Here is a 141358-nt window from a genome sequence, read left to right as displayed (position 1 = left end):
TGGCTCCTGCCTTCCTTCAAGCACCTGGCAAAGAAACCACGGGAGACTCCAGCTCGCTCCCTTCCGTCCACTTCGCTGTGTCCTGCCCTTGGTCCCTCGCCGGGACAAAGCCCTGATCCCGCAACTCACTCCCGGCACTGAACCCGCCTCGGGGGCTTGGACTGCTTCAAGACCCCGAGAAATACATCTCGGTCGGCACACTGAAGAAGCAGTTTAGGGCCTGCCCTTCTTCGATTCCCGTGACACACACTCCTGAGCCCACAGCTGCGTGCCCGCCCTGAATTCGGATGGATGCTGCCCTTGGGCAACACCCCCACCGCCCCCAAACTCACACAAAACACTCCTGAGCGTTCATCTCGGTCCCTGAGCTCAACCACGGTGGTTTCTGCCTCTGGCCAAGGCCCTCGACAATCAATCCTGAGCCCAAACCTGGCCCCCTGGCCCTGAACGACGGTGAGTCCTCCCCTTGTTCAAACGCCCGGAATCATTGCTGCGCCCTCATCTCACGCGCTGCACTAAACCACGCAGAGTTCCGCCCTTCCTGAAGTGCCCGTCTAAAGTCCCGGGCCCCGTCTCGGTCACTGAACTGAACCAGTCGAGGTCCTGCCCTTTGTGCGCGCCCCTAGCACAGACTCCCGACCCAAACCTCTCGGTCCCTGCAGTCAAGCAGGCGTTCTTTGGACTTTCCATGTTCGAGTCCCGGGAACATCATCCTGAGCGCGCCTCTCAGTGCCTGCCCCGAAGCAGGCTGGGTCCTTCCCATGTTCAAGCCCCGAGAAGCACTCTCGAGCCCACATCGGGTTCCCTGCCCTCAATCAGGCTAGGTCCTACCCTTGGACCGACCCCCGGCAAGCACTCCTGAGCCTGCCTCGGTCGCTCCCTCAATTGGGCGGTGCACGGCACTTCTTCCCGACCCTGACAACACTCCTGAGCCAACACCTCGGTCCCTGCACGGGACGAGGCTGGGTCCCACCCGGCGTCAGTCCCCCGACAGACCCGCCTGAGCCTGCCTCGCGGCCACGGCACGCACCTAGGCTGGGGCCTCCCGTTGGGCACTGTGCCGTGCAACGCCCCTGAGTCAACATCTCCTTCCCTGCACCGGCCGCGGCTCCAGCAAGCACTTGCTGAAGCCATTGGCAAATGCGCCTTTACCCACCCCTCGGGCGCTGCTCTGAACCAGTCGAGGTCCTGCCCTTGGGCGCTACCTCAACACGTCCTCCTGAGGTGACCTCTCGCTCTCTGCCCTGAAGGCGTGCGCGTCCTGCCCACGGTCCGACCTCGAGAAACCCTCCTGAGGGCGCATCTCGGTCCCTGCACAGAGACAGGGTGGGCCGTGCCGTCGTTCAATCACCCGAAAAACACGGTAGAGCCCGCATCTTGGTCCCCGCGGTGAACCTGGCCGGGTTCCTACCCCCAGGAAATACTCCTGAAGCTGCATCTCGGTCCCTGCCCTGAACCGGTCTAGGTCTAGCCCTTGTTCGGGACGCACATCACAGGCTCCTGAGCCCCCATCTCTGTGCCTGCCCTGAAGGAGGCTTGGTCCCGCCCACGGCCCGGCGCCGACAAACACCCCTGAGCCCACCGCCCGGTGCCTGCATTGAACCAGGCTGGCTCCTGCCCTCAGGCAAGACCCGGACAAACACTCCTGAGCCCACCGCCCCGTGCCTGCACTGAACCAGGCTGGCCCCCTCCCTAGGGCAAGACCCTGACAAACACTCCTGTGACCTCCCCGGGTCTCTGCACTGAAGCAGGCTGGCTCCTGCCTTCGTGCAAGCACCTGGCAAAGTAACCACCGGGAGACTCCAGCTCGCTCCGTGCCCGTCCACGTCGCTGTGTCCTGCCTTTGGTCCCTCGCCGGGACAAAGCCCTGATCCCGCAACTCACTCCCGGCACTGAACCCGCAACGGGGGCTTGGCCTGCTTCAACACCCCGAGAAATGCATCTCGGTCGGCGCACTGAAGAAGCAGTTTAGGGCCTGCCCTTCTTCGATTCTCGTGACACACACTCCTGAGCCCACAGCTGCGTGCCCGCCCTGAACTCGGATGGATGCTGCCCTTGAGCAACACCCCCTCCCCGCACACACACACACAAAACACTCCTGAGCGTTCATCTCGGTCCCTGAGCTCAACCACGGAGGTTTCTGCGTCTGGCCAAGGCCCCCGACAAACAATCCTGAGCCCAAACCTGGCCCCCTGGCCCCGAACGACGGTGAGGCCTCCCCTTGTTCAAACCCCTCAGAATCACTGCTGCGCCCTCATCTCACGCGCTGCACCAAACCAGGCTGGGTTCCGCCCTTCCTGAAGTGCACGTCTAATCTCCCGAGCCCCGTCTCTGTCACTGAACTGAACCAGTCGAGGTCCTGCCCTTGTGCGGGACCTTAGCACAGACTCCCGACCCCACCTCTCGGTCCCTGCAGTCAAGCAGGCGTTTGTTGGACTTTGCATATTCGTGTCCCGGACACATAATCCTGAGCGCGCATCTCAGTCCCTGCCCCGAAGCAGGCTGGGTCCTTCCCATGTTCAAGCCCCGAGAAGCATTCCTGAGCCCACATCGGGTAGCCTGCCCTCAATCAGGCTAGGTCCTGCCCTTGGCCCGACCCCCGGCAAACACTCCTGAGCTTGCATCGGTCGCTGCCCTCAACTGGGCGGTGCCCGGCACTTCTTCCCGACCCTGACAAACACTCCTGACCCAACACCTCGGTCCCTGCTCGGGACGAGGCTGGGTCCCGCCCAGTGTCAGTCCCCCGACAGGCCCTCCTGAGCCTGCCTCGCGGCCACGGCACGCACCTAGGCTGGGGCCTCCCCTGCTGCACAGCGCCACCCAACGGCCCTGGGCCAACATCTCCTTCCCTGCCCCGGCCAGGGCTCCGGCAAGCAATTGCCGAAGCCACCGGCAAATGCGCCTGTGCCCGCCCCTCGGGCGCTGCACTGAACCAGTCGAGGTTCTGCCCTTGGGAGCTACCTCAACACGTCCTCCTGAGGCCTCCTCTCGCACTCTGCCCTGAAGCCGTGCGCGTCCTGCCCACGATCAGACCTCGAGAAACCCTCCTGAGGGAGCATCTCGGTCCCCGCACAGAGACAGGGTGGGCCGTGCCCTCGTTCAGTCACCCGGGAAACACTGCTGAGCCCGCATCTTGATCCCCGCGCTAAACCTGGCCGGGGTCCTACCCCCAGGAAATACTCCTGAAGCTGCATCTCTGTCCCTGCCCTGAACCGGTCTAGGTCTGGCCCTTGTTCGATTCACTCAGCACAGACTCCTGAGCCCCCATCTCTGTGTCTGCCCTGAAGGAGGCTGGGTCCTGCCCATGCCCGGCGCCGACAGACACTCCTGAGACCACCGCCCGGGGCCTGCCCTGAACCAGGCTGGTCCCTGCCCTCGGGCAATACCCTGACAAACACTCCTGAGCCCACCGCCCGGTGCCTGCTCTAAACCAGGCTGGCTCCTGCCCTCGGGCAATACCATGACAAACACTCCTGGGCCCCCCGCCCGGTGTCTGCGCTGATCCAGGCTGGCTCCTGCCCTCGGTCAAGACCCTGGCAAACACTCCAGAGCCCACTCCGGATCCCTGCACCGAAGCAGGCTGGCTCCTGCCTTCGTTCAAGCACCTGGCAAAGTAACCACCGGGAGACTCCAGCTCGCTCCCTGCCCGTCCACTTCGCTGTGTCCTGCATTTGGTCCCTCTCCGGGACAAAGCTGTGATCCCGCAGCTCACTCCCGGCACTGAAGCCACCTCTGGGGCTTGGCCTGCTTCAAGACCCCGAGAAATACATCTCGGTCGGCGCACTGAAGAAGCAGTCTAGGGCCTGCCTTCTTCGATTCCCGCGACACACACTCCTGAGCCCACAGCTGCGTGCCCGCCCGGAACTCGGATGGATGCTGCCCTTGCGCACACCCCCCCACACACCCCCCCACCCCCCCCCACACACACACACACACTAAACACGCCTGAGCGTTCATCTTGGTCCCTGAGCTCAACCACGGTGGTTTCTGCCTCTGGCCAAGGCCCCCGACAAACAATCCTGAGCCCAAACTTGGCCCCCTGGCCCCGAACGACGGTGAGTCCTCTCCTTGTTTAAACCCCCCGGAATCATTGCTGCACCCTCATCTCACGCGCTGCACCAAACCAGGCAGGGTCGTGCCCTTCCAGAAGTGCCCTTCTAAACTCCTGAGCCCCGTCTCGGTCACTGATCTGAAACAGTCGAGGTCCTGCCCTTGTGCGAGCGCCTAGTACAGACTCCCGACCCCACCTCTCGGTCCCTGCAGTCAAGAACGTGTTCGTTGGATTATCCATGTTCGAGTCCCGGGAACATAATCCTGAGAGCGCGTCTCAGGCCCTGCCCCGAAGCAGGCTGGGTCCTTCCCATGTTCAAGCCCCGTGAAGCACTCCTGAACCCACATCGGGTTCCCTGCCCTCAATCAGGCTAGGTCCTGCCCTTGGCCCGACCCCCGGCAAACACTCCTGAGTCTGCATTGGTCGCTGCCCTCAACTGGGCGATTCACGGCGCTTCTTCCCGACCCTAAAAAACACTCCTGAGCCAACACCTCCGTCCCTGCACGGGACGAGGCTGGGTCCCGCCCGGCGACAGTCCCCCGACAGACCCTCGGGAGCCGGCCTCACGGCCACGGCACGCACCTAGGCTAGGGCCTCCCCTGGTGCACGTCCCCGTCCAACGCCCCCGAGACAACATCTCCTTCCATGCACCGGCCGCGGCTCCAGCAAGCACTTGCTGAAGCCACCGGCAAATGTGCCTGTGCCCACCCCTCGGGCGCTGCGCTGAACCAGTCGAGGTCCGGCCCTTGGGAGCTACCTCAACACGTCCTCCTGAGGCCACCTTTCGCTCTCTGCCCTGAAGCCGTGCGCATCCTGACCACGGTCCAACCTCGAGAAACCCTCCTAAGGGCGCATCTCGGTCCCCGCACGGAGACAGGGTGGGCCGTGCCCTTGTTCAATCACCCGGGAAACACTGCTGAGCCCGCATCTTGGACCCCGCGCTGAACCTGGCCGGGTTCCTACCGCCTGGAAATACTCCTGAAGCTGCATCTCGGTCCCTGCGCTCAACCGGTTTAGGTCTGGCCCTTGTTCGATTCGCCCAGCACAGACTCCTGAGCCCCCATCTCTGTGCCTGCCCTGAAGGAGGCTGGGTCCCGCCCATGGCCCGGCCCCGACAAACACAACTGAGCCCACCGCCCGGTGCCTGCACTGAACCAGGCTGGCTCCAGCCCTCGGGCAAGACCCTGACAAACACTCCTGAGCCAACCGCCCGGTGCCTGCTCTGAACCAGGCTGGCTCCTGCCCTCGGGCAAGACCCTGACAAACACTCCTGAGCCAGCCGCCCGGTGCCTGCACTGGCCCAGGCTGGCTCCTGCCCTCAGGCAAGACCCTGACAAACACTCCTGAGCCAACCGCCCGGTGCCTGCTCTGAACCAGGCTGGCTCCTGCCCTCGGGCAAGACCCTGACAAACACTCCTGAGACCACCCCGGGTCCCTGCACTGAAGTAGGCTGGCTCCTGCCTTCCTTCAAGCACCTGGCAAAGAAACCACGGGAGACTCCAGCTCGCTCCCTTCCGTCCACTTCGCTGTGTCCTGCCCTTGGTCCCTCGCCGGGACAAAGCCCTGATCCCGCAACTCACTCCCGGCACTGAACCCGCCTCGGGGGCTTGGACTGCTTCAAGACCCCGAGAAATACATCTCGGTCGGCGCACTGAAGAAGCAGTTTAGGGCCTGCCCTTCTTCGATTCCCGTGACACACACTCCTGAGCCCACAGCTGCGTGCCCGCCCTGAATTCGGATGGATGCTGCCCTTGGGCAACACCCCCACCGCCCCCAAACTCACACAAAACACTCCTGAGCGTTCATCTCGGTCCCTGAGCTCAACCACGGTGGTTTCTGCCTCTGGCCAAGGCCCTCGACAATCAATCCTGAGCCCAAACCTGGCCCCCTGGCCCTGAACGACGGTGAGTCCTCCCCTTGTTCAAACGCCCGGAATCATTGCTGCGCCCTCATCTCACGCGCTGCACTAAACCACGCAGAGTTCCGCCCTTCCTGAAGTGCCCGTCTAAAGTCCCGGGCCCCGTCTCGGTCACTGAACTGAACCAGTCGAGGTCCTGCCCTTTGTGCGCGCCCCTAGCACAGACTCCCGACCCAAACCTCTCGGTCCCTGCAGTCAAGCAGGCGTTCTTTGGACTTTCCATGTTCGAGTCCCGGGAACATCATCCTGAGCGCGCCTCTCAGTGCCTGCCCCGAAGCAGGCTGGGTCCTTCCCATGTTCAAGCCCCGAGAAGCACTCTCGAGCCCACATCGGGTTCCCTGCCCTCAATCAGGCTAGGTCCTACCCTTGGACCGACCCCCGGCAAGCACTCCTGAGCCTGCCTCGGTCGCTCCCTCAATTGGGCGGTGCACGGCACTTCTTCCCGACCCTGACAACACTCCTGAGCCAACACCTCGGTCCCTGCACGGGACGAGGCTGGGTCCCACCCGGCGTCAGTCCCCCGACAGACCCGCCTGAGCCTGCCTCGCGGCCACGGCACGCACCTAGGCTGGGGCCTCCCGTTGGGCACTGTGCCGTGCAACGCCCCTGAGTCAACATCTCCTTCCCTGCACCGGCCGCGGCTCCAGCAAGCACTTGCTGAAGCCATTGGCAAATGCGCCTTTACCCACCCCTCGGGCGCTGCTCTGAACCAGTCGAGGTCCTGCCCTTGGGCGCTACCTCAACACGTCCTCCTGAGGTGACCTCTCGCTCTCTGCCCTGAAGGCGTGCGCGTCCTGCCCACGGTCCGACCTCGAGAAACCCTCCTGAGGGCGCATCTCGGTCCCTGCACAGAGACAGGGTGGGCCGTGCCGTCGTTCAATCACCCGAAAAACACGGTAGAGCCCGCATCTTGGTCCCCGCGGTGAACCTGGCCGGGTTCCTACCCCCAGGAAATACTCCTGAAGCTGCATCTCGGTCCCTGCCCTGAACCGGTCTAGGTCTAGCCCTTGTTCGGGACGCACATCACAGGCTCCTGAGCCCCCATCTCTGTGCCTGCCCTGAAGGAGGCTTGGTCCCGCCCACGGCCCGGCGCCGACAAACACCCCTGAGCCCACCGCCCGGTGCCTGCATTGAACCAGGCTGGCTCCTGCCCTCAGGCAAGACCCGGACAAACACTCCTGAGCCCACCGCCCCGTGCCTGCACTGAACCAGGCTGGCCCCCTCCCTAGGGCAAGACCCTGACAAACACTCCTGTGACCTCCCCGGGTCTCTGCACTGAAGCAGGCTGGCTCCTGCCTTCGTGCAAGCACCTGGCAAAGTAACCACCGGGAGACTCCAGCTCGCTCCGTGCCCGTCCACGTCGCTGTGTCCTGCCTTTGGTCCCTCGCCGGGACAAAGCCCTGATCCCGCAACTCACTCCCGGCACTGAACCCGCAACGGGGGCTTGGCCTGCTTCAACACCCCGAGAAATGCATCTCGGTCGGCGCACTGAAGAAGCAGTTTAGGGCCTGCCCTTCTTCGATTCTCGTGACACACACTCCTGAGCCCACAGCTGCGTGCCCGCCCTGAACTCGGATGGATGCTGCCCTTGAGCAACACCCCCTCCCCGCACACACACACACAAAACACTCCTGAGCGTTCATCTCGGTCCCTGAGCTCAACCACGGAGGTTTCTGCGTCTGGCCAAGGCCCCCGACAAACAATCCTGAGCCCAAACCTGGCCCCCTGGCCCCGAACGACGGTGAGGCCTCCCCTTGTTCAAACCCCTCAGAATCACTGCTGCGCCCTCATCTCACGCGCTGCACCAAACCAGGCTGGGTTCCGCCCTTCCTGAAGTGCACGTCTAATCTCCCGAGCCCCGTCTCTGTCACTGAACTGAACCAGTCGAGGTCCTGCCCTTGTGCGGGACCTTAGCACAGACTCCCGACCCCACCTCTCGGTCCCTGCAGTCAAGCAGGCGTTTGTTGGACTTTGCATATTCGTGTCCCGGACACATAATCCTGAGCGCGCATCTCAGTCCCTGCCCCGAAGCAGGCTGGGTCCTTCCCATGTTCAAGCCCCGAGAAGCATTCCTGAGCCCACATCGGGTAGCCTGCCCTCAATCAGGCTAGGTCCTGCCCTTGGCCCGACCCCCGGCAAACACTCCTGAGCTTGCATCGGTCGCTGCCCTCAACTGGGCGGTGCCCGGCACTTCTTCCCGACCCTGACAAACACTCCTGACCCAACACCTCGGTCCCTGCTCGGGACGAGGCTGGGTCCCGCCCAGTGTCAGTCCCCCGACAGGCCCTCCTGAGCCTGCCTCGCGGCCACGGCACGCACCTAGGCTGGGGCCTCCCCTGCTGCACAGCGCCACCCAACGGCCCTGGGCCAACATCTCCTTCCCTGCCCCGGCCAGGGCTCCGGCAAGCAATTGCCGAAGCCACCGGCAAATGCGCCTGTGCCCGCCCCTCGGGCGCTGCACTGAACCAGTCGAGGTTCTGCCCTTGGGAGCTACCTCAACACGTCCTCCTGAGGCCTCCTCTCGCACTCTGCCCTGAAGCCGTGCGCGTCCTGCCCACGATCAGACCTCGAGAAACCCTCCTGAGGGAGCATCTCGGTCCCCGCACAGAGACAGGGTGGGCCGTGCCCTCGTTCAGTCACCCGGGAAACACTGCTGAGCCCGCATCTTGATCCCCGCGCTAAACCTGGCCGGGGTCCTACCCCCAGGAAATACTCCTGAAGCTGCATCTCTGTCCCTGCCCTGAACCGGTCTAGGTCTGGCCCTTGTTCGATTCACTCAGCACAGACTCCTGAGCCCCCATCTCTGTGTCTGCCCTGAAGGAGGCTGGGTCCTGCCCATGCCCGGCGCCGACAGACACTCCTGAGACCACCGCCCGGGGCCTGCCCTGAACCAGGCTGGTCCCTGCCCTCGGGCAATACCCTGACAAACACTCCTGAGCCCACCGCCCGGTGCCTGCTCTAAACCAGGCTGGCTCCTGCCCTCGGGCAATACCATGACAAACACTCCTGGGCCCCCCGCCCGGTGTCTGCGCTGATCCAGGCTGGCTCCTGCCCTCGGTCAAGACCCTGGCAAACACTCCAGAGCCCACTCCGGATCCCTGCACCGAAGCAGGCTGGCTCCTGCCTTCGTTCAAGCACCTGGCAAAGTAACCACCGGGAGACTCCAGCTCGCTCCCTGCCCGTCCACTTCGCTGTGTCCTGCATTTGGTCCCTCTCCGGGACAAAGCTGTGATCCCGCAGCTCACTCCCGGCACTGAAGCCACCTCTGGGGCTTGGCCTGCTTCAAGACCCCGAGAAATACATCTCGGTCGGCGCACTGAAGAAGCAGTCTAGGGCCTGCCTTCTTCGATTCCCGCGACACACACTCCTGAGCCCACAGCTGCGTGCCCGCCCAGAACTCGGATGGATGCTGCCCTTGCGCACACCCCCCCACACACCCCCCCACCCCCCCCCACACACACACACACACTAAACACGCCTGAGCGTTCATCTTGGTCCCTGAGCTCAACCACGGTGGTTTCTGCCTCTGGCCAAGGCCCCCGACAAACAATCCTGAGCCCAAACTTGGCCCCCTGGCCCCGAACGACGGTGAGTCCTCTCCTTGTTTAAACCCCCCGGAATCATTGCTGCACCCTCATCTCACGCGCTGCACCAAACCAGGCAGGGTCGTGCCCTTCCAGAAGTGCCCTTCTAAACTCCTGAGCCCCGTCTCGGTCACTGATCTGAAACAGTCGAGGTCCTGCCCTTGTGCGAGCGCCTAGTACAGACTCCCGACCCCACCTCTCGGTCCCTGCAGTCAAGAACGTGTTCGTTGGATTATCCATGTTCGAGTCCCGGGAACATAATCCTGAGAGCGCGTCTCAGGCCCTGCCCCGAAGCAGGCTGGGTCCTTCCCATGTTCAAGCCCCATGAAGCACTCCTGAACCCACATCGGGTTCCCTGCCCTCAATCAGGCTAGGTCCTGCCCTTGGCCCGACCCCCGGCAAACACTCCTGAGTCTGCATTGGTCGCTGCCCTCAACTGGGCGATACACGGCGCTTCTTCCCGACCCTGAAAAACACTCCTGAGCCAACACCTCCGTCCCTGCACGGGACGAGGCTGGGTCCCGCCCGGCGACAGTCCCCCGACAGACCCTCGGGAGCCGGCCTCACGGCCACGGCACGCACCTAGGCTAGGGCCTCCCCTGGTGCACGTCCCCGTCCAACGCCCCCGAGACAACATCTCCTTCCATGCACCGGCCGCGGCTCCAGCAAGCACTTGCTGAAGCCACCGGCAAATGTGCCTGTGCCCACCCCTCGGGCGCTGCGCTGAACCAGTCGAGGTCCGGCCCTTGGGAGCTACCTCAACACGTCCTCCTGAGGCCACCTTTCGCTCTCTGCCCTGAAGCCGTGCGCATCCTGACCACGGTCCAACCTCGAGAAACCCTCCTAAGGGCGCATCTCGGTCCCCGCACGGAGACAGGGTGGGCCGTGCCCTTGTTCAATCACCCGGGAAACACTGCTGAGCCCGCATCTTGGACCCCGCGCTGAACCTGGCCGGGTTCCTACCGCCTGGAAATACTCCTGAAGCTGCATCTCGGTCCCTGCGCTCAACCGGTTTAGGTCTGGCCCTTGTTCGATTCGCCCAGCACAGACTCCTGAGCCCCCATCTCTGTGCCTGCCCTGAAGGAGGCTGGGTCCCGCCCATGGCCCGGCCCCGACAAACACAACTGAGCCCACCGCCCGGTGCCTGCACTGAACCAGGCTGGCTCCAGCCCTCGGGCAAGACCCTGACAAACACTCCTGAGCCAACCGCCCGGTGCCTGCTCTGAACCAGGCTGGCTCCTGCCCTCGGGCAAGACCCTGACAAACACTCCTGAGCCAGCCGCCCGGTGCCTGCACTGGCCCAGGCTGGCTCCTGCCCTCAGGCAAGACCCTGACAAACACTCCTGAGCCAACCGCCCGGTGCCTGCTCTGAACCAGGCTGGCTCCTGCCCTCGGGCAAGACCCTGACAAACACTCCTGAGACCACCCCGGGTCCCTGCACTGAAGTAGGCTGGCTCCTGCCTTCCTTCAAGCACCTGGCAAAGAAACCACGGGAGACTCCAGCTCGCTCCCTTCCGTCCACTTCGCTGTGTCCTGCCCTTGGTCCCTCGCCGGGACAAAGCCCTGATCCCGCAACTCACTCCCGGCACTGAACCCGCCTCGGGGGCTTGGACTGCTTCAAGACCCCGAGAAATACATCTCGGTCGGCGCACTGAAGAAGCAGTTTAGGGCCTGCCCTTCTTCGATTCCCGTGACACACACTCCTGAGCCCACAGCTGCGTGCCCGCCCTGAATTCGGATGGATGCTGCCCTTGGGCAACACCCCCACCGCCCCCAAACTCACACAAAACACTCCTGAGCGTTCATCTCGGTCCCTGAGCTCAACCACGGTGGTTTCTGCCTCTGGCCAAGGCCCTCGACAATCAATCCTGAGCCCAAACCTGGCCCCCTGGCCCTGAACGACGGTGAGTCCTCCCCTTGTTCAAACGCCCGGAATCATTGCTGCGCCCTCATCTCACGCGCTGCACTAAACCACGCAGAGTTCCGCCCTTCCTGAAGTGCCCGTCTAAAGTCCCGGGCCCCGTCTCGGTCACTGAACTGAACCAGTCGAGGTCCTGCCCTTTGTGCGCGCCCCTAGCACAGACTCCCGACCCAAACCTCTCGGTCCCTGCAGTCAAGCAGGCGTTCTTTGGACTTTCCATGTTCGAGTCCCGGGAACATCATCCTGAGCGCGCCTCTCAGTGCCTGCCCCGAAGCAGGCTGGGTCCTTCCCATGTTCAAGCCCCGAGAAGCACTCTCGAGCCCACATCGGGTTCCCTGCCCTCAATCAGGCTAGGTCCTACCCTTGGACCGACCCCCGGCAAGCACTCCTGAGCCTGCCTCGGTCGCTCCCTCAATTGGGCGGTGCACGGCACTTCTTCCCGACCCTGACAACACTCCTGAGCCAACACCTCGGTCCCTGCACGGGACGAGGCTGGGTCCCACCCGGCGTCAGTCCCCCGACAGACCCGCCTGAGCCTGCCTCGCGGCCACGGCACGCACCTAGGCTGGGGCCTCCCGTTGGGCACTGTGCCGTGCAACGCCCCTGAGTCAACATCTCCTTCCCTGCACCGGCCGCGGCTCCAGCAAGCACTTGCTGAAGCCATTGGCAAATGCGCCTTTACCCACCCCTCGGGCGCTGCTCTGAACCAGTCGAGGTCCTGCCCTTGGGCGCTACCTCAACACGTCCTCCTGAGGTGACCTCTCGCTCTCTGCCCTGAAGGCGTGCGCGTCCTGCCCACGGTCCGACCTCGAGAAACCCTCCTGAGGGCGCATCTCGGTCCCTGCACAGAGACAGGGTGGGCCGTGCCGTCGTTCAATCACCCGAAAAACACGGTAGAGCCCGCATCTTGGTCCCCGCGGTGAACCTGGCCGGGTTCCTACCCCCAGGAAATACTCCTGAAGCTGCATCTCGGTCCCTGCCCTGAACCGGTCTAGGTCTAGCCCTTGTTCGGGACGCACATCACAGGCTCCTGAGCCCCCATCTCTGTGCCTGCCCTGAAGGAGGCTTGGTCCCGCCCACGGCCCGGCGCCGACAAACACCCCTGAGCCCACCGCCCGGTGCCTGCATTGAACCAGGCTGGCTCCTGCCCTCAGGCAAGACCCGGACAAACACTCCTGAGCCCACCGCCCCGTGCCTGCACTGAACCAGGCTGGCCCCCTCCCTAGGGCAAGACCCTGACAAACACTCCTGTGACCTCCCCGGGTCTCTGCACTGAAGCAGGCTGGCTCCTGCCTTCGTGCAAGCACCTGGCAAAGTAACCACCGGGAGACTCCAGCTCGCTCCGTGCCCGTCCACGTCGCTGTGTCCTGCCTTTGGTCCCTCGCCGGGACAAAGCCCTGATCCCGCAACTCACTCCCGGCACTGAACCCGCAACGGGGGCTTGGCCTGCTTCAACACCCCGAGAAATGCATCTCGGTCGGCGCACTGAAGAAGCAGTTTAGGGCCTGCCCTTCTTCGATTCTCGTGACACACACTCCTGAGCCCACAGCTGCGTGCCCGCCCTGAACTCGGATGGATGCTGCCCTTGAGCAACACCCCCTCCCCGCACACACACACACAAAACACTCCTGAGCGTTCATCTCGGTCCCTGAGCTCAACCACGGAGGTTTCTGCGTCTGGCCAAGGCCCCCGACAAACAATCCTGAGCCCAAACCTGGCCCCCTGGCCCCGAACGACGGTGAGGCCTCCCCTTGTTCAAACCCCTCAGAATCACTGCTGTGCCCTCATCTCACGCGCTGCACCAAACCAGGCTGGGTTCCGCCCTTCCTGAAGTGCACGTCTAATCTCCCGAGCCCCGTCTCTGTCACTGAACTGAACCAGTCGAGGTCCTGCCCTTGTGCGGGACCTTAGCACAGACTCCCGACCCCACCTCTCGGTCCCTGCAGTCAAGCAGGCGTTTGTTGGACTTTGCATATTCGTGTCCCGGACACATAATCCTGAGCGCGCATCTCAGTCCCTGCCCCGAAGCAGGCTGGGTCCTTCCCATGTTCAAGCCCCGAGAAGCATTCCTGAGCCCACATCGGGTAGCCTGCCCTCAATCAGGCTAGGTCCTGCCCTTGGCCCGACCCCCGGCAAACACTCCTGAGCTTGCATCGGTCGCTGCCCTCAACTGGGCGGTGCCCGGCACTTCTTCCCGACCCTGACAAACACTCCTGACCCAACACCTCGGTCCCTGCTCGGGACGAGGCTGGGTCCCGCCCAGTGTCAGTCCCCCGACAGGCCCTCCTGAGCCTGCCTCGCGGCCACGGCACGCACCTAGGCTGGGGCCTCCCCTGCTGCACAGCGCCACCCAACGGCCCTGGGCCAACATCTCCTTCCCTGCCCCGGCCAGGGCTCCGGCAAGCAATTGCCGAAGCCACCGGCAAATGCGCCTGTGCCCGCCCCTCGGGCGCTGCACTGAACCAGTCGAGGTTCTGCCCTTGGGAGCTACCTCAACACGTCCTCCTGAGGCCTCCTCTCGCACTCTGCCCTGAAGCCGTGCGCGTCCTGCCCACGATCAGACCTCGAGAAACCCTCCTGAGGGAGCATCTCGGTCCCCGCACAGAGACAGGGTGGGCCGTGCCCTCGTTCAGTCACCCGGGAAACACTGCTGAGCCCGCATCTTGATCCCCGCGCTAAACCTGGCCGGGGTCCTACCCCCAGGAAATACTCCTGAAGCTGCATCTCTGTCCCTGCCCTGAACCGGTCTAGGTCTGGCCCTTGTTCGATTCACTCAGCACAGACTCCTGAGCCCCCATCTCTGTGTCTGCCCTGAAGGAGGCTGGGTCCTGCCCATGCCCGGCGCCGACAGACACTCCTGAGACCACCGCCCGGGGCCTGCCCTGAACCAGGCTGGTCCCTGCCCTCGGGCAATACCCTGACAAACACTCCTGAGCCCACCGCCCGGTGCCTGCTCTAAACCAGGCTGGCTCCTGCCCTCGGGCAATACCATGACAAACACTCCTGGGCCCCCCGCCCGGTGTCTGCGCTGATCCAGGCTGGCTCCTGCCCTCGGTCAAGACCCTGGCAAACACTCCAGAGCCCACTCCGGATCCCTGCACCGAAGCAGGCTGGCTCCTGCCTTCGTTCAAGCACCTGGCAAAGTAACCACCGGGAGACTCCAGCTCGCTCCCTGCCCGTCCACTTCGCTGTGTCCTGCATTTGGTCCCTCTCCGGGACAAAGCTGTGATCCCGCAGCTCACTCCCGGCACTGAAGCCACCTCTGGGGCTTGGCCTGCTTCAAGACCCCGAGAAATACATCTCGGTCGGCGCACTGAAGAAGCAGTCTAGGGCCTGCCTTCTTCGATTCCCGCGACACACACTCCTGAGCCCACAGCTGCGTGCCCGCCCGGAACTCGGATGGATGCTGCCCTTGCGCACACCCCCCCACACACCCCCCCACCCCCCCCCACACACACACACACACTAAACACGCCTGAGCGTTCATCTTGGTCCCTGAGCTCAACCACGGTGGTTTCTGCCTCTGGCCAAGGCCCCCGACAAACAATCCTGAGCCCAAACTTGGCCCCCTGGCCCCGAACGACGGTGAGTCCTCTCCTTGTTTAAACCCCCCGGAATCATTGCTGCACCCTCATCTCACGCGCTGCACCAAACCAGGCAGGGTCGTGCCCTTCCAGAAGTGCCCTTCTAAACTCCTGAGCCCCGTCTCGGTCACTGATCTGAAACAGTCGAGGTCCTGCCCTTGTGCGAGCGCCTAGTACAGACTCCCGACCCCACCTCTCGGTCCCTGCAGTCAAGAACGTGTTCGTTGGATTATCCATGTTCGAGTCCCGGGAACATAATCCTGAGAGCGCGTCTCAGGCCCTGCCCCGAAGCAGGCTGGGTCCTTCCCATGTTCAAGCCCCGTGAAGCACTCCTGAACCCACATCGCGTTCCCTGCCCTCAATCAGGCTAGGTCCTGCCCTTGGCCCGACCCCCGGCAAACACTCCTGAGTCTGCATTGGTCGCTGCCCTCAACTGGGCGATTCACGGCGCTTCTTCCCGACCCTGAAAAACACTCCTGAGCCAACACCTCCGTCCCTGCACGGGACGAGGCTGGGTCCCGCCCGGCGACAGTCCCCCGACAGACCCTCGGGAGCCGGCCTCACGGCCACGGCACGCACCTAGGCTAGGGCCTCCCCTGGTGCACGTCCCCGTCCAACGCCCCCGAGACAACATCTCCTTCCATGCACCGGCCGCGGCTCCAGCAAGCACTTGCTGAAGCCACCGGCAAATGTGCCTGTGCCCACCCCTCGGGCGCTGCGCTGAACCAGTCGAGGTCCGGCCCTTGGGAGCTACCTCAACACGTCCTCCTGAGGCCACCTTTCGCTCTCTGCCCTGAAGCCGTGCGCATCCTGACCACGGTCCAACCTCGAGAAACCCTCCTAAGGGCGCATCTCGGTCCCCGCACGGAGACAGGGTGGGCCGTGCCCTTGTTCAATCACCCGGGAAACACTGCTGAGCCCGCATCTTGGACCCCGCGCTGAACCTGGCCGGGTTCCTACCGCCTGGAAATACTCCTGAAGCTGCATCTCGGTCCCTGCGCTCAACCGGTTTAGGTCTGGCCCTTGTTCGATTCGCCCAGCACAGACTCCTGAGCCCCCATCTCTGTGCCTGCCCTGAAGGAGGCTGGGTCCCGCCCATGGCCCGGCCCCGACAAACACAACTGAGCCCACCGCCCGGTGCCTGCACTGAACCAGGCTGGCTCCAGCCCTCGGGCAAGACCCTGACAAACACTCCTGAGCCAACCGCCCGGTGCCTGCTCTGAACCAGGCTGGCTCCTGCCCTCGGGCAAGACCCTGACAAACACTCCTGAGCCAGCCGCCCGGTGCCTGCACTGGCCCAGGCTGGCTCCTGCCCTCAGGCAAGACCCTGACAAACACTCCTGAGCCAACCGCCCGGTGCCTGCTCTGAACCAGGCTGGCTCCTGCCCTCGGGCAAGACCCTGACAAACACTCCTGAGACCACCCCGGGTCCCTGCACTGAAGTAGGCTGGCTCCTGCCTTCCTTCAAGCACCTGGCAAAGAAACCACGGGAGACTCCAGCTCGCTCCCTTCCGTCCACTTCGCTGTGTCCTGCCCTTGGTCCCTCGCCGGGACAAAGCCCTGATCCCGCAACTCACTCCCGGCACTGAACCCGCCTCGGGGGCTTGGACTGCTTCAAGACCCCGAGAAATACATCTCGGTCGGCGCACTGAAGAAGCAGTTTAGGGCCTGCCCTTCTTCGATTCCCGTGACACACACTCCTGAGCCCACAGCTGCGTGCCCGCCCTGAATTCGGATGGATGCTGCCCTTGGGCAACACCCCCACCGCCCCCAAACTCACACAAAACACTCCTGAGCGTTCATCTCGGTCCCTGAGCTCAACCACGGTGGTTTCTGCCTCTGGCCAAGGCCCTCGACAATCAATCCTGAGCCCAAACCTGGCCCCCTGGCCCTGAACGACGGTGAGTCCTCCCCTTGTTCAAACGCCCGGAATCATTGCTGCGCCCTCATCTCACGCGCTGCACTAAACCACGCAGAGTTCCGCCCTTCCTGAAGTGCCCGTCTAAAGTCCCGGGCCCCGTCTCGGTCACTGAACTGAACCAGTCGAGGTCCTGCCCTTTGTGCGCGCCCCTAGCACAGACTCCCGACCCAAACCTCTCGGTCCCTGCAGTCAAGCAGGCGTTCTTTGGACTTTCCATGTTCGAGTCCCGGGAACATCATCCTGAGCGCGCCTCTCAGTGCCTGCCCCGAAGCAGGCTGGGTCCTTCCCATGTTCAAGCCCCGAGAAGCACTCTCGAGCCCACATCGGGTTCCCTGCCCTCAATCAGGCTAGGTCCTACCCTTGGACCGACCCCCGGCAAGCACTCCTGAGCCTGCCTCGGTCGCTCCCTCAATTGGGCGGTGCACGGCACTTCTTCCCGACCCTGACAACACTCCTGAGCCAACACCTCGGTCCCTGCACGGGACGAGGCTGGGTCCCACCCGGCGTCAGTCCCCCGACAGACCCGCCTGAGCCTGCCTCGCGGCCACGGCACGCACCTAGGCTGGGGCCTCCCGTTGGGCACTGTGCCGTGCAACGCCCCTGAGTCAACATCTCCTTCCCTGCACCGGCCGCGGCTCCAGCAAGCACTTGCTGAAGCCATTGGCAAATGCGCCTTTACCCACCCCTCGGGCGCTGCTCTGAACCAGTCGAGGTCCTGCCCTTGGGCGCTACCTCAACACGTCCTCCTGAGGTGACCTCTCGCTCTCTGCCCTGAAGGCGTGCGCGTCCTGCCCACGGTCCGACCTCGAGAAACCCTCCTGAGGGCGCATCTCGGTCCCTGCACAGAGACAGGGTGGGCCGTGCCGTCGTTCAATCACCCGAAAAACACGGTAGAGCCCGCATCTTGGTCCCCGCGGTGAACCTGGCCGGGTTCCTACCCCCAGGAAATACTCCTGAAGCTGCATCTCGGTCCCTGCCCTGAACCGGTCTAGGTCTAGCCCTTGTTCGGGACGCACATCACAGGCTCCTGAGCCCCCATCTCTGTGCCTGCCCTGAAGGAGGCTTGGTCCCGCCCACGGCCCGGCGCCGACAAACACCCCTGAGCCCACCGCCCGGTGCCTGCATTGAACCAGGCTGGCTCCTGCCCTCAGGCAAGACCCGGACAAACACTCCTGAGCCCACCGCCCCGTGCCTGCACTGAACCAGGCTGGCCCCCTCCCTAGGGCAAGACCCTGACAAACACTCCTGTGACCTCCCCGGGTCTCTGCACTGAAGCAGGCTGGCTCCTGCCTTCGTGCAAGCACCTGGCAAAGTAACCACCGGGAGACTCCAGCTCGCTCCGTGCCCGTCCACGTCGCTGTGTCCTGCCTTTGGTCCCTCGCCGGGACAAAGCCCTGATCCCGCAACTCACTCCCGGCACTGAACCCGCAACGGGGGCTTGGCCTGCTTCAACACCCCGAGAAATGCATCTCGGTCGGCGCACTGAAGAAGCAGTTTAGGGCCTGCCCTTCTTCGATTCTCGTGACACACACTCCTGAGCCCACAGCTGCGTGCCCGCCCTGAACTCGGATGGATGCTGCCCTTGAGCAACACCCCCTCCCCGCACACACACACACAAAACACTCCTGAGCGTTCATCTCGGTCCCTGAGCTCAACCACGGAGGTTTCTGCGTCTGGCCAAGGCCCCCGACAAACAATCCTGAGCCCAAACCTGGCCCCCTGGCCCCGAACGACGGTGAGGCCTCCCCTTGTTCAAACCCCTCAGAATCACTGCTGCGCCCTCATCTCACGCGCTGCACCAAACCAGGCTGGGTTCCGCCCTTCCTGAAGTGCACGTCTAATCTCCCGAGCCCCGTCTCTGTCACTGAACTGAACCAGTCGAGGTCCTGCCCTTGTGCGGGACCTTAGCACAGACTCCCGACCCCACCTCTCGGTCCCTGCAGTCAAGCAGGCGTTTGTTGGACTTTGCATATTCGTGTCCCGGACACATAATCCTGAGCGCGCATCTCAGTCCCTGCCCCGAAGCAGGCTGGGTCCTTCCCATGTTCAAGCCCCGAGAAGCATTCCTGAGCCCACATCGGGTAGCCTGCCCTCAATCAGGCTAGGTCCTGCCCTTGGCCCGACCCCCGGCAAACACTCCTGAGCTTGCATCGGTCGCTGCCCTCAACTGGGCGGTGCCCGGCACTTCTTCCCGACCCTGACAAACACTCCTGACCCAACACCTCGGTCCCTGCTCGGGACGAGGCTGGGTCCCGCCCAGTGTCAGTCCCCCGACAGGCCCTCCTGAGCCTGCCTCGCGGCCACGGCACGCACCTAGGCTGGGGCCTCCCCTGCTGCACAGCGCCACCCAACGGCCCTGGGCCAACATCTCCTTCCCTGCCCCGGCCAGGGCTCCGGCAAGCAATTGCCGAAGCCACCGGCAAATGCGCCTGTGCCCGCCCCTCGGGCGCTGCACTGAACCAGTCGAGGTTCTGCCCTTGGGAGCTACCTCAACACGTCCTCCTGAGGCCTCCTCTCGCACTCTGCCCTGAAGCCGTGCGCGTCCTGCCCACGATCAGACCTCGAGAAACCCTCCTGAGGGAGCATCTCGGTCCCCGCACAGAGACAGGGTGGGCCGTGCCCTCGTTCAGTCACCCGGGAAACACTGCTGAGCCCGCATCTTGATCCCCGCGCTAAACCTGGCCGGGGTCCTACCCCCAGGAAATACTCCTGAAGCTGCATCTCTGTCCCTGCCCTGAACCGGTCTAGGTCTGGCCCTTGTTCGATTCACTCAGCACAGACTCCTGAGCCCCCATCTCTGTGTCTGCCCTGAAGGAGGCTGGGTCCTGCCCATGCCCGGCGCCGACAGACACTCCTGAGACCACCGCCCGGGACCTGCCCTGAACCAGGCTGGTCCCTGCCCTCGGGCAATACCCTGACAAACACTCCTGAGCCCACCGCCCGGTGCCTGCTCTAAACCAGGCTGGCTCCTGCCCTCGGGCAATACCATGACAAACACTCCTGGGCCCCCCGCCCGGTGTCTGCGCTGATCCAGGCTGGCTCCTGCCCTCGGTCAAGACCCTGGCAAACACTCCAGAGCCCACTCCGGATCCCTGCACCGAAGCAGGCTGGCTCCTGCCTTCGTTCAAGCACCTGGCAAAGTAACCACCGGGAGACTCCAGCTCGCTCCCTGCCCGTCCACTTCGCTGTGTCCTGCATTTGGTCCCTCTCCGGGACAAAGCTGTGATCCCGCAGCTCACTCCCGGCACTGAAGCCACCTCTGGGGCTTGGCCTGCTTCAAGACCCCGAGAAATACATCTCGGTCGGCGCACTGAAGAAGCAGTCTAGGGCCTGCCTTCTTCGATTCCCGCGACACACACTCCTGAGCCCACAGCTGCGTGCCCGCCCGGAACTCGGATGGATGCTGCCCTTGCGCACACCCCCCCACACACCCCCCCACCCCCCCCCCCCCCACACACACACTAAACACGCCTGAGCGTTCATCTTGGTCCCTGAGCTCAACCACGGTGGTTTCTGCCTCTGGCCAAGGCCCCCGACAAACAATCCTGAGCCCAAACTTGGCCCCCTGGCGCCGAACGACGGTGAGTCCTCTCCTTGTTTAAACCCCCCGGAATCATTGCTGCACCCTCATCTCACGCGCTGCACCAAACCAGGCAGGGTCGTGCCCTTCCAGAAGTGCCCTTCTAAACTCCTGAGCCCCGTCTCGGTCACTGATCTGAAACAGTCGAGGTCCTGCCCTTGTGCGAGCGCCTAGTACAGACTCCCGACCCCACCTCTCGGTCCCTGCAGTCAAGAACGTGTTCGTTGGATTATCCATGTTCGAGTCCCGGGAACATAATCCTGAGAGCGCGTCTCAGGCCCTGCCCCGAAGCAGGCTGGGTCCTTCCCATGTTCAAGCCCCATGAAGCACTCCTGAACCCACATCGGGTTCCCTGCCCTCAATCAGGCTAGGTCCTGCCCTTGGCCCGACCCCCGGCAAACACTCCTGAGTCTGCATTGGTCGCTGCCCTCAACTGGGCGATACACGGCGCTTCTTCCCGACCCTGAAAAACACTCCTGAGCCAACACCTCCGTCCCTGCACGGGACGAGGCTGGGTCCCGCCCGGCGACAGTCCCCCGACAGACCCTCGGGAGCCGGCCTCACGGCCACGGCACGCACCTAGGCTAGGGCCTCCCCTGGTGCACGTCCCCGTCCAACGCCCCCGAGACAACATCTCCTTCCATGCACCGGCCGCGGCTCCAGCAAGCACTTGCTGAAGCCACCGGCAAATGTGCCTGTGCCCACCCCTCGGGCGCTGCGCTGAACCAGTCGAGGTCCGGCCCTTGGGAGCTACCTCAACACGTCCTCCTGAGGCCACCTTTCGCTCTCTGCCCTGAAGCCGTGCGCATCCTGACCACGGTCCAACCTCGAGAAACCCTCCTAAGGGCGCATCTCGGTCCCCGCACGGAGACAGGGTGGGCCGTGCCCTTGTTCAATCACCCGGGAAACACTGCTGAGCCCGCATCTTGATCCCCGCGCTAAACCTGGCCGGGGTCCTACCCCCAGGAAATACTCCTGAAGCTGCATCTCTGTCCCTGCCCTGAACCGGTCTAGGTCTGGCCCTTGTTCGATTCACTCAGCACAGACTCCTGAGCCCCCATCTCTGTGTCTGCCCTGAAGGAGGCTGGGTCCTGCCCATGCCCGGCGCCGACAGACACTCCTGAGACCACCGCCCGGGACCTGCCCTGAACCAGGCTGGTCCCTGCCCTCGGGCAATACCCTGACAAACACTCCTGAGCCCACCGCCCGGTGCCTGCTCTAAACCAGGCTGGCTCCTGCCCTCGGGCAATACCATGACAAACACTCCTGGGCCCCCCGCCCGGTGTCTGCGCTGATCCAGGCTGGCTCCTGCCCTCGGTCAAGACCCTGGCAAACACTCCAGAGCCCACTCCGGATCCCTGCACCGAAGCAGGCTGGCTCCTGCCTTCGTTCAAGCACCTGGCAAAGTAACCACCGGGAGACTCCAGCTCGCTCCCTGCCCGTCCACTTCGCTGTGTCCTGCATTTGGTCCCTCTCCGGGACAAAGCTGTGATCCCGCAGCTCACTCCCGGCACTGAAGCCACCTCTGGGGCTTGGCCTGCTTCAAGACCCCGAGAAATACATCTCGGTCGGCGCACTGAAGAAGCAGTCTAGGGCCTGCCTTCTTCGATTCCCGCGACACACACTCCTGAGCCCACAGCTGCGTGCCCGCCCGGAACTCGGATGGATGCTGCCCTTGCGCACACCCCCCCACACACCCCCCCACCCCCCCCCCCCCCACACACACACTAAACACGCCTGAGCGTTCATCTTGGTCCCTGAGCTCAACCACGGTGGTTTCTGCCTCTGGCCAAGGCCCCCGACAAACAATCCTGAGCCCAAACTTGGCCCCCTGGCGCCGAACGACGGTGAGTCCTCTCCTTGTTTAAACCCCCCGGAATCATTGCTGCACCCTCATCTCACGCGCTGCACCAAACCAGGCAGGGTCGTGCCCTTCCAGAAGTGCCCTTCTAAACTCCTGAGCCCCGTCTCGGTCACTGATCTGAAACAGTCGAGGTCCTGCCCTTGTGCGAGCGCCTAGTACAGACTCCCGACCCCACCTCTCGGTCCCTGCAGTCAAGAACGTGTTCGTTGGATTATCCATGTTCGAGTCCCGGGAACATAATCCTGAGAGCGCGTCTCAGGCCCTGCCCCGAAGCAGGCTGGGTCCTTCCCATGTTCAAGCCCCATGAAGCACTCCTGAACCCACATCGGGTTCCCTGCCCTCAATCAGGCTAGGTCCTGCCCTTGGCCCGACCCCCGGCAAACACTCCTGAGTCTGCATTGGTCGCTGCCCTCAACTGGGCGATACACGGCGCTTCTTCCCGACCCTGAAAAACACTCCTGAGCCAACACCTCCGTCCCTGCACGGGACGAGGCTGGGTCCCGCCCGGCGACAGTCCCCCGACAGACCCTCGGGAGCCGGCCTCACGGCCACGGCACGCACCTAGGCTAGGGCCTCCCCTGGTGCACGTCCCCGTCCAACGCCCCCGAGACAACATCTCCTTCCATGCACCGGCCGCGGCTCCAGCAAGCACTTGCTGAAGCCACCGGCAAATGTGCCTGTGCCCACCCCTCGGGCGCTGCGCTGAACCAGTCGAGGTCCGGCCCTTGGGAGCTACCTCAACACGTCCTCCTGAGGCCACCTTTCGCTCTCTGCCCTGAAGCCGTGCGCATCCTGACCACGGTCCAACCTCGAGAAACCCTCCTAAGGGCGCATCTCGGTCCCCGCACGGAGACAGGGTGGGCCGTGCCCTTGTTCAATCACCCGGGAAACACTGCTGAGCCCGCATCTTGGACCCCGCGCTGAACCTGGCCGGGTTCCTACCGCCTGGAAATACTCCTGAAGCTGCATCTCGGTCCCTGCGCTCAACCGGTTTAGGTCTGGCCCTTGTTCGATTCGCCCAGCACAGACTCCTGAGCCGCCATCTCTGTGCCTGCCCTGAAGGAGGCTGGGTCCCGCCCATGGCCCGGCCCCGACAAACACAACTGAGCCCACCGCCCGGTGCCTGCACTGAACCAGGCTGGCTCCAGCCCTCGGGCAAGACCCTGACAAACACTCCTGAGCCAACCGCCCGGTGCCTGCTCTGAACCAGGCTGGCTCCTGCCCTCGGGCAAGACCCTGACAAACACTCCTGAGCCAGCCGCCCGGTGCCTGCACTGGCCCAGGCTGGCTCCTGCCCTCAGGCAAGACCCTGACAAACACTCCTGAGCCAACCGCCCGGTGCCTGCTCTGAACCAGGCTGGCTCCTGCCCTCGGGCAAGACCCTGACAAACACTCCTGAGACCACCCCGGGTCCCTGCACTGAAGTAGGCTGGCTCCTGCCTTCCTTCAAGCACCTGGCAAAGAAACCACGGGAGACTCCAGCTCGCTCCCTTCCGTCCACTTCGCTGTGTCCTGCCCTTGGTCCCTCGCCGGGACAAAGCCCTGATCCCGCAACTCACTCCCGGCACTGAACCCGCCTCGGGGGCTTGGACTGCTTCAAGACCCCGAGAAATACATCTCGGTCGGCGCACTGAAGAAGCAGTTTAGGGCCTGCCCTTCTTCGATTCCCGTGACACACACTCCTGAGCCCACAGCTGCGTGCCCGCCCTGAATTCGGATGGATGCTGCCCTTGGGCAACACCCCCACCGCCCCCAAACTCACACAAAACACTCCTGAGCGTTCATCTCGGTCCCTGAGCTCAACCACGGTGGTTTCTGCCTCTGGCCAAGGCCCTCGACAATCAATCCTGAGCCCAAACCTGGCCCCCTGGCCCTGAACGACGGTGAGTCCTCCCCTTGTTCAAACGCCCGGAATCATTGCTGCGCCCTCATCTCACGCGCTGCACTAAACCACGCAGAGTTCCGCCCTTCCTGAAGTGCCCGTCTAAAGTCCCGGGCCCCGTCTCGGTCACTGAACTGAACCAGTCGAGGTCCTGCCCTTTGTGCGCGCCCCTAGCACAGACTCCCGACCCAAACCTCTCGGTCCCTGCAGTCAAGCAGGCGTTCTTTGGACTTTCCATGTTCGAGTCCCGGGAACATCATCCTGAGCGCGCCTCTCAGTGCCTGCCCCGAAGCAGGCTGGGTCCTTCCCATGTTCAAGCCCCGAGAAGCACTCTCGAGCCCACATCGGGTTCCCTGCCCTCAATCAGGCTAGGTCCTACCCTTGGACCGACCCCCGGCAAGCACTCCTGAGCCTGCCTCGGTCGCTCCCTCAATTGGGCGGTGCACGGCACTTCTTCCCGACCCTGACAACACTCCTGAGCCAACACCTCGGTCCCTGCACGGGACGAGGCTGGGTCCCACCCGGCGTCAGTCCCCCGACAGACCCGCCTGAGCCTGCCTCGCGGCCACGGCACGCACCTAGGCTGGGGCCTCCCGTTGGGCACTGTGCCGTGCAACGCCCCTGAGTCAACATCTCCTTCCCTGCACCGGCCGCGGCTCCAGCAAGCACTTGCTGAAGCCATTGGCAAATGCGCCTTTACCCACCCCTCGGGCGCTGCTCTGAACCAGTCGAGGTCCTGCCCTTGGGCGCTACCTCAACACGTCCTCCTGAGGTGACCTCTCGCTCTCTGCCCTGAAGGCGTGCGCGTCCTGCCCACGGTCCGACCTCGAGAAACCCTCCTGAGGGCGCATCTCGGTCCCTGCACAGAGACAGGGTGGGCCGTGCCGTCGTTCAATCACCCGAAAAACACGGTAGAGCCCGCATCTTGGTCCCCGCGGTGAACCTGGCCGGGTTCCTACCCCCAGGAAATACTCCTGAAGCTGCATCTCGGTCCCTGCCCTGAACCGGTCTAGGTCTAGCCCTTGTTCGGGACGCACATCACAGGCTCCTGAGCCCCCATCTCTGTGCCTGCCCTGAAGGAGGCTTGGTCCCGCCCACGGCCCGGCGCCGACAAACACCCCTGAGCCCACCGCCCGGTGCCTGCATTGAACCAGGCTGGCTCCTGCCCTCAGGCAAGACCCGGACAAACACTCCTGAGCCCACCGCCCCGTGCCTGCACTGAACCAGGCTGGCCCCCTCCCTAGGGCAAGACCCTGACAAACACTCCTGTGACCTCCCCGGGTCTCTGCACTGAAGCAGGCTGGCTCCTGCCTTCGTGCAAGCACCTGGCAAAGTAACCACCGGGAGACTCCAGCTCGCTCCGTGCCCGTCCACGTCGCTGTGTCCTGCCTTTGGTCCCTCGCCGGGACAAAGCCCTGATCCCGCAACTCACTCCCGGCACTGAACCCGCAACGGGGGCTTGGCCTGCTTCAACACCCCGAGAAATGCATCTCGGTCGGCGCACTGAAGAAGCAGTTTAGGGCCTGCCCTTCTTCGATTCTCGTGACACACACTCCTGAGCCCACAGCTGCGTGCCCGCCCTGAACTCGGATGGATGCTGCCCTTGAGCAACACCCCCTCCCCGCACACACACACACAAAACACTCCTGAGCGTTCATCTCGGTCCCTGAGCTCAACCACGGAGGTTTCTGCGTCTGGCCAAGGCCCCCGACAAACAATCCTGAGCCCAAACCTGGCCCCCTGGCCCCGAACGACGGTGAGGCCTCCCCTTGTTCAAACCCCTCAGAATCACTGCTGCGCCCTCATCTCACGCGCTGCACCAAACCAGGCTGGGTTCCGCCCTTCCTGAAGTGCACGTCTAATCTCCCGAGCCCCGTCTCTGTCACTGAACTGAACCAGTCGAGGTCCTGCCCTTGTGCGGGACCTTAGCACAGACTCCCGACCCCACCTCTCGGTCCCTGCAGTCAAGCAGGCGTTTGTTGGACTTTGCATATTCGTGTCCCGGACACATAATCCTGAGCGCGCATCTCAGTCCCTGCCCCGAAGCAGGCTGGGTCCTTCCCATGTTCAAGCCCCGAGAAGCATTCCTGAGCCCACATCGGGTAGCCTGCCCTCAATCAGGCTAGGTCCTGCCCTTGGCCCGACCCCCGGCAAACACTCCTGAGCTTGCATCGGTCGCTGCCCTCAACTGGGCGGTGCCCGGCACTTCTTCCCGACCCTGACAAACACTCCTGACCCAACACCTCGGTCCCTGCTCGGGACGAGGCTGGGTCCCGCCCAGTGTCAGTCCCCCGACAGGCCCTCCTGAGCCTGCCTCGCGGCCACGGCACGCACCTAGGCTGGGGCCTCCCCTGCTGCACAGCGCCACCCAACGGCCCTGGGCCAACATCTCCTTCCCTGCCCCGGCCAGGGCTCCGGCAAGCAATTGCCGAAGCCACCGGCAAATGCGCCTGTGCCCGCCCCTCGGGCGCTGCACTGAACCAGTCGAGGTTCTGCCCTTGGGAGCTACCTCAACACGTCCTCCTGAGGCCTCCTCTCGCACTCTGCCCTGAAGCCGTGCGCGTCCTGCCCACGATCAGACCTCGAGAAACCCTCCTGAGGGAGCATCTCGGTCCCCGCACAGAGACAGGGTGGGCCGTGCCCTCGTTCAGTCACCCGGGAAACACTGCTGAGCCCGCATCTTGATCCCCGCGCTAAACCTGGCCGGGGTCCTACCCCCAGGAAATACTCCTGAAGCTGCATCTCTGTCCCTGCCCTGAACCGGTCTAGGTCTGGCCCTTGTTCGATTCACTCAGCACAGACTCCTGAGCCCCCATCTCTGTGTCTGCCCTGAAGGAGGCTGGGTCCTGCCCATGCCCGGCGCCGACAGACACTCCTGAGACCACCGCCCGGGGCCTGCCCTGAACCAGGCTGGTCCCTGCCCTCGGGCAATACCCTGACAAACACTCCTGAGCCCACCGCCCGGTGCCTGCTCTAAACCAGGCTGGCTCCTGCCCTCGGGCAATACCATGACAAACACTCCTGGGCCCCCCGCCCGGTGTCTGCGCTGATCCAGGCTGGCTCCTGCCCTCGGTCAAGACCCTGGCAAACACTCCAGAGCCCACTCCGGATCCCTGCACCGAAGCAGGCTGGCTCCTGCCTTCGTTCAAGCACCTGGCAAAGTAACCACCGGGAGACTCCAGCTCGCTCCCTGCCCGTCCACTTCGCTGTGTCCTGCATTTGGTCCCTCTCCGGGACAAAGCTGTGATCCCGCAGCTCACTCCCGGCACTGAAGCCACCTCTGGGGCTTGGCCTGCTTCAAGACCCCGAGAAATACATCTCGGTCGGCGCACTGAAGAAGCAGTCTAGGGCCTGCCTTCTTCGATTCCCGCGACACACACTCCTGAGCCCACAGCTGCGTGCCCGCCCGGAACTCGGATGGATGCTGCCCTTGCGCACACCCCCCCACACACCCCCCCACCCCCCCCACACACACACACACACTAAACACGCCTGAGCGTTCATCTTGGTCCCTGAGCTCAACCACGGTGGTTTCTGCCTCTGGCCAAGGCCCCCGACAAACAATCCTGAGCCCAAACTTGGCCCCCTGGCCCCGAACGACGGTGAGTCCTCTCCTTGTTTAAACCCCCCGGAATCATTGCTGCACCCTCATCTCACGCGCTGCACCAAACCAGGCAGGGTCGTGCCCTTCCAGAAGTGCCCTTCTAAACTCCTGAGCCCCGTCTCGGTCACTGATCTGAAACAGTCGAGGTCCTGCCCTTGTGCGAGCGCCTAGTACAGACTCCCGACCCCACCTCTCGGTCCCTGCAGTCAAGAACGTGTTCGTTGGATTATCCATGTTCAAGTCCCGGGAACATAATCCTGAGAGCGCGTCTCAGGCCCTGCCCCGAAGCAGGCTGGGTCCTTCCCATGTTCAAGCCCCGTGAAGCACTCCTGAACCCACATCGCGTTCCCTGCCCTCAATCAGGCTAGGTCCTGCCCTTGGCCCGACCCCCGGCAAACACTCCTGAGTCTGCATTGGTCGCTGCCCTCAACTGGGCGATTCACGGCGCTTCTTCCCGACCCTGAAAAACACTCCTGAGCCAACACCTCCGTCCCTGCACGGGACGAGGCTGGGTCCCGCCCGGCGACAGTCCCCCGACAGACCCTCGGGAGCCGGCCTCACGGCCACGGCACGCACCTAGGCTAGGGCCTCCCCTGGTGCACGTCCCCGTCCAACGCCCCCGAGACAACATCTCCTTCCATGCACCGGCCGCGGCTCCAGCAAGCACTTGCTGAAGCCACCGGCAAATGTGCCTGTGCCCACCCCTCGGGCGCTGCGCTGAACCAGTCGAGGTCCGGCCCTTGGGAGCTACCTCAACACGTCCTCCTGAGGCCACCTTTCGCTCTCTGCCCTGAAGCCGTGCGCATCCTGACCACGGTCCAACCTCGAGAAACCCTCCTAAGGGCGCATCTCGGTCCCCGCACGGAGACAGGGTGGGCCGTGCCCTTGTTCAATCACCCGGGAAACACTGCTGAGCCCGCATCTTGGACCCCGCGCTGAACCTGGCCGGGTTCCTACCGCCTGGAAATACTCCTGAAGCTGCATCTCGGTCCCTGCGCTCAACCGGTTTAGGTCTGGCCCTTGTTCGATTCGCCCAGCACAGACTCCTGAGCCCCCATCTCTGTGCCTGCCCTGAAGGAGGCTGGGTCCCGCCCATGGCCCGGCCCCGACAAACACAACTGAGCCCACCGCCCGGTGCCTGCACTGAACCAGGCTGGCTCCAGCCCTCGGGCAAGACCCTGACAAACACTCCTGAGCCAACCGCCCGGTGCCTGCTCTGAACCAGGCTGGCTCCTGCCCTCGGGCAAGACCCTGACAAACACTCCTGAGCCAGCCGCCCGGTGCCTGCACTGGCCCAGGCTGGCTCCTGCCCTCAGGCAAGACCCTGACAAACACTCCTGAGCCAACCGCCCGGTGCCTGCTCTGAACCAGGCTGGCTCCTGCCCTCGGGCAAGACCCTGACAAACACTCCTGAGACCACCCCGGGTCCCTGCACTGAAGTAGGCTGGCTCCTGCCTTCCTTCAAGCACCTGGCAAAGAAACCACGGGAGACTCCAGCTCGCTCCCTTCCGTCCACTTCGCTGTGTCCTGCCCTTGGTCCCTCGCCGGGACAAAGCCCTGATCCCGCAACTCACTCCCGGCACTGAACCCGCCTCGGGGGCTTGGACTGCTTCAAACCCCGAGAAATACATCTCGGTCGGCGCACTGAAGAAGCAGTTTAGGGCCTGCCCTTCTTCGATTCCCGTGACACACACTCCTGAGCCCACAGCTGCGTGCCCGCCCTGAATTCGGATGGATGCTGCCCTTGGGCAACACCCCCACCGCCCCCAAACTCACACAAAACACTCCTGAGCGTTCATCTCGGTCCCTGAGCTCAACCACGGTGGTTTCTGCCTCTGGCCAAGGCCCTCGACAATCAATCCTGAGCCCAAACCTGGCCCCCTGGCCCTGAACGACGGTGAGTCCTCCCCTTGTTCAAACGCCCGGAATCATTGCTGCGCCCTCATCTCACGCGCTGCACTAAACCACGCAGAGTTCCGCCCTTCCTGAAGTGCCCGTCTAAAGTCCCGGGCCCCGTCTCGGTCACTGAACTGAACCAGTCGAGGTCCTGCCCTTTGTGCGCGCCCCTAGCACAGACTCCCGACCCAAACCTCTCGGTCCCTGCAGTCAAGCAGGCGTTCTTTGGACTTTCCATGTTCGAGTCCCGGGAACATCATCCTGAGCGCGCCTCTCAGTGCCTGCCCCGAAGCAGGCTGGGTCCTTCCCATGTTCAAGCCCCGAGAAGCACTCTCGAGCCCACATCGGGTTCCCTGCCCTCAATCAGGCTAGGTCCTACCCTTGGACCGACCCCCGGCAAGCACTCCTGAGCCTGCCTCGGTCGCTCCCTCAATTGGGCGGTGCACGGCACTTCTTCCCGACCCTGACAACACTCCTGAGCCAACACCTCGGTCCCTGCACGGGACGAGGCTGGGTCCCACCCGGCGTCAGTCCCCCGACAGACCCGCCTGAGCCTGCCTCGCGGCCACGGCACGCACCTAGGCTGGGGCCTCCCGTTGGGCACTGTGCCGTGCAACGCCCCTGAGTCAACATCTCCTTCCCTGCACCGGCCGCGGCTCCAGCAAGCACTTGCTGAAGCCATTGGCAAATGCGCCTTTACCCACCCCTCGGGCGCTGCTCTGAACCAGTCGAGGTCCTGCCCTTGGGCGCTACCTCAACACGTCCTCCTGAGGTGACCTCTCGCTCTCTGCCCTGAAGGCGTGCGCGTCCTGCCCACGGTCCGACCTCGAGAAACCCTCCTGAGGGCGCATCTCGGTCCCTGCACAGAGACAGGGTGGGCCGTGCCGTCGTTCAATCACCCGAAAAACACGGTAGAGCCCGCATCTTGGTCCCCGCGGTGAACCTGGCCGGGTTCCTACCCCCAGGAAATACTCCTGAAGCTGCATCTCGGTCCCTGCCCTGAACCGGTCTAGGTCTAGCCCTTGTTCGGGACGCACATCACAGGCTCCTGAGCCCCCATCTCTGTGCCTGCCCTGAAGGAGGCTTGGTCCCGCCCACGGCCCGGCGCCGACAAACACCCCTGAGCCCACCGCCCGGTGCCTGCATTGAACCAGGCTGGCTCCTGCCCTCAGGCAAGACCCGGACAAACACTCCTGAGCCCACCGCCCCGTGCCTGCACTGAACCAGGCTGGCCCCCTCCCTAGGGCAAGACCCTGACAAACACTCCTGTGACCTCCCCGGGTCTCTGCACTGAAGCAGGCTGGCTCCTGCCTTCGTGCAAGCACCTGGCAAAGTAACCACCGGGAGACTCCAGCTCGCTCCGTGCCCGTCCACGTCGCTGTGTCCTGCCTTTGGTCCCTCGCCGGGACAAAGCCCTGATCCCGCAACTCACTCCCGGCACTGAACCCGCAACGGGGGCTTGGCCTGCTTCAACACCCCGAGAAATGCATCTCGGTCGGCGCACTGAAGAAGCAGTTTAGGGCCTGCCCTTCTTCGATTCTCGTGACACACACTCCTGAGCCCACAGCTGCGTGCCCGCCCTGAACTCGGATGGATGCTGCCCTTGAGCAACACCCCCTCCCCGCACACACACACACAAAACACTCCTGAGCGTTCATCTCGGTCCCTGAGCTCAACCACGGAGGTTTCTGCGTCTGGCCAAGGCCCCCGACAAACAATCCTGAGCCCAAACCTGGCCCCCTGGCCCCGAACGACGGTGAGGCCTCCCCTTGTTCAAACCCCTCAGAATCACTGCTGCGCCCTCATCTCACGCGCTGCACCAAACCAGGCTGGGTTCCGCCCTTCCTGAAGTGCACGTCTAATCTCCCGAGCCCCGTCTCTGTCACTGAACTGAACCAGTCGAGGTCCTGCCCTTGTGCGGGACCTTAGCACAGACTCCCGACCCCACCTCTCGGTCCCTGCAGTCAAGCAGGCGTTTGTTGGACTTTGCATATTCGTGTCCCGGACACATAATCCTGAGCGCGCATCTCAGTCCCTGCCCCGAAGCAGGCTGGGTCCTTCCCATGTTCAAGCCCCGAGAAGCATTCCTGAGCCCACATCGGGTAGCCTGCCCTCAATCAGGCTAGGTCCTGCCCTTGGCCCGACCCCCGGCAAACACTCCTGAGCTTGCATCGGTCGCTGCCCTCAACTGGGCGGTGCCCGGCACTTCTTCCCGACCCTGACAAACACTCCTGACCCAACACCTCGGTCCCTGCTCGGGACGAGGCTGGGTCCCGCCCAGTGTCAGTCCCCCGACAGGCCCTCCTGAGCCTGCCTCGCGGCCACGGCACGCACCTAGGCTGGGGCCTCCCCTGCTGCACAGCGCCACCCAACGGCCCTGGGCCAACATCTCCTTCCCTGCCCCGGCCAGGGCTCCGGCAAGCAATTGCCGAAGCCACCGGCAAATGCGCCTGTGCCCGCCCCTCGGGCGCTGCACTGAACCAGTCGAGGTTCTGCCCTTGGGAGCTACCTCAACACGTCCTCCTGAGGCCTCCTCTCGCACTCTGCCCTGAAGCCGTGCGCGTCCTGCCCACGATCAGACCTCGAGAAACCCTCCTGAGGGAGCATCTCGGTCCCCGCACAGAGACAGGGTGGGCCGTGCCCTCGTTCAGTCACCCGGGAAACACTGCTGAGCCCGCATCTTGATCCCCGCGCTAAACCTGGCCGGGGTCCTACCCCCAGGAAATACTCCTGAAGCTGCATCTCTGTCCCTGCCCTGAACCGGTCTAGGTCTGGCCCTTGTTCGATTCACTCAGCACAGACTCCTGAGCCCCCATCTCTGTGTCTGCCCTGAAGGAGGCTGGGTCCTGCCCATGCCCGGCGCCGACAGACACTCCTGAGACCACCGCCCGGGACCTGCCCTGAACCAGGCTGGTCCCTGCCCTCGGGCAATACCCTGACAAACACTCCTGAGCCCACCGCCCGGTGCCTGCTCTAAACCAGGCTGGCTCCTGCCCTCGGGCAATACCATGACAAACACTCCTGGGCCCCCCGCCCGGTGTCTGCGCTGATCCAGGCTGGCTCCTGCCCTCGGTCAAGACCCTGGCAAACACTCCAGAGCCCACTCCGGATCCCTGCACCGAAGCAGGCTGGCTCCTGCCTTCGTTCAAGCACCTGGCAAAGTAACCACCGGGAGACTCCAGCTCGCTCCCTGCCCGTCCACTTCGCTGTGTCCTGCATTTGGTCCCTCTCCGGGACAAAGCTGTGATCCCGCAGCTCACTCCCGGCACTGAAGCCACCTCTGGGGCTTGGCCTGCTTCAAGACCCCGAGAAATACATCTCGGTCGGCGCACTGAAGAAGCAGTCTAGGGCCTGCCTTCTTCGATTCCCGCGACACACACTCCTGAGCCCACAGCTGCGTGCCCGCCCGGAACTCGGATGGATGCTGCCCTTGCGCACACCCCCCCACACACCCCCCCACCCCCCCCCCCCCCACACACACACACACTAAACACGCCTGAGCGTTCATCTTGGTCCCTGAGCTCAACCACGGTGGTTTCTGCCTCTGGCCAAGGCCCCCGACAAACAATCCTGAGCCCAAACTTGGCCCCCTGGCCCCGAACGACGGTGAGTCCTCTCCTTGTTTAAACCCCCCGGAATCATTGCTGCACCCTCATCTCACGCGCTGCACCAAACCAGGCAGGGTCGTGCCCTTCCAGAAGTGCCCTTCTAAACTCCTGAGCCCCGTCTCGGTCACTGATCTGAAACAGTCGAGGTCCTGCCCTTGTGCGAGCGCCTAGTACAGACTCCCGACCCCACCTCTCGGTCCCTGCAGTCAAGAACGTGTTCGTTGGATTATCCATGTTCGAGTCCCGGGAACATAATCCTGAGAGCGCGTCTCAGGCCCTGCCCCGAAGCAGGCTGGGTCCTTCCCATGTTCAAGCCCCGTGAAGCACTCCTGAACCCACATCGGGTTCCCTGCCCTCAATCAGGCTAGGTCCTGCCCTTGGCCCGACCCCCGGCAAACACTCCTGAGTCTGCATTGGTCGCTGCCCTCAACTGGGCGATTCACGGCGCTTCTTCCCGACCCTGAAAAACACTCCTGAGCCAACACCTCCGTCCCTGCACGGGACGAGGCTGGGTCCCGCCCGGCGACAGTCCCCCGACAGACCCTCGGGAGCCGGCCTCACGGCCACGGCACGCACCTAGGCTAGGGCCTCCCCTGGTGCACGTCCCCGTCCAACGCCCCCGAGACAACATCTCCTTCCATGCACCGGCCGCGGCTCCAGCAAGCACTTGCTGAAGCCACCGGCAAATGTGCCTGTGCCCACCCCTCGGGCGCTGCGCTGAACCAGTCGAGGTCCGGCCCTTGGGAGCTACCTCAACACGTCCTCCTGAGGCCACCTTTCGCTCTCTGCCCTGAAGCCGTGCGCATCCTGACCACGGTCCAACCTCGAGAAACCCTCCTAAGGGCGCATCTCGGTCCCCGCACGGAGACAGGGTGGGCCGCGCCCTTGTTCAATCACCCGGGAAACACTGCTGAGCCCGCATCTTGGACCCCGCGCTGAACCTGGCCGGGTTCCTACCGCCTGGAAATACTCCTGAAGCTGCATCTCGGTCCCTGCGCTCAACCGGTTTAGGTCTGGCCCTTGTTCGATTCGCCCAGCACAGACTCCTGAGCCCCCATCTCTGTGCCTGCCCTGAAGGAGGCTGGGTCCCGCCCATGGCCCGGCCCCGACAAACACAACTGAGCCCACCGCCCGGTGCCTGCACTGAACCAGGCTGGCTCCAGCCCTCGGGCAAGACCCTGACAAACACTCCTGAGCCAACCGCCCGGTGCCTGCTCTGAACCAGGCTGGCTCCTGCCCTCGGGCAAGACCCTGACAAACACTCCTGAGCCAGCCGCCCGGTGCCTGCACTGGCCCAGGCTGGCTCCTGCCCTCAGGCAAGACCCTGACAAACACTCCTGAGCCAACCGCCCGGTGCCTGCTCTGAACCAGGCTGGCTCCTGCCCTCGGGCAAGACCCTGACAAACACTCCTGAGACCACCCCGGGTCCCTGCACTGAAGTAGGCTGGCTCCTGCCTTCCTTCAAGCACCTGGCAAAGAAACCACGGGAGACTCCAGCTCGCTCCCTTCCGTCCACTTCGCTGTGTCCTGCCCTTGGTCCCTCGCCGGGACAAAGCCCTGATCCCGCAACTCACTCCCGGCACTGAACCCGCCTCGGGGGCTTGGACTGCTTCAAGACCCCGAGAAATACATCTCGGTCGGCGCACTGAAGAAGCAGTTTAGGGCCTGCCCTTCTTCGATTCCCGTGACACACACTCCTGAGCCCACAGCTGCGTGCCCGCCCTGAATTCGGATGGATGCTGCCCTTGGGCAACACCCCCACCGCCCCCAAACTCACACAAAACACTCCTGAGCGTTCATCTCGGTCCCTGAGCTCAACCACGGTGGTTTCTGCCTCTGGCCAAGGCCCTCGACAATCAATCCTGAGCCCAAACCTGGCCCCCTGGCCCTGAACGACGGTGAGTCCTCCCCTTGTTCAAACGCCCGGAATCATTGCTGCGCCCTCATCTCACGCGCTGCACTAAACCACGCAGAGTTCCGCCCTTCCTGAAGTGCCCGTCTAAAGTCCCGGGCCCCGTCTCGGTCACTGAACTGAACCAGTCGAGGTCCTGCCCTTTGTGCGCGCCCCTAGCACAGACTCCCGACCCAAACCTCTCGGTCCCTGCAGTCAAGCAGGCGTTCTTTGGACTTTCCATGTTCGAGTCCCGGGAACATCATCCTGAGCGCGCCTCTCAGTGCCTGCCCCGAAGCAGGCTGGGTCCTTCCCATGTTCAAGCCCCGAGAAGCACTCTCGAGCCCACATCGGGTTCCCTGCCCTCAATCAGGCTAGGTCCTACCCTTGGACCGACCCCCGGCAAGCACTCCTGAGCCTGCCTCGGTCGCTCCCTCAATTGGGCGGTGCACGGCACTTCTTCCCGACCCTGACAACACTCCTGAGCCAACACCTCGGTCCCTGCACGGGACGAGGCTGGGTCCCACCCGGCGTCAGTCCCCCGACAGACCCGCCTGAGCCTGCCTCGCGGCCACGGCACGCACCTAGGCTGGGGCCTCCCGTTGGGCACTGTGCCGTGCAACGCCCCTGAGTCAACATCTCCTTCCCTGCACCGGCCGCGGCTCCAGCAAGCACTTGCTGAAGCCATTGGCAAATGCGCCTTTACCCACCCCTCGGGCGCTGCTCTGAACCAGTCGAGGTCCTGCCCTTGGGCGCTACCTCAACACGTCCTCCTGAGGTGACCTCTCGCTCTCTGCCCTGAAGGCGTGCGCGTCCTGCCCACGGTCCGACCTCGAGAAACCCTCCTGAGGGCGCATCTCGGTCCCTGCACAGAGACAGGGTGGGCCGTGCCGTCGTTCAATCACCCGAAAAACACGGTAGAGCCCGCATCTTGGTCCCCGCGGTGAACCTGGCCGGGTTCCTACCCCCAGGAAATACTCCTGAAGCTGCATCTCGGTCCCTGCCCTGAACCGGTCTAGGTCTAGCCCTTGTTCGGGACGCACATCACAGGCTCCTGAGCCCCCATCTCTGTGCCTGCCCTGAAGGAGGCTTGGTCCCGCCCACGGCCCGGCGCCGACAAACACCCCTGAGCCCACCGCCCGGTGCCTGCATTGAACCAGGCTGGCTCCTGCCCTCAGGCAAGACCCGGACAAACACTCCTGAGCCCACCGCCCCGTGCCTGCACTGAACCAGGCTGGCCCCCTCCCTAGGGCAAGACCCTGACAAACACTCCTGTGACCTCCCCGGGTCTCTGCACTGAAGCAGGCTGGCTCCTGCCTTCGTGCAAGCACCTGGCAAAGTAACCACCGGGAGACTCCAGCTCGCTCCGTGCCCGTCCACGTCGCTGTGTCCTGCCTTTGGTCCCTCGCCGGGACAAAGCCCTGATCCCGCAACTCACTCCCGGCACTGAACCCGCAACGGGGGCTTGGCCTGCTTCAACACCCCGAGAAATGCATCTCGGTCGGCGCACTGAAGAAGCAGTTTAGGGCCTGCCCTTCTTCGATTCTCGTGACACACACTCCTGAGCCCACAGCTGCGTGCCCGCCCTGAACTCGGATGGATGCTGCCCTTGAGCAACACCCCCTCCCCGCACACACACACACAAAACACTCCTGAGCGTTCATCTCGGTCCCTGAGCTCAACCACGGAGGTTTCTGCGTCTGGCCAAGGCCCCCGACAAACAATCCTGAGCCCAAACCTGGCCCCCTGGCCCCGAACGACGGTGAGGCCTCCCCTTGTTCAAACCCCTCAGAATCACTGCTGCGCCCTCATCTCACGCGCTGCACCAAACCAGGCTGGGTTCCGCCCTTCCTGAAGTGCACGTCTAATCTCCCGAGCCCCGTCTCTGTCACTGAACTGAACCAGTCGAGGTCCTGCCCTTGTGCGGGACCTTAGCACAGACTCCCGACCCCACCTCTCGGTCCCTGCAGTCAAGCAGGCGTTTGTTGGACTTTGCATATTCGTGTCCCGGACACATAATCCTGAGCGCGCATCTCAGTCCCTGCCCCGAAGCAGGCTGGGTCCTTCCCATGTTCAAGCCCCGAGAAGCATTCCTGAGCCCACATCGGGTAGCCTGCCCTCAATCAGGCTAGGTCCTGCCCTTGGCCCGACCCCCGGCAAACACTCCTGAGCTTGCATCGGTCGCTGCCCTCAACTGGGCGGTGCCCGGCACTTCTTCCCGACCCTGACAAACACTCCTGACCCAACACCTCGGTCCCTGCTCGGGACGAGGCTGGGTCCCGCCCAGTGTCAGTCCCCCGACAGGCCCTCCTGAGCCTGCCTCGCGGCCACGGCACGCACCTAGGCTGGGGCCTCCCCTGCTGCACAGCGCCACCCAACGGCCCTGGGCCAACATCTCCTTCCCTGCCCCGGCCAGGGCTCCGGCAAGCAATTGCCGAAGCCACCGGCAAATGCGCCTGTGCCCGCCCCTCGGGCGCTGCACTGAACCAGTCGAGGTTCTGCCCTTGGGAGCTACCTCAACACGTCCTCCTGAGGCCTCCTCTCGCACTCTGCCCTGAAGCCGTGCGCGTCCTGCCCACGATCAGACCTCGAGAAACCCTCCTGAGGGAGCATCTCGGTCCCCGCACAGAGACAGGGTGGGCCGTGCCCTCGTTCAGTCACCCGGGAAACACTGCTGAGCCCGCATCTTGATCCCCGCGCTAAACCTGGCCGGGGTCCTACCCCCAGGAAATACTCCTGAAGCAGCATCTCTGTCCCTGCCCTGAACCGGTCTAGGTCTGGCCCTTGTTCGATTCACTCAGCACAGACTCCTGAGCCCCCATCTCTGTGTCTGCCCTGAAGGAGGCTGGGTCCTGCCCATGCCCGGCGCCGACAGACACTCCTGAGACCACCGCCCGGGGCCTGCCCTGAACCAGGCTGGTCCCTGCCCTCGGGCAATACCCTGACAAACACTCCTGAGCCCACCGCCCGGTGCCTGCTCTAAACCAGGCTGGCTCCTGCCCTCGGGCAATACCATGACAAACACTCCTGGGCCCCCCGCCCGGTGTCTGCGCTGATCCAGGCTGGCTCCTGCCCTCGGTCAAGACCCTGGCAAACACTCCAGAGCCCACTCCGGATCCCTGCACCGAAGCAGGCTGGCTCCTGCCTTCGTTCAAGCACCTGGCAAAGTAACCGCCGGGAGACTCCAGCTCGCTCCCTGCCCGTCCACTTCGCTGTGTCCTGCATTTGGTCCCTCTCCGGGACAAAGCTGTGATCCCGCAGCTCACTCCCGGCACTGAAGCCACCTCTGGGGCTTGGCCTGCTTCAAGACCCCGAGAAATACATCTCGGTCGGCGCACTGAAGAAGCAGTCTAGGGCCTGCCTTCTTCGATTCCCGCGACACACACTCCTGAGCCCACAGCTGCGTGCCCGCCCGGAACTCGGATGGATGCTGCCCTTGCGCACACCCCCCCACACACCCCCCCACCCCCCCCCACACACACACACACACTAAACACGCCTGAGCGTTCATCTTGGTCCCTGAGCTCAACCACGGTGGTTTCTGCCTCTGGCCAAGGCCCCCGACAAACAATCCTGAGCCCAAACTTGGCCCCCTGGCGCCGAACGACGGTGAGTCCTCTCCTTGTTTAAACCCCCCGGAATCATTGCTGCACCCTCATCTCACGCGCTGCACCAAACCAGGCAGGGTCGTGCCCTTCCAGAAGTGCCCTTCTAAACTCCTGAGCCCCGTCTCGGTCACTGATCTGAAACAGTCGAGGTCCTGCCCTTGTGCGAGCGCCTAGTACAGACTCCCGACCCCACCTCTCGGTCCCTGCCGTCCAGAACGTGTTCGTTGGATTATCCATGTTCGAGTCCCGGGAACATAATCCTGAGAGCGCGTCTCAGGCCCTGCCCCGAAGCAGGCTGGGTCCTTCCCATGTTCAAGCCCCGTGAAGCACTCCTGAACCCACATCGGGTTCCCTGCCCTCAATCAGGCTAGGTCCTGCCCTTGGCCCGACCCCCGGCAAACACTCCTGAGTCTGCATTGGTCGCTGCCCTCAACTGGGCGATTCACGGCGCTTCTTCCCGACCCTGAAAAACACTCCTGAGCCAACACCTCCGTCCCTGCACGGGACGAGGCTGGGTCCCGCCCGGCGACAGTCCCCCGACAGACCCTCGGGAGCCGGCCTCACGGCCACGGCACGCACCTAGGCTAGGGCCTCCCCTGGTGCACGTCCCCGTCCAACGCCCCCGAGACAACATCTCCTTCCATGCACCGGCCGCGGCTCCAGCAAGCACTTGCTGAAGCCACCGGCAAATGTGCCTGTGCCCACCCCTCGGGCGCTGCGCTGAACCAGTCGAGGTCCGGCCCTTGGGAGCTACCTCAACACGTCCTCCTGAGGCCACCTTTCGCTCTCTGCCCTGAAGCCGTGCGCATCCTGACCACGGTCCAACCTCGAGAAACCCTCCTAAGGGCGCATCTCGGTCCCCGCACGGAGATAGGGTGGGCCGTGCCCTTGTTCAATCACCCGGGAAACACTGCTGAGCCCGCATCTTGGTCCCCGCGCTGAACCTGGCCGGGTTCCTACCGCCTGGAAATACTCCTGAAGCTGCATCTCGGTCCCTGCGCTCAACCGGTTTAGGTCTGGCCCTTGTTCGATTCGCCCAGCACAGACTCCTGAGCCCCCATCTCTGTGCCTGCCCTGAAGGAGGCTGGGCCCCGCCATGGCCAGGCGCCAACAAACCGTCCTGAGCCCACCGCCCGACGCCTGCCCTGAACCAGGCTGGCTCCTGCCCTCTGGCAGGACCCTGACAAACATTCCTGAGACAACCCCGGGTCCCTGCACTGAACCAGGCTGGCTCCTGCCCTCGGGCAAGACCCTGACAAACACTCCTGAGCCCACTGCCCGGTGCCTGCACTGAACTAGGCTGGCACCTGCCCTTGGGCAGGACCCTGACAAACACTCCTGAGGCCACCACGGGTCCCTGCACTGAAGCAGGCTGGCTCCGGCCTTCGTTCAAGCACCTGCCAAAGTAACCACCGGGAGACTCCAGCTCGCTCCCTGCCCGTCCACTTCGCTGTGTCCTGCCCTGGGTCTCTCGCCAGGACAAATCCCTGATCCCGCAGCTCACTCCCGGCACTGAACCCGCCTCGGGGGCTTGGCCTGCTTCAAGACCCCGAGAAATACATCTCGGGCGGCGCACTGAAGAAGCAGTTTAGGGCCTGCCCTTCTTTGATTCCCGCGACACACACTCCTGAGCCCACAGCTGCGTGCGCGCCCTGAACTCGGATGGATGCTGCCCTTGGGCAACCCCCCCACCCTCCTCCCCCCACCAAACACACAAACACTCCTGAGCGTTCATCTCGGTCCCTGAGCTCAACCACGGTGGTTTCTGCCTCTGGCCAAGGCCCCCGACAAACAATCCTGAGCCCAAACCTGGCCCCCTGGCCCCCTGGCCCCGAACAATGGTGAGTCCTCCCCTTGTTCCAACCCCCCGGAATCACTGCTGTGCCCTCATCTCACGCGCTGAACTAAACCAAGCACGGTCGTGCCCTTCCAGAAGAGCCCGTCTAAATTCCTGAGCCCCGTCTCGGTCACTGAACGGAGCCAGTCGAGGTCCTGCCCTTGTGCGAGCGCCTAGTACAGACTCCCGACCCCACCTCTTGGTCCCTGTAGTCCAGAACGTGTTCGTTGGATTTTCCATGTTCAAGTCCCTGGAACATAATCCTGAGAGCGCATCTGAGTCCATGCCCCGAAGCAGGCTGTGTCCTTCCCATGTTCAAACCCCGTGAAGCACTCCTGAGCCCACATCGGGTTCCCTGCCTTCAATCAGGCTAGGTCCTGCCCTTGGCCCCACCCCCGGCAAACACTCCTGAGCCTGCATCGGTCGCTGCCCTCAACAGGGCGATGCACGGCGCTTCTTCCGAACCCTGACAAACACTCCGGAGCCAACACCTGGGTCCCTGCACTGGACGAGGCTGGGTCCCGCCCGGCGACAGTCCGCCGACAGACCCTCCTGAGCCTGCCTCGCAGCCATGGCTTGCACCGAGGCTGGGGCCTCCCTTTGTGCACGGCTCCCTGCAACGCCCCCGAGCCCACATCTCCTTCCCTGCACCGGCCGCGGCTACTGCAAGCACTTGCTGAAGACACCGGCAAATGCGCCTGTGCCCACCCCTCGGGCGCTGCGCTGAACCAGTCGAGGTCCGGCCCTTGGGAGCTACCTCAACACGTCCTCCTGAGGTCACATCTAGCTCTCTAACCTAAAGCCGAGCGCGTCCTGCCCACTTTTCGACCTCGAGAAACCCTTCAGAGGGCGCATCTCAGTCCCTGCACAGAGACAGGGTGGGCCGTGCCCTCGTTCAATTAGCCGGGAAACACTGCTGAGCCCGCATCTCGGTCCCTGCGCTGAACCTGGCCGGGCTCCTACCGCCTGGAAATCCTCCTGAAGCTGCATCTCGGTCCCTGCGCTCAACCGGTTTAGGTCTGGCCCTTGTTCGATTCGCCCAGCACAGACTCCTGAGCCCCCATCTCTGTGCCTGCCCTGAAGGAGGCTGGGTCCCGCCCATGGCCCGGCCCCGACAAACACAACTGAGCCCACCGCCCGGTGCCTGCACTGAACCAGGCTGGCTCCAGCCCTCGGGCAAGACCCTGACAAACACTCCTGAGCCAACCGCCCGGTGCCTGCTCTGAACCAGGCTGGCTCCTGCCCTCGGGCAAGACCCTGACAAACACTCCTGAGCCAGCCGCCCGGTGCCTGCACTGGCCCAGGCTGGCTCCTGCCCTCAGGCAAGACCCTGACAAACACTCCTGAGCCAACCGCCCGGTGCCTGCTCTGAACCAGGCTGGCTCCTGCCCTCGGGCAAGACCCTGACAAACACTCCTGAGACCACCCCGGGTCCCTGCACTGAAGTAGGCTGGCTCCTGCCTTCCTTCAAGCACCTGGCAAAGAAACCACGGGAGACTCCAGCTCGCTCCCTTCCGTCCACTTCGCTGTGTCCTGCCCTTGGTCCCTCGCCGGGACAAAGCCCTGATCCCGCAACTCACTCCCGGCACTGAACCCGCCTCGGGGGCTTGGACTGCTTCAAGACCCCGAGAAATACATCTCGGTCGGCGCACTGAAGAAGCAGTTTAGGGCCTGCCCTTCTTCGATTCCCGTGACACACACTCCTGAGCCCACAGCTGCGTGCCCGCCCTGAATTCGGATGGATGCTGCCCTTGGGCAACACCCCCACCGCCCCCAAACTCACACAAAACACTCCTGAGCGTTCATCTCGGTCCCTGAGCTCAACCACGGTGGTTTCTGCCTCTGGCCAAGGCCCTCGACAATCAATCCTGAGCCCAAACCTGGCCCCCTGGCCCTGAACGACGGTGAGTCCTCCCCTTGTTCAAACGCCCGGAATCATTGCTGCGCCCTCATCTCACGCGCTGCACTAAACCACGCAGAGTTCCGCCCTTCCTGAAGTGCCCGTCTAAAGTCCCGGGCCCCGTCTCGGTCACTGAACTGAACCAGTCGAGGTCCTGCCCTTTGTGCGCGCCCCTAGCACAGACTCCCGACCCAAACCTCTCGGTCCCTGCAGTCAAGCAGGCGTTCTTTGGACTTTCCATGTTCGAGTACCGGGAACATCATCCTGAGCGCGCCTCTCAGTGCCTGCCCCGAAGCAGGCTGGGTCCTTCCCATGTTCAAGCCCCGAGAAGCACTCTCGAGCCCACATCGGGTTCCCTGCCCTCAATCAGGCTAGGTCCTACCCTTGGACCGACCCCCGGCAAGCACTCCTGAGCCTGCCTCGGTCGCTCCCTCAATTGGGCGGTGCACGGCACTTCTTCCCGACCCTGACAACACTCCTGAGCCAACACCTCGGTCCCTGCACGGGACGAGGCTGGGTCCCACCCGGCGTCAGTCCCCCGACAGACCCGCCTGAGCCTGCCTCGCGGCCACGGCACGCACCTAGGCTGGGGCCTCCCGTTGGGCACTGTGCCGTGCAACGCCCCTGAGTCAACATCTCCTTCCCTGCACCGGCCGCGGCTCCAGCAAGCACTTGCTGAAGCCATTGGCAAATGCGCCTTTACCCACCCCTCGGGCGCTGCTCTGAACCAGTCGAGGTCCTGCCCTTGGGCGCTACCTCAACACGTCCTCCTGAGGTGACCTCTCGCTCTCTGCCCTGAAGGCGTGCGCGTCCTGCCCACGGTCCGACCTCGAGAAACCCTCCTGAGGGCGCATCTCGGTCCCTGCACAGAGACAGGGTGGGCCGTGCCGTCGTTCAATCACCCGAAAAACACGGTAGAGCCCGCATCTTGGTCCCCGCGGTGAACCTGGCCGGGTTCCTACCCCCAGGAAATACTCCTGAAGCTGCATCTCGGTCCCTGCCCTGAACCGGTCTAGGTCTAGCCCTTGTTCGGGACGCACATCACAGGCTCCTGAGCCCCCATCTCTGTGCCTGCCCTGAAGGAGGCTTGGTCCCGCCCACGGCCCGGCGCCGACAAACACCCCTGAGCCCACCGCCCGGTGCCTGCATTGAACCAGGCTGGCTCCTGCCCTCAGGCAAGACCCGGACAAACACTCCTGAGCCCACCGCCCCGTGCCTGCACTGAACCAGGCTGGCCCCCTCCCTAGGGCAAGACCCTGACAAACACTCCTGTGACCTCCCCGGGTCTCTGCACTGAAGCAGGCTGGCTCCTGCCTTCGTGCAAGCACCTGGCAAAGTAACCACCGGGAGACTCCAGCTCGCTCCGTGCCCGTCCACGTCGCTGTGTCCTGCCTTTGGTCCCTCGCCGGGACAAAGCCCTGATCCCGCAACTCACTCCCGGCACTGAACCCGCAACGGGGGCTTGGCCTGCTTCAACACCCCGAGAAATGCATCTCGGTCGGCGCACTGAAGAAGCAGTTTAGGGCCTGCCCTTCTTCGATTCTCGTGACACACACTCCTGAGCCCACAGCTGCGTGCCCGCCCTGAACTCGGATGGATGCTGCCCTTGAGCAACACCCCCTCCCCGCACACACACACACAAAACACTCCTGAGCGTTCATCTCGGTCCCTGAGCTCAACCACGGAGGTTTCTGCGTCTGGCCAAGGCCCCCGACAAACAATCCTGAGCCCAAACCTGGCCCCCTGGCCCCGAACGACGGTGAGGCCTCCCCTTGTTCAAACCCCTCAGAATCACTGCTGCGCCCTCATCTCACGCGCTGCACCAAACCAGGCTGGGTTCCGCCCTTCCTGAAGTGCACGTCTAATCTCCCGAGCCCCGTCTCTGTCACTGAACTGAACCAGTCGAGGTCCTGCCCTTGTGCGGGACCTTAGCACAGACTCCCGACCCCACCTCTCGGTCCCTGCAGTCAAGCAGGCGTTTGTTGGACTTTGCATATTCGTGTCCCGGACACATAATCCTGAGCGCGCATCTCAGTCCCTGCCCCGAAGCAGGCTGGGTCCTTCCCATGTTCAAGCCCCGAGAAGCATTCCTGAGCCCACATCGGGTAGCCTGCCCTCAATCAGGCTAGGTCCTGCCCTTGGCCCGACCCCCGGCAAACACTCCTGAGCTTGCATCGGTCGCTGCCCTCAACTGGGCGGTGCCCGGCACTTCTTCCCGACCCTGACAAACACTCCTGACCCAACACCTCGGTCCCTGCTCGGGACGAGGCTGGGTCCCGCCCAGTGTCAGTCCCCCGACAGGCCCTCCTGAGCCTGCCTCGCGGCCACGGCACGCACCTAGGCTGGGGCCTCCCCTGCTGCACAGCGCCACCCAACGGCCCTGGGCCAACATCTCCTTCCCTGCCCCGGCCAGGGCTCCGGCAAGCAATTGCCGAAGCCACCGGCAAATGCGCCTGTGCCCGCCCCTCGGGCGCTGCACTGAACCAGTCGAGGTTCTGCCCTTGGGAGCTACCTCAACACGTCCTCCTGAGGCCTCCTCTCGCACTCTGCCCTGAAGCCGTGCGCGTCCTGCCCACGATCAGACCTCGAGAAACCCTCCTGAGGGAGCATCTCGGTCCCCGCACAGAGACAGGGTGGGCCGTGCCCTCGTTCAGTCACCCGGGAAACACTGCTGAGCCCGCATCTTGATCCCCGCGCTAAACCTGGCCGGGGTCCTACCCCCAGGAAATACTCCTGAAGCTGCATCTCTGTCCCTGCCCTGAACCGGTCTAGGTCTGGCCCTTGTTCGATTCACTCAGCACAGACTCCTGAGCCCCCATCTCTGTGTCTGCCCTGAAGGAGGCTGGGTCCTGCCCATGCCCGGCGCCGACAGACACTCCTGAGACCACCGCCCGGGACCTGCCCTGAACCAGGCTGGTCCCTGCCCTCGGGCAATACCCTGACAAACACTCCTGAGCCCACCGCCCGGTGCCTGCTCTAAACCAGGCTGGCTCCTGCCCTCGGGCAATACCATGACAAACACTCCTGGGCCCCCCGCCCGGTGTCTGCGCTGATCCAGGCTGGCTCCTGCCCTCGGTCAAGACCCTGGCAAACACTCCAGAGCCCACTCCGGATCCCTGCACCGAAGCAGGCTGGCTCCTGCCTTCGTTCAAGCACCTGGCAAAGTAACCACCGGGAGACTCCAGCTCGCTCCCTGCCCGTCCACTTCGCTGTGTCCTGCATTTGGTCCCTCTCCGGGACAAAGCTGTGATCCCGCAGCTCACTCCCGGCACTGAAGCCACCTCTGGGGCTTGGCCTGCTTCAAGACCCCGAGAAATACATCTCGGTCGGCGCACTGAAGAAGCAGTCTAGGGCCTGCCTTCTTCGATTCCCGCGACACACACTCCTGAGCCCACAGCTGCGTGCCCGCCCGGAACTCGGATGGATGCTGCCCTTGCGCACACCCCCCCACACACCCCCCCACCCCCCCCCCCCCACACACACACTAAACACGCCTGAGCGTTCATCTTGGTCCCTGAGCTCAACCACGGTGGTTTCTGCCTCTGGCCAAGGCCCCCGACAAACAATCCTGAGCCCAAACTTGGCCCCCTGGCGCCGAACGACGGTGAGTCCTCTCCTTGTTTAAACCCCCCGGAATCATTGCTGCACCCTCATCTCACGCGCTGCACCAAACCAGGCAGGGTCGTGCCCTTCCAGAAGTGCCCTTCTAAACTCCTGAGCCCCGTCTCGGTCACTGATCTGAAACAGTCGAGGTCCTGCCCTTGTGCGAGCGCCTAGTACAGACTCCCGACCCCACCTCTCGGTCCCTGCAGTCAAGAACGTGTTCGTTGGATTATCCATGTTCGAGTCCCGGGAACATAATCCTGAGAGCGCGTCTCAGGCCCTGCCCCGAAGCAGGCTGGGTCCTTCCCATGTTCAAGCCCCATGAAGCACTCCTGAACCCACATCGGGTTCCCTGCCCTCAATCAGGCTAGGTCCTGCCCTTGGCCCGACCCCCGGCAAACACTCCTGAGTCTGCATTGGTCGCTGCCCTCAACTGGGCGATACACGGCGCTTCTTCCCGACCCTGAAAAACACTCCTGAGCCAACACCTCCGTCCCTGCACGGGACGAGGCTGGGTCCCGCCCGGCGACAGTCCCCCGACAGACCCTCGGGAGCCGGCCTCACGGCCACGGCACGCACCTAGGCTAGGGCCTCCCCTGGTGCACGTCCCCGTCCAACGCCCCCGAGACAACATCTCCTTCCATGCACCGGCCGCGGCTCCAGCAAGCACTTGCTGAAGCCACCGGCAAATGTGCCTGTGCCCACCCCTCGGGCGCTGCGCTGAACCAGTCGAGGTCCGGCCCTTGGGAGCTACCTCAACACGTCCTCCTGAGGCCACCTTTCGCTCTCTGCCCTGAAGCCGTGCGCATCCTGACCACGGTCCAACCTCGAGAAACCCTCCTAAGGGCGCATCTCGGTCCCCGCACGGAGACAGGGTGGGCCGTGCCCTTGTTCAATCACCCGGGAAACACTGCTGAGCCCGCATCTTGGACCCCGCGCTGAACCTGGCCGGGTTCCTACCGCCTGGAAATACTCCTGAAGCTGCATCTCGGTCCCTGCGCTCAACCGGTTTAGGTCTGGCCCTTGTTCGATTCGCCCAGCACAGACTCCTGAGCCGCCATCTCTGTGCCTGCCCTGAAGGAGGCTGGGTCCCGCCCATGGCCCGGCCCCGACAAACACAACTGAGCCCACCGCCCGGTGCCTGCACTGAACCAGGCTGGCTCCAGCCCTCGGGCAAGACCCTGACAAACACTCCTGAGCCAACCGCCCGGTGCCTGCTCTGAACCAGGCTGGCTCCTGCCCTCGGGCAAGACCCTGACAAACACTCCTGAGCCAGCCGCCCGGTGCCTGCACTGGCCCAGGCTGGCTCCTGCCCTCAGGCAAGACCCTGACAAACACTCCTGAGCCAACCGCCCGGTGCCTGCTCTGAACCAGGCTGGCTCCTGCCCTCGGGCAAGACCCTGACAAACACTCCTGAGACCACCCCGGGTCCCTGCACTGAAGTAGGCTGGCTCCTGCCTTCCTTCAAGCACCTGGCAAAGAAACCACGGGAGACTCCAGCTCGCTCCCTTCCGTCCACTTCGCTGTGTCCTGCCCTTGGTCCCTCGCCGGGACAAAGCCCTGATCCCGCAACTCACTCCCGGCACTGAACCCGCCTCGGGGGCTTGGACTGCTTCAAGACCCCGAGAAATACATCTCGGTCGGCGCACTGAAGAAGCAGTTTAGGGCCTGCCCTTCTTCGATTCCCGTGACACACACTCCTGAGCCCACAGCTGCGTGCCCGCCCTGAATTCGGATGGATGCTGCCCTTGGGCAACACCCCCACCGCCCCCAAACTCACACAAAACACTCCTGAGCGTTCATCTCGGTCCCTGAGCTCAACCACGGTGGTTTCTGCCTCTGGCCAAGGCCCTCGACAATCAATCCTGAGCCCAAACCTGGCCCCCTGGCCCTGAACGACGGTGAGTCCTCCCCTTGTTCAAACGCCCGGAATCATTGCTGCGCCCTCATCTCACGCGCTGCACTAAACCACGCAGAGTTCCGCCCTTCCTGAAGTGCCCGTCTAAAGTCCCGGGCCCCGTCTCGGTCACTGAACTGAACCAGTCGAGGTCCTGCCCTTTGTGCGCGCCCCTAGCACAGACTCCCGACCCAAACCTCTCGGTCCCTGCAGTCAAGCAGGCGTTCTTTGGACTTTCCATGTTCGAGTCCCGGGAACATCATCCTGAGCGCGCCTCTCAGTGCCTGCCCCGAAGCAGGCTGGGTCCTTCCCATGTTCAAGCCCCGAGAAGCACTCTCGAGCCCACATCGGGTTCCCTGCCCTCAATCAGGCTAGGTCCTACCCTTGGACCGACCCCCGGCAAGCACTCCTGAGCCTGCCTCGGTCGCTCCCTCAATTGGGCGGTGCACGGCACTTCTTCCCGACCCTGACAACACTCCTGAGCCAACACCTCGGTCCCTGCACGGGACGAGGCTGGGTCCCACCCGGCGTCAGTCCCCCGACAGACCCGCCTGAGCCTGCCTCGCGGCCACGGCACGCACCTAGGCTGGGGCCTCCCGTTGGGCACTGTGCCGTGCAACGCCCCTGAGTCAACATCTCCTTCCCTGCACCGGCCGCGGCTCCAGCAAGCACTTGCTGAAGCCATTGGCAAATGCGCCTTTACCCACCCCTCGGGCGCTGCTCTGAACCAGTCGAGGTCCTGCCCTTGGGCGCTACCTCAACACGTCCTCCTGAGGTGACCTCTCGCTCTCTGCCCTGAAGGCGTGCGCGTCCTGCCCACGGTCCGACCTCGAGAAACCCTCCTGAGGGCGCATCTCGGTCCCTGCACAGAGACAGGGTGGGCCGTGCCGTCGTTCAATCACCCGAAAAACACGGTAGAGCCCGCATCTTGGTCCCCGCGGTGAACCTGGCCGGGTTCCTACCCCCAGGAAATACTCCTGAAGCTGCATCTCGGTCCCTGCCCTGAACCGGTCTAGGTCTAGCCCTTGTTCGGGACGCACATCACAGGCTCCTGAGCCCCCATCTCTGTGCCTGCCCTGAAGGAGGCTTGGTCCCGCCCACGGCCCGGCGCCGACAAACACCCCTGAGCCCACCGCCCGGTGCCTGCATTGAACCAGGCTGGCTCCTGCCCTCAGGCAAGACCCGGACAAACACTCCTGAGCCCACCGCCCCGTGCCTGCACTGAACCAGGCTGGCCCCCTCCCTAGGGCAAGACCCTGACAAACACTCCTGTGACCTCCCCGGGTCTCTGCACTGAAGCAGGCTGGCTCCTGCCTTCGTGCAAGCACCTGGCAAAGTAACCACCGGGAGACTCCAGCTCGCTCCGTGCCCGTCCACGTCGCTGTGTCCTGCCTTTGGTCCCTCGCCGGGACAAAGCCCTGATCCCGCAACTCACTCCCGGCACTGAACCCGCAACGGGGGCTTGGCCTGCTTCAACACCCCGAGAAATGCATCTCGGTCGGCGCACTGAAGAAGCAGTTTAGGGCCTGCCCTTCTTCGATTCTCGTGACACACACTCCTGAGCCCACAGCTGCGTGCCCGCCCTGAACTCGGATGGATGCTGCCCTTGAGCAACACCCCCTCCCCGCACACACACACACAAAACACTCCTGAGCGTTCATCTCGGTCCCTGAGCTCAACCACGGAGGTTTCTGCGTCTGGCCAAGGCCCCCGACAAACAATCCTGAGCCCAAACCTGGCCCCCTGGCCCCGAACGACGGTGAGGCCTCCCCTTGTTCAAACCCCTCAGAATCACTGCTGCGCCCTCATCTCACGCGCTGCACCAAACCAGGCTGGGTTCCGCCCTTCCTGAAGTGCACGTCTAATCTCCCGAGCCCCGTCTCTGTCACTGAACTGAACCAGTCGAGGTCCTGCCCTTGTGCGGGACCTTAGCACAGACTCCCGACCCCACCTCTCGGTCCCTGCAGTCAAGCAGGCGTTTGTTGGACTTTGCATATTCGTGTCCCGGACACATAATCCTGAGCGCGCATCTCAGTCCCTGCCCCGAAGCAGGCTGGGTCCTTCCCATGTTCAAGCCCCGAGAAGCATTCCTGAGCCCACATCGGGTAGCCTGCCCTCAATCAGGCTAGGTCCTGCCCTTGGCCCGACCCCCGGCAAACACTCCTGAGCTTGCATCGGTCGCTGCCCTCAACTGGGCGGTGCCCGGCACTTCTTCCCGACCCTGACAAACACTCCTGACCCAACACCTCGGTCCCTGCTCGGGACGAGGCTGGGTCCCGCCCAGTGTCAGTCCCCCGACAGGCCCTCCTGAGCCTGCCTCGCGGCCACGGCACGCACCTAGGCTGGGGCCTCCCCTGCTGCACAGCGCCACCCAACGGCCCTGGGCCAACATCTCCTTCCCTGCCCCGGCCAGGGCTCCGGCAAGCAATTGCCGAAGCCACCGGCAAATGCGCCTGTGCCCGCCCCTCGGGCGCTGCACTGAACCAGTCGAGGTTCTGCCCTTGGGAGCTACCTCAACACGTCCTCCTGAGGCCTCCTCTCGCACTCTGCCCTGAAGCCGTGCGCGTCCTGCCCACGATCAGACCTCGAGAAACCCTCCTGAGGGAGCATCTCGGTCCCCGCACAGAGACAGGGTGGGCCGTGCCCTCGTTCAGTCACCCGGGAAACACTGCTGAGCCCGCATCTTGATCCCCGCGCTAAACCTGGCCGGGGTCCTACCCCCAGGAAATACTCCTGAAGCTGCATCTCTGTCCCTGCCCTGAACCGGTCTAGGTCTGGCCCTTGTTCGATTCACTCAGCACAGACTCCTGAGCCCCCATCTCTGTGTCTGCCCTGAAGGAGGCTGGGTCCTGCCCATGCCCGGCGCCGACAGACACTCCTGAGACCACCGCCCGGGACCTGCCCTGAACCAGGCTGGTCCCTGCCCTCGGGCAATACCCTGACAAACACTCCTGAGCCCACCGCCCGGTGCCTGCTCTAAACCAGGCTGGCTCCTGCCCTCGGGCAATACCATGACAAACACTCCTGGGCCCCCCGCCCGGTGTCTGCGCTGATCCAGGCTGGCTCCTGCCCTCGGTCAAGACCCTGGCAAACACTCCAGAGCCCACTCCGGATCCCTGCACCGAAGCAGGCTGGCTCCTGCCTTCGTTCAAGCACCTGGCAAAGTAACCACCGGGAGACTCCAGCTCGCTCCCTGCCCGTCCACTTCGCTGTGTCCTGCATTTGGTCCCTCTCCGGGACAAAGCTGTGATCCCGCAGCTCACTCCCGGCACTGAAGCCACCTCTGGGGCTTGGCCTGCTTCAAGACCCCGAGAAATACATCTCGGTCGGCGCACTGAAGAAGCAGTCTAGGGCCTGCCTTCTTCGATTCCCGCGACACACACTCCTGAGCCCACAGCTGCGTGCCCGCCCGGAACTCGGATGGATGCTGCCCTTGCGCACACCCCCCCACACACCCCCCCACCCCCCCCCCCCCACACACACACTAAACACGCCTGAGCGTTCATCTTGGTCCCTGAGCTCAACCACGGTGGTTTCTGCCTCTGGCCAAGGCCCCCGACAAACAATCCTGAGCCCAAACTTGGCCCCCTGGCGCCGAACGACGGTGAGTCCTCTCCTTGTTTAAACCCCCCGGAATCATTGCTGCACCCTCATCTCACGCGCTGCACCAAACCAGGCAGGGTCGTGCCCTTCCAGAAGTGCCCTTCTAAACTCCTGAGCCCCGTCTCGGTCACTGATCTGAAACAGTCGAGGTCCTGCCCTTGTGCGAGCGCCTAGTACAGACTCCCGACCCCACCTCTCGGTCCCTGCAGTCAAGAACGTGTTCGTTGGATTATCCATGTTCGAGTCCCGGGAACATAATCCTGAGAGCGCGTCTCAGGCCCTGCCCCGAAGCAGGCTGGGTCCTTCCCATGTTCAAGCCCCATGAAGCACTCCTGAACCCACATCGGGTTCCCTGCCCTCAATCAGGCTAGGTCCTGCCCTTGGCCCGACCCCCGGCAAACACTCCTGAGTCTGCATTGGTCGCTGCCCTCAACTGGGCGATACACGGCGCTTCTTCCCGACCCTGAAAAACACTCCTGAGCCAACACCTCCGTCCCTGCACGGGACGAGGCTGGGTCCCGCCCGGCGACAGTCCCCCGACAGACCCTCGGGAGCCGGCCTCACGGCCACGGCACGCACCTAGGCTAGGGCCTCCCCTGGTGCACGTCCCCGTCCAACGCCCCCGAGACAACATCTCCTTCCATGCACCGGCCGCGGCTCCAGCAAGCACTTGCTGAAGCCACCGGCAAATGTGCCTGTGCCCACCCCTCGGGCGCTGCGCTGAACCAGTCGAGGTCCGGCCCTTGGGAGCTACCTCAACACGTCCTCCTGAGGCCACCTTTCGCTCTCTGCCCTGAAGCCGTGCGCATCCTGACCACGGTCCAACCTCGAGAAACCCTCCTAAGGGCGCATCTCGGTCCCCGCACGGAGACAGGGTGGGCCGTGCCCTTGTTCAATCACCCGGGAAACACTGCTGAGCCCGCATCTTGGACCCCGCGCTGAACCTGGCCGGGTTCCTACCGCCTGGAAATACTCCTGAAGCTGCATCTCGGTCCCTGCGCTCAACCGGTTTAGGTCTGGCCCTTGTTCGATTCGCCCAGCACAGACTCCTGAGCCCCCATCTCTGTGCCTGCCCTGAAGGAGGCTGGGTCCCGCCCATGGCCCGGCCCCGACAAACACAACTGAGCCCACCGCCCGGTGCCTGCACTGAACCAGGCTGGCTCCAGCCCTCGGGCAAGACCCTGACAAACACTCCTGAGCCAACCGCCCGGTGCCTGCTCTGAACCAGGCTGGCTCCTGCCCTCGGGCAAGACCCTGACAAACACTCCTGAGCCAGCCGCCCGGTGCCTGCACTGGCCCAGGCTGGCTCCTGCCCTCAGGCAAGACCCTGACAAACACTCCTGAGCCAACCGCCCGGTGCCTGCTCTGAACCAGGCTGGCTCCTGCCCTCGGGCAAGACCCTGACAAACACTCCTGAGACCACCCCGGGTCCCTGCACTGAAGTAGGCTGGCTCCTGCCTTCCTTCAAGCACCTGGCAAAGAAACCACGGGAGACTCCAGCTCGCTCCCTTCCGTCCACTTCGCTGTGTCCTGCCCTTGGTCCCTCGCCGGGACAAAGCCCTGATCCCGCAACTCACTCCCGGCACTGAACCCGCCTCGGGGGCTTGGACTGCTTCAAGACCCCGAGAAATACATCTCGGTCGGCGCACTGAAGAAGCAGTTTAGGGCCTGCCCTTCTTCGATTCCCGTGACACACACTCCTGAGCCCACAGCTGCGTGCCCGCCCTGAATTCGGATGGATGCTGCCCTTGGGCAACACCCCCACCGCCCCCAAACTCACACAAAACACTCCTGAGCGTTCATCTCGGTCCCTGAGCTCAACCACGGTGGTTTCTGCCTCTGGCCAAGGCCCTCGACAATCAATCCTGAGCCCAAACCTGGCCCCCTGGCCCTGAACGACGGTGAGTCCTCCCCTTGTTCAAACGCCCGGAATCATTGCTGCGCCCTCATCTCACGCGCTGCACTAAACCACGCAGAGTTCCGCCCTTCCTGAAGTGCCCGTCTAAAGTCCCGGGCCCCGTCTCGGTCACTGAACTGAACCAGTCGAGGTCCTGCCCTTTGTGCGCGCCCCTAGCACAGACTCCCGACCCAAACCTCTCGGTCCCTGCAGTCAAGCAGGCGTTCTTTGGACTTTCCATGTTCGAGTCCCGGGAACATCATCCTGAGCGCGCCTCTCAGTGCCTGCCCCGAAGCAGGCTGGGTCCTTCCCATGTTCAAGCCCCGAGAAGCACTCTCGAGCCCACATCGGGTTCCCTGCCCTCAATCAGGCTAGGTCCTACCCTTGGACCGACCCCCGGCAAGCACTCCTGAGCCTGCCTCGGTCGCTCCCTCAATTGGGCGGTGCACGGCACTTCTTCCCGACCCTGACAACACTCCTGAGCCAACACCTCGGTCCCTGCACGGGACGAGGCTGGGTCCCACCCGGCGTCAGTCCCCCGACAGACCCGCCTGAGCCTGCCTCGCGGCCACGGCACGCACCTAGGCTGGGGCCTCCCGTTGGGCACTGTGCCGTGCAACGCCCCTGAGTCAACATCTCCTTCCCTGCACCGGCCGCGGCTCCAGCAAGCACTTGCTGAAGCCATTGGCAAATGCGCCTTTACCCACCCCTCGGGCGCTGCTCTGAACCAGTCGAGGTCCTGCCCTTGGGCGCTACCTCAACACGTCCTCCTGAGGTGACCTCTCGCTCTCTGCCCTGAAGGCGTGCGCGTCCTGCCCACGGTCCGACCTCGAGAAACCCTCCTGAGGGCGCATCTCGGTCCCTGCACAGAGACAGGGTGGGCCGTGCCGTCGTTCAATCACCCGAAAAACACGGTAGAGCCCGCATCTTGGTCCCCGCGGTGAACCTGGCCGGGTTCCTACCCCCAGGAAATACTCCTGAAGCTGCATCTCGGTCCCTGCCCTGAACCGGTCTAGGTCTAGCCCTTGTTCGGGACGCACATCACAGGCTCCTGAGCCCCCATCTCTGTGCCTGCCCTGAAGGAGGCTTGGTCCCGCCCACGGCCCGGCGCCGACAAACACCCCTGAGCCCACCGCCCGGTGCCTGCATTGAACCAGGCTGGCTCCTGCCCTCAGGCAAGACCCGGACAAACACTCCTGAGCCCACCGCCCCGTGCCTGCACTGAACCAGGCTGGCCCCCTCCCTAGGGCAAGACCCTGACAAACACTCCTGTGACCTCCCCGGGTCTCTGCACTGAAGCAGGCTGGCTCCTGCCTTCGTGCAAGCACCTGGCAAAGTAACCACCGGGAGACTCCAGCTCGCTCCGTGCCCGTCCACGTCGCTGTGTCCTGCCTTTGGTCCCTCGCCGGGACAAAGCCCTGATCCCGCAACTCACTCCCGGCACTGAACCCGCAACGGGGGCTTGGCCTGCTTCAACACCCCGAGAAATGCATCTCGGTCGGCGCACTGAAGAAGCAGTTTAGGGCCTGCCCTTCTTCGATTCTCGTGACACACACTCCTGAGCCCACAGCTGCGTGCCCGCCCTGAACTCGGATGGATGCTGCCCTTGAGCAACACCCCCTCCCCGCACACACACACACAAAACACTCCTGAGCGTTCATCTCGGTCCCTGAGCTCAACCACGGAGGTTTCTGCGTCTGGCCAAGGCCCCCGACAAACAATCCTGAGCCCAAACCTGGCCCCCTGGCCCCGAACGACGGTGAGGCCTCCCCTTGTTCAAACCCCTCAGAATCACTGCTGCGCCCTCATCTCACGCGCTGCACCAAACCAGGCTGGGTTCCGCCCTTCCTGAAGTGCACGTCTAATCTCCCGAGCCCCGTCTCTGTCACTGAACTGAACCAGTCGAGGTCCTGCCCTTGTGCGGGACCTTAGCACAGACTCCCGACCCCACCTCTCGGTCCCTGCAGTCAAGCAGGCGTTTGTTGGACTTTGCATATTCGTGTCCCGGACACATAATCCTGAGCGCGCATCTCAGTCCCTGCCCCGAAGCAGGCTGGGTCCTTCCCATGTTCAAGCCCCGAGAAGCATTCCTGAGCCCACATCGGGTAGCCTGCCCTCAATCAGGCTAGGTCCTGCCCTTGGCCCGACCCCCGGCAAACACTCCTGAGCTTGCATCGGTCGCTGCCCTCAACTGGGCGGTGCCCGGCACTTCTTCCCGACCCTGACAAACACTCCTGACCCAACACCTCGGTCCCTGCTCGGGACGAGGCTGGGTCCCGCCCAGTGTCAGTCCCCCGACAGGCCCTCCTGAGCCTGCCTCGCGGCCACGGCACGCACCTAGGCTGGGGCCTCCCCTGCTGCACAGCGCCACCCAACGGCCCTGGGCCAACATCTCCTTCCCTGCCCCGGCCAGGGCTCCGGCAAGCAATTGCCGAAGCCACCGGCAAATGCGCCTGTGCCCGCCCCTCGGGCGCTGCACTGAACCAGTCGAGGTTCTGCCCTTGGGAGCTACCTCAACACGTCCTCCTGAGGCCTCCTCTCGCACTCTGCCCTGAAGCCGTGCGCGTCCTGCCCACGATCAGACCTCGAGAAACCCTCCTGAGGGAGCATCTCGGTCCCCGCACAGAGACAGGGTGGGCCGTGCCCTCGTTCAGTCACCCGGGAAACACTGCTGAGCCCGCATCTTGATCCCCGCGCTAAACCTGGCCGGGGTCCTACCCCCAGGAAATACTCCTGAAGCTGCATCTCTGTCCCTGCCCTGAACCGGTCTAGGTCTGGCCCTTGTTCGATTCACTCAGCACAGACTCCTGAGCCCCCATCTCTGTGTCTGCCCTGAAGGAGGCTGGGTCCTGCCCATGCCCGGCGCCGACAGACACTCCTGAGACCACCGCCCGGGACCTGCCCTGAACCAGGCTGGTCCCTGCCCTCGGGCAATACCCTGACAAACACTCCTGAGCCCACCGCCCGGTGCCTGCTCTAAACCAGGCTGGCTCCTGCCCTCGGGCAATACCATGACAAACACTCCTGGGCCCCCCGCCCGGTGTCTGCGCTGATCCAGGCTGGCTCCTGCCCTCGGTCAAGACCCTGGCAAACACTCCAGAGCCCACTCCGGATCCCTGCACCGAAGCAGGCTGGCTCCTGCCTTCGTTCAAGCACCTGGCAAAGTAACCACCGGGAGACTCCAGCTCGCTCCCTGCCCGTCCACTTCGCTGTGTCCTGCATTTGGTCCCTCTCCGGGACAAAGCTGTGATCCCGCAGCTCACTCCCGGCACTGAAGCCACCTCTGGGGCTTGGCCTGCTTCAAGACCCCGAGAAATACATCTCGGTCGGCGCACTGAAGAAGCAGTCTAGGGCCTGCCTTCTTCGATTCCCGCGACACACACTCCTGAGCCCACAGCTGCGTGCCCGCCCGGAACTCGGATGGATGCTGCCCTTGCGCACACCCCCCCACACACCCCCCCACCCCCCCCCCCCACACACACACACACTAAACACGCCTGAGCGTTCATCTTGGTCCCTGAGCTCAACCACGGTGGTTTCTGCCTCTGGCCAAGGCCCCCGACAAACAATCCTGAGCCCAAACTTGGCCCCCTGGCCCCGAACGACGGTGAGTCCTCTCCTTGTTTAAACCCCCCGGAATCATTGCTGCACCCTCATCTCACGCGCTGCACCAAACCAGGCAGGGTCGTGCCCTTCCAGAAGTGCCCTTCTAAACTCCTGAGCCCCGTCTCGGTCACTGATCTGAAACAGTCGAGGTCCTGCCCTTGTGCGAGCGCCTAGTACAGACTCCCGACCCCACCTCTCGGTCCCTGCAGTCAAGAACGTGTTCGTTGGATTATCCATGTTCGAGTCCCGGGAACATAATCCTGAGAGCGCGTCTCAGGCCCTGCCCCGAAGCAGGCTGGGTCCTTCCCATGTTCAAGCCCCGTGAAGCACTCCTGAACCCACATCGGGTTCCCTGCCCTCAATCAGGCTAGGTCCTGCCCTTGGCCCGACCCCCGGCAAACACTCCTGAGTCTGCATTGGTCGCTGCCCTCAACTGGGCGATTCACGGCGCTTCTTCCCGACCCTGAAAAACACTCCTGAGCCAACACCTCCGTCCCTGCACGGGACGAGGCTGGGTCCCGCCCGGCGACAGTCCCCCGACAGACCCTCGGGAGCCGGCCTCACGGCCACGGCACGCACCTAGGCTAGGGCCTCCCCTGGTGCACGTCCCCGTCCAACGCCCCCGAGACAACATCTCCTTCCATGCACCGGCCGCGGCTCCAGCAAGCACTTGCTGAAGCCACCGGCAAATGTGCCTGTGCCCACCCCTCGGGCGCTGCGCTGAACCAGTCGAGGTCCGGCCCTTGGGAGCTACCTCAACACGTCCTCCTGAGGCCACCTTTCGCTCTCTGCCCTGAAGCCGTGCGCATCCTGACCACGGTCCAACCTCGAGAAACCCTCCTAAGGGCGCATCTCGGTCCCCGCACGGAGACAGGGTGGGCCGCGCCCTTGTTCAATCACCCGGGAAACACTGCTGAGCCCGCATCTTGGACCCCGCGCTGAACCTGGCCGGGTTCCTACCGCCTGGAAATACTCCTGAAGCTGCATCTCGGTCCCTGCGCTCAACCGGTTTAGGTCTGGCCCTTGTTCGATTCGCCCAGCACAGACTCCTGAGCCCCCATCTCTGTGCCTGCCCTGAAGGAGGCTGGGTCCCGCCCATGGCCCGGCCCCGACAAACACAACTGAGCCCACCGCCCGGTGCCTGCACTGAACCAGGCTGGCTCCAGCCCTCGGGCAAGACCCTGACAAACACTCCTGAGCCAACCGCCCGGTGCCTGCTCTGAACCAGGCTGGCTCCTGCCCTCGGGCAAGACCCTGACAAACACTCCTGAGCCAGCCGCCCGGTGCCTGCACTGGCCCAGGCTGGCTCCTGCCCTCAGGCAAGACCCTGACAAACACTCCTGAGCCAACCGCCCGGTGCCTGCTCTGAACCAGGCTGGCTCCTGCCCTCGGGCAAGACCCTGACAAACACTCCTGAGACCACCCCGGGTCCCTGCACTGAAGTAGGCTGGCTCCTGCCTTCCTTCAAGCACCTGGCAAAGAAACCACGGGAGACTCCAGCTCGCTCCCTTCCGTCCACTTCGCTGTGTCCTGCCCTTGGTCCCTCGCCGGGACAAAGCCCTGATCCCGCAACTCACTCCCGGCACTGAACCCGCCTCGGGGGCTTGGACTGCTTCAAGACCCCGAGAAATACATCTCGGTCGGCGCACTGAAGAAGCAGTTTAGGGCCTGCCCTTCTTCGATTCCCGTGACACACACTCCTGAGCCCACAGCTGCGTGCCCGCCCTGAATTCGGATGGATGCTGCCCTTGGGCAACACCCCCACCGCCCCCAAACTCACACAAAACACTCCTGAGCGTTCATCTCGGTCCCTGAGCTCAACCACGGTGGTTTCTGCCTCTGGCCAAGGCCCTCGACAATCAATCCTGAGCCCAAACCTGGCCCCCTGGCCCTGAACGACGGTGAGTCCTCCCCTTGTTCAAACGCCCGGAATCATTGCTGCGCCCTCATCTCACGCGCTGCACTAAACCACGCAGAGTTCCGCCCTTCCTGAAGTGCCCGTCTAAAGTCCCGGGCCCCGTCTCGGTCACTGAACTGAACCAGTCGAGGTCCTGCCCTTTGTGCGCGCCCCTAGCACAGACTCCCGACCCAAACCTCTCGGTCCCTGCAGTCAAGCAGGCGTTCTTTGGACTTTCCATGTTCGAGTCCCGGGAACATCATCCTGAGCGCGCCTCTCAGTGCCTGCCCCGAAGCAGGCTGGGTCCTTCCCATGTTCAAGCCCCGAGAAGCACTCTCGAGCCCACATCGGGTTCCCTGCCCTCAATCAGGCTAGGTCCTACCCTTGGACCGACCCCCGGCAAGCACTCCTGAGCCTGCCTCGGTCGCTCCCTCAATTGGGCGGTGCACGGCACTTCTTCCCGACCCTGACAACACTCCTGAGCCAACACCTCGGTCCCTGCACGGGACGAGGCTGGGTCCCACCCGGCGTCAGTCCCCCGACAGACCCGCCTGAGCCTGCCTCGCGGCCACGGCACGCACCTAGGCTGGGGCCTCCCGTTGGGCACTGTGCCGTGCAACGCCCCTGAGTCAACATCTCCTTCCCTGCACCGGCCGCGGCTCCAGCAAGCACTTGCTGAAGCCATTGGCAAATGCGCCTTTACCCACCCCTCGGGCGCTGCTCTGAACCAGTCGAGGTCCTGCCCTTGGGCGCTACCTCAACACGTCCTCCTGAGGTGACCTCTCGCTCTCTGCCCTGAAGGCGTGCGCGTCCTGCCCACGGTCCGACCTCGAGAAACCCTCCTGAGGGCGCATCTCGGTCCCTGCACAGAGACAGGGTGGGCCGTGCCGTCGTTCAATCACCCGAAAAACACGGTAGAGCCCGCATCTTGGTCCCCGCGGTGAACCTGGCCGGGTTCCTACCCCCAGGAAATACTCCTGAAGCTGCATCTCGGTCCCTGCCCTGAACCGGTCTAGGTCTAGCCCTTGTTCGGGACGCACATCACAGGCTCCTGAGCCCCCATCTCTGTGCCTGCCCTGAAGGAGGCTTGGTCCCGCCCACGGCCCGGCGCCGACAAACACCCCTGAGCCCACCGCCCGGTGCCTGCATTGAACCAGGCTGGCTCCTGCCCTCAGGCAAGACCCGGACAAACACTCCTGAGCCCACCGCCCCGTGCCTGCACTGAACCAGGCTGGCCCCCTCCCTAGGGCAAGACCCTGACAAACACTCCTGTGACCTCCCCGGGTCTCTGCACTGAAGCAGGCTGGCTCCTGCCTTCGTGCAAGCACCTGGCAAAGTAACCACCGGGAGACTCCAGCTCGCTCCGTGCCCGTCCACGTCGCTGTGTCCTGCCTTTGGTCCCTCGCCGGGACAAAGCCCTGATCCCGCAACTCACTCCCGGCACTGAACCCGCAACGGGGGCTTGGCCTGCTTCAACACCCCGAGAAATGCATCTCGGTCGGCGCACTGAAGAAGCAGTTTAGGGCCTGCCCTTCTTCGATTCTCGTGACACACACTCCTGAGCCCACAGCTGCGTGCCCGCCCTGAACTCGGATGGATGCTGCCCTTGAGCAACACCCCCTCCCCGCACACACACACACAAAACACTCCTGAGCGTTCATCTCGGTCCCTGAGCTCAACCACGGAGGTTTCTGCGTCTGGCCAAGGCCCCCGACAAACAATCCTGAGCCCAAACCTGGCCCCCTGGCCCCGAACGACGGTGAGGCCTCCCCTTGTTCAAACCCCTCAGAATCACTGCTGCGCCCTCATCTCACGCGCTGCACCAAACCAGGCTGGGTTCCGCCCTTCCTGAAGTGCACGTCTAATCTCCCGAGCCCCGTCTCTGTCACTGAACTGAACCAGTCGAGGTCCTGCCCTTGTGCGGGACCTTAGCACAGACTCCCGACCCCACCTCTCGGTCCCTGCAGTCAAGCAGGCGTTTGTTGGACTTTGCATATTCGTGTCCCGGACACATAATCCTGAGCGCGCATCTCAGTCCCTGCCCCGAAGCAGGCTGGGTCCTTCCCATGTTCAAGCCCCGAGAAGCATTCCTGAGCCCACATCGGGTAGCCTGCCCTCAATCAGGCTAGGTCCTGCCCTTGGCCCGACCCCCGGCAAACACTCCTGAGCTTGCATCGGTCGCTGCCCTCAACTGGGCGGTGCCCGGCACTTCTTCCCGACCCTGACAAACACTCCTGACCCAACACCTCGGTCCCTGCTCGGGACGAGGCTGGGTCCCGCCCAGTGTCAGTCCCCCGACAGGCCCTCCTGAGCCTGCCTCGCGGCCACGGCACGCACCTAGGCTGGGGCCTCCCCTGCTGCACAGCGCCACCCAACGGCCCTGGGCCAACATCTCCTTCCCTGCCCCGGCCAGGGCTCCGGCAAGCAATTGCCGAAGCCACCGGCAAATGCGCCTGTGCCCGCCCCTCGGGCGCTGCACTGAACCAGTCGAGGTTCTGCCCTTGGGAGCTACCTCAACACGTCCTCCTGAGGCCTCCTCTCGCACTCTGCCCTGAAGCCGTGCGCGTCCTGCCCACGATCAGACCTCGAGAAACCCTCCTGAGGGAGCATCTCGGTCCCCGCACAGAGACAGGGTGGGCCGTGCCCTCGTTCAGTCACCCGGGAAACACTGCTGAGCCCGCATCTTGATCCCCGCGCTAAACCTGGCCGGGGTCCTACCCCCAGGAAATACTCCTGAAGCAGCATCTCTGTCCCTGCCCTGAACCGGTCTAGGTCTGGCCCTTGTTCGATTCACTCAGCACAGACTCCTGAGCCCCCATCTCTGTGTCTGCCCTGAAGGAGGCTGGGTCCTGCCCATGCCCGGCGCCGACAGACACTCCTGAGACCACCGCCCGGGGCCTGCCCTGAACCAGGCTGGTCCCTGCCCTCGGGCAATACCCTGACAAACACTCCTGAGCCCACCGCCCGGTGCCTGCTCTAAACCAGGCTGGCTCCTGCCCTCGGGCAATACCATGACAAACACTCCTGGGCCCCCCGCCCGGTGTCTGCGCTGATCCAGGCTGGCTCCTGCCCTCGGTCAAGACCCTGGCAAACACTCCAGAGCCCACTCCGGATCCCTGCACCGAAGCAGGCTGGCTCCTGCCTTCGTTCAAGCACCTGGCAAAGTAACCGCCGGGAGACTCCAGCTCGCTCCCTGCCCGTCCACTTCGCTGTGTCCTGCATTTGGTCCCTCTCCGGGACAAAGCTGTGATCCCGCAGCTCACTCCCGGCACTGAAGCCACCTCTGGGGCTTGGCCTGCTTCAAGACCCCGAGAAATACATCTCGGTCGGCGCACTGAAGAAGCAGTCTAGGGCCTGCCTTCTTCGATTCCCGCGACACACACTCCTGAGCCCACAGCTGCGTGCCCGCCCGGAACTCGGATGGATGCTGCCCTTGCGCACACCCCCCCACACACCCCCCCACCCCCCCCCACACACACACACACACTAAACACGCCTGAGCGTTCATCTTGGTCCCTGAGCTCAACCACGGTGGTTTCTGCCTCTGGCCAAGGCCCCCGACAAACAATCCTGAGCCCAAACTTGGCCCCCTGGCGCCGAACGACGGTGAGTCCTCTCCTTGTTTAAACCCCCCGGAATCATTGCTGCACCCTCATCTCACGCGCTGCACCAAACCAGGCAGGGTCGTGCCCTTCCAGAAGTGCCCTTCTAAACTCCTGAGCCCCGTCTCGGTCACTGATCTGAAACAGTCGAGGTCCTGCCCTTGTGCGAGCGCCTAGTACAGACTCCCGACCCCACCTCTCGGTCCCTGCCGTCCAGAACGTGTTCGTTGGATTATCCATGTTCGAGTCCCGGGAACATAATCCTGAGAGCGCGTCTCAGGCCCTGCCCCGAAGCAGGCTGGGTCCTTCCCATGTTCAAGCCCCGTGAAGCACTCCTGAACCCACATCGGGTTCCCTGCCCTCAATCAGGCTAGGTCCTGCCCTTGGCCCGACCCCCGGCAAACACTCCTGAGTCTGCATTGGTCGCTGCCCTCAACTGGGCGATTCACGGCGCTTCTTCCCGACCCTGAAAAACACTCCTGAGCCAACACCTCCGTCCCTGCACGGGACGAGGCTGGGTCCCGCCCGGCGACAGTCCCCCGACAGACCCTCGGGAGCCGGCCTCACGGCCACGGCACGCACCTAGGCTAGGGCCTCCCCTGGTGCACGTCCCCGTCCAACGCCCCCGAGACAACATCTCCTTCCATGCACCGGCCGCGGCTCCAGCAAGCACTTGCTGAAGCCACCGGCAAATGTGCCTGTGCCCACCCCTCGGGCGCTGCGCTGAACCAGTCGAGGTCCGGCCCTTGGGAGCTACCTCAACACGTCCTCCTGAGGCCACCTTTCGCTCTCTGCCCTGAAGCCGTGCGCATCCTGACCACGGTCCAACCTCGAGAAACCCTCCTAAGGGCGCATCTCGGTCCCCGCACGGAGATAGGGTGGGCCGTGCCCTTGTTCAATCACCCGGGAAACACTGCTGAGCCCGCATCTTGGTCCCCGCGCTGAACCTGGCCGGGTTCCTACCGCCTGGAAATACTCCTGAAGCTGCATCTCGGTCCCTGCGCTCAACCGGTTTAGGTCTGGCCCTTGTTCGATTCGCCCAGCACAGACTCCTGAGCCCCCATCTCTGTGCCTGCCCTGAAGGAGGCTGGGCCCCGCCATGGCCAGGCGCCAACAAACCGTCCTGAGCCCACCGCCCGACGCCTGCCCTGAACCAGGCTGGCTCCTGCCCTCTGGCAGGACCCTGACAAACATTCCTGAGACAACCCCGGGTCCCTGCACTGAACCAGGCTGGCTCCTGCCCTCGGGCAAGACCCTGACAAACACTCCTGAGCCCACTGCCCGGTGCCTGCACTGAACTAGGCTGGCACCTGCCCTTGGGCAGGACCCTGACAAACACTCCTGAGGCCACCACGGGTCCCTGCACTGAAGCAGGCTGGCTCCGGCCTTCGTTCAAGCACCTGCCAAAGTAACCACCGGGAGACTCCAGCTCGCTCCCTGCCCGTCCACTTCGCTGTGTCCTGCCCTGGGTCTCTCGCCAGGACAAATCCCTGATCCCGCAGCTCACTCCCGGCACTGAACCCGCCTCGGGGGCTTGGCCTGCTTCAAGACCCCGAGAAATACATCTCGGGCGGCGCACTGAAGAAGCAGTTTAGGGCCTGCCCTTCTTTGATTCCCGCGACACACACTCCTGAGCCCACAGCTGCGTGCGCGCCCTGAACTCGGATGGATGCTGCCCTTGGGCAACCCCCCCACCCTCCTCCCCCCACCAAACACACAAACACTCCTGAGCGTTCATCTCGGTCCCTGAGCTCAACCACGGTGGTTTCTGCCTCTGGCCAAGGCCCCCGACAAACAATCCTGAGCCCAAACCTGGCCCCCTGGCCCCCTGGCCCCGAACAATGGTGAGTCCTCCCCTTGTTCCAACCCCCCGGAATCACTGCTGTGCCCTCATCTCACGCGCTGAACTAAACCAAGCACGGTCGTGCCCTTCCAGAAGAGCCCGTCTAAATTCCTGAGCCCCGTCTCGGTCACTGAACGGAGCCAGTCGAGGTCCTGCCCTTGTGCGAGCGCCTAGTACAGACTCCCGACCCCACCTCTTGGTCCCTGTAGTCCAGAACGTGTTCGTTGGATTTTCCATGTTCAAGTCCCTGGAACATAATCCTGAGAGCGCATCTGAGTCCATGCCCCGAAGCAGGCTGTGTCCTTCCCATGTTCAAACCCCGTGAAGCACTCCTGAGCCCACATCGGGTTCCCTGCCTTCAATCAGGCTAGGTCCTGCCCTTGGCCCCACCCCCGGCAAACACTCCTGAGCCTGCATCGGTCGCTGCCCTCAACAGGGCGATGCACGGCGCTTCTTCCGAACCCTGACAAACACTCCGGAGCCAACACCTGGGTCCCTGCACTGGACGAGGCTGGGTCCCGCCCGGCGACAGTCCGCCGACAGACCCTCCTGAGCCTGCCTCGCAGCCATGGCTTGCACCGAGGCTGGGGCCTCCCTTTGTGCACGGCTCCCTGCAACGCCCCCGAGCCCACATCTCCTTCCCTGCACCGGCCGCGGCTACTGCAAGCACTTGCTGAAGACACCGGCAAATGCGCCTGTGCCCACCCCTCGGGCGCTGCGCTGAACCAGTCGAGGTCCGGCCCTTGGGAGCTACCTCAACACGTCCTCCTGAGGTCACATCTAGCTCTCTAACCTAAAGCCGAGCGCGTCCTGCCCACTTTTCGACCTCGAGAAACCCTTCAGAGGGCGCATCTCAGTCCCTGCACAGAGACAGGGTGGGCCGTGCCCTCGTTCAATTAGCCGGGAAACACTGCTGAGCCCGCATCTCGGTCCCTGCGCTGAACCTGGCCGGGCTCCTACCGCCTGGAAATCCTCCTGAAGCTGCATCTCGGTCCCTGCGCTCAACCGGTTTAGGTCTGGCCCTTGTTCGATTCGCCCAGCACAGACTCCTGAGCCCCCATCTCTGTGCCTGCCCTGAAGGAGGCTGGGTCCCGCCCATGGCCCGGCCCCGACAAACACAACTGAGCCCACCGCCCGGTGCCTGCACTGAACCAGGCTGGCTCCAGCCCTCGGGCAAGACCCTGACAAACACTCCTGAGCCAACCGCCCGGTGCCTGCTCTGAACCAGGCTGGCTCCTGCCCTCGGGCAAGACCCTGACAAACACTCCTGAGCCAGCCGCCCGGTGCCTGCACTGGCCCAGGCTGGCTCCTGCCCTCAGGCAAGACCCTGACAAACACTCCTGAGCCAACCGCCCGGTGCCTGCTCTGAACCAGGCTGGCTCCTGCCCTCGGGCAAGACCCTGACAAACACTCCTGAGACCACCCCGGGTCCCTGCACTGAAGTAGGCTGGCTCCTGCCTTCCTTCAAGCACCTGGCAAAGAAACCACGGGAGACTCCAGCTCGCTCCCTTCCGTCCACTTCGCTGTGTCCTGCCCTTGGTCCCTCGCCGGGACAAAGCCCTGATCCCGCAACTCACTCCCGGCACTGAACCCGCCTCGGGGGCTTGGACTGCTTCAAGACCCCGAGAAATACATCTCGGTCGGCGCACTGAAGAAGCAGTTTAGGGCCTGCCCTTCTTCGATTCCCGTGACACACACTCCTGAGCCCACAGCTGCGTGCCCGCCCTGAATTCGGATGGATGCTGCCCTTGGGCAACACCCCCACCGCCCCCAAACTCACACAAAACACTCCTGAGCGTTCATCTCGGTCCCTGAGCTCAACCACGGTGGTTTCTGCCTCTGGCCAAGGCCCTCGACAATCAATCCTGAGCCCAAACCTGGCCCCCTGGCCCTGAACGACGGTGAGTCCTCCCCTTGTTCAAACGCCCGGAATCATTGCTGCGCCCTCATCTCACGCGCTGCACTAAACCACGCAGAGTTCCGCCCTTCCTGAAGTGCCCGTCTAAAGTCCCGGGCCCCGTCTCGGTCACTGAACTGAACCAGTCGAGGTCCTGCCCTTTGTGCGCGCCCCTAGCACAGACTCCCGACCCAAACCTCTCGGTCCCTGCAGTCAAGCAGGCGTTCTTTGGACTTTCCATGTTCGAGTCCCGGGAACATCATCCTGAGCGCGCCTCTCAGTGCCTGCCCCGAAGCAGGCTGGGTCCTTCCCATGTTCAAGCCCCGAGAAGCACTCTCGAGCCCACATCGGGTTCCCTGCCCTCAATCAGGCTAGGTCCTACCCTTGGACCGACCCCCGGCAAGCACTCCTGAGCCTGCCTCGGTCGCTCCCTCAATTGGGCGGTGCACGGCACTTCTTCCCGACCCTGACAACACTCCTGAGCCAACACCTCGGTCCCTGCACGGGACGAGGCTGGGTCCCACCTGGCGTCAGTCCCCCGACAGACCCGCCTGAGCCTGCCTCGCGGCCACGGCACGCACCTAGGCTGGGGCCTCCCGTTGGGCACTGTGCCGTGCAACGCCCCTGAGTCAACATCTCCTTCCCTGCACCGGCCGCGGCTCCAGCAAGCACTTGCTGAAGCCATTGGCAAATGCGCCTTTACCCACCCCTCGGGCGCTGCTCTGAACCAGTCGAGGTCCTGCCCTTGGGCGCTACCTCAACACGTCCTCCTGAGGTGACCTCTCGCTCTCTGCCCTGAAGGCGTGCGCGTCCTGCCCACGGTCCGACCTCGAGAAACCCTCCTGAGGGCGCATCTCGGTCCCTGCACAGAGACAGGGTGGGCCGTGCCGTCGTTCAATCACCCGAAAAACACGGTAGAGCCCGCATCTTGGTCCCCGCGGTGAACCTGGCCGGGTTCCTACCCCCAGGAAATACTCCTGAAGCTGCATCTCGGTCCCTGCCCTGAACCGGTCTAGGTCTAGCCCTTGTTCGGGACGCACATCATAGGCTCCTGAGCCCCCATCTCTGTGCCTGCCCTGAAGGAGGCTTGGTCCCGCCCACGGCCCGGCGCCGACAAACACCCCTGAGCCCACCGCCCGGTGCCTGCATTGAACCAGGCTGGCTCCTGCCCTCAGGCAAGACCCGGACAAACACTCCTGAGCCCACCGCCCCGTGCCTGCACTGAACCAGGCTGGCCCCCTCCCTAGGGCAAGACCCTGACAAACACTCCTGTGACCTCCCCGGGTCTCTGCACTGAAGCAGGCTGGCTCCTGCCTTCGTGCAAGCACCTGGCAAAGTAACCACCGGGAGACTCCAGCTCGCTCCGTGCCCGTCCACGTCGCTGTGTCCTGCCTTTGGTCCCTCGCCGGGACAAAGCCCTGATCCCGCAACTCACTCCCGGCACTGAACCCGCAACGGGGGCTTGGCCTGCTTCAACACCCCGAGAAATGCATCTCGGTCGGCGCACTGAAGAAGCAGTTTAGGGCCTGCCCTTCTTCGATTCTCGTGACACACACTCCTGAGCCCACAGCTGCGTGCCCGCCCTGAACTCGGATGGATGCTGCCCTTGAGCAACACCCCCTCCCCGCACACACACACACAAAACACTCCTGAGCGTTCATCTCGGTCCCTGAGCTCAACCACGGAGGTTTCTGCGTCTGGCCAAGGCCCCCGACAAACAATCCTGAGCCCAAACCTGGCCCCCTGGCCCCGAACGACGGTGAGGCCTCCCCTTGTTCAAACCCCTCAGAATCACTGCTGCGCCCTCATCTCACGCGCTGCACCAAACCAGGCTGGGTTCCGCCCTTCCTGAAGTGCACGTCTAATCTCCCGAGCCCCGTCTCTGTCACTGAACTGAACCAGTCGAGGTCCTGCCCTTGTGCGGGACCTTAGCACAGACTCCCGACCCCACCTCTCGGTCCCTGCAGTCAAGCAGGCGTTTGTTGGACTTTGCATATTCGTGTCCCGGACACATAATCCTGAGCGCGCATCTCAGTCCCTGCCCCGAAGCAGGCTGGGTCCTTCCCATGTTCAAGCCCCGAGAAGCATTCCTGAGCCCACATCGGGTAGCCTGCCCTCAATCAGGCTAGGTCCTGCCCTTGGCCCGACCCCCGGCAAACACTCTTGAGCTTGCATCGGTCGCTGCCCTCAACTGGGCGGTGCCCGGCACTTCTTCCCGACCCTGACAAACACTCCTGACCCAACACCTCGGTCCCTGCTCGGGACGAGGCTGGGTCCCGCCCAGTGTCAGTCCCCCGACAGGCCCTCCTGAGCCTGCCTCGCGGCCACGGCACGCACCTAGGCTGGGGCCTCCCCTGCTGCACAGCGCCACCCAACGGCCCTGGGCCAACATCTCCTTCCCTGCCCCGGCCAGGGCTCCGGCAAGCAATTGCCGAAGCCACCGGCAAATGCGCCTGTGCCCGCCCCTCGGGCGCTGCACTGAACCAGTCGAGGTTCTGCCCTTGGGAGCTACCTCAACACGTCCTCCTGAGGCCTCCTCTCGCACTCTGCCCTGAAGCCGTGCGCGTCCTGCCCACGATCAGACCTCGAGAAACCCTCCTGAGGGAGCATCTCGGTCCCCGCACAGAGACAGGGTGGGCCGTGCCCTCGTTCAGTCACCCGGGAAACACTGCTGAGCCCGCATCTTGATCCCCGCGCTAAACCTGGCCGGGGTCCTACCCCCAGGAAATACTCCTGAAGCTGCATCTCTGTCCCTGCCCTGAACCGGTCTAGGTCTGGCCCTTGTTCGATTCACTCAGCACAGACTCCTGAGCCCCCATCTCTGTGTCTGCCCTGAAGGAGGCTGGGTCCTGCCCATGCCCGGCGCCGACAGACACTCCTGAGACCACCGCCCGGGGCCTGCCCTGAACCAGGCTGGTCCCTGCCCTCGGGCAATACCCTGACAAACACTCCTGAGCCCACCGCCCGGTGCCTGCTCTAAACCAGGCTGGCTCCTGCCCTCGGGCAATACCATGACAAACACTCCTGGGCCCCCCGCCCGGTGTCTGCACTGATCCAGGCTGGCTCCTGCCCTCGGTCAAGACCCTGGCAAACACTCCAGAGCCCACTCCGGATCCCTGCACCGAAGCAGGCTGGCTCCTGCCTTCGTTCAAGCACCTGGCAAAGTAACCGCCGGGAGACTCCAGCTCGCTCCCTGCCCGTCCACTTCGCTGTGTCCTGCATTTGGTCCCTCTCCGGGACAAAGCTGTGATCCCGCAGCTCACTCCCGGCACTGAAGCCACCTCTGGGGCTTGGCCTGCTTCAAGACCCCGAGAAATACATCTCGGTCGGCGCACTGAAGAAGCAGTCTAGGGCCTGCCTTCTTCGATTCCCGCGACACACACTCCTGAGCCCACAGCTGCGTGCCCGCCCGGAACTCGGATGGATGCTGCCCTTGCGCACACCCCCCCACACACCCCCCCACCCCCCCCCCCCCCCACACACACACACACTAAACACGCCTGAGCGTTCATCTTGGTCCCTGAGCTCAACCACGGTGGTTTCTGCCTCTGGCCAAGGCCCCCGACAAACAATCCTGAGCCCAAACTTGGCCCCCTGGCGCCGAACGACGGTGAGTCCTCTCCTTGTTTAAACCCCCCGGAATCATTGCTGCACCCTCATCTCACGCGCTGCACCAAACCAGGCAGGGTCGTGCCCTTCCAGAAGTGCCCTTCTAAACTCCTGAGCCCCGTCTCGGTCACTGATCTGAAACAGTCGAGGTCCTGCCCTTGTGCGAGCGCCTAGTACAGACTCCCGACCCCACCTCTCGGTCCCTGCAGTCCAGAACGTGTTCGTTGGATTATCCATGTTCGAGTCCCGGGAACATAATCCTGAGAGCGCGTCTCAGGCCCTGCCCCGAAGCAGGCTGGGTCCTTCCCATGTTCAAGCCCCGTGAAGCACTCCTGAACCCACATCGGGTTCCCTGCCCTCAATCAGGCTAGGTCCTGCCCTTGGCCCGACCCCCGGCAAACACTCCTGAGTCTGCATTGGTCGCTGCCCTCAACTGGGCGATTCACGGCGCTTCTTCCCGACCCTGAAAAACACTCCTGAGCCAACACCTCCGTCCCTGCACGGGACGAGGCTGGGTCCCGCCCGGCGACAGTCCCCCGACAGACCCTCGGGAGCCGGCCTCACGGCCACGGCACGCACCTAGGCTAGGGCCTCCCCTGGTGCACGTCCCCGTCCAACGCCCCCGAGACAACATCTCCTTCCATGCACCGGCCGCGGCTCCAGCAAGCACTTGCTGAAGCCACCGGCAAATGTGCCTGTGCCCACCCCTCGGGCGCTGCGCTGAACCAGTCGAGGTCCGGCCCTTGGGAGCTACCTCAACACGTCCTCCTGAGGCCACCTTTCGCTCTCTGCCCTGAAGCCGTGCGCATCCTGACCACGGTCCAACCTCGAGAAACCCTCCTAAGGGCGCATCTCGGTCCCCGCACGGAGACAGGGTGGGCCGTGCCCTTGTTCAATCACCCGGGAAACACTGCTGAGCCCGCATCTTGGTCCCCGCGCTGAACCTGGCCGGGTTCCTACCGCCTGGAAATACTCCTGAAGCTGCATCTCGGTCCCTGCGCTCAACCGGTTTAGGTCTGGCCCTTGTTCGATTCGCCCAGCACAGACTCCTGAGCCCCCATCTCTGTGCCTGCCCTGAAGGAGGCTGGGCCCCGCCATGGCCAGGCGCCAACAAACCGTCCTGAGCCCACCGCCCGACGCCTGCCCTGAACCAGGCTGGCTCCTGCCCTCTGGCAGGACCCTGACAAACATTCCTGAGACAACCCCGGGTCCCTGCACTGAACCAGGCTGGCTCCTGCCCTCGGGCAAGACCCTGACAAACACTCCTGAGCCCACTGCCCGGTGCCTGCACTGAACTAGGCTGGCACCTGCCCTTGGGCAGGACCCTGACAAACACTCCTGAGGCCACCACGGGTCCCTGCACTGAAGCAGGCTGGCTCCGGCCTTCGTTCAAGCACCTGCCAAAGTAACCACCGGGAGACTCCAGCTCGCTCCCTGCCCGTCCACTTCGCTGTGTCCTGCCCTGGGTCTCTCGCCAGGACAAATCCCTGATCCCGCAGCTCACTCCCGACACTGAACCCGCCTCGGGGGCTTGGCCTGCTTCAAGACCCCGAGAAATACATCTCGGGCGGCGCACTGAAGAAGCAGTTTAGGGCCTGCCCTTCTTTGATTCCCGCGACACACACTCCTCAGCCCACAGCTGCGTGCGCGCCCTGAACTCGGATGGATGCTGCCCTTGGGCAACCCCCCCACCCTCCTCCCCCCACCAAACACACAAACACTCCTGAGCGTTCATCTCGGTCCCTGAGCTCAACCACGGTGGTTTCTGCCTCTGGCCAAGGCCCCCGACAAACAATCCTGAGCCCAAACCTGGCCCCCTGGCCCCCTGGCCCCGAACAATGGTGAGTCCTCCCCTTGTTCCAACCCCCCGGAATCACTGCTGTGCCCTCATCTCACGCGCTGAACTAAACCAAGCACGGTCGTGCCCTTCCAGAAGAGCCCGTCTAAATTCCTGAGCCCCGTCTCGGTCACTGAACGGAGCCAGTCGAGGTCCTGCCCTTGTGCGAGCGCCTAGTACAGACTCCCGACCCCACCTCTTGGTCCCTGTAGTCCAGAACGTGTTCGTTGGATTTTCCATGTTCAAGTCCCTGGAACATAATCCTGAGAGCGCATCTGAGTCCATGCCCCGAAGCAGGCTGTGTCCTTCCCATGTTCAAACCCCGTGAAGCACTCCTGAGCCCACATCGGGTTCCCTGCCTTCAATCAGGCTAGGTCCTGCCCTTGGCCCGACCCCCGGCAAACACTCCTGAGCCTGCATCGGTCGCTGCCCTCAACAGGGCGATGCACGGCGCTTCTTCCGAACCCTGACAAACACTCCGGAGCCAACACCTGGGTCCCTGCACTGGACGAGGCTGGGTCCCGCCCGGCGACAGTCCGCCGACAGACCCTCCTGAGCCTGCCTCGCAGCCATGGCTTGCACCGAGGCTGGGGCCTCCCTTTGTGCACGGCTCCCTGCAACGCCCCCGAGCCCACATCTCCTTCCCTGCACCGGCCGCGGCTACTGCAAGCACTTGCTGAAGACACCGGCAAATGCGCCTGTGCCCACCCCTCGGGCGCTGCGCTGAACCAGTCGAGGTCCGGCCCTTGGGAGCTACCTCAACACGTCCTCCTGAGGTCACATCTAGCTCTCTAACCTGAAGCCGAGCGCGTCCTGCCCACTTTTCGACCTCGAGAAACCCTTCAGAGGGCGCATCTCAGTCCCTGCACAGAGACAGGGTGGGCCGTGCCCTCGTTCAATTAGCCGGGAAACACTGCTGAGCCCGCATCTCGGTCCCTGCGCTGAACCTGGCCGGGCTCCTACCGCCTGGAAATCCTCCTGAAGCTGCATCTCGGTCCCTGCGCTCAACAGGTTTAGGTCTGGCCCTTGTTCGATTCGCCCAGCACAGACTCCTGAGCCCCCATCTCTGTGCCTGCCCTGAAGGAGGCTGGGTCCCGCCCATGGCCCGGCCCCGACAAACACAACTGAGCCCACCGCCCGGTGCCTGCACTGAACCAGGCTGGCTCCAGCCCTCGGGCAAGACCCTGACAAACACTCCTGAGCCAACCGCCCGGTGCCTGCTCTGAACCAGGCTGGCTCCTGCCCTCGGGCAAGACCCTGACAAACACTCCTGAGCCAGCCGCCCGGTGCCTGCACTGGCCCAGGCTGGCTCCTGCCCTCAGGCAAGACCCTGACAAACACTCCTGAGCCAACCGCCCGGTGCCTGCTCTGAACCAGGCTGGCTCCTGCCCTCGGGCAAGACCCTGACAAACACTCCTGAGACCACCCCGGGTCCCTGCACTGAAGTAGGCTGGCTCCTGCCTTCCTTCAAGCACCTGGCAAAGAAACCACGGGAGACTCCAGCTCGCTCCCTTCCGTCCACTTCGCTGTGTCCTGCCCTTGGTCCCTCGCCGGGACAAAGCCCTGATCCCGCAACTCACTCCCGGCACTGAACCCGCCTCGGGGGCTTGGACTGCTTCAAGACCCCGAGAAATACATCTCGGTCGGCGCACTGAAGAAGCAGTTTAGGGCCTGCCCTTCTTCGATTCCCGTGACACACACTCCTGAGCCCACAGCTGCGTGCCCGCCCTGAATTCGGATGGATGCTGCCCTTGGGCAACACCCCCACCGCCCCCAAACTCACACAAAACACTCCTGAGCGTTCATCTCGGTCCCTGAGCTCAACCACGGTGGTTTCTGCCTCTGGCCAAGGCCCTCGACAATCAATCCTGAGCCCAAACCTGGCCCCCTGGCCCTGAACGACGGTGAGTCCTCCCCTTGTTCAAACGCCCGGAATCATTGCTGCGCCCTCATCTCACGCGCTGCACTAAACCACGCAGAGTTCCGCCCTTCCTGAAGTGCCCGTCTAAAGTCCCGGGCCCCGTCTCGGTCACTGAACTGAACCAGTCGAGGTCCTGCCCTTTGTGCGCGCCCCTAGCACAGACTCCCGACCCAAACCTCTCGGTCCCTGCAGTCAAGCAGGCGTTCTTTGGACTTTCCATGTTCGAGTCCCGGGAACATCATCCTGAGCGCGCCTCTCAGTGCCTGCCCCGAAGCAGGCTGGGTCCTTCCCATGTTCAAGCCCCGAGAAGCACTCTCGAGCCCACATCGGGTTCCCTGCCCTCAATCAGGCTAGGTCCTACCCTTGGACCGACCCCCGGCAAGCACTCCTGAGCCTGCCTCGGTCGCTCCCTCAATTGGGCGGTGCACGGCACTTCTTCCCGACCCTGAAAAACACTCCTGAGCCAACACCTCGGTCCCTGCACGGGACGAGGCTGGGTCCCACCCGGCGTCAGTCCCCCGACAGACCCGCCTGAGCCTGCCTCGCGGCCACGGCACGCACCTAGGCTGGGGCCTCCCGTTGGGCACTGTGCCGTGCAACGCCCCTGAGTCAACATCTCCTTCCCTGCACCGGCCGCGGCTCCAGCAAGCACTTGCTGAAGCCATTGGCAAATGCGCCTTTACCCACCCCTCGGGCGCTGCTCTGAACCAGTCGAGGTCCTGCCCTTGGGCGCTACCTCAACACGTCCTCCTGAGGTGACCTCTCGCTCTCTGCCCTGAAGGCGTGCGCGTCCTGCCCACGGTCCGACCTCGAGAAACCCTCCTGAGGGCGCATCTCGGTCCCTGCACAGAGACAGGGTGGGCCGTGCCGTCGTTCAATCACCCGAAAAACACGGTAGAGCCCGCATCTTGGTCCCCGCGGTGAACCTGGCCGGGTTCCTACCCCCAGGAAATACTCCTGAAGCTGCATCTCGGTCCCTGCCCTGAACCGGTCTAGGTCTAGCCCTTGTTCGGGACGCACATCACAGGCTCCTGAGCCCCCATCTCTGTGCCTGCCCTGAAGGAGGCTTGGTCCCGCCCACGGCCCGGCGCCGACAAACACCCCTGAGCCCACCGCCCGGTGCCTGCATTGAACCAGGCTGGCTCCTGCCCTCAGGCAAGACCCGGACAAACACTCCTGAGCCCACCGCCCCGTGCCTGCACTGAACCAGGCTGGCCCCCTCCCTAGGGCAAGACCCTGACAAACACTCCTGTGACCTCCCCGGGTCTCTGCACTGAAGCAGGCTGGCTCCTGCCTTCGTGCAAGCACCTGGCAAAGTAACCACCGGGAGACTCCAGCTCGCTCCGTGCCCGTCCACGTCGCTGTGTCCTGCCTTTGGTCCCTCGCCGGGACAAAGCCCTGATCCCGCAACTCACTCCCGGCACTGAACCCGCAACGGGGGCTTGGCCTGCTTCAACACCCCGAGAAATGCATCTCGGTCGGCGCACTGAAGAAGCAGTTTAGGGCCTGCCCTTCTTCGATTCTCGTGACACACACTCCTGAGCCCACAGCTGCGTGCCCGCCCTGAACTCGGATGGATGCTGCCCTTGAGCAACACCCCCTCCCCGCACACACACACACAAAACACTCCTGAGCGTTCATCTCGGTCCCTGAGCTCAACCACGGAGGTTTCTGCGTCTGGCCAAGGCCCCCGACAAACAATCCTGAGCCCAAACCTGGCCCCCTGGCCCCGAACGACGGTGAGGCCTCCCCTTGTTCAAACCCCTCAGAATCACTGCTGCGCCCTCATCTCACGCGCTGCACCAAACCAGGCTGGGTTCCGCCCTTCCTGAAGTGCACGTCTAATCTCCCGAGCCCCGTCTCTGTCACTGAACTGAACCAGTCGAGGTCCTGCCCTTGTGCGGGACCTTAGCACAGACTCCCGACCCCACCTCTCGGTCCCTGCAGTCAAGCAGGCGTTTGTTGGACTTTGCATATTCGTGTCCCGGACACATAATCCTGAGCGCGCATCTCAGTCCCTGCCCCGAAGCAGGCTGGGTCCTTCCCATGTTCAAGCCCCGAGAAGCATTCCTGAGCCCACATCGGGTAGCCTGCCCTCAATCAGGCTAGGTCCTGCCCTTGGCCCGACCCCCGGCAAACACTCCTGAGCTTGCATCGGTCGCTGCCCTCAACTGGGCGGTGCCCGGCACTTCTTCCCGACCCTGACAAACACTCCTGACCCAACACCTCGGTCCCTGCTCGGGACGAGGCTGGGTCCCGCCCAGTGTCAGTCCCCCGACAGGCCCTCCTGAGCCTGCCTCGCGGCCACGGCACGCACCTAGGCTGGGGCCTCCCCTGCTGCACAGCGCCACCCAACGGCCCTGGGCCAACATCTCCTTCCCTGCCCCGGCCAGGGCTCCGGCAAGCAATTGCCGAAGCCACCGGCAAATGCGCCTGTGCCCGCCCCTCGGGCGCTGCACTGAAGCAGTCGAGGTTCTGCCCTTGGGAGCTACCTCAACACGTCCTCCTGAGGCCTCCTCTCGCACTCTGCCCTGAAGCCGTGCGCGTCCTGCCCACGATCAGACCTCGAGAAACCCTCCTGAGGGAGCATCTCGGTCCCCGCACAGAGACAGGGTGGGCCGTGCCCTCGTTCAGTCACCCGGGAAACACTGCTGAGCCCGCATCTTGATCCCCGCGCTAAACCTGGCCGGGGTCCTACCCCCAGGAAATACTCCTGAAGCAGCATCTCTGTCCCTGCCCTGAACCGGTCTAGGTCTGGCCCTTGTTCGATTCACTCAGCACAGACTCCTGAGCCCCCATCTCTGTGTCTGCCCTGAAGGAGGCTGGGTCCTGCCCATGCCCGGCGCCGACAGACACTCCTGAGACCACCGCCCGGGGCCTGCCCTGAACCAGGCTGGTCCCTGCCCTCGGGCAATACCCTGACAAACACTCCTGAGCCCACCGCCCGGTGCCTGCTCTAAACCAGGCTGGCTCCTGCCCTCGGGCAATACCATGACAAACACTCCTGGGCCCCCCGCCCGGTGTCTGCACTGATCCAGGCTGGCTCCTGCCCTCGGTCAAGACCCTGGCAAACACTCCAGAGCCCACTCCGGATCCCTGCACCGAAGCAGGCTGGCTCCTGCCTTCGTTCAAGCACCTGGCAAAGTAACCGCCGGGAGACTCCAGCTCGCTCCCTGCCCGTCCACTTCGCTGTGTCCTGCATTTGGTCCCTCTCCGGGACAAAGCTGTGATCCCGCAGCTCACTCCCGGCACTGAAGCCACCTCTGGGGCTTGGCCTGCTTCAAGACCCCGAGAAATACATCTCGGTCGGCGCACTGAAGAAGCAGTCTAGGGCCTGCCTTCTTCGATTCCCGCGACACACACTCCTGAGCCCACAGCTGCGTGCCCGCCCGGAACTCGGATGGATGCTGCCCTTGCGCACACCCCCCCACACACCCCCCCACCCCCCCCCCACACACACACACACTAAACACGCCTGAGCGTTCATCTTGGTCCCTGAGCTCAACCACGGTGGTTTCTGCCTCTGGCCAAGGCCCCCGACAAACAATCCTGAGCCCAAACTTGGCCCCCTGGCGCCGAACGACGGTGAGTCCTCTCCTTGTTTAAACCCCCCGGAATCATTGCTGCACCCTCATCTCACGCGCTGCACCAAACCAGGCAGGGTCGTGCCCTTCCAGAAGTGCCCTTCTAAACTCCTGAGCCCCGTCTCGGTCACTGATCTGAAACAGTCGAGGTCCTGCCCTTGTGCGAGCGCCTAGTACAGACTCCCGACCCCACCTCTCGGTCCCTGCAGTCCAGAACGTGTTCGTTGGATTATCCATGTTCGAGTCCCGGGAACATAATCCTGAGAGCGCGTCTCAGGCCCTGCCCCGAAGCAGGCTGGGTCCTTCCCATGTTCAAGCCCCGTGAAGCACTCCTGAACCCACATCGGGTTCCCTGCCCTCAATCAGGCTAGGTCCTGCCCTTGGCCCGACCCCCGGCAAACACTCCTGAGTCTGCATTGGTCGCTGCCCTCAACTGGGCGATTCACGGCGCTTCTTCCCGACCCTGAAAAACACTCCTGAGCCAACACCTCCGTCCCTGCACGGGACGAGGCTGGGTCCCGCCCGGCGACAGTCCCCCGACAGACCCTCGGGAGCCGGCCTCACGGCCACGGCACGCACCTAGGCTAGGGCCTCCCCTGGTGCACGTCCCCGTCCAACGCCCCCGAGACAACATCTCCTTCCATGCACCGGCCGCGGCTCCAGCAAGCACTTGCTGAAGCCACCGGCAAATGTGCCTGTGCCCACCCCTCGGGCGCTGCGCTGAACCAGTCGAGGTCCGGCCCTTGGGAGCTACCTCAACACGTCCTCCTGAGGCCACCTTTCGCTCTCTGCCCTGAAGCCGTGCGCATCCTGACCACGGTCCAACCTCGAGAAACCCTCCTAAGGGCGCATCTCGGTCCCCGCACGGAGATAGGGTGGGCCGTGCCCTTGTTCAATCACCCGGGAAACACTGCTGAGCCCGTATCTTGGTCCCCGCGCTGAACCTGGCCGGGTTCCTACCGCCTGGAAATACTCCTGAAGCTGCATCTCGGTCCCTGCGCTCAACCGGTTTAGGTCTGGCCCTTGTTCGATTCGCCCAGCACAGACTCCTGAGCCCCCATCTCTGTGCCTGCCCTGAAGGAGGCTGGGCCCCGCCATGGCCAGGCGCCAACAAACCGTCCTGAGCCCACCGCCCGACGCCTGCCCTGAACCAGGCTGGCTCCTGCCCTCTGGCAGGACCCTGACAAACATTCCTGAGACAACCCCGGGTCCCTGCACTGAACCAGGCTGGCTCCTGCCCTCGGGCAAGACCCTGACAAACACTCCTGAGCCCACTGCCCGGTGCCTGCACTGAACTAGGCTGGCACCTGCCCTTGGGCAGGACCCTGACAAACACTCCTGAGGCCACCACGGGTCCCTGCACTGAAGCAGGCTGGCTCCGGCCTTCGTTCAAGCACCTGCCAAAGTAACCACCGGGAGACTCCAGCTCGCTCCCTGCCCGTCCACTTCGCTGTGTCCTGCCCTGGGTCTCTCGCCAGGACAAATCCCTGATCCCGCAGCTCACTCCCGACACTGAACCCGCCTCGGGGGCTTGGCCTGCTTCAAGACCCCGAGAAATACATCTCGGGCGGCGCACTGAAGAAGCAGTTTAGGGCCTGCCCTTCTTTGATTCCCGCGACACACACTCCTCAGCCCACAGCTGCGTGCGCGCCCTGAACTCGGATGGATGCTGCCCTTGGGCAACCCCCCCACCCTCCTCCCCCCACCAAACACACAAACACTCCTGAGCGTTCATCTCGGTCCCTGAGCTCAACCACGGTGGTTTCTGCCTCTGGCCAAGGCCCCCGACAAACAATCCTGAGCCCAAACCTGGCCCCCTGGCCCCCTGGCCCCGAACAATGGTGAGTCCTCCCCTTGTTCCAACCCCCCGGAATCACTGCTGTGCCCTCATCTCACGCGCTGAACTAAACCAAGCACGGTCGTGCCCTTCCAGAAGAGCCCGTCTAAATTCCTGAGCCCCGTCTCGGTCACTGAACGGAGCCAGTCGAGGTCCTGCCCTTGTGCGAGCGCCTAGTACAGACTCCCGACCCCACCTCTTGGTCCCTGTAGTCCAGAACGTGTTCGTTGGATTTTCCATGTTCAAGTCCCTGGAACATAATCCTGAGAGCGCATCTGAGTCCATGCCCCGAAGCAGGCTGTGTCCTTCCCATGTTCAAACCCCGTGAAGCACTCCTGAGCCCACATCGGGTTCCCTGCCTTCAATCAGGCTAGGTCCTGCCCTTGGCCCGACCCCCGGCAAACACTCCTGAGCCTGCATCGGTCGCTGCCCTCAACAGGGCGATGCACGGCGCTTCTTCCGAACCCTGACAAACACTCCGGAGCCAACACCTGGGTCCCTGCACTGGACGAGGCTGGGTCCCGCCCGGCGACAGTCCGCCGACAGACCCTCCTGAGCCTGCCTCGCAGCCATGGCTTGCACCGAGGCTGGGGCCTCCCTTTGTGCACGGCTCCCTGCAACGCCCCCGAGCCCACATCTCCTTCCCTGCACCGGCCGCGGCTACTGCAAGCACTTGCTGAAGACACCGGCAAATGCGCCTGTGCCCACCCCTCGGGCGCTGCGCTGAACCAGTCGAGGTCCGGCCCTTGGGAGCTACCTCAACACGTCCTCCTGAGGTCACATCTAGCTCTCTAACCTGAAGCCGAGCGCGTCCTGCCCACTTTTCGACCTCGAGAAACCCTTCAGAGGGCGCATCTCAGTCCCTGCACAGAGACAGGGTGGGCCGTGCCCTCGTTCAATTAGCCGGGAAACACTGCTGAGCCCGCATCTCGGTCCCTGCGCTGAACCTGGCCGGGCTCCTACCGCCTGGAAATCCTCCTGAAGCTGCATCTCGGTCCCTGCGCTCAACAGGTTTAGGTCTGGCCCTTGTTCGATTCGCCCAGCACAGACTCCTGAGCCCCCATCTCTGTGCCTGCCCTGAAGGAGGCTGGGTCCCGCCCATGGCCCGGCCCCGACAAACACAACTGAGCCCACCGCCCGGTGCCTGCACTGAACCAGGCTGGCTCCAGCCCTCGGGCAAGACCCTGACAAACACTCCTGAGCCAACCGCCCGGTGCCTGCTCTGAACCAGGCTGGCTCCTGCCCTCGGGCAAGACCCTGACAAACACTCCTGAGCCAGCCGCCCGGTGCCTGCACTGGCCCAGGCTGGCTCCTGCCCTCAGGCAAGACCCTGACAAACACTCCTGAGCCAACCGCCCGGTGCCTGCTCTGAACCAGGCTGGCTCCTGCCCTCGGGCAAGACCCTGACAAACACTCCTGAGACCACCCCGGGTCCCTGCACTGAAGTAGGCTGGCTCCTGCCTTCCTTCAAGCACCTGGCAAAGAAACCACGGGAGACTCCAGCTCGCTCCCTTCCGTCCACTTCGCTGTGTCCTGCCCTTGGTCCCTCGCCGGGACAAAGCCCTGATCCCGCAACTCACTCCCGGCACTGAACCCGCCTCGGGGGCTTGGACTGCTTCAAGACCCCGAGAAATACATCTCGGTCGGCGCACTGAAGAAGCAGTTTAGGGCCTGCCCTTCTTCGATTCCCGTGACACACACTCCTGAGCCCACAGCTGCGTGCCCGCCCTGAATTCGGATGGATGCTGCCCTTGGGCAACACCCCCACCGCCCCCAAACTCACACAAAACACTCCTGAGCGTTCATCTCGGTCCCTGAGCTCAACCACGGTGGTTTCTGCCTCTGGCCAAGGCCCTCGACAATCAATCCTGAGCCCAAACCTGGCCCCCTGGCCCTGAACGACGGTGAGTCCTCCCCTTGTTCAAACGCCCGGAATCATTGCTGCGCCCTCATCTCACGCGCTGCACTAAACCACGCAGAGTTCCGCCCTTCCTGAAGTGCCCGTCTAAAGTCCCGGGCCCCGTCTCGGTCACTGAACTGAACCAGTCGAGGTCCTGCCCTTTGTGCGCGCCCCTAGCACAGACTCCCGACCCAAACCTCTCGGTCCCTGCAGTCAAGCAGGCGTTCTTTGGACTTTCCATGTTCGAGTCCCGGGAACATCATCCTGAGCGCGCCTCTCAGTGCCTGCCCCGAAGCAGGCTGGGTCCTTCCCATGTTCAAGCCCCGAGAAGCACTCTCGAGCCCACATCGGGTTCCCTGCCCTCAATCAGGCTAGGTCCTACCCTTGGACCGACCCCCGGCAAGCACTCCTGAGCCTGCCTCGGTCGCTCCCTCAATTGGGCGGTGCACGGCACTTCTTCCCGACCCTGACAACACTCCTGAGCCAACACCTCGGTCCCTGCACGGGACGAGGCTGGGTCCCACCCGGCGTCAGTCCCCCGACAGACCCGCCTGAGCCTGCCTCGCGGCCACGGCACGCACCTAGGCTGGGGCCTCCCGTTGGGCACTGTGCCGTGCAACGCCCCTGAGTCAACATCTCCTTCCCTGCACCGGCCGCGGCTCCAGCAAGCACTTGCTGAAGCCATTGGCAAATGCGCCTTTACCCACCCCTCGGGCGCTGCTCTGAACCAGTCGAGGTCCTGCCCTTGGGCGCTACCTCAACACGTCCTCCTGAGGTGACCTCTCGCTCTCTGCCCTGAAGGCGTGCGCGTCCTGCCCACGGTCCGACCTCGAGAAACCCTCCTGAGGGCGCATCTCGGTCCCTGCACAGAGACAGGGTGGGCCGTGCCGTCGTTCAATCACCCGAAAAACACGGTAGAGCCCGCATCTTGGTCCCCGCGGTGAACCTGGCCGGGTTCCTACCCCCAGGAAATACTCCTGAAGCTGCATCTCGGTCCCTGCCCTGAACCGGTCTAGGTCTAGCCCTTGTTCGGGACGCACATCACAGGCTCCTGAGCCCCCATCTCTGTGCCTGCCCTGAAGGAGGCTTGGTCCCGCCCACGGCCCGGCGCCGACAAACACCCCTGAGCCCACCGCCCGGTGCCTGCATTGAACCAGGCTGGCTCCTGCCCTCAGGCAAGACCCGGACAAACACTCCTGAGCCCACCGCCCCGTGCCTGCACTGAACCAGGCTGGCCCCCTCCCTAGGGCAAGACCCTGACAAACACTCCTGTGACCTCCCCGGGTCTCTGCACTGAAGCAGGCTGGCTCCTGCCTTCGTGCAAGCACCTGGCAAAGTAACCACCGGGAGACTCCAGCTCGCTCCGTGCCCGTCCACGTCGCTGTGTCCTGCCTTTGGTCCCTCGCCGGGACAAAGCCCTGATCCCGCAACTCACTCCCGGCACTGAACCCGCAACGGGGGCTTGGCCTGCTTCAACACCCCGAGAAATGCATCTCGGTCGGCGCACTGAAGAAGCAGTTTAGGGCCTGCCCTTCTTCGATTCTCGTGACACACACTCCTGAGCCCACACCTGCGTGCCCGCCCTGAACTCGGATGGATGCTGCCCTTGAGCAACACCCCCTCCCCGCACACACACACACAAAACACTCCTGAGCGTTCATCTCGGTCCCTGAGCTCAACCACGGAGGTTTCTGCGTCTGGCCAAGGCCCCCGACAAACAATCCTGAGCCCAAACCTGGCCCCCTGGCCCCGAACGACGGTGAGGCCTCCCCTTGTTCAAACCCCTCAGAATCACTGCTGCGCCCTCATCTCACGCGCTGCACCAAACCAGGCTGGGTTCCGCCCTTCCTGAAGTGCACGTCTAATCTCCCGAGCCCCGTCTCTGTCACTGAACTGAACCAGTCGAGGTCCTGCCCTTGTGCGGGACCTTAGCACAGACTCCCGACCCCACCTCTCGGTCCCTGCAGTCAAGCAGGCGTTTGTTGGACTTTGCATATTCGTGTCCCGGACACATAATCCTGAGCGCGCATCTCAGTCCCTGCCCCGAAGCAGGCTGGGTCCTTCCCATGTTCAAGCCCCGAGAAGCATTCCTGAGCCCACATCGGGTAGCCTGCCCTCAATCAGGCTAGGTCCTGCCCTTGGCCCGACCCCCGGCAAACACTCCTGAGCTTGCATCGGTCGCTGCCCTCAACTGGGCGGTGCCCGGCACTTCTTCCCGACCCTGACAAACACTCCTGACCCAACACCTCGGTCCCTGCTCGGGACGAGGCTGGGTCCCGCCCAGTGTCAGTCCCCCGACAGGCCCTCCTGAGCCTGCCTCGCGGCCACGGCACGCACCTAGGCTGGGGCCTCCCCTGCTGCACAGCGCCACCCAACGGCCCTGGGCCAACATCTCCTTCCCTGCCCCGGCCAGGGCTCCGGCAAGCAATTGCCGAAGCCACCGGCAAATGCGCCTGTGCCCGCCCCTCGGGCGCTGCACTGAACCAGTCGAGGTTCTGCCCTTGGGAGCTACCTCAACACGTCCTCCTGAGGCCTCCTCTCGCACTCTGCCCTGAAGCCGTGCGCGTCCTGCCCACGATCAGACCTCGAGAAACCCTCCTGAGGGAGCATCTCGGTCCCCGCACAGAGACAGGGTGGGCCGTGCCCTCGTTCAGTCACCCGGGAAACACTGCTGAGCCCGCATCTTGATCCCCGCGCTAAACCTGGCCGGGGTCCTACCCCCAGGAAATACTCCTGAAGCAGCATCTCTGTCCCTGCCCTGAACCGGTCTAGGTCTGGCCCTTGTTCGATTCACTCAGCACAGACTCCTGAGCCCCCATCTCTGTGTCTGCCCTGAAGGAGGCTGGGTCCTGCCCATGCCCGGCGCCGACAGACACTCCTGAGACCACCGCCCGGGGCCTGCCCTGAACCAGGCTGGTCCCTGCCCTCGGGCAATACCCTGACAAACACTCCTGAGCCCACCGCCCGGTGCCTGCTCTAAACCAGGCTGGCTCCTGCCCTCGGGCAATACCATGACAAACACTCCTGGGCCCCCCGCCCGGTGTCTGCACTGATCCAGGCTGGCTCCTGCCCTCGGTCAAGACCCTGGCAAACACTCCAGAGCCCACTCCGGATCCCTGCACCGAAGCAGGCTGGCTCCTGCCTTCGTTCAAGCACCTGGCAAAGTAACCGCCGGGAGACTCCAGCTCGCTCCCTGCCCGTCCACTTCGCTGTGTCCTGCATTTGGTCCCTCTCCGGGACAAAGCTGTGATCCCGCAGCTCACTCCCGGCACTGAAGCCACCTCTGGGGCTTGGCCTGCTTCAAGACCCCGAGAAATACATCTCGGTCGGCGCACTGAAGAAGCAGTCTAGGGCCTGCCTTCTTCGATTCCCGCGACACACACTCCTGAGCCCACAGCTGCGTGCCCGCCCGGAACTCGGATGGATGCTGCCCTTGCGCACACCCCCCCACACACCCCCCCACCCCCCCCCCCACACACACACACACTAAACACGCCTGAGCGTTCATCTTGGTCCCTGAGCTCAACCACGGTGGTTTCTGCCTCTGGCCAAGGCCCCCGACAAACAATCCTGAGCCCAAACTTGGCCCCCTGGCCCCGAACGACGGTGAGTCCTCTCCTTGTTTAAACCCCCCGGAATCATTGCTGCACCCTCATCTCACGCGCTGCACCAAACCAGGCAGGGTCGTGCCCTTCCAGAAGTGCCCTTCTAAACTCCTGAGCCCCGTCTCGGTCACTGATCTGAAACAGTCGAGGTCCTGCCCTTGTGCGAGCGCCTAGTACAGACTCCCGACCCCACCTCTCGGTCCCTGCAGTCCAGAACGTGTTCGTTGGATTATCCATGTTCGAGTCCCGGGAACATAATCCTGAGAGCGCGTCTCAGGCCCTGCCCCGAAGCAGGCTGGGTCCTTCCCATGTTCAAGCCCCGTGAAGCACTCCTGAACCCACATCGGGTTCCCTGCCCTCAATCAGGCTAGGTCCTGCCCTTGGCCCGACCCCCGGCAAACACTCCTGAGTCTGCATTGGTCGCTGCCCTCAACTGGGCGATTCACGGCGCTTCTTCCCGACCCTGAAAAACACTCCTGAGCCAACACCTCCGTCCCTGCACGGGACGAGGCTGGGTCCCGCCCGGCGACAGTCCCCCGACAGACCCTCGGGAGCCGGCCTCACGGCCACGGCACGCACCTAGGCTAGGGCCTCCCCTGGTGCACGTCCCCGTCCAACGCCCCCGAGACAACATCTCCTTCCATGCACCGGCCGCGGCTCCAGCAAGCACTTGCTGAAGCCACCGGCAAATGTGCCTGTGCCCACCCCTCGGGCGCTGCGCTGAACCAGTCGAGGTCCGGCCCTTGGGAGCTACCTCAACACGTCCTCCTGAGGCCACCTTTCGCTCTCTGCCCTGAAGCCGTGCGCATCCTGACCACGGTCCAACCTCGAGAAACCCTCCTAAGGGCGCATCTCGGTCCCCGCACGGAGATAGGGTGGGCCGTGCCCTTGTTCAATCACCCGGGAAACACTGCTGAGCCCGCATCTTGGTCCCCGCGCTGAACCTGGCCGGGTTCCTACCGCCTGGAAATACTCCTGAAGCTGCATCTCGGTCCCTGCGCTCAACCGGTTTAGGTCTGGCCCTTGTTCGATTCGCCCAGCACAGACTCCTGAGCCCCCATCTCTGTGCCTGCCCTGAAGGAGGCTGGGCCCCGCCATGGCCAGGCGCCAACAAACCGTCCTGAGCCCACCGCCCGACGCCTGCCCTGAACCAGGCTGGCTCCTGCCCTCTGGCAGGACCCTGACAAACATTCCTGAGACAACCCCGGGTCCCTGCACTGAACCAGGCTGGCTCCTGCCCTCGGGCAAGACCCTGACAAACACTCCTGAGCCCACTGCCCGGTGCCTGCACTGAACTAGGCTGGCACCTGCCCTTGGGCAGGACCCTGACAAACACTCCTGAGGCCACCACGGGTCCCTGCACTGAAGCAGGCTGGCTCCGGCCTTCGTTCAAGCACCTGCCAAAGTAACCACCGGGAGACTCCAGCTCGCTCCCTGCCCGTCCACTTCGCTGTGTCCTGCCCTGGGTCTCTCGCCAGGACAAATCCCTGATCCCGCAGCTCACTCCCGACACTGAACCCGCCTCGGGGGCTTGGCCTGCTTCAAGACCCCGAGAAATACATCTCGGGCGGCGCACTGAAGAAGCAGTTTAGGGCCTGCCCTTCTTTGATTCCCGCGACACACACTCCTCAGCCCACAGCTGCGTGCGCGCCCTGAACTCGGATGGATGCTGCCCTTGGGCAACCCCCCCACCCTCCTCCCCCCACCAAACACACAAACACTCCTGAGCGTTCATCTCGGTCCCTGAGCTCAACCACGGTGGTTTCTGCCTCTGGCCAAGGCCCCCGACAAACAATCCTGAGCCCAAACCTGGCCCCCTGGCCCCCTGGCCCCGAACAATGGTGAGTCCTCCCCTTGTTCCAACCCCCCGGAATCACTGCTGTGCCCTCATCTCACGCGCTGAACTAAACCAAGCACGGTCGTGCCCTTCCAGAAGAGCCCGTCTAAATTCCTGAGCCCCGTCTCGGTCACTGAACGGAGCCAGTCGAGGTCCTGCCCTTGTGCGAGCGCCTAGTACAGACTCCCGACCCCACCTCTTGGTCCCTGTAGTCCAGAACGTGTTCGTTGGATTTTCCATGTTCAAGTCCCTGGAACATAATCCTGAGAGCGCATCTGAGTCCATGCCCCGAAGCAGGCTGTGTCCTTCCCATGTTCAAACCCCGTGAAGCACTCCTGAGCCCACATCGGGTTCCCTGCCTTCAATCAGGCTAGGTCCTGCCCTTGGCCCGACCCCCGGCAAACACTCCTGAGCCTGCATCGGTCGCTGCCCTCAACAGGGCGATGCACGGCGCTTCTTCCGAACCCTGACAAACACTCCGGAGCCAACACCTGGGTCCCTGCACTGGACGAGGCTGGGTCCCGCCCGGCGACAGTCCGCCGACAGACCCTCCTGAGCCTGCCTCGCAGCCATGGCTTGCACCGAGGCTGGGGCCTCCCTTTGTGCACGGCTCCCTGCAACGCCCCCGAGCCCACATCTCCTTCCCTGCACCGGCCGCGGCTACTGCAAGCACTTGCTGAAGACACCGGCAAATGCGCCTGTGCCCACCCCTCGGGCGCTGCGCTGAACCAGTCGAGGTCCGGCCCTTGGGAGCTACCTCAACACGTCCTCCTGAGGTCACATCTAGCTCTCTAACCTGAAGCCGAGCGCGTCCTGCCCACTTTTCGACCTCGAGAAACCCTTCAGAGGGCGCATCTCAGTCCCTGCACAGAGACAGGGTGGGCCGTGCCCTCGTTCAATTAGCCGGGAAACACTGCTGAGCCCGCATCTCGGTCCCTGCGCTGAACCTGGCCGGGCTCCTACCGCCTGGAAATCCTCCTGAAGCTGCATCTCGGTCCCTGCGCTCAACAGGTTTAGGTCTGGCCCTTGTTCGATTCGCCCAGCACAGACTCCTGAGCCCCCATCTCTGTGCCTGCCCTGAAGGAGGCTGGGTCCCGCCCATGGCCCGGCCCCGACAAACACAACTGAGCCCACCGCCCGGTGCCTGCACTGAACCAGGCTGGCTCCAGCCCTCGGGCAAGACCCTGACAAACACTCCTGAGCCAACCGCCCGGTGCCTGCTCTGAACCAGGCTGGCTCCTGCCCTCGGGCAAGACCCTGACAAACACTCCTGAGCCAGCCGCCCGGTGCCTGCACTGGCCCAGGCTGGCTCCTGCCCTCAGGCAAGACCCTGACAAACACTCCTGAGCCAACCGCCCGGTGCCTGCTCTGAACCAGGCTGGCTCCTGCCCTCGGGCAAGACCCTGACAAACACTCCTGAGACCACCCCGGGTCCCTGCACTGAAGTAGGCTGGCTCCTGCCTTCCTTCAAGCACCTGGCAAAGAAACCATGGGAGACTCCAGCTCGCTCCCTTCCGTCCACTTCGCTGTGTCCTGCCCTTGGTCCCTCGCCGGGACAAAGCCCTGATCCCGCAACTCACTCCCGGCACTGAACCCGCCTCGGGGGCTTGGACTGCTTCAAGACCCGGAGAAATACATCTCGGTCGGCGCACTGAAGAAGCAGTTTAGGGCCTGCCCTTCTTCGATTCCCGTGACACACACTCCTGAGCCCACAGCTGCGTGCCCGCCCTGAATTCGGATGGATGCTGCCCTTGGGCAACACCCCCACCGCCCCCAAACTCACACAAAACACTCCTGAGCGTTCATCTCGGTCCCTGAGCTCAACCACAGTGGTTTCTGCCTCTGGCCAAGGCCCTCGACAATCAATCCTGAGCCCAAACCTGGCCCCCTGGCCCTGAACGACGGTGAGTCCTCCCCTTGTTCAAACGCCCGGAATCATTGCTGCGCCCTCATCTCACGCGCTGCACTAAACCACGCAGAGTTCCGCCCTTCCTGAAGTGCCCGTCTAAAGTCCCGGGCCCCGTCTCGGTCACTGAACTGAACCAGTCGAGGTCCTGCCCTTTGTGCGGGCCCCTAGCACAGACTCCCGACCCAAACCTCTCGGTCCCTGCAGTCAAGCAGGCGTTCTTTGGACTTTCCATGTTCGAGTCCCGGGAACATCATCCTGAGCGCGCCTCTCAGTGCCTGCCCCGAAGCAGGCTGGGTCCTTCCCATGTTCAAGCCCCGAGAAGCACTCTCGAGCCCACATCGGGTTCCCTGCCCTCAATCAGGCTAGGTCCTACCCTTGGACCGACCCCCGGCAAGCACTCCTGAGCCTGCCTCGGTCGCTCCCTCAATTGGGCGGTGCACGGCACTTCTTCCCGACCCTGACAACACTCCTGAGCCAACACCTCGGTCCCTGCACGGGACGAGGCTGGGTCCCACCCGGCGTCAGTCCCCCGACAGACCCGCCTGAGCCTGCCTCGCGGCCACGGCACGCACCTAGGCTGGGGCCTCCCGTTGGGCACTGTGCCGTGCAACGCCCCTGAGTCAACATCTCCTTCCCTGCACCGGCCGCGGCTCCAGCAAGCACTTGCTGAAGCCATTGGCAAATGCGCCTTTACCCACCCCTCGGGCGCTGCTCTGAACCAGTCGAGGTCCTGCCCTTGGGCGCTACCTCAACACGTCCTCCTGAGGTGACCTCTCGCTCTCTGCCCTGAAGGCGTGCGCGTCCTGCCCACGGTCCGACCTCGAGAAACCCTCCTGAGGGCGCATCTCGGTCCCTGCACAGAGACAGGGTGGGCCGTGCCGTCGTTCAATCACCCGAAAAACACGGTAGAGCCCGCATCTTGGTCCCCGCGGTGAACCTGGCCGGGTTCCTACCCCCAGGAAATACTCCTGAAGCTGCATCTCGGTCCCTGCCCTGAACCGGTCTAGGTCTAGCCCTTGTTCGGGACGCACATCACAGGCTCCTGAGCCCCCATCTCTGTGCCTGCCCTGAAGGAGGCTTGGTCCCGCCCACGGCCCGGCGCCGACAAACACCCCTGAGCCCACCGCCCGGTGCCTGCATTGAACCAGGCTGGCTCCTGCCCTCAGGCAAGACCCGGACAAACACTCCTGAGCCCACCGCCCCGTGCCTGCACTGAACCAGGCTGGCCCCCTCCCTAGGGCAAGACCCTGACAAACACTCCTGTGACCTCCCCGGGTCTCTGCACTGAAGCAGGCTGGCTCCTGCCTTCGTGCAAGCACCTGGCAAAGTAACCACCGGGAGACTCCAGCTCGCTCCGTGCCCGTCCACGTCGCTGTGTCCTGCCTTTGGTCCCTCGCCGGGACAAAGCCCTGATCCCGCAACTCACTCCCGGCACTGAACCCGCAACGGGGGCTTGGCCTGCTTCAACACCCCGAGAAATGCATCTCGGTCGGCGCACTGAAGAAGCAGTTTAGGGCCTGCCCTTCTTCGATTCTCGTGACACACACTCCTGAGCCCACAGCTGCGTGCCCGCCCTGAACTCGGATGGATGCTGCCCTTGAGCAACACCCCCTCCCCGCACACACACACACAAAACACTCCTGAGCGTTCATCTCGGTCCCTGAGCTCAACCACGGAGGTTTCTGCGTCTGGCCAAGGCCCCCGACAAACAATCCTGAGCCCAAACCTGGCCCCCTGGCCCCGAACGACGGTGAGGCCTCCCCTTGTTCAAACCCCTCAGAATCACTGCTGCGCCCTCATCTCACGCGCTGCACCAAACCAGGCTGGGTTCCGCCCTTCCTGAAGTGCACGTCTAATCTCCCGAGCCCCGTCTCTGTCACTGAACTGAACCAGTCGAGGTCCTGCCCTTGTGCGGGACCTTAGCACAGACTCCCGACCCCACCTCTCGGTCCCTGCAGTCAAGCAGGCGTTTGTTGGACTTTGCATATTCGTGTCCCGGACACATAATCCTGAGCGCGCATCTCAGTCCCTGCCCCGAAGCAGGCTGGGTCCTTCCCATGTTCAAGCCCCGAGAAGCATTCCTGAGCCCACATCGGGTAGCCTGCCCTCAATCAGGCTAGGTCCTGCCCTTGGCCCGACCCCCGGCAAACACTCCTGAGCTTGCATCGGTCGCTGCCCTCAACTGGGCGGTGCCCGGCACTTCTTCCCGACCCTGACAAACACTCCTGACCCAACACCTCGGTCCCTGCTCGGGACGAGGCTGGGTCCCGCCCAGTGTCAGTCCCCCGACAGGCCCTCCTGAGCCTGCCTCGCGGCCACGGCACGCACCTAGGCTGGGGCCTCCCCTGCTGCACAGCGCCACCCAACGGCCCTGGGCCAACATCTCCTTCCCTGCCCCGGCCAGGGCTCCGGCAAGCAATTGCCGAAGCCACCGGCAAATGCGCCTGTGCCCGCCCCTCGGGCGCTGCACTGAACCAGTCGAGGTTCTGCCCTTGGGAGCTACCTCAACACGTCCTCCTGAGGCCTCCTCTCGCACTCTGCCCTGAAGCCGTGCGCGTCCTGCCCACGATCAGACCTCGAGAAACCCTCCTGAGGGAGCATCTCGGTCCCCGCACAGAGACAGGGTGGGCCGTGCCCTCGTTCAGTCACCCGGGAAACACTGCTGAGCCCGCATCTTGATCCCCGCGCTAAACCTGGCCGGGGTCCTACCCCCAGGAAATACTCCTGAAGCAGCATCTCTGTCCCTGCCCTGAACCGGTCTAGGTCTGGCCCTTGTTCGATTCACTCAGCACAGACTCCTGAGCCCCCATCTCTGTGTCTGCCCTGAAGGAGGCTGGGTCCTGCCCATGCCCGGCGCCGACAGACACTCCTGAGACCACCGCCCGGGGCCTGCCCTGAACCAGGCTGGTCCCTGCCCTCGGGCAAGACCCTGACAAACACTCCTGAGCCCACCGCCCGGTGCCTGCTCTAAACCAGGCTGGCTCCTGCCCTCGGGCAATACCATGACAAACACTCCTGGGCCCCCCGCCCGGTGTCTGCACTGATCCAGGCTGGCTCCTGCCCTCGGTCAAGACCCTGGCAAACACTCCAGAGCCCACTCCGGATCCCTGCACCGAAGCAGGCTGGCTCCTGCCTTCGTTCAAGCACCTGGCAAAGTAACCGCCGGGAGACTCCAGCTCGCTCCCTGCCCGTCCACTTCGCTGTGTCCTGCATTTGGTCCCTCTCCGGGACAAAGCTGTGATCCCGCAGCTCACTCCCGGCACTGAAGCCACCTCTGGGGCTTGGCCTGCTTCAAGACCCCGAGAAATACATCTCGGTCGGCGCACTGAAGAAGCAGTCTAGGGCCTGCCTTCTTCGATTCCCGCGACACACACTCCTGAGCCCACAGCTGCGTGCCCGCCCGGAACTCGGATGGATGCTGCCCTTGCGCACACCCCCCCACACACCCCCCCACCCCCCCCCCACACACACACACACTAAACACGCCTGAGCGTTCATCTTGGTCCCTGAGCTCAACCACGGTGGTTTCTGCCTCTGGCCAAGGCCCCCGACAAACAATCCTGAGCCCAAACTTGGCCCCCTGGCGCCGAACGACGGTGAGTCCTCTCCTTGTTTAAACCCCCCGGAATCATTGCTGCACCCTCATCTCACGCGCTGCACCAAACCAGGCAGGGTCGTGCCCTTCCAGAAGTGCCCTTCTAAACTCCTGAGCCCCGTCTCGGTCACTGATCTGAAACAGTCGAGGTCCTGCCCTTGTGCGAGCGCCTAGTACAGACTCCCGACCCCACCTCTCGGTCCCTGCAGTCCAGAACGTGTTCGTTGGATTATCCATGTTCGAGTCCCGGGAACATAATCCTGAGAGCGCGTCTCAGGCCCTGCCCCGAAGCAGGCTGGGTCCTTCCCATGTTCAAGCCCCGTGAAGCACTCCTGAACCCACATCGGGTTCCCTGCCCTCAATCAGGCTAGGTCCTGCCCTTGGCCCGACCCCCGGCAAACACTCCTGAGTCTGCATTGGTCGCTGCCCTCAACTGGGCGATTCACGGCGCTTCTTCCCGACCCTGAAAAACACTCCTGAGCCAACACCTCCGTCCCTGCACGGGACGAGGCTGGGTCCCGCCCGGCGACAGTCCCCCGACAGACCCTCGGGAGCCGGCCTCACGGCCACGGCACGCACCTAGGCTAGGGCCTCCCCTGGTGCACGTCCCCGTCCAACGCCCCCGAGACAACATCTCCTTCCATGCACCGGCCGCGGCTCCAGCAAGCACTTGCTGAAGCCACCGGCAAATGTGCCTGTGCCCACCCCTCGGGCGCTGCGCTGAACCAGTCGAGGTCCGGCCCTTGGGAGCTACCTCAACACGTCCTCCTGAGGCCACCTTTCGCTCTCTGCCCTGAAGCCGTGCGCATCCTGACCACGGTCCAACCTCGAGAAACCCTCCTAAGGGCGCATCTCGGTCCCCGCACGGAGATAGGGTGGGCCGTGCCCTTGTTCAATCACCCGGGAAACACTGCTGAGCCCGCATCTTGGTCCCCGCGCTGAACCTGGCCGGGTTCCTACCGCCTGGAAATACTCCTGAAGCTGCATCTCGGTCCCTGCGCTCAACCGGTTTAGGTCTGGCCCTTGTTTGATTCGCCCAGCACAGACTCCTGAGCCCCCATCTCTGTGCCTGCCCTGAAGGAGGCTGGGCCCCGCCATGGCCAGGCGCCAACAAACCGTCCTGAGCCCACCGCCCGACGCCTGCCCTGAACCAGGCTGGCTCCTGCCCTCTGGCAGGACCCTGACAAACATTCCTGAGACAACCCCGGGTCCCTGCACTGAACCAGGCTGGCTCCTGCCCTCGGGCAAGACCCTGACAAACACTCCTGAGCCCACTGCCCGGTGCCTGCACTGAACTAGGCTGGCACCTGCCCTTGGGCAGGACACTGACAAACACTCCTGAGGCCACCACGGGTCCCTGCACTGAAGCAGGCTGGCTCCGGCCTTCGTTCAAGCACCTGCCAAAGTAACCACCGGGAGACTCCAGCTCGCTCCCTGCCCGTCCACTTCGCTGTGTCCTGCCCTGGGTCTCTCGCCAGGACAAATCCCTGATCCCGCAGCTCACTCCCGGCACTGAACCCGCCTCGGGGGCTTGGCCTGCTTCAAGACCCCGAGAAATACATCTCGGGCGGCGCACTGAAGAAGCAGTTTAGGGCCTGCCCTTCTTTGATTCCCGCGACACACACTCCTGAGCCCACAGCTGCGTGCGCGCCCTGAACTCGGATGGATGCTGCCCTTGGGCAACCCCCCCACCCTCCTCCCCCCACCAAACACACAAACACTCCTGAGCGTTCATCTCGGTCCCTGAGCTCAACCACGGTGGTTTCTGCCTCTGGCCAAGGCCCCCGACAAACAATCCTGAGCCCAAACCTGGCCCCCTGGCCCCCTGGCCCCGAACAATGGTGAGTCCTCCCCTTGTTCCAACCCCCCGGAATCACTGCTGTGCCCTCATCTCACGCGCTGAACTAAACCAAGCACGGTCGTGCCCTTCCAGAAGAGCCCGTCTAAATTCCTGAGCCCCGTCTCGGTCACTGAACGGAGCCAGTCGAGGTCCTGCCCTTGTGCGAGCGCCTAGTACAGACTCCCGACCCCACCTCTTGGTCCCTGTAGTCCAGAACGTGTTCGTTGGATTTTCCATGTTCAAGTCCCTGGAACATAATCCTGAGAGCGCATCTGAGTCCATGCCCCGAAGCAGGCTGTGTCCTTCCCATGTTCAAACCCCGTGAAGCACTCCTGAGCCCACATCGGGTTCCCTGCCTTCAATCAGGCTAGGTCCTGCCCTTGGCCCGACCCCGGGCAAACACTCCTGAGCCTGCATCGGTCGCTGCCCTCAACAGGGCGATGCACGGCGCTTCTTCCGAACCCTGACAAACACTCCGGAGCCAACACCTGGGTCCCTGCACTGGACGAGGCTGGGTCCCGCCCGGCGACAGTCCGCCGACAGACCCTCCTGAGCCTGCCTCGCAGCCATGGCTTGCACCGAGGCTGGGGCCTCCCTTTGTGCACGGCTCCCTGCAACGCCCCCGAGCCCACATCTCCTTCCCTGCACCGGCCGCGGCTACTGCAAGCACTTGCTGAAGACACCGGCAAATGCGCCTGTGCCCACCCCTCGGGCGCTGCGCTGAACCAGTCGAGGTCCGGCCCTTGGGAGCTACCTCAACACGTCCTCCTGAGGTCACATCTAGCTCTCTAACCTGAAGCCGAGCGCGTCCTGCCCACTTTTCGACCTCGAGAAACCCTTCAGAGGGCGCATCTCAGTCCCTGCACAGAGACAGGGTGGGCCGTGCCCTCGTTCAATTAGCCGGGAAACACTGCTGAGCCCGCATCTCGGTCCCTGCGCTGAACCTGGCCGGGCTCCTACCGCCTGGAAATCCTCCTGAAGCTGCATCTCGGTCCCTGCGCTCAACAGGTTTAGGTCTGGCCCTTGTTCGATTCGCCCAGCACAGACTCCTGAGCCCCCATCTCTGTGCCTGCCCTGAAGGAGGCTGGGTCCCGCCCATGGCCCGGCCCCGACAAACACAACTGAGCCCACCGCCCGGTGCCTGCACTGAACCAGGCTGGCTCCAGCCCTCGGGCAAGACCCTGACAAACACTCCTGAGCCAACCGCCCGGTGCCTGCTCTGAACCAGGCTGGCTCCTGCCCTCGGGCAAGACCCTGACAAACACTCCTGAGCCAGCCGCCCGGTGCCTGCACTGGCCCAGGCTGGCTCCTGCCCTCAGGCAAGACCCTGACAAACACTCCTGAGCCAACCGCCCGGTGCCTGCTCTGAACCAGGCTGGCTCCTGCCCTCGGGCAAGACCCTGACAAACACTCCTGAGACCACCCCGGGTCCCTGCACTGAAGTAGGCTGGCTCCTGCCTTCCTTCAAGCACCTGGCAAAGAAACCACGGGAGACTCCAGCTCGCTCCTTTCCGTCCACTTCGCTGTGTCCTGCCCTTGGTCCCTCGCCGGGACAAAGCCCTGATCCCGCAACTCACTCCCGGCACTGAACCCGCCTCGGGGGCTTGGACTGCTTCAAGACCCCGAGAAATACATCTCGGTCGGCGCACTGAAGAAGCAGTTTAGGGCCTGCCCTTCTTCGATTCCCGTGACACACACTCCTGAGCCCACAGCTGCGTGCCCGCCCTGAATTCGGATGGATGCTGCCCTTGGGCAACACCCCCACCGCCCCCAAACTCACACAAAACACTCCTGAGCGTTCATCTCGGTCCCTGAGCTCAACCACGGTGGTTTCTGCCTCTGGCCAAGGCCCTCGACAATCAATCCTGAGCCCAAACCTGGCCCCCTGGCCCTGAACGACGGTGAGTCCTCCCCTTGTTCAAACGCCCAGAATCATTGCTGCGCCCTCATCTCACGCGCTGCACTAAACCACGCAGAGTTCCGCCCTTCCTGAAGTGCCCGTCTAAAGTCCCGGGCCCCGTCTCGGTCACTGAACTGAACCAGTCGAGGTCCTGCCCTTTGTGCGCGCCCCTAGCACAGACTCCCGACCCAAACCTCTCGGTCCCTGCAGTCAAGCAGGCGTTCTTTGGACTTTCCATGTTCGAGTCCCGGGAACATCATCCTGAGCGCGCCTCTCAGTGCCTGCCCCGAAGCAGGCTGGGTCCTTCCCATGTTCAAGCCCCGAGAAGCACTCTCGAGCCCACATCGGGTTCCCTGCCCTCAATCAGGCTAGGTCCTACCCTTGGACCGACCCCCGGCAAGCACTCCTGAGCCTGCCTCGGTCGCTCCCTCAATTGGGCGGTGCACGGCACTTCTTCCCGACCCTGACAACACTCCTGAGCCAACACCTCGGTCCCTGCACGGGACGAGGCTGGGTCCCACCCGGCGTCAGTCCCCCGACAGACCCGCCTGAGCCTGCCTCGCGGCCACGGCACGCACCTAGGCTGGGGCCTCCCGTTGGGCACTGTGCCGTGCAACGCCCCTGAGTCAACATCTCCTTCCCTGCACCGGCCGCGGCTCCAGCAAGCACTTGCTGAAGCCATTGGCAAATGCACCTTTACCCACCCCTCGGGCGCTGCTCTGAACCAGTCGAGGTCCTGCCCTTGGGCGCTACCTCAACACGTCCTCCTGAGGTGACCTCTCGCTCTCTGCCCTGAAGGCGTGCGCGTCCTGCCCACGGTCCGACCTCGAGAAACCCTCCTGAGGGCGCATCTCGGTCCCTGCACAGAGACAGGGTGGGCCGTGCCGTCGTTCAATCACCCGAAAAACACGGTAGAGCCCGCATCTTGGTCCCCGCGGTGAACCTGGCCGGGTTCCTACCCCCAGGAAATACTCCTGAAGCTGCATCTCGGTCCCTGCCCTGAACCGGTCTAGGTCTAGCCCTTGTTCGGGACGCACATCACAGGCTCCTGAGCCCCCATCTCTGTGCCTGCCCTGAAGGAGGCTTGGTCCCGCCCACGGCCCGGCGCCGACAAACACCCCTGAGCCCACCGCCCGGTGCCTGCATTGAACCAGGCTGGCTCCTGCCCTCAGGCAAGACCCGGACAAACACTCCTGAGCCCACCGCCCCGTGCCTGCACTGAACCAGGCTGGCCCCCTCCCTAGGGCAAGACCCTGACAAACACTCCTGTGACCTCCCCGGGTCTCTGCACTGAAGCAGGCTGGCTCCTGCCTTCGTGCAAGCACCTGGCAAAGTAACCACCGGGAGACTCCAGCTCGCTCCGTGCCCGTCCACGTCGCTGTGTCCTGCCTTTGGTCCCTCGCCGGGACAAAGCCCTGATCCCGCAACTCACTCCCGGCACTGAACCCGCAACGGGGGCTTGGCCTGCTTCAACACCCCGAGAAATGCATCTCGGTCGGCGCACTGAAGAAGCAGTTTAGGGCCTGCCCTTCTTCGATTCTCGTGACACACACTCCTGAGCCCACAGCTGCGTGCCCGCCCTGAACTCGGATGGATGCTGCCCTTGAGCAACACCCCCTCCCCGCACACACACACACAAAACACTCCTGAGCGTTCATCTCGGTCCCTGAGCTCAACCACGGAGGTTTCTGCGTCTGGCCAAGGCCCCCGACAAACAATCCTGAGCCCAAACCTGGCCCCCTGGCCCCGAACGACGGTGAGGCCTCCCCTTGTTCAAACCCCTCAGAATCACTGCTGCGCCCTCATCTCACGCGCTGCACCAAACCAGGCTGGGTTCCGCCCTTCCTGAAGTGCACGTCTAATCTCCCGAGCCCCGTCTCTGTCACTGAACTGAACCAGTCGAGGTCCTGCCCTTGTGCGGGACCTTAGCACAGACTCCCGACCCCACCTCTCGGTCCCTGCAGTCAAGCAGGCGTTTGTTGGACTTTGCATATTCGTGTCCCGGACACATAATCCTGAGCGCGCATCTCAGTCCCTGCCCCGAAGCAGGCTGGGTCCTTCCCATGTTCAAGCCCCGAGAAGCATTCCTGAGCCCACATCGGGTAGCCTGCCCTCAATCAGGCTAGGTCCTGCCCTTGGCCCGACCCCCGGCAAACACTCCTGAGCTTGCATCGGTCGCTGCCCTCAACTGGGCGGTGCCCGGCACTTCTTCCCGACCCTGACAAACACTCCTGACCCAACACCTCGGTCCCTGCTCGGGACGAGGCTGGGTCCCGCCCAGTGTCAGTCCCCCGACAGGCCCTCCTGAGCCTGCCTCGCGGCCACGGCACGCACCTAGGCTGGGGCCTCCCCTGCTGCACAGCGCCACCCAACGGCCCTGGGCCAACATCTCCTTCCCTGCCCCGGCCAGGGCTCCGGCAAGCAATTGCCGAAGCCACCGGCAAATGCGCCTGTGCCCGCCCCTCGGGCGCTGCACTGAAGCAGTCGAGGTTCTGCCCTTGGGAGCTACCTCAACACGTCCTCCTGAGGCCTCCTCTCGCACTCTGCCCTGAAGCCGTGCGCGTCCTGCCCACGATCAGACCTCGAGAAACCCTCCTGAGGGAGCATCTCGGTCCCCGCACAGAGACAGGGTGGGCCGTGCCCTCGTTCAGTCACCCGGGAAACACTGCTGAGCCCGCATCTTGATCCCCGCGCTAAACCTGGCCGGGGTCCTACCCCCAGGAAATACTCCTGAAGCAGCATCTCTGTCCCTGCCCTGAACCGGTCTAGGTCTGGCCCTTGTTCGATTCACTCAGCACAGACTCCTGAGCCCCCATCTCTGTGTCTGCCCTGAAGGAGGCTGGGTCCTGCCCATGCCCGGCGCCGACAGACACTCCTGAGACCACCGCCCGGGGCCTGCCCTGAACCAGGCTGGTCCCTGCCCTCGGGCAATACCCTGACAAACACTCCTGAGCCCACCGCCCGGTGCCTGCTCTAAACCAGGCTGGCTCCTGCCCTCGGGCAATACCATGACAAACACTCCTGGGCCCCCCGCCCGGTGTCTGCACTGATCCAGGCTGGCTCCTGCCCTCGGTCAAGACCCTGGCAAACACTCCAGAGCCCACTCCGGATCCCTGCACCGAAGCAGGCTGGCTCCTGCCTTCGTTCAAGCACCTGGCAAAGTAACCGCCGGGAGACTCCAGCTCGCTCCCTGCCCGTCCACTTCGCTGTGTCCTGCATTTGGTCCCTCTCCGGGACAAAGCTGTGATCCCGCAGCTCACTCCCGGCACTGAAGCCACCTCTGGGGCTTGGCCTGCTTCAAGACCCCGAGAAATACATCTCGGTCGGCGCACTGAAGAAGCAGTCTAGGGCCTGCCTTCTTCGATTCCCGCGACACACACTCCTGAGCCCACAGCTGCGTGCCCGCCCGGAACTCGGATGGATGCTGCCCTTGCGCACACCCCCCCACACACCCCCCCACCCCCCCCCCCCACACACACACACACTAAACACGCCTGAGCGTTCATCTTGGTCCCTGAGCTCAACCACGGTGGTTTCTGCCTCTGGCCAAGGCCCCCGACAAACAATCCTGAGCCCAAACTTGGCCCCCTGGCGCCGAACGACGGTGAGTCCTCTCCTTGTTTAAACCCCCCGGAATCATTGCTGCACCCTCATCTCACGCGCTGCACCAAACCAGGCAGGGTCGTGCCCTTCCAGAAGTGCCCTTCTAAACTCCTGAGCCCCGTCTCGGTCACTGATCTGAAACAGTCGAGGTCCTGCCCTTGTGCGAGCGCCTAGTACAGACTCCCGACCCCACCTCTCGGTCCCTGCAGTCAAGAACGTGTTCGTTGGATTATCCATGTTCGAGTCCCGGGAACATAATCCTGAGAGCGCGTCTCAGGCCCTGCCCCGAAGCAGGCTGGGTCCTTCCCATGTTCAAGCCCCGTGAAGCACTCCTGAACCCACATCGGGTTCCCTGCCCTCAATCAGGCTAGGTCCTGCCCTTGGCCCGACCCCCGGCAAACACTCCTGAGTCTGCATTGGTCGCTGCCCTCAACTGGGCGATTCACGGCGCTTCTTCCCGACCCTGAAAAACACTCCTGAGCCAACACCTCCGTCCCTGCACGGGACGAGGCTGGGTCCCGCCCGGCGACAGTCCCCCGTCAGACCCTCGGGAGCCGGCCTCACGGCCACGGCATGCACCTAGGCTAGGGCCTCCCCTGGTGCACGTCCCCGTCCAACGCCCCCGAGACAACATCTCCTTCCATGCACCGGCCGCGGCTCCAGCAAGCACTTGCTGAAGCCACCGGCAAATGTGCCTGTGCCCACCCCTCGGGCGCTGCGCTGAACCAGTCGAGGTCCGGCCCTTGGGAGCTACCTCAACACGTCCTCCTGAGGCCACCTTTCGCTCTCTGCCCTGAAGCCGTGCGCATCCTGACCACGGTCCAACCTCGAGAAACCCTCCTAAGGGCGCATCTCGGTCCCCGCACGGAGATAGGGTGGGCCGTGCCCTTGTTCAATCACCCGGGAAACACTGCTGAGCCCGCATCTTGGTCCCCGCGCTGAACCTGGCCGGGTTCCTACCGCCTGGAAATACTCCTGAAGCTGCATCTCGGTCCCTGCGCTCAACCGGTTTAGGTCTGGCCCTTGTTCGATTCGCCCAGCACAGACTCCTGAGCCCCCATCTCTGTGCCTGCCCTGAAGGAGGCTGGGCCCCGCCATGGCCAGGCGCCAACAAACCGTCCTGAGCCCACCGCCCGACGCCTGCCCTGAACCAGGCTGGCTCCTGCCCTCTGGCAGGACCCTGACAAACATTCCTGAGACAACCCCGGGTCCCTGCACTGAACCAGGCTGGCTCCTGCCCTCGGGCAAGACCCTGACAAACACTCCTGAGCCCACTGCCCGGTGCCTGCACTGAACTAGGCTGGCACCTGCCCTTGGGCAGGACCCTGACAAACACTCCTGAGGCCACCACGGGTCCCTGCACTGAAGCAGGCTGGCTCCGGCCTTCGTTCAAGCACCTGCCAAAGTAACCACCGGGAGACTCCAGCTCGCTCCCTGCCCGTCCACTTCGCTGTGTCCTGCCCTGGGTCTCTCGCCAGGACAAATCCCTGATCCCGCAGCTCACTCCCGACACTGAACCCGCCTCGGGGGCTTGGCCTGCTTCAAGACCCCGAGAAATACATCTCGGGCGGCGCACTGAAGAAGCAGTTTAGGGCCTGCCCTTCTTTGATTCCCGCGACACACACTCCTCAGCCCACAGCTGCGTGCGCGCCCTGAACTCGGATGGATGCTGCCCTTGGGCAACCCCCCCACCCTCCTCCCCCCACCAAACACACAAACACTCCTGAGCGTTCATCTCGGTCCCTGAGCTCAACCACGGTGGTTTCTGCCTCTGGCCAAGGCCCCCGACAAACAATCCTGAGCCCAAACCTGGCCCCCTGGCCCCCTGGCCCCGAACAATGGTGAGTCCTCCCCTTGTTCCAACCCCCCGGAATCACTGCTGTGCCCTCATCTCACGCGCTGAACTAAACCAAGCACGGTCGTGCCCTTCCAGAAGAGCCCGTCTAAATTCCTGAGCCCCGTCTCGGTCACTGAACGGAGCCAGTCGAGGTCCTGCCCTTGTGCGAGCGCCTAGTACAGACTCCCGACCCCACCTCTTGGTCCCTGTAGTCCAGAACGTGTTCGTTGGATTTTCCATGTTCAAGTCCCTGGAACATAATCCTGAGAGCGCATCTGAGTCCATGCCCCGAAGCAGGCTGTGTCCTTCCCATGTTCAAACCCCGTGAAGCACTCCTGAGCCCACATCGGGTTCCCTGCCTTCAATCAGGCTAGGTCCTGCCCTTGGCCCGACCCCCGGCAAACACTCCTGAGCCTGCATCGGTCGCTGCCCTCAACAGGGCGATGCACGGCGCTTCTTCCGAACCCTGACAAACACTCCGGAGCCAACACCTGGGTCCCTGCACTGGACGAGGCTGGGTCCCGCCCGGCGACAGTCCGCCGACAGACCCTCCTGAGCCTGCCTCGCAGCCATGGCTTGCACCGAGGCTGGGGCCTCCCTTTGTGCACGGCTCCCTGCAACGCCCCCGAGCCCACATCTCCTTCCCTGCACCGGCCGCGGCTACTGCAAGCACTTGCTGAAGACACCGGCAAATGCGCCTGTGCCCACCCCTCGGGCGCTGCGCTGAACCAGTCGAGGTCCGGCCCTTGGGAGCTACCTCAACACGTCCTCCTGAGGTCACATCTAGCTCTCTAACCTGAAGCCGAGCGCGTCCTGCCCACTTTTCGACCTCGAGAAACCCTTCAGAGGGCGCATCTCAGTCCCTGCACAGAGACAGGGTGGGCCGTGCCCTCGTTCAATTAGCCGGGAAACACTGCTGAGCCCGCATCTCGGTCCCTGCGCTGAACCTGGCCGGGCTCCTACCGCCTGGAAATCCTCCTGAAGCTGCATCTCGGTCCCTGCGCTCAACAGGTTTAGGTCTGGCCCTTGTTCGATTCGCCCAGCACAGACTCCTGAGCCCCCATCTCTGTGCCTGCCCTGAAGGAGGCTGGGTCCCGCCCATGGCCCGGCCCCGACAAACACAACTGAGCCCACCGCCCGGTGCCTGCACTGAACCAGGCTGGCTCCAGCCCTCGGGCAAGACCCTGACAAACACTCCTGAGCCAACCGCCCGGTGCCTGCTCTGAACCAGGCTGGCTCCTGCCCTCGGGCAAGACCCTGACAAACACTCCTGAGCCAGCCGCCCGGTGCCTGCACTGGCCCAGGCTGGCTCCTGCCCTCAGGCAAGACCCTGACAAACACTCCTGAGCCAACCGCCCGGTGCCTGCTCTGAACCAGGCTGGCTCCTGCCCTCGGGCAAGACCCTGACAAACACTCCTGAGACCACCCCGGGTCCCTGCACTGAAGTAGGCTGGCTCCTGCCTTCCTTCAAGCACCTGGCAAAGAAACCACGGGAGACTCCAGCTCGCTCCTTTCCGTCCACTTCGCTGTGTCCTGCCCTTGGTCCCTCGCCGGGACAAAGCCCTGATCCCGCAACTCACTCCCGGCACTGAACCCGCCTCGGGGGCTTGGACTGCTTCAAGACCCCGAGAAATACATCTCGGTCGGCGCACTGAAGAAGCAGTTTAGGGCCTGCCCTTCTTCGATTCCCGTGACACACACTCCTGAGCCCACAGCTGCGTGCCCGCCCTGAATTCGGATGGATGCTGCCCTTGGGCAACACCCCCACCGCCCCCAAACTCACACAAAACACTCCTGAGCGTTCATCTCGGTCCCTGAGCTCAACCACGGTGGTTTCTGCCTCTGGCCAAGGCCCTCGACAATCAATCCTGAGCCCAAACCTGGCCCCCTGGCCCTGAACGACGGTGAGTCCTCCCCTTGTTCAAACGCCCGGAATCATTGCTGCGCCCTCATCTCACGCGCTGCACTAAACCACGCAGAGTTCCGCCCTTCCTGAAGTGCCCGTCTAAAGTCCCGGGCCCCGTCTCGGTCACTGAACTGAACCAGTCGAGGTCCTGCCCTTTGTGCGCGCCCCTAGCACAGACTCCCGACCCAAACCTCTCGGTCCCTGCAGTCAAGCAGGCGTTCTTTGGACTTTCCATGTTCGAGTCCCGGGAACATCATCCTGAGCGCGCCTCTCAGTGCCTGCCCCGAAGCAGGCTGGGTCCTTCCCATGTTCAAGCCCCGAGAAGCACTCTCGAGCCCACATCGGGTTCCCTGCCCTCAATCAGGCTAGGTCCTACCCTTGGACCGACCCCCGGCAAGCACTCCTGAGCCTGCCTCGGTCGCTCCCTCAATTGGGCGGTGCACGGCACTTCTTCCCGACCCTGACAACACTCCTGAGCCAACACCTCGGTCCCTGCACGGGACGAGGCTGGGTCCCACCCGGCGTCAGTCCCCCGACAGACCCGCCTGAGCCTGCCTCGCGGCCACGGCACGCACCTAGGCTGGGGCCTCCCGTTGGGCACTGTGCCGTGCAACGCCCCTGAGTCAACATCTCCTTCCCTGCACCGGCCGCGGCTCCAGCAAGCACTTGCTGAAGCCATTGGCAAATGCACCTTTACCCACCCCTCGGGCGCTGCTCTGAACCAGTCGAGGTCCTGCCCTTGGGCGCTACCTCAACACGTCCTCCTGAGGTGACCTCTCGCTCTCTGCCCTGAAGGCGTGCGCGTCCTGCCCACGGTCCGACCTCGAGAAACCCTCCTGAGGGCGCATCTCGGTCCCTGCACAGAGACAGGGTGGGCCGTGCCGTCGTTCAATCACCCGAAAAACACGGTAGAGCCCGCATCTTGGTCCCCGCGGTGAACCTGGCCGGGTTCCTACCCCCAGGAAATACTCCTGAAGCTGCATCTCGGTCCCTGCCCTGAACCGGTCTAGGTCTAGCCCTTGTTCGGGACGCACATCACAGGCTCCTGAGCCCCCATCTCTGTGCCTGCCCTGAAGGAGGCTTGGTCCCGCCCACGGCCCGGCGCCGACAAACACCCCTGAGCCCACCGCCCGGTGCCTGCATTGAACCAGGCTGGCTCCTGCCCTCAGGCAAGACCCGGACAAACACTCCTGAGCCCACCGCCCCGTGCCTGCACTGAACCAGGCTGGCCCCCTCCCTAGGGCAAGACCCTGACAAACACTCCTGTGACCTCCCCGGGTCTCTGCACTGAAGCAGGCTGGCTCCTGCCTTCGTGCAAGCACCTGGCAAAGTAACCACCGGGAGACTCCAGCTCGCTCCGTGCCCGTCCACGTCGCTGTGTCCTGCCTTTGGTCCCTCGCCGGGACAAAGCCCTGATCCCGCAACTCACTCCCGGCACTGAACCCGCAACGGGGGCTTGGCCTGCTTCAACACCCCGAGAAATGCATCTCGGTCGGCGCACTGAAGAAGCAGTTTAGGGCCTGCCCTTCTTCGATTCTCGTGACACACACTCCTGAGCCCACAGCTGCGTGCCCGCCCTGAACTCGGATGGATGCTGCCCTTGAGCAACACCCCCTCCCCGCACACACACACACAAAACACTCCTGAGCGTTCATCTCGGTCCCTGAGCTCAACCACGGAGGTTTCTGCGTCTGGCCAAGGCCCCCGACAAACAATCCTGAGCCCAAACCTGGCCCCCTGGCCCCGAACGACGGTGAGGCCTCCCCTTGTTCAAACCCCTCAGAATCACTGCTGCGCCCTCATCTCACGCGCTGCACCAAACCAGGCTGGGTTCCGCCCTTCCTGAAGTGCACGTCTAATCTCCCGAGCCCCGTCTCTGTCACTGAACTGAACCAGTCGAGGTCCTGCCCTTGTGCGGGACCTTAGCACAGACTCCCGACCCCACCTCTCGGTCCCTGCAGTCAAGCAGGCGTTTGTTGGACTTTGCATATTCGTGTCCCGGACACATAATCCTGAGCGCGCATCTCAGTCCCTGCCCCGAAGCAGGCTGGGTCCTTCCCATGTTCAAGCCCCGAGAAGCATTCCTGAGCCCACATCGGGTAGCCTGCCCTCAATCAGGCTAGGTCCTGCCCTTGGCCCGACCCCCGGCAAACACTCCTGAGCTTGCATCGGTCGCTGCCCTCAACTGGGCGGTGCCCGGCACTTCTTCCCGACCCTGACAAACACTCCTGACCCAACACCTCGGTCCCTGCTCGGGACGAGGCTGGGTCCCGCCCAGTGTCAGTCCCCCGACAGGCCCTCCTGAGCCTGCCTCGCGGCCACGGCACGCACCTAGGCTGGGGCCTCCCCTGCTGCACAGCGCCACCCAACGGCCCTGGGCCAACATCTCCTTCCCTGCCCCGGCCAGGGCTCCGGCAAGCAATTGCCGAAGCCACCGGCAAATGCGCCTGTGCCCGCCCCTCGGGCGCTGCACTGAACCAGTCGAGGTTCTGCCCTTGGGAGCTACCTCAACACGTCCTCCTGAGGCCTCCTCTCGCACTCTGCCCTGAAGCCGTGCGCGTCCTGCCCACGATCAGACCTCGAGAAACCCTCCTGAGGGAGCATCTCGGTCCCCGCACAGAGACAGGGTGGGCCGTGCCCTCGTTCAGTCACCCGGGAAACACTGCTGAGCCCGCATCTTGATCCCCGCGCTAAACCTGGCCGGGGTCCTACCCCCAGGAAATACTCCTGAAGCTGCATCTCTGTCCCTGCCCTGAACCGGTCTAGGTCTGGCCCTTGTTCGATTCACTCAGCACAGACTCCTGAGCCCCCATCTCTGTGTCTGCCCTGAAGGAGGCTGGGTCCTGCCCATGCCCGGCGCCGACAGACACTCCTGAGACCACCGCCCGGGGCCTGCCCTGAACCAGGCTGGTCCCTGCCCTCGGGCAATACCCTGACAAACACTCCTGAGCCCACCGCCCGGTGCCTGCTCTAAACCAGGCTGGCTCCTGCCCTCGGGCAATACCATGACAAACACTCCTGGGCCCCCCGCCCGGTGTCTGCGCTGATCCAGGCTGGCTCCTGCCCTCGGTCAAGACCCTGGCAAACACTCCAGAGCCCACTCCGGATCCCTGCACCGAAGCAGGCTGGCTCCTGCCTTCGTTCAAGCACCTGGCAAAGTAACCACCGGGAGACTCCAGCTCGCTCCCTGCCCGTCCACTTCGCTGTGTCCTGCATTTGGTCCCTCTCCGGGACAAAGCTGTGATCCCGCAGCTCACTCCCGGCACTGAAGCCACCTCTGGGGCTTGGCCTGCTTCAAGACCCCGAGAAATACATCTCGGTCGGCGCACTGAAGAAGCAGTCTAGGGCCTGCCTTCTTCGATTCCCGCGACACACACTCCTGAGCCCACAGCTGCGTGCCCGCCCGGAACTCGGATGGATGCTGCCCTTGCGCACACCCCCCCACACACCCCCCCACCCCCCCCCCACACACACACACACACTAAACACGCCTGAGCGTTCATCTTGGTCCCTGAGCTCAACCACGGTGGTTTCTGCCTCTGGCCAAGGCCCCCGACAAACAATCCTGAGCCCAAACTTGGCCCCCTGGCCCCGAACGACGGTGAGTCCTCTCCTTGTTTAAACCCCCCGGAATCATTGCTGCACCCTCATCTCACGCGCTGCACCAAACCAGGCAGGGTCGTGCCCTTCCAGAAGTGCCCTTCTAAACTCCTGAGCCCCGTCTCGGTCACTGATCTGAAACAGTCGAGGTCCTGCCCTTGTGCGAGCGCCTAGTACAGACTCCCGACCCCACCTCTCGGTCCCTGCAGTCCAGAACGTGTTCGTTGGATTATCCATGTTCGAGTCCCGGGAACATAATCCTGAGAGCGCGTCTCAGGCCCTGCCCCGAAGCAGGCTGGGTCCTTCCCATGTTCAAGCCCCGTGAAGCACTCCTGAACCCACATCGGGTTCCCTGCCCTCAATCAGGCTAGGTCCTGCCCTTGGCCCGACCCCCGGCAAACACTCCTGAGTCTGCATTGGTCGCTGCCCTCAACTGGGCGATTCACGGCGCTTCTTCCCGACCCTGAAAAACACTCCTGAGCCAACACCTCCGTCCCTGCACGGGACGAGGCTGGGTCCCGCCCGGCGACAGTCCCCCGACAGACCCTCGGGAGCCGGCCTCACGGCCACGGCACGCACCTAGGCTAGGGCCTCCCCTGGTGCACGTCCCCGTCCAACGCCCCCGAGACAACATCTCCTTCCATGCACCGGCCGCGGCTCCAGCAAGCACTTGCTGAAGCCACCGGCAAATGTGCCTGTGCCCACCCCTCGGGCGCTGCGCTGAACCAGTCGAGGTCCGGCCCTTGGGAGCTACCTCAACACGTCCTCCTGAGGCCACCTTTCGCTCTCTGCCCTGAAGCCGTGCGCATCCTGACCACGGTCCAACCTCGAGAAACCCTCCTAAGGGCGCATCTCGGTCCCCGCACGGAGACAGGGTGGGCCGTGCCCTTGTTCAATCACCCGGGAAACACTGCTGAGCCCGCATCTTGGACCCCGCGCTGAACCTGGCCGGGTTCCTACCGCCTGGAAATACTCCTGAAGCTGCATCTCGGTCCCTGCGCTCAACCGGTTTAGGTCTGGCCCTTGTTCGATTCGCCCAGCACAGACTCCTGAGCCCCCATCTCTGTGCCTGCCCTGAAGGAGGCTGGGCCCCGCCATGGCCAGGCGCCAACAAACCGTCCTGAGCCCACCGCCCGACGCCTGCCCTGAACCAGGCTGGCTCCTGCCCTCTGGCAGGACCCTGACAAACATTCCTGAGACAACCCCGGGTCCCTGCACTGAACCAGGCTGGCTCCTGCCCTCGGGCAAGACCCTGACAAACACTCCTGAGCCCACTGCCCGGTGCCTGCACTGAACTAGGCTGGCACCTGCCCTCGGGCAGGACCCTGACAAACACTCCTGAGGCCACCACGGGTCCCTGCACTGAAGCAGGCTGGCTCCGGCCTTCGTTCAAGCACCTGCCAAAGTAACCACCGGGAGACTCCAGCTCGCTCCCTGCCCGTCCACTTCGCTGTGTCCTGCCCTGGGTCTCTCGCCAGGACAAATCCCTGATCCCGCAGCTCACTCCCGGCACTGAACCCGCCTCGGGGGCTTGGCCTGCTTCAAGACCCCGAGAAATACATCTCGGGCGGCGCACTGAAGAAGCAGTTTAGGGCCTGCCCTTCTTTGATTCCCGCGACACACACTCCTGAGCCCACAGCTGCGTGCGCGCCCTGAACTCGGATGGATGCTGCCCTTGGGCAACCCCCCCACCCTCCTCCCCCCACCAAACACACAAACACTCCTGAGCGTTCATCTCGGTCCCTGAGCTCAACCACGGTGGTTTCTGCCTCTGGCCAAGGCCCCCGACAAACAATCCTGAGCCCAAACCTGGCCCCCTGGCCCCCTGGCCCCGAACAATGGTGAGTCCTCCCCTTGTTCCAACCCCCCGGAATCACTGCTGTGCCCTCATCTCACGCGCTGAACTAAACCAAGCACGGTCGTGCCCTTCCAGAAGAGCCCGTCTAAATTCCTGAGCCCCGTCTCGGTCACTGAACGGAGCCAGTCGAGGTCCTGCCCTTGTGCGAGCGCCTAGTACAGACTCCCGACCCCACCTCTTGGTCCCTGTAGTCCAGAACGTGTTCGTTGGATTTTCCATGTTCAAGTCCCTGGAACATAATCCTGAGAGCGCATCTGAGTCCATGCCCCGAAGCAGGCTGTGTCCTTCCCATGTTCAAACCCCGTGAAGCACTCCTGAGCCCACATCGGGTTCCCTGCCTTCAATCAGGCTAGGTCCTGCCCTTGGCCCGACCCCCGGCAAACACTCCTGAGCCTGCATCGGTCGCTGCCCTCAACAGGGCGATGCACGGCGCTTCTTCCGAACCCTGACAAACACTCCGGAGCCAACACCTGGGTCCCTGCACTGGACGAGGCTGGGTCCCGCCCGGCGACAGTCCGCCGACAGACCCTCCTGAGCCTGCCTCGCAGCCATGGCTTGCACCGAGGCTGGGGCCTCCCTTTGTGCACGGCTCCCTGCAACGCCCCCGAGCCCACATCTCCTTCCCTGCACCGGCCGCGGCTACTGCAAGCACTTGCTGAAGACACCGGCAAATGCGCCTGTGCCCACCCCTCGGGCGCTGCGCTGAACCAGTCGAGGTCCGGCCCTTGGGAGCTACCTCAACACGTCCTCCTGAGGTCACATCTAGCTCTCTAACCTGAAGCCGAGCGCGTCCTGCCCACTTTTCGACCTCGAGAAACCCTTCAGAGGGCGCATCTCAGTCCCTGCACAGAGACAGGGTGGGCCGTGCCCTCGTTCAATTAGCCGGGAAACACTGCTGAGCCCGCATCTCGGTCCCTGCGCTGAACCTGGCCGGGCTCCTACCGCCTGGAAATCCTCCTGAAGCTGCATCTCGGTCCCTGCGCTCAACAGGTTTAGGTCTGGCCCTTGTTCGATTCGCCCAGCACAGACTCCTGAGCCCCCATCTCTGTGCCTGCCCTGAAGGAGGCTGGGTCCCGCCCATGGCCCGGCCCCGACAAACACAACTGAGCCCACCGCCCGGTGCCTGCACTGAACCAGGCTGGCTCCAGCCCTCGGGCAAGACCCTGACAAACACTCCTGAGCCAACCGCCCGGTGCCTGCTCTGAACCAGGCTGGCTCCTGCCCTCGGGCAAGACCCTGACAAACACTGCTGAGCCAGCCGCCCGGTGCCTGCACTGGCCCAGGCTGGCTCCTGCCCTCAGGCAAGACCCTGACAAACACTCCTGAGCCAACCGCCCGGTGCCTGCTCTGAACCAGGCTGGCTCCTGCCCTCGGGCAAGACCCTGACAAACACTCCTGAGACCACCCCGGGTCCCTGCACTGAAGTAGGCTGGCTCCTGCCTTCCTTCAAGCACCTGGCAAAGAAACCACGGGAGACTCCAGCTCGCTCCCTTCCGTCCACTTCGCTGTGTCCTGCCCTTGGTCCCTCGCCGGGACAAAGCCCTGATCCCGCAACTCACTCCCGGCACTGAACCCGCCTCGGGGGCTTGGACTGCTTCAAGACCCCGAGAAATACATCTCGGTCGGCACACTGAAGAAGCAGTTTAGGGCCTGCCCTTCTTCGATTCCCGTGACACACACTCCTGAGCCCACAGCTGCGTGCCCGCCCTGAATTCGGATGGATGCTGCCCTTGGGCAACACCCCCACCGCCCCCAAACTCACACAAAACACTCCTGAGCGTTCATCTCGGTCCCTGAGCTCAACCACGGTGGTTTCTGCCTCTGGCCAAGGCCCTCGACAATCAATCCTGAGCCCAAACCTGGCCCCCTGGCCCTGAACGACGGTGAGTCCTCCCCTTGTTCAAACGCCCGGAATCATTGCTGCGCCCTCATCTCACGCGCTGCACTAAACCACGCAGAGTTCCGCCCTTCCTGAAGTGCCCGTCTAAAGTCCCGGGCCCCGTCTCGGTCACTGAACTGAACCAGTCGAGGTCCTGCCCTTTGTGCGGGCCCCTAGCACAGACTCCCGACCCAAACCTCTCGGTCCCTGCAGTCAAGCAGGCGTTCTTTGGACTTTCCATGTTCGAGTCCCGGGAACATCATCCTGAGCGCGCCTCTCAGTGCCTGCCCCGAAGCAGGCTGGGTCCTTCCCATGTTCAAGCCCCGAGAAGCACTCTCGAGCCCACATCGGGTTCCCTGCCCTCAATCAGGCTAGGTCCTACCCTTGGACCGAACCCCGGCAAGCACTCCTGAGCCTGCCTCGGTCGCTCCCTCAATTGGGCGGTGCACGGCACTTCTTCCCGACCCTGACAACACTCCTGAGCCAACACCTCGGTCCCTGCACGGGACGAGGCTGGGTCCCACCCGGCGTCAGTCCCCCGACAGACCCGCCTGAGCCTGCCTCGCGGCCACGGCACGCACCTAGGCTGGGGCCTCCCGTTGGGCACTGTGCCGTGCAACGCCCCTGAGTCAACATCTCCTTCCCTGCACCGGCCGCGGCTCCAGCAAGCACTTGCTGAAGCCATTGGCAAATGCGCCTTTACCCACCCCTCGGGCGCTGCTCTGAACCAGTCGAGGTCCTGCCCTTGGGCGCTACCTCAACACGTCCTCCTGAGGTGACCTCTCGCTCTCTGCCCTGAAGGCGTGCGCGTCCTGCCCACGGTCCGACCTCGAGAAACCCTCCTGAGGGCGCATCTCGGTCCCTGCACAGAGACAGGGTGGGCCGTGCCGTCGTTCAATCACCCGAAAAACACGGTAGAGCCCGCATCTTGGTCCCCGCGGTGAACCTGGCCGGGTTCCTACCCCCAGGAAATACTCCTGAAGCTGCATCTCGGTCCCTGCCCTGAACCGGTCTAGGTCTAGCCCTTGTTCGGGACGCACATCACAGGCTCCTGAGCCCCCATCTCTGTGCCTGCCCTGAAGGAGGCTTGGTCCCGCCCACGGCCCGGCGCCGACAAACACCCCTGAGCCCACCGCCCGGTGCCTGCATTGAACGAGGCTGGCTCCTGCCCTCAGGCAAGACCCGGACAAACACTCCTGAGCCCACCGCCCCGTGCCTGCACTGAACCAGGCTGGCCCCCTCCCTAGGGCAAGACCCTGACAAACACTCCTGTGACCTCCCCGGGTCTCTGCACTGAAGCAGGCTGGCTCCTGCCTTCGTGCAAGCACCTGGCAAAGTAACCACCGGGAGACTCCAGCTCGCTCCGTGCCCGTCCACGTCGCTGTGTCCTGCCTTTGGTCCCTCGCCGGGACAAAGCCCTGATCCCGCAACTCACTCCCGGCACTGAACCCGCAACGGGGGCTTGGCCTGCTTCAACACCCCGAGAAATGCATCTCGGTCGGCGCACTGAAGAAGCAGTTTAGGGCCTGCCCTTCTTCGATTCTCGTGACACACACTCCTGAGCCCACAGCTGCGTGCCCGCCCTGAACTCGGATGGATGCTGCCCTTGAGCAACACCCCCTCCCCGCACACACACACACAAAACACTCCTGAGCGTTCATCTCGGTCCCTGAGCTCAACCACGGAGGTTTCTGCGTCTGGCCAAGGCCCCCGACAAACAATCCTGAGCCCAAACCTGGCCCCCTGGCCCCGAACGACGGTGAGGCCTCCCCTTGTTCAAACCCCTCAGAATCACTGCTGCGCCCTCATCTCACGCGCTGCACCAAACCAGGCTGGGTTCCGCCCTTCCTGAAGTGCACGTCTAATCTCCCGAGCCCCGTCTCTGTCACTGAACTGAACCAGTCGAGGTCCTGCCCTTGTGCGGGACCTTAGCACAGACTCCCGACCCCACCTCTCGGTCCCTGCAGTCAAGCAGGCGTTTGTTGGACTTTGCATATTCGTGTCCCGGACACATAATCCTGAGCGCGCATCTCAGTCCCTGCCCCGAAGCAGGCTGGGTCCTTCCCATGTTCAAGCCCCGAGAAGCATTCCTGAGCCCACATCGGGTAGCCTGCCCTCAATCAGGCTAGGTCCTGCCCTTGGCCCGACCCCCGGCAAACACTCCTGAGCTTGCATCGGTCGCTGCCCTCAACTGGGCGGTGCCCGGCACTTCTTCCCGACCCTGACAAACACTCCTGACCCAACACCTCGGTCCCTGCTCGGGACGAGGCTGGGTCCCGCCCAGTGTCAGTCCCCCGACAGGCCCTCCTGAGCCTGCCTCGCGGCCACGGCACGCACCTAGGCTGGGGCCTCCCCTGCTGCACAGCGCCACCCAACGGCCCTGGGCCAACATCTCCTTCCCTGCCCCGGCCAGGGCTCCGGCAAGCAATTGCCGAAGCCACCGGCAAATGCGCCTGTGCCCGCCCCTCGGGCGCTGCACTGAACCAGTCGAGGTTCTGCCCTTGGGAGCTACCTCAACACGTCCTCCTGAGGCCTCCTCTCGCACTCTGCCCTGAAGCCGTGTGCGTCCTGCCCACGATCAGACCTCGAGAAACCCTCCTGAGGGAGCATCTCGGTCCCCGCACAGAGACAGGGTGGGCCGTGCCCTCGTTCAGTCACCCGGGAAACACTGCTGAGCCCGCATCTTGATCCCCGCGCTAAACCTGGCCGGGGTCCTACCCCCAGGAAATACTCCTGAAGCAGCATCTCTGTCCCTGCCCTGAACCGGTCTAGGTCTGGCCCTTGTTCGATTCACTCAGCACAGACTCCTGAGCCCCCATCTCTGTGTCTGCCCTGAAGGAGGCTGGGTCCTGCCCATGCCCGGCGCCGACAGACACTCCTGAGACCACCGCCCGGGGCCTGCCCTGAACCAGGCTGGTCCCTGCCCTCGGGCAATACCCTGACAAACACTCCTGAGCCCACCGCCCGGTGCCTGCTCTAAACCAGGCTGGCTCCTGCCCTCGGGCAATACCATGACAAACACTCCTGGGCCCCCCGCCCGGTGTCTGCACTGATCCAGGCTGGCTCCTGCCCTCGGTCAAGACCCTGGCAAACACTCCAGAGCCCACTCCGGATCCCTGCACCGAAGCAGGCTGGCTCCTGCCTTCGTTCAAGCACCTGGCAAAGTAACCGCCGGGAGACTCCAGCTCGCTCCCTGCCCGTCCACTTCGCTGTGTCCTGCATTTGGTCCCTCTCCGGGACAAAGCTGTGATCCCGCAGCTCACTCCCGGCACTGAAGCCACCTCTGGGGCTTGGCCTGCTTCAAGACCCCGAGAAATACATCTCGGTCGGCGCACTGAAGAAGCAGTCTAGGGCCTGCCTTCTTCGATTCCCGCGACACACACTCCTGAGCCCACAGCTGCGTGCCCGCCCGGAACTCGGATGGATGCTGCCCTTGCGCACACCCCCCCACACACCCCCCCACCCCCCCCCCCACACACACACACACTAAACACGCCTGAGCGTTCATCTTGGTCCCTGAGCTCAACCACGGTGGTTTCTGCCTCTGGCCAAGGCCCCCGACAAACAATCCTGAGCCCAAACTTGGCCCCCTGGCGCCGAACGACGGTGAGTCCTCTCCTTGTTTAAACCCCCCGGAATCATTGCTGCACCCTCATCTCACGCGCTGCACCAAACCAGGCAGGGTCGTGCCCTTCCAGAAGTGCCCTTCTAAACTCCTGAGCCCCGTCTCGGTCACTGATCTGAAACAGTCGAGGTCCTGCCCTTGTGCGAGCGCCTAGTACAGACTCCCGACCCCACCTCTCGGTCCCTGCAGTCAAGAACGTGTTCGTTGGATTATCCATGTTCGAGTCCCGGGAACATAATCCTGAGAGCGCGTCTCAGGCCCTGCCCCGAAGCAGGCTGGGTCCTTCCCATGTTCAAGCCCCGTGAAGCACTCCTGAACCCACATCGGGTTCCCTGCCCTCAATCAGGCTAGGTCCTGCCCTTGGCCCGACCCCCGGCAAACACTCCTGAGTCTGCATTGGTCGCTGCCCTCAACTGGGCGATTCACGGCGCTTCTTCCCGACCCTGAAAAACACTCCTGAGCCAACACCTCCGTCCCTGCACGGGACGAGGCTGGGTCCCGCCCGGCGACAGTCCCCCGTCAGACCCTCGGGAGCCGGCCTCACGGCCACGGCATGCACCTAGGCTAGGGCCTCCCCTGGTGCACGTCCCCGTCCAACGCCCCCGAGACAACATCTCCTTCCATGCACCGGCCGCGGCTCCAGCAAGCACTTGCTGAAGCCACCGGCAAATGTGCCTGTGCCCACCCCTCGGGCGCTGCGCTGAACCAGTCGAGGTCCGGCCCTTGGGAGCTACCTCAACACGTCCTCCTGAGGCCACCTTTCGCTCTCTGCCCTGAAGCCGTGCGCATCCTGACCACGGTCCAACCTCGAGAAACCCTCCTAAGGGCGCATCTCGGTCCCCGCACGGAGATAGGGTGGGCCGTGCCCTTGTTCAATCACCCGGGAAACACTGCTGAGCCCGCATCTTGGTCCCCGCGCTGAACCTGGCCGGGTTCCTACCGCCTGGAAATACTCCTGAAGCTGCATCTCGGTCCCTGCGCTCAACCGGTTTAGGTCTGGCCCTTGTTCGATTCGCCCAGCACAGACTCCTGAGCCCCCATCTCTGTGCCTGCCCTGAAGGAGGCTGGGCCCCGCCATGGCCAGGCGCCAACAAACCGTCCTGAGCCCACCGCCCGACGCCTGCCCTGAACCAGGCTGGCTCCTGCCCTCTGGCAGGACCCTGACAAACATTCCTGAGACAACCCCGGGTCCCTGCACTGAACCAGGCTGGCTCCTGCCCTCGGGCAAGACCCTGACAAACACTCCTGAGCCCACTGCCCGGTGCCTGCACTGAACTAGGCTGGCACCTGCCCTTGGGCAGGACCCTGACAAACACTCCTGAGGCCACCACGGGTCCCTGCACTGAAGCAGGCTGGCTCCGGCCTTCGTTCAAGCACCTGCCAAAGTAACCACCGGGAGACTCCAGCTCGCTCCCTGCCCGTCCACTTCGCTGTGTCCTGCCCTGGGTCTCTCGCCAGGACAAATCCCTGATCCCGCAGCTCACTCCCGACACTGAACCCGCCTCGGGGGCTTGGCCTGCTTCAAGACCCCGAGAAATACATCTCGGGCGGCGCACTGAAGAAGCAGTTTAGGGCCTGCCCTTCTTTGATTCCCGCGACACACACTCCTCAGCCCACAGCTGCGTGCGCGCCCTGAACTCGGATGGATGCTGCCCTTGGGCAACCCCCCCACCCTCCTCCCCCCACCAAACACACAAACACTCCTGAGCGTTCATCTCGGTCCCTGAGCTCAACCACGGTGGTTTCTGCCTCTGGCCAAGGCCCCCGACAAACAATCCTGAGCCCAAACCTGGCCCCCTGGCCCCCTGGCCCCGAACAATGGTGAGTCCTCCCCTTGTTCCAACCCCCCGGAATCACTGCTGTGCCCTCATCTCACGCGCTGAACTAAACCAAGCACGGTCGTGCCCTTCCAGAAGAGCCCGTCTAAATTCCTGAGCCCCGTCTCGGTCACTGAACGGAGCCAGTCGAGGTCCTGCCCTTGTGCGAGCGCCTAGTACAGACTCCCGACCCCACCTCTTGGTCCCTGTAGTCCAGAACGTGTTCGTTGGATTTTCCATGTTCAAGTCCCTGGAACATAATCCTGAGAGCGCATCTGAGTCCATGCCCCGAAGCAGGCTGTGTCCTTCCCATGTTCAAACCCCGTGAAGCACTCCTGAGCCCACATCGGGTTCCCTGCCTTCAATCAGGCTAGGTCCTGCCCTTGGCCCGACCCCCGGCAAACACTCCTGAGCCTGCATCGGTCGCTGCCCTCAACAGGGCGATGCACGGCGCTTCTTCCGAACCCTGACAAACACTCCGGAGCCAACACCTGGGTCCCTGCACTGGACGAGGCTGGGTCCCGCCCGGCGACAGTCCGCCGACAGACCCTCCTGAGCCTGCCTCGCAGCCATGGCTTGCACCGAGGCTGGGGCCTCCCTTTGTGCACGGCTCCCTGCAACGCCCCCGAGCCCACATCTCCTTCCCTGCACCGGCCGCGGCTACTGCAAGCACTTGCTGAAGACACCGGCAAATGCGCCTGTGCCCACCCCTCGGGCGCTGCGCTGAACCAGTCGAGGTCCGGCCCTTGGGAGCTACCTCAACACGTCCTCCTGAGGTCACATCTAGCTCTCTAACCTGAAGCCGAGCGCGTCCTGCCCACTTTTCGACCTCGAGAAACCCTTCAGAGGGCGCATCTCAGTCCCTGCACAGAGACAGGGTGGGCCGTGCCCTCGTTCAATTAGCCGGGAAACACTGCTGAGCCCGCATCTCGGTCCCTGCGCTGAACCTGGCCGGGCTCCTACCGCCTGGAAATCCTCCTGAAGCTGCATCTCGGTCCCTGCGCTCAACAGGTTTAGGTCTGGCCCTTGTTCGATTCGCCCAGCACAGACTCCTGAGCCCCCATCTCTGTGCCTGCCCTGAAGGAGGCTGGGTCCCGCCCATGGCCCGGCCCCGACAAACACAACTGAGCCCACCGCCCGGTGCCTGCACTGAACCAGGCTGGCTCCAGCCCTCGGGCAAGACCCTGACAAACACTCCTGAGCCAACCGCCCGGTGCCTGCTCTGAACCAGGCTGGCTCCTGCCCTCGGGCAAGACCCTGACAAACACTGCTGAGCCAGCCGCCCGGTGCCTGCACTGGCCCAGGCTGGCTCCTGCCCTCAGGCAAGACCCTGACAAACACTCCTGAGCCAACCGCCCGGTGCCTGCTCTGAACCAGGCTGGCTCCTGCCCTCGGGCAAGACCCTGACAAACACTCCTGAGACCACCCCGGGTCCCTGCACTGAAGTAGGCTGGCTCCTGCCTTCCTTCAAGCACCTGGCAAAGAAACCACGGGAGACTCCAGCTCGCTCCCTTCCGTCCACTTCGCTGTGTCCTGCCCTTGGTCCCTCGCCGGGACAAAGCCCTGATCCCGCAACTCACTCCCGGCACTGAACCCGCCTCGGGGGCTTGGACTGCTTCAAGACCCCGAGAAATACATCTCGGTCGGCACACTGAAGAAGCAGTTTAGGGCCTGCCCTTCTTCGATTCCCGTGACACACACTCCTGAGCCCACAGCTGCGTGCCCGCCCTGAATTCGGATGGATGCTGCCCTTGGGCAACACCCCCACCGCCCCCAAACTCACACAAAACACTCCTGAGCGTTCATCTCGGTCCCTGAGCTCAACCACGGTGGTTTCTGCCTCTGGCCAAGGCCCTCGACAATCAATCCTGAGCCCAAACCTGGCCCCCTGGCCCTGAACGACGGTGAGTCCTCCCCTTGTTCAAACGCCCGGAATCATTGCTGCGCCCTCATCTCACGCGCTGCACTAAACCACGCAGAGTTCCGCCCTTCCTGAAGTGCCCGTCTAAAGTCCCGGGCCCCGTCTCGGTCACTGAACTGAACCAGTCGAGGTCCTGCCCTTTGTGCGGGCCCCTAGCACAGACTCCCGACCCAAACCTCTCGGTCCCTGCAGTCAAGCAGGCGTTCTTTGGACTTTCCATGTTCGAGTCCCGGGAACATCATCCTGAGCGCGCCTCTCAGTGCCTGCCCCGAAGCAGGCTGGGTCCTTCCCATGTTCAAGCCCCGAGAAGCACTCTCGAGCCCACATCGGGTTCCCTGCCCTCAATCAGGCTAGGTCCTACCCTTGGACCGAACCCCGGCAAGCACTCCTGAGCCTGCCTCGGTCGCTCCCTCAATTGGGCGGTGCACGGCACTTCTTCCCGACCCTGACAACACTCCTGAGCCAACACCTCGGTCCCTGCACGGGACGAGGCTGGGTCCCACCCGGCGTCAGTCCCCCGACAGACCCGCCTGAGCCTGCCTCGCGGCCACGGCACGCACCTAGGCTGGGGCCTCCCGTTGGGCACTGTGCCGTGCAACGCCCCTGAGTCAACATCTCCTTCCCTGCACCGGCCGCGGCTCCAGCAAGCACTTGCTGAAGCCATTGGCAAATGCGCCTTTACCCACCCCTCGGGCGCTGCTCTGAACCAGTCGAGGTCCTGCCCTTGGGCGCTACCTCAACACGTCCTCCTGAGGTGACCTCTCGCTCTCTGCCCTGAAGGCGTGCGCGTCCTGCCCACGGTCCGACCTCGAGAAACCCTCCTGAGGGCGCATCTCGGTCCCTGCACAGAGACAGGGTGGGCCGTGCCGTCGTTCAATCACCCGAAAAACACGGTAGAGCCCGCATCTTGGTCCCCGCGGTGAACCTGGCCGGGTTCCTACCCCCAGGAAATACTCCTGAAGCTGCATCTCGGTCCCTGCCCTGAACCGGTCTAGGTCTAGCCCTTGTTCGGGACGCACATCACAGGCTCCTGAGCCCCCATCTCTGTGCCTGCCCTGAAGGAGGCTTGGTCCCGCCCACGGCCCGGCGCCGACAAACACCCCTGAGCCCACCGCCCGGTGCCTGCATTGAACGAGGCTGGCTCCTGCCCTCAGGCAAGACCCGGACAAACACTCCTGAGCCCACCGCCCCGTGCCTGCACTGAACCAGGCTGGCCCCCTCCCTAGGGCAAGACCCTGACAAACACTCCTGTGACCTCCCCGGGTCTCTGCACTGAAGCAGGCTGGCTCCTGCCTTCGTGCAAGCACCTGGCAAAGTAACCACCGGGAGACTCCAGCTCGCTCCGTGCCCGTCCACGTCGCTGTGTCCTGCCTTTGGTCCCTCGCCGGGACAAAGCCCTGATCCCGCAACTCACTCCCGGCACTGAACCCGCAACGGGGGCTTGGCCTGCTTCAACACCCCGAGAAATGCATCTCGGTCGGCGCACTGAAGAAGCAGTTTAGGGCCTGCCCTTCTTCGATTCTCGTGACACACACTCCTGAGCCCACAGCTGCGTGCCCGCCCTGAACTCGGATGGATGCTGCCCTTGAGCAACACCCCCTCCCCGCACACACACACACAAAACACTCCTGAGCGTTCATCTCGGTCCCTGAGCTCAACCACGGAGGTTTCTGCGTCTGGCCAAGGCCCCCGACAAACAATCCTGAGCCCAAACCTGGCCCCCTGGCCCCGAACGACGGTGAGGCCTCCCCTTGTTCAAACCCCTCAGAATCACTGCTGCGCCCTCATCTCACGCGCTGCACCAAACCAGGCTGGGTTCCGCCCTTCCTGAAGTGCACGTCTAATCTCCCGAGCCCCGTCTCTGTCACTGAACTGAACCAGTCGAGGTCCTGCCCTTGTGCGGGACCTTAGCACAGACTCCCGACCCCACCTCTCGGTCCCTGCAGTCAAGCAGGCGTTTGTTGGACTTTGCATATTCGTGTCCCGGACACATAATCCTGAGCGCGCATCTCAGTCCCTGCCCCGAAGCAGGCTGGGTCCTTCCCATGTTCAAGCCCCGAGAAGCATTCCTGAGCCCACATCGGGTAGCCTGCCCTCAATCAGGCTAGGTCCTGCCCTTGGCCCGACCCCCGGCAAACACTCCTGAGCTTGCATCGGTCGCTGCCCTCAACTGGGCGGTGCCCGGCACTTCTTCCCGACCCTGACAAACACTCCTGACCCAACACCTCGGTCCCTGCTCGGGACGAGGCTGGGTCCCGCCCAGTGTCAGTCCCCCGACAGGCCCTCCTGAGCCTGCCTCGCGGCCACGGCACGCACCTAGGCTGGGGCCTCCCCTGCTGCACAGCGCCACCCAACGGCCCTGGGCCAACATCTCCTTCCCTGCCCCGGCCAGGGCTCCGGCAAGCAATTGCCGAAGCCACCGGCAAATGCGCCTGTGCCCGCCCCTCGGGCGCTGCACTGAACCAGTCGAGGTTCTGCCCTTGGGAGCTACCTCAACACGTCCTCCTGAGGCCTCCTCTCGCACTCTGCCCTGAAGCCGTGTGCGTCCTGCCCACGATCAGACCTCGAGAAACCCTCCTGAGGGAGCATCTCGGTCCCCGCACAGAGACAGGGTGGGCCGTGCCCTCGTTCAGTCACCCGGGAAACACTGCTGAGCCCGCATCTTGATCCCCGCGCTAAACCTGGCCGGGGTCCTACCCCCAGGAAATACTCCTGAAGCAGCATCTCTGTCCCTGCCCTGAACCGGTCTAGGTCTGGCCCTTGTTCGATTCACTCAGCACAGACTCCTGAGCCCCCATCTCTGTGTCTGCCCTGAAGGAGGCTGGGTCCTGCCCATGCCCGGCGCCGACAGACACTCCTGAGACCACCGCCCGGGGCCTGCCCTGAACCAGGCTGGTCCCTGCCCTCGGGCAATACCCTGACAAACACTCCTGAGCCCACCGCCCGGTGCCTGCTCTAAACCAGGCTGGCTCCTGCCCTCGGGCAATACCATGACAAACACTCCTGGGCCCCCCGCCCGGTGTCTGCACTGATCCAGGCTGGCTCCTGCCCTCGGTCAAGACCCTGGCAAACACTCCAGAGCCCACTCCGGATCCCTGCACCGAAGCAGGCTGGCTCCTGCCTTCGTTCAAGCACCTGGCAAAGTAACCGCCGGGAGACTCCAGCTCGCTCCCTGCCCGTCCACTTCGCTGTGTCCTGCATTTGGTCCCTCTCCGGGACAAAGCTGTGATCCCGCAGCTCACTCCCGGCACTGAAGCCACCTCTGGGGCTTGGCCTGCTTCAAGACCCCGAGAAATACATCTCGGTCGGCGCACTGAAGAAGCAGTCTAGGGCCTGCCTTCTTCGATTCCCGCGACACACACTCCTGAGCCCACAGCTGCGTGCCCGCCCGGAACTCGGATGGATGCTGCCCTTGCGCACACCCCCCCACACACCCCCCCACCCCCCCCCCACACACACACACACTAAACACGCCTGAGCGTTCATCTTGGTCCCTGAGCTCAACCACGGTGGTTTCTGCCTCTGGCCAAGGCCCCCGACAAACAATCCTGAGCCCAAACTTGGCCCCCTGGCGCCGAACGACGGTGAGTCCTCTCCTTGTTTAAACCCCCCGGAATCATTGCTGCACCCTCATCTCACGCGCTGCACCAAACCAGGCAGGGTCGTGCCCTTCCAGAAGTGCCCTTCTAAACTCCTGAGCCCCGTCTCGGTCACTGATCTGAAACAGTCGAGGTCCTGCCCTTGTGCGAGCGCCTAGTACAGACTCCCGACCCCACCTCTCGGTCCCTGCAGTCAAGAACGTGTTCGTTGGATTATCCATGTTCGAGTCCCGGGAACATAATCCTGAGAGCGCGTCTCAGGCCCTGCCCCGAAGCAGGCTGGGTCCTTCCCATGTTCAAGCCCCGTGAAGCACTCCTGAACCCACATCGGGTTCCCTGCCCTCAATCAGGCTAGGTCCTGCCCTTGGCCCGACCCCCGGCAAACACTCCTGAGTCTGCATTGGTCGCTGCCCTCAACTGGGCGATTCACGGCGCTTCTTCCCGACCCTGAAAAACACTCCTGAGCCAACACCTCCGTCCCTGCACGGGACGAGGCTGGGTCCCGCCCGGCGACAGTCCCCCGTCAGACCCTCGGGAGCCGGCCTCACGGCCACGGCACGCACCTAGGCTAGGGCCTCCCCTGGTGCACGTCCCCGTCCAACGCCCCCGAGACAACATCTCCTTCCATGCACCGGCCGCGGCTCCAGCAAGCACTTGCTGAAGCCACCGGCAAATGTGCCTGTGCCCACCCCTCGGGCGCTGCGCTGAACCAGTCGAGGTCCGGCCCTTGGGAGCTACCTCAACACGTCCTCCTGAGGCCACCTTTCGCTCTCTGCCCTGAAGCCGTGCGCATCCTGACCACGGTCCAACCTCGAGAAACCCTCCTAAGGGCGCATCTCGGTCCCCGCACGGAGATAGGGTGGGCCGTGCCCTTGTTCAATCACCCGGGAAACACTGCTGAGCCCGCATCTTGGTCCCCGCGCTGAACCTGGCCGGGTTCCTACCGCCTGGAAATACTCCTGAAGCTGCATCTCGGTCCCTGCGCTCAACCGGTTTAGGTCTGGCCCTTGTTCGATTCGCCCAGCACAGACTCCTGAGCCCCCATCTCTGTGCCTGCCCTGAAGGAGGCTGGGCCCCGCCATGGCCAGGCGCCAACAAACCGTCCTGAGCCCACCGCCCGACGCCTGCCCTGAACCAGGCTGGCTCCTGCCCTCTGGCAGGACCCTGACAAACATTCCTGAGACAACCCCGGGTCCCTGCACTGAACCAGGCTGGCTCCTGCCCTCGGGCAAGACCCTGACAAACACTCCTGAGCCCACTGCCCGGTGCCTGCACTGAACTAGGCTGGCACCTGCCCTTGGGCAGGACCCTGACAAACACTCCTGAGGCCACCACGGGTCCCTGCACTGAAGCAGGCTGGCTCCGGCCTTCGTTCAAGCACCTGCCAAAGTAACCACCGGGAGACTCCAGCTCGCTCCCTGCCCGTCCACTTCGCTGTGTCCTGCCCTGGGTCTCTCGCCAGGACAAATCCCTGATCCCGCAGCTCACTCCCGACACTGAACCCGCCTCGGGGGCTTGGCCTGCTTCAAGACCCCGAGAAATACATCTCGGGCGGCGCACTGAAGAAGCAGTTTAGGGCCTGCCCTTCTTTGATTCCCGCGACACACACTCCTCAGCCCACAGCTGCGTGCGCGCCCTGAACTCGGATGGATGCTGCCCTTGGGCAACCCCCCCACCCTCCTCCCCCCACCAAACACACAAACACTCCTGAGCGTTCATCTCGGTCCCTGAGCTCAACCACGGTGGTTTCTGCCTCTGGCCAAGGCCCCCGACAAACAATCCTGAGCCCAAACCTGGCCCCCTGGCCCCCTGGCCCCGAACAATGGTGAGTCCTCCCCTTGTTCCAACCCCCCGGAATCACTGCTGTGCCCTCATCTCACGCGCTGAACTAAACCAAGCACGGTCGTGCCCTTCCAGAAGAGCCCGTCTAAATTCCTGAGCCCCGTCTCGGTCACTGAACGGAGCCAGTCGAGGTCCTGCCCTTGTGCGAGCGCCTAGTACAGACTCCCGACCCCACCTCTTGGTCCCTGTAGTCCAGAACGTGTTCGTTGGATTTTCCATGTTCAAGTCCCTGGAACATAATCCTGAGAGCGCATCTGAGTCCATGCCCCGAAGCAGGCTGTGTCCTTCCCATGTTCAAACCCCGTGAAGCACTCCTGAGCCCACATCGGGTTCCCTGCCTTCAATCAGGCTAGGTCCTGCCCTTGGCCCGACCCCCGGCAAACACTCCTGAGCCTGCATCGGTCGCTGCCCTCAACAGGGCGATGCACGGCGCTTCTTCCGAACCCTGACAAACACTCCGGAGCCAACACCTGGGTCCCTGCACTGGACGAGGCTGGGTCCCGCCCGGCGACAGTCCGCCGACAGACCCTCCTGAGCCTGCCTCGCAGCCATGGCTTGCACCGAGGCTGGGGCCTCCCTTTGTGCACGGCTCCCTGCAACGCCCCCGAGCCCACATCTCCTTCCCTGCACCGGCCGCGGCTACTGCAAGCACTTGCTGAAGACACCGGCAAATGCGCCTGTGCCCACCCCTCGGGCGCTGCGCTGAACCAGTCGAGGTCCGGCCCTTGGGAGCTACCTCAACACGTCCTCCTGAGGTCACGTCTAGCTCTCTAACCTGAAGCCGAGCGCGTCCTGCCCACTTTTCGACCTCGAGAAACCCTTCAGAGGGCGCATCTCAGTCCCTGCACAGAGACAGGGTGGGCCGTGCCCTCGTTCAATTAGCCGGGAAACACTGCTGAGCCCGCATCTCGGTCCCTGCGCTGAACCTGGCCGGGCTCCTACCGCCTGGAAATCCTCCTGAAGCTGCATCTCGGTCCCTGCGCTCAACAGGTTTAGGTCTGGCCCTTGTTCGATTCGCCCAGCACAGACTCCTGAGCCCCCATCTCTGTGCCTGCCCTGAAGGAGGCTGGGTCCCGCCCATGGCCCGGCCCCGACAAACACAACTGAGCCCACCGCCCGGTGCCTGCACTGAACCAGGCTGGCTCCAGCCCTCGGGCAAGACCCTGACAAACACTCCTGAGCCAACCGCCCGGTGCCTGCTCTGAACCAGGCTGGCTCCTGCCCTCGGGCAAGACCCTGACGAACACTCCTGAGCCAGCCGCCCGGTGCCTGCACTGGCCCAGGCTGGCTCCTGCCCTCAGGCAAGACCCTGACAAACACTCCTGAGCCAACCGCCCGGTGCCTGCTCTGAACCAGGCTGGCTCCTGCCCTCGGGCAAGACCCTGACAAACACTCCTGAGACCACCCCGGGTCCCTGCACTGAAGTAGGCTGGCTCCTGCCTTCCTTCAAGCACCTGGCAAAGAAACCACGGGAGACTCCAGCTCGCTCCCTTCCGTCCACTTCGCTGTGTCCTGCCCTTGGTCCCTCGCCGGGACAAAGCCCTGATCCCGCAACTCACTCCCGGCACTGAACCCGCCTCGGGGGCTTGGACTGCTTCAAGACCCCGAGAAATACATCTCGGTCGGCGCACTGAAGAAGCAGTTTAGGGCCTGCCCTTCTTCGATTCCCGTGACACACACTCCTGAGCCCACAGCTGCGTGCCCGCCCTGAATTCGGATGGATGCTGCCCTTGGGCAACACCCCCACCGCCCCCAAACTCACACAAAACACTCCTGAGCGTTCATCTCGGTCCCTGAGCTCAACCACGGTGGTTTCTGCCTCTGGCCAAGGCCCTCGACAATCAATCCTGAGCCCAAACCTGGCCCCCTGGCCCTGAACGACGGTGAGTCCTCCCCTTGTTCAAACGCCCGGAATCATTGCTGCGCCCTCATCTCACGCGCTGCACTAAACCACGCAGAGTTCCGCCCTTCCTGAAGTGCCCGTCTAAAGTCCCGGGCCCCGTCTCGGTCACTGAACTGAACCAGTCGAGGTCCTGCCCTTTGTGCGCGCCCCTAGCACAGACTCCCGACCCAAACCTCTCGGTCCCTGCAGTCAAGCAGGCGTTCTTTGGACTTTCCATGTTCGAGTCCCGGGAACATCATCCTGAGCGCGCCTCTCAGTGCCTGCCCCGAAGCAGGCTGGGTCCTTCCCATGTTCAAGCCCCGAGAAGCACTCTCGAGCCCACATCGGGTTCCCTGCCCTCAATCAGGCTAGGTCCTACCCTTGGACCGACCCCCGGCAAGCACTCCTGAGCCTGCCTCGGTCGCTCCCTCAATTGCGCGGTGCACGGCACTTCTTCCCGACCCTGACAACACTCCTGAGCCAACACCTCGGTCCCTGCACGGGACGAGGCTGGGTCCCACCCGGCGTCAGTCCCCCGACAGACCCGCCTGAGCCTGCCTCGCGGCCACGGCACGCACCTAGGCTGGGGCCTCCCGTTGGGCACTGTGCCGTGCAACGCCCCTGAGTCAACATCTCCTTCCCTGCACCGGCCGCGGCTCCAGCAAGCACTTGCTGAAGCCATTGGCAAATGCGCCTTTACCCACCCCTCGGGCGCTGCTCTGAACCAGTCGAGGTCCTGCCCTTGGGCGCTACCTCAACACGTCCTCCTGAGGTGACCTCTCGCTCTCTGCCCTGAAGGCGTGCGCGTCCTGCCCACGGTCCGACCTCGAGAAACCCTCCTGAGGGCGCATCTCGGTCCCTGCACAGAGACAGGGTGGGCCGTGCCGTCGTTCAATCACCCGAAAAACACGGTAGAGCCCGCATCTTGGTCCCCGCGGTGAACCTGGCCGGGTTCCTACCCCCAGGAAATACTCCTGAAGCTGCATCTCGGTCCCTGCCCTGAACCGGTCTAGGTCTAGCCCTTGTTCGGGACGCACATCACAGGCTCCTGAGCCCCCATCTCTGTGCCTGCCCTGAAGGAGGCTTGGTCCCGCCCACGGCCCGGCGCCGACAAACACCCCTGAGCCCACCGCCCGGTGCCTGCATTGAACCAGGCTGGCTCCTGCCCTCAGGCAAGACCCGGACAAACACTCCTGAGCCCACCGCCCCGTGCCTGCACTGAACCAGGCTGGCCCCCTCCCTAGGGCAAGACCCTGACAAACACTCCTGTGACCTCCCCGGGTCTCTGCACTGAAGCAGGCTGGCTCCTGCCTTCGTGCAAGCACCTGGCAAAGTAACCACCGGGAGACTCCAGCTCGCTCCGTGCCCGTCCACGTCGCTGTGTCCTGCCTTTGGTCCCTCGCCGGGACAAAGCCCTGATCCCGCAACTCACTCCCGGCACTGAACCCGCAACGGGGGCTTGGCCTGCTTCAACACCCCGAGAAATGCATCTCGGTCGGCGCACTGAAGAAGCAGTTTAGGGCCTGCCCTTCTTCGATTCTCGTGACACACACTCCTGAGCCCACAGCTGCGTGCCCGCCCTGAACTCGGATGGATGCTGCCCTTGAGCAACACCCCCTCCCCGCACACACACACACAAAACACTCCTGAGCGTTCATCTCGGTCCCTGAGCTCAACCACGGAGGTTTCTGCGTCTGGCCAAGGCCCCCGACAAACAATCCTGAGCCCAAACCTGGCCCCCTGGCCCCGAACGACGGTGAGGCCTCCCCTTGTTCAAACCCCTCAGAATCACTGCTGCGCCCTCATCTCACGCGCTGCACCAAACCAGGCTGGGTTCCGCCCTTCCTGAAGTGCACGTCTAATCTCCCGAGCCCCGTCTCTGTCACTGAACTGAACCAGTCGAGGTCCTGCCCTTGTGCGGGACCTTAGCACAGACTCCCGACCCCACCTCTCGGTCCCTGCAGTCAAGCAGGCGTTTGTTGGACTTTGCATATTCGTGTCCCGGACACATAATCCTGAGCGCGCATCTCAGTCCCTGCCCCGAAGCAGGCTGGGTCCTTCCCATGTTCAAGCCCCGAGAAGCATTCCTGAGCCCACATCGGGTAGCCTGCCCTCAATCAGGCTAGGTCCTGCCCTTGGCCCGACCCCCGGCAAACACTCCTGAGCTTGCATCGGTCGCTGCCCTCAACTGGGCGGTGCCCGGCACTTCTTCCCGACCCTGACAAACACTCCTGACCCAACACCTCGGTCCCTGCTCGGGACGAGGCTGGGTCCCGCCCAGTGTCAGTCCCCCGACAGGCCCTCCTGAGCCTGCCTCGCGGCCACGGCACGCACCTAGGCTGGGGCCTCCCCTGCTGCACAGCGCCACCCAACGGCCCTGGGCCAACATCTCCTTCCCTGCCCCGGCCAGGGCTCCGGCAAGCAATTGCCGAAGCCACCGGCAAATGCGCCTGTGCCCGCCCCTCGGGCGCTGCACTGAACCAGTCGAGGTTCTGCCCTTGGGAGCTACCTCAACACGTCCTCCTGAGGCCTCCTCTCGCACTCTGCCCTGAAGCCGTGTGCGTCCTGCCCACGATCAGACCTCGAGAAACCCTCCTGAGGGAGCATCTCGGTCCCCGCACAGAGACAGGGTGGGCCGTGCCCTCGTTCAGTCACCCGGGAAACACTGCTGAGCCCGCATCTTGATCCCCGCGCTAAACCTGGCCGGGGTCCTACCCCCAGGAAATACTCCTGAAGCAGCATCTCTGTCCCTGCCCTGAACCGGTCTAGGTCTGGCCCTTGTTCGATTCACTCAGCACAGACTCCTGAGCCCCCATCTCTGTGTCTGCCCTGAAGGAGGCTGGGTCCTGCCCATGCCCGGCGCCGACAGACACTCCTGAGACCACCGCCCGGGGCCTGCCCTGAACCAGGCTGGTCCCTGCCCTCGGGCAATACCCTGACAAACACTCCTGAGCCCACCGCCCGGTGCCTGCTCTAAACCAGGCTGGCTCCTGCCCTCGGGCAATACCATGACAAACACTCCTGGGCCCCCCGCCCGGTGTCTGCACTGATCCAGGCTGGCTCCTGCCCTCGGTCAAGACCCTGGCAAACACTCCAGAGCCCACTCCGGATCCCTGCACCGAAGCAGGCTGGCTCCTGCCTTCGTTCAAGCACCTGGCAAAGTAACCGCCGGGAGACTCCAGCTCGCTCCCTGCCCGTCCACTTCGCTGTGTCCTGCATTTGGTCCCTCTCCGGGACAAAGCTGTGATCCCGCAGCTCACTCCCGGCACTGAAGCCACCTCTGGGGCTTGGCCTGCTTCAAGACCCCGAGAAATACATCTCGGTCGGCGCACTGAAGAAGCAGTCTAGGGCCTGCCTTCTTCGATTCCCGCGACACACACTCCTGAGCCCACAGCTGCGTGCCCGCCCGGAACTCGGATGGATGCTGCCCTTGCGCACACCCCCCCACACACCCCCCCACCCCCCCCCCACACACACACACACTAAACACGCCTGAGCGTTCATCTTGGTCCCTGAGCTCAACCACGGTGGTTTCTGCCTCTGGCCAAGGCCCCCGACAAACAATCCTGAGCCCAAACTTGGCCCCCTGGCGCCGAACGACGGTGAGTCCTCTCCTTGTTTAAACCCCCCGGAATCATTGCTGCACCCTCATCTCACGCGCTGCACCAAACCAGGCAGGGTCGTGCCCTTCCAGAAGTGCCCTTCTAAACTCCTGAGCCCCGTCTCGGTCACTGATCTGAAACAGTCGAGGTCCTGCCCTTGTGCGAGCGCCTAGTACAGACTCCCGACCCCACCTCTCGGTCCCTGCAGTCAAGAACGTGTTCGTTGGATTATCCATGTTCGAGTCCCGGGAACATAATCCTGAGAGCGCGTCTCAGGCCCTGCCCCGAAGCAGGCTGGGTCCTTCCCATGTTCAAGCCCCGTGAAGCACTCCTGAACCCACATCGGGTTCCCTGCCCTCAATCAGGCTAGGTCCTGCCCTTGGCCCGACCCCCGGCAAACACTCCTGAGTCTGCATTGGTCGCTGCCCTCAACTGGGCGATTCACGGCGCTTCTTCCCGACCCTGAAAAACACTCCTGAGCCAACACCTCCGTCCCTGCACGGGACGAGGCTGGGTCCCGCCCGGCGACAGTCCCCCGTCAGACCCTCGGGAGCCGGCCTCACGGCCACGGCACGCACCTAGGCTAGGGCCTCCCCTGGTGCACGTCCCCGTCCAACGCCCCCGAGACAACATCTCCTTCCATGCACCGGCCGCGGCTCCAGCAAGCACTTGCTGAAGCCACCGGCAAATGTGCCTGTGCCCACCCCTCGGGCGCTGCGCTGAACCAGTCGAGGTCCGGCCCTTGGGAGCTACCTCAACACGTCCTCCTGAGGCCACCTTTCGCTCTCTGCCCTGAAGCCGTGCGCATCCTGACCACGGTCCAACCTCGAGAAACCCTCCTAAGGGCGCATCTCGGTCCCCGCACGGAGATAGGGTGGGCCGTGCCCTTGTTCAATCACCCGGGAAACACTGCTGAGCCCGCATCTTGGTCCCCGCGCTGAACCTGGCCGGGTTCCTACCGCCTGGAAATACTCCTGAAGCTGCATCTCGGTCCCTGCGCTCAACCGGTTTAGGTCTGGCCCTTGTTCGATTCGCCCAGCACAGACTCCTGAGCCCCCATCTCTGTGCCTGCCCTGAAGGAGGCTGGGCCCCGCCATGGCCAGGCGCCAACAAACCGTCCTGAGCCCACCGCCCGACGCCTGCCCTGAACCAGGCTGGCTCCTGCCCTCTGGCAGGACCCTGACAAACATTCCTGAGACAACCCCGGGTCCCTGCACTGAACCAGGCTGGCTCCTGCCCTCGGGCAAGACCCTGACAAACACTCCTGAGCCCACTGCCCGGTGCCTGCACTGAACTAGGCTGGCACCTGCCCTTGGGCAGGACCCTGACAAACACTCCTGAGGCCACCACGGGTCCCTGCACTGAAGCAGGCTGGCTCCGGCCTTCGTTCAAGCACCTGCCAAAGTAACCACCGGGAGACTCCAGCTCGCTCCCTGCCCGTCCACTTCGCTGTGTCCTGCCCTGGGTCTCTCGCCAGGACAAATCCCTGATCCCGCAGCTCACTCCCGACACTGAACCCGCCTCGGGGGCTTGGCCTGCTTCAAGACCCCGAGAAATACATCTCGGGCGGCGCACTGAAGAAGCAGTTTAGGGCCTGCCCTTCTTTGATTCCCGCGACACACACTCCTCAGCCCACAGCTGCGTGCGCGCCCTGAACTCGGATGGATGCTGCCCTTGGGCAACCCCCCCACCCTCCTCCCCCCACCAAACACACAAACACTCCTGAGCGTTCATCTCGGTCCCTGAGCTCAACCACGGTGGTTTCTGCCTCTGGCCAAGGCCCCCGACAAACAATCCTGAGCCCAAACCTGGCCCCCTGGCCCCCTGGCCCCGAACAATGGTGAGTCCTCCCCTTGTTCCAACCCCCCGGAATCACTGCTGTGCCCTCATCTCACGCGCTGAACTAAACCAAGCACGGTCGTGCCCTTCCAGAAGAGCCCGTCTAAATTCCTGAGCCCCGTCTCGGTCACTGAACGGAGCCAGTCGAGGTCCTGCCCTTGTGCGAGCGCCTAGTACAGACTCCCGACCCCACCTCTTGGTCCCTGTAGTCCAGAACGTGTTCGTTGGATTTTCCATGTTCAAGTCCCTGGAACATAATCCTGAGAGCGCATCTGAGTCCATGCCCCGAAGCAGGCTGTGTCCTTCCCATGTTCAAACCCCGTGAAGCACTCCTGAGCCCACATCGGGTTCCCTGCCTTCAATCAGGCTAGGTCCTGCCCTTGGCCCGACCCCCGGCAAACACTCCTGAGCCTGCATCGGTCGCTGCCCTCAACAGGGCGATGCACGGCGCTTCTTCCGAACCCTGACAAACACTCCGGAGCCAACACCTGGGTCCCTGCACTGGACGAGGCTGGGTCCCGCCCGGCGACAGTCCGCCGACAGACCCTCCTGAGCCTGCCTCGCAGCCATGGCTTGCACCGAGGCTGGGGCCTCCCTTTGTGCACGGCTCCCTGCAACGCCCCCGAGCCCACATCTCCTTCCCTGCACCGGCCGCGGCTACTGCAAGCACTTGCTGAAGACACCGGCAAATGCGCCTGTGCCCACCCCTCGGGCGCTGCGCTGAACCAGTCGAGGTCCGGCCCTTGGGAGCTACCTCAACACGTCCTCCTGAGGTCACGTCTAGCTCTCTAACCTGAAGCCGAGCGCGTCCTGCCCACTTTTCGACCTCGAGAAACCCTTCAGAGGGCGCATCTCAGTCCCTGCACAGAGACAGGGTGGGCCGTGCCCTCGTTCAATTAGCCGGGAAACACTGCTGAGCCCGCATCTCGGTCCCTGCGCTGAACCTGGCCGGGCTCCTACCGCCTGGAAATCCTCCTGAAGCTGCATCTCGGTCCCTGCGCTCAACAGGTTTAGGTCTGGCCCTTGTTCGATTCGCCCAGCACAGACTCCTGAGCCCCCATCTCTGTGCCTGCCCTGAAGGAGGCTGGGTCCCGCCCATGGCCCGGCCCCGACAAACACAACTGAGCCCACCGCCCGGTGCCTGCACTGAACCAGGCTGGCTCCAGCCCTCGGGCAAGACCCTGACAAACACTCCTGAGCCAACCGCCCGGTGCCTGCTCTGAACCAGGCTGGCTCCTGCCCTCGGGCAAGACCCTGACGAACACTCCTGAGCCAGCCGCCCGGTGCCTGCACTGGCCCAGGCTGGCTCCTGCCCTCAGGCAAGACCCTGACAAACACTCCTGAGCCAACCGCCCGGTGCCTGCTCTGAACCAGGCTGGCTCCTGCCCTCGGGCAAGACCCTGACAAACACTCCTGAGACCACCCCGGGTCCCTGCACTGAAGTAGGCTGGCTCCTGCCTTCCTTCAAGCACCTGGCAAAGAAACCACGGGAGACTCCAGCTCGCTCCCTTCCGTCCACTTCGCTGTGTCCTGCCCTTGGTCCCTCGCCGGGACAAAGCCCTGATCCCGCAACTCACTCCCGGCACTGAACCCGCCTCGGGGGCTTGGACTGCTTCAAGACCCCGAGAAATACATCTCGGTCGGCGCACTGAAGAAGCAGTTTAGGGCCTGCCCTTCTTCGATTCCCGTGACACACACTCCTGAGCCCACAGCTGCGTGCCCGCCCTGAATTCGGATGGATGCTGCCCTTGGGCAACACCCCCACCGCCCCCAAACTCACACAAAACACTCCTGAGCGTTCATCTCGGTCCCTGAGCTCAACCACGGTGGTTTCTGCCTCTGGCCAAGGCCCTCGACAATCAATCCTGAGCCCAAACCTGGCCCCCTGGCCCTGAACGACGGTGAGTCCTCCCCTTGTTCAAACGCCCGGAATCATTGCTGCGCCCTCATCTCACGCGCTGCACTAAACCACGCAGAGTTCCGCCCTTCCTGAAGTGCCCGTCTAAAGTCCCGGGCCCCGTCTCGGTCACTGAACTGAACCAGTCGAGGTCCTGCCCTTTGTGCGCGCCCCTAGCACAGACTCCCGACCCAAACCTCTCGGTCCCTGCAGTCAAGCAGGCGTTCTTTGGACTTTCCATGTTCGAGTCCCGGGAACATCATCCTGAGCGCGCCTCTCAGTGCCTGCCCCGAAGCAGGCTGGGTCCTTCCCATGTTCAAGCCCCGAGAAGCACTCTCGAGCCCACATCGGGTTCCCTGCCCTCAATCAGGCTAGGTCCTACCCTTGGACCGACCCCCGGCAAGCACTCCTGAGCCTGCCTCGGTCGCTCCCTCAATTGCGCGGTGCACGGCACTTCTTCCCGACCCTGACAACACTCCTGAGCCAACACCTCGGTCCCTGCACGGGACGAGGCTGGGTCCCACCCGGCGTCAGTCCCCCGACAGACCCGCCTGAGCCTGCCTCGCGGCCACGGCACGCACCTAGGCTGGGGCCTCCCGTTGGGCACTGTGCCGTGCAACGCCCCTGAGTCAACATCTCCTTCCCTGCACCGGCCGCGGCTCCAGCAAGCACTTGCTGAAGCCATTGGCAAATGCGCCTTTACCCACCCCTCGGGCGCTGCTCTGAACCAGTCGAGGTCCTGCCCTTGGGCGCTACCTCAACACGTCCTCCTGAGGTGACCTCTCGCTCTCTGCCCTGAAGGCGTGCGCGTCCTGCCCACGGTCCGACCTCGAGAAACCCTCCTGAGGGCGCATCTCGGTCCCTGCACAGAGACAGGGTGGGCCGTGCCGTCGTTCAATCACCCGAAAAACACGGTAGAGCCCGCATCTTGGTCCCCGCGGTGAACCTGGCCGGGTTCCTACCCCCAGGAAATACTCCTGAAGCTGCATCTCGGTCCCTGCCCTGAACCGGTCTAGGTCTAGCCCTTGTTCGGGACGCACATCACAGGCTCCTGAGCCCCCATCTCTGTGCCTGCCCTGAAGGAGGCTTGGTCCCGCCCACGGCCCGGCGCCGACAAACACCCCTGAGCCCACCGCCCGGTGCCTGCATTGAACCAGGCTGGCTCCTGCCCTCAGGCAAGACCCGGACAAACACTCCTGAGCCCACCGCCCCGTGCCTGCACTGAACCAGGCTGGCCCCCTCCCTAGGGCAAGACCCTGACAAACACTCCTGTGACCTCCCCGGGTCTCTGCACTGAAGCAGGCTGGCTCCTGCCTTCGTGCAAGCACCTGGCAAAGTAACCACCGGGAGACTCCAGCTCGCTCCGTGCCCGTCCACGTCGCTGTGTCCTGCCTTTGGTCCCTCGCCGGGACAAAGCCCTGATCCCGCAACTCACTCCCGGCACTGAACCCGCAACGGGGGCTTGGCCTGCTTCAACACCCCGAGAAATGCATCTCGGTCGGCGCACTGAAGAAGCAGTTTAGGGCCTGCCCTTCTTCGATTCTCGTGACACACACTCCTGAGCCCACAGCTGCGTGCCCGCCCTGAACTCGGATGGATGCTGCCCTTGAGCAACACCCCCTCCCCGCACACACACACACAAAACACTCCTGAGCGTTCATCTCGGTCCCTGAGCTCAACCACGGAGGTTTCTGCGTCTGGCCAAGGCCCCCGACAAACAATCCTGAGCCCAAACCTGGCCCCCTGGCCCCGAACGACGGTGAGGCCTCCCCTTGTTCAAACCCCTCAGAATCACTGCTGCGCCCTCATCTCACGCGCTGCACCAAACCAGGCTGGGTTCCGCCCTTCCTGAAGTGCACGTCTAATCTCCCGAGCCCCGTCTCTGTCACTGAACTGAACCAGTCGAGGTCCTGCCCTTGTGCGGGACCTTAGCACAGACTCCCGACCCCACCTCTCGGTCCCTGCAGTCAAGCAGGCGTTTGTTGGACTTTGCATATTCGTGTCCCGGACACATAATCCTGAGCGCGCATCTCAGTCCCTGCCCCGAAGCAGGCTGGGTCCTTCCCATGTTCAAGCCCCGAGAAGCATTCCTGAGCCCACATCGGGTAGCCTGCCCTCAATCAGGCTAGGTCCTGCCCTTGGCCCGACCCCCGGCAAACACTCCTGAGCTTGCATCGGTCGCTGCCCTCAACTGGGCGGTGCCCGGCACTTCTTCCCGACCCTGACAAACACTCCTGACCCAACACCTCGGTCCCTGCTCGGGACGAGGCTGGGTCCCGCCCAGTGTCAGTCCCCCGACAGGCCCTCCTGAGCCTGCCTCGCGGCCACGGCACGCACCTAGGCTGGGGCCTCCCCTGCTGCACAGCGCCACCCAACGGCCCTGGGCCAACATCTCCTTCCCTGCCCCGGCCAGGGCTCCGGCAAGCAATTGCCGAAGCCACCGGCAAATGCGCCTGTGCCCGCCCCTCGGGCGCTGCACTGAAGCAGTCGAGGTTCTGCCCTTGGGAGCTACCTCAACACGTCCTCCTGAGGCCTCCTCTCGCACTCTGCCCTGAAGCCGTGCGCGTCCTGCCCACGATCAGACCTCGAGAAACCCTCCTGAGGGAGCATCTCGGTCCCCGCACAGAGACAGGGTGGGCCGTGCCCTCGTTCAGTCACCCGGGAAACACTGCTGAGCCCGCATCTTGATCCCCGCGCTAAACCTGGCCGGGGTCCTACCCCCAGGAAATACTCCTGAAGCAGCATCTCTGTCCCTGCCCTGAACCGGTCTAGGTCTGGCCCTTGTTCGATTCACTCAGCACAGACTCCTGAGCCCCCATCTCTGTGTCTGCCCTGAAGGAGGCTGGGTCCTGCCCATGCCCGGCGCCGACAGACACTCCTGAGACCACCGCCCGGGGCCTGCCCTGAACCAGGCTGGTCCCTGCCCTCGGGCAATACCCTGACAAACACTCCTGAGCCCACCGCCCGGTGCCTGCTCTAAACCAGGCTGGCTCCTGCCCTCGGGCAATACCATGACAAACACTCCTGGGCCCCCCGCCCGGTGTCTGCACTGATCCAGGCTGGCTCCTGCCCTCGGTCAAGACCCTGGCAAACACTCCAGAGCCCACTCCGGATCCCTGCACCGAAGCAGGCTGGCTCCTGCCTTCGTTCAAGCACCTGGCAAAGTAACCGCCGGGAGACTCCAGCTCGCTCCCTGCCCGTCCACTTCGCTGTGTCCTGCATTTGGTCCCTCTCCGGGACAAAGCTGTGATCCCGCAGCTCACTCCCGGCACTGAAGCCACCTCTGGGGCTTGGCCTGCTTCAAGACCCCGAGAAATACATCTCGGTCGGCGCACTGAAGAAGCAGTCTAGGGCCTGCCTTCTTCGATTCCCGCGACACACACTCCTGAGCCCACAGCTGCGTGCCCGCCCGGAACTCGGATGGATGCTGCCCTTGCGCACACCCCCCCACACACCCCCCCACCCCCCCCCCCCACACACACACACACACTAAACACGCCTGAGCGTTCATCTTGGTCCCTGAGCTCAACCACGGTGGTTTCTGCCTCTGGCCAAGGCCCCCGACAAACAATCCTGAGCCCAAACTTGGCCCCCTGGCGCCGAACGACGGTGAGTCCTCTCCTTGTTTAAACCCCCCGGAATCATTGCTGCACCCTCATCTCACGCGCTGCACCAAACCAGGCAGGGTCGTGCCCTTCCAGAAGTGCCCTTCTAAACTCCTGAGCCCCGTCTCGGTCACTGATCTGAAACAGTCGAGGTCCTGCCCTTGTGCGAGCGCCTAGTACAGACTCCCGACCCCACCTCTCGGTCCCTGCAGTCAAGAACGTGTTCGTTGGATTATCCATGTTCGAGTCCCGGGAACATAATCCTGAGAGCGCGTCTCAGGCCCTGCCCCGAAGCAGGCTGGGTCCTTCCCATGTTCAAGCCCCGTGAAGCACTCCTGAACCCACATCGGGTTCCCTGCCCTCAATCAGGCTAGGTCCTGCCCTTGGCCCGACCCCCGGCAAACACTCCTGAGTCTGCATTGGTCGCTGCCCTCAACTGGGCGATTCACGGCGCTTCTTCCCGACCCTGAAAAACACTCCTGAGCCAACACCTCCGTCCCTGCACGGGACGAGGCTGGGTCCCGCCCGGCGACAGTCCCCCGACAGACCCTCGGGAGCCGGCCTCACGGCCACGGCACGCACCTAGGCTAGGGCCTCCCCTGGTGCACGTCCCCGTCCAACGCCCCCGAGACAACATCTCCTTCCATGCACCGGCCGCGGCTCCAGCAAGCACTTGCTGAAGCCACCGGCAAATGTGCCTGTGCCCACCCCTCGGGCGCTGCGCTGAACCAGTCGAGGTCCGGCCCTTGGGAGCTACCTCAACACGTCCTCCTGAGGCCACCTTTCGCTCTCTGCCCTGAAGCCGTGCGCATCCTGACCACGGTCCAACCTCGAGAAACCCTCCTAAGGGCGCATCTCGGTCCCCGCACGGAGATAGGGTGGGCCGTGCCCTTGTTCAATCACCCGGGAAACACTGCTGAGCCCGCATCTTGGTCCCCGCGCTGAACCTGGCCGGGTTCCTACCGCCTGGAAATACTCCTGAAGCTGCATCTCGGTCCCTGCGCTCAACCGGTTTAGGTCTGGCCCTTGTTCGATTCGCCCAGCACAGACTCCTGAGCCCCCATCTCTGTGCCTGCCCTGAAGGAGGCTGGGCCCCGCCATGGCCAGGCGCCAACAAACCGTCCTGAGCCCACCGCCCGACGCCTGCCCTGAACCAGGCTGGCTCCTGCCCTCTGGCAGGACCCTGACAAACATTCCTGAGACAACCCCGGGTCCCTGCACTGAACCAGGCTGGCTCCTGCCCTCGGGCAAGACCCTGACAAACACTCCTGAGCCCACTGCCCGGTGCCTGCACTGAACTAGGCTGGCACCTGCCCTTGGGCAGGACCCTGACAAACACTCCTGAGGCCACCACGGGTCCCTGCACTGAAGCAGGCTGGCTCCGGCCTTCGTTCAAGCACCTGCCAAAGTAACCACCGGGAGACTCCAGCTCGCTCCCTGCCCGTCCACTTCGCTGTGTCCTGCCCTGGGTCTCTCGCCAGGACAAATCCCTGATCCCGCAGCTCACTCCCGACACTGAACCCGCCTCGGGGGCTTGGCCTGCTTCAAGACCCCGAGAAATACATCTCGGGCGGCGCACTGAAGAAGCAGTTTAGGGCCTGCCCTTCTTTGATTCCCGCGACACACACTCCTCAGCCCACAGCTGCGTGCGCGCCCTGAACTCGGATGGATGCTGCCCTTGGGCAACCCCCCCACCCTCCTCCCCCCACCAAACACACAAACACTCCTGAGCGTTCATCTCGGTCCCTGAGCTCAACCACGGTGGTTTCTGCCTCTGGCCAAGGCCCCCGACAAACAATCCTGAGCCCAAACCTGGCCCCCTGGCCCCCTGGCCCCGAACAATGGTGAGTCCTCCCCTTGTTCCAACCCCCCGGAATCACTGCTGTGCCCTCATCTCACGCGCTGAACTAAACCAAGCACGGTCGTGCCCTTCCAGAAGAGCCCGTCTAAATTCCTGAGCCCCGTCTCGGTCACTGAACGGAGCCAGTCGAGGTCCTGCCCTTGTGCGAGCGCCTAGTACAGACTCCCGACCCCACCTCTTGGTCCCTGTAGTCCAGAACGTGTTCGTTGGATTTTCCATGTTCAAGTCCCTGGAACATAATCCTGAGAGCGCATCTGAGTCCATGCCCCGAAGCAGGCTGTGTCCTTCCCATGTTCAAACCCCGTGAAGCACTCCTGAGCCCACATCGGGTTCCCTGCCTTCAATCAGGCTAGGTCCTGCCCTTGGCCCGACCCCCGGCAAACACTCCTGAGCCTGCATCGGTCGCTGCCCTCAACAGGGCGATGCACGGCGCTTCTTCCGAACCCTGACAAACACTCCGGAGCCAACACCTGGGTCCCTGCACTGGACGAGGCTGGGTCCCGCCCGGCGACAGTCCGCCGACAGACCCTCCTGAGCCTGCCTCGCAGCCATGGCTTGCACCGAGGCTGGGGCCTCCCTTTGTGCACGGCTCCCTGCAACGCCCCCGAGCCCACATCTCCTTCCCTGCACCGGCCGCGGCTACTGCAAGCACTTGCTGAAGACACCGGCAAATGCGCCTGTGCCCACCCCTCGGGCGCTGCGCTGAACCAGTCGAGGTCCGGCCCTTGGGAGCTACCTCAACACGTCCTCCTGAGGTCACATCTAGCTCTCTAACCTGAAGCCGAGCGCGTCCTGCCCACTTTTCGACCTCGAGAAACCCTTCAGAGGGCGCATCTCAGTCCCTGCACAGAGACAGGGTGGGCCGTGCCCTCGTTCAATTAGCCGGGAAACACTGCTGAGCCCGCATCTCGGTCCCTGCGCTGAACCTGGCCGGGCTCCTACCGCCTGGAAATCCTCCTGAAGCTGCATCTCGGTCCCTGCGCTCAACAGGTTTAGGTCTGGCCCTTGTTCGATTCGCCCAGCACAGACTCCTGAGCCCCCATCTCTGTGCCTGCCCTGAAGGAGGCTGGGTCCCGCCCATGGCCCGGCCCCGACAAACACAACTGAGCCCACCGCCCGGTGCCTGCACTGAACCAGGCTGGCTCCAGCCCTCGGGCAAGACCCTGACAAACACTCCTGAGCCAACCGCCCGGTGCCTGCTCTGAACCAGGCTGGCTCCTGCCCTCGGGCAAGACCCTGACAAACACTCCTGAGCCAGCCGCCCGGTGCCTGCACTGGCCCAGGCTGGCTCCTGCCCTCAGGCAAGACCCTGACAAACACTCCTGAGCCAACCGCCCGGTGCCTGCTCTGAACCAGGCTGGCTCCTGCCCTCGGGCAAGACCCTGACAAACACTCCTGAGACCACCCCGGGTCCCTGCACTGAAGTAGGCTGGCTCCTGCCTTCCTTCAAGCACCTGGCAAAGAAACCACGGGAGACTCCAGCTCGCTCCCTTCCGTCCACTTCGCTGTGTCCTGCCCTTGGTCCCTCGCCGGGACAAAGCCCTGATCCCGCAACTCACTCCCGGCACTGAACCCGCCTCGGGGGCTTGGACTGCTTCAAGACCCCGAGAAATACATCTCGGTCGGCGCACTGAAGAAGCAGTTTAGGGCCTGCCCTTCTTCGATTCCCGTGACACACACTCCTGAGCCCACAGCTGCGTGCCCGCCCTGAATTCGGATGGATGCTGCCCTTGGGCAACACCCCCACCGCCCCCAAACTCACACAAAACACTCCTGAGCGTTCATCTCGGTCCCTGAGCTCAACCACGGTGGTTTCTGCCTCTGGCCAAGGCCCTCGACAATCAATCCTGAGCCCAAACCTGGCCCCCTGGCCCTGAACGACGGTGAGTCCTCCCCTTGTTCAAACGCCCGGAATCATTGCTGCGCCCTCATCTCACGCGCTGCACTAAACCACGCAGAGTTCCGCCCTTCCTGAAGTGCCCGTCTAAAGTCCCGGGCCCCGTCTCGGTCACTGAACTGAACCAGTCGAGGTCCTGCCCTTTGTGCGCGCCCCTAGCACAGACTCCCGACCCAAACCTCTCGGTCCCTGCAGTCAAGCAGGCGTTCTTTGGACTTTCCATGTTCGAGTCCCGGGAACATCATCCTGAGCGCGCCTCTCAGTGCCTGCCCCGAAGCAGGCTGGGTCCTTCCCATGTTCAAGCCCCGAGAAGCACTCTCGAGCCCACATCGGGTTCCCTGCCCTCAATCAGGCTAGGTCCTACCCTTGGACCGACCCCCGGCAAGCACTCCTGAGCCTGCCTCGGTCGCTCCCTCAATTGGGCGGTGCACGGCACTTCTTCCCGACCCTGAAAAACACTCCTGAGCCAACACCTCGGTCCCTGCACGGGACGAGGCTGGGTCCCACCCGGCGTCAGTCCCCCGACAGACCCGCCTGAGCCTGCCTCGCGGCCACGGCACGCACCTAGGCTGGGGCCTCCCGTTGGGCACTGTGCCGTGCAACGCCCCTGAGTCAACATCTCCTTCCCTGCACCGGCCGCGGCTCCAGCAAGCACTTGCTGAAGCCATTGGCAAATGCGCCTTTACCCACCCCTCGGGCGCTGCTCTGAACCAGTCGAGGTCCTGCCCTTGGGCGCTACCTCAACACGTCCTCCTGAGGTGACCTCTCGCTCTCTGCCCTGAAGGCGTGCGCGTCCTGCCCACGGTCCGACCTCGAGAAACCCTCCTGAGGGCGCATCTCGGTCCCTGCACAGAGACAGGGTGGGCCGTGCCGTCGTTCAATCACCCGAAAAACACGGTAGAGCCCGCATCTTGGTCCCCGCGGTGAACCTGGCCGGGTTCCTACCCCCAGGAAATACTCCTGAAGCTGCATCTCGGTCCCTGCCCTGAACCGGTCTAGGTCTAGCCCTTGTTCGGGACGCACATCACAGGCTCCTGAGCCCCCATCTCTGTGCCTGCCCTGAAGGAGGCTTGGTCCCGCCCACGGCCCGGCGCCGACAAACACCCCTGAGCCCACCGCCCGGTGCCTGCATTGAACCAGGCTGGCTCCTGCCCTCAGGCAAGACCCGGACAAACACTCCTGAGCCCACCGCCCCGTGCCTGCACTGAACCAGGCTGGCCCCCTCCCTAGGGCAAGACCCTGACAAACACTCCTGTGACCTCCCCGGGTCTCTGCACTGAAGCAGGCTGGCTCCTGCCTTCGTGCAAGCACCTGGCAAAGTAACCACCGGGAGACTCCAGCTCGCTCCGTGCCCGTCCACGTCGCTGTGTCCTGCCTTTGGTCCCTCGCCGGGACAAAGCCCTGATCCCGCAACTCACTC

The sequence above is a fragment of the Bos taurus genome, chromosome Y (genome assembly GCF_002263795.3).
Source record: "Bos taurus isolate L1 Dominette 01449 registration number 42190680 breed Hereford chromosome Y, ARS-UCD2.0, whole genome shotgun sequence".
NCBI lineage: Eukaryota > Metazoa > Chordata > Mammalia > Artiodactyla > Bovidae > Bos > Bos taurus.
The sequence above is the reverse complement of the archived record's forward strand: the minus strand, read 5'-3'. Positions refer to the sequence as shown.